Source organism: Vipera berus, assembly GCF_964194415.1.
Source record: "Vipera berus genome assembly, chromosome: 6".
In the NCBI taxonomy this organism is placed as follows: Eukaryota; Metazoa; Chordata; class Lepidosauria; order Squamata; family Viperidae; genus Vipera; species Vipera berus.
The window spans coordinates 22,946,574-23,066,462 of NC_138208.1; the positions used below are offsets into that span (position 1 = coordinate 22,946,574).

At 37.7% G+C, this 119,889-nt stretch overlaps 3 protein-coding genes across 6 annotated transcripts; 1 reads left to right on the forward strand and 2 right to left on the reverse strand.

Moving 5' to 3' along the window:
* Positions 1 to 827: 827 nt before the first annotated feature.
* On the reverse strand, positions 828 to 31,379 carry LOC308670261 (hyaluronidase-1). 3 transcript variants are annotated; one of them, XM_081331668.1, is made up of 4 exons: positions 31,210 to 31,379; positions 8,112 to 9,062; positions 5,908 to 5,997; positions 828 to 1,356 (listed from the first exon to the last, which is right to left on the reverse strand). In XM_081331668.1, the coding sequence occupies exons 2-4, from the start codon at positions 9,030 to 9,032 to the stop codon at positions 1,018 to 1,020; spliced, it is 1,350 nt and encodes a 449-aa protein (XP_081187794.1). In that variant the 5' UTR covers positions 9,033 to 9,062; positions 31,210 to 31,379; the 3' UTR covers positions 828 to 1,017. The 3 variants fall into 3 exon arrangements, with proteins under 3 accessions (XP_081187794.1, XP_081187795.1, XP_081187793.1); XM_081331669.1 differs by having other exon boundaries at positions 8,112 to 9,052; positions 31,208 to 31,345; XM_081331667.1 differs by having other exon boundaries at positions 31,176 to 31,306.
* Positions 31,380 to 51,250: 19,871 nt separating this feature from the next.
* On the forward strand, positions 51,251 to 87,540 carry WASL (WASP like actin nucleation promoting factor). Of its 2 annotated transcripts, XM_081331611.1 has the most exons (11): positions 51,251 to 51,906; positions 66,366 to 66,500; positions 67,064 to 67,150; positions 67,503 to 67,599; positions 71,554 to 71,577; positions 74,240 to 74,408; positions 75,048 to 75,090; positions 75,420 to 75,573; positions 78,908 to 79,431; positions 80,505 to 80,613; positions 84,803 to 87,540. In XM_081331611.1, the coding sequence occupies exons 1-11, from the start codon at positions 51,778 to 51,780 to the stop codon at positions 84,862 to 84,864; spliced, it is 1,533 nt and encodes a 510-aa protein (XP_081187737.1). In that variant the 5' UTR covers positions 51,251 to 51,777; the 3' UTR covers positions 84,865 to 87,540. The 2 variants fall into 2 exon arrangements, with proteins under 2 accessions (XP_081187737.1, XP_081187738.1); XM_081331612.1 differs by lacking the exons at positions 66,366 to 66,500; positions 67,064 to 67,150.
* Positions 87,541 to 98,159: 10,619 nt separating this feature from the next.
* On the reverse strand, positions 98,160 to 108,213 carry LMOD2 (leiomodin 2). Its single transcript, XM_081330530.1, has 3 exons — positions 107,743 to 108,213; positions 101,573 to 103,135; positions 98,160 to 98,986 (listed from the first exon to the last, which is right to left on the reverse strand). The coding sequence occupies exons 1-3, from the start codon at positions 108,013 to 108,015 to the stop codon at positions 98,960 to 98,962; spliced, it is 1,863 nt and encodes a 620-aa protein (XP_081186656.1). The 5' UTR covers positions 108,016 to 108,213; the 3' UTR covers positions 98,160 to 98,959.
* Positions 108,214 to 119,889: the final 11,676 nt, after the last annotated feature.

Below are 119,889 nucleotides of genomic sequence, written 5' to 3' on the forward strand. Positions count from 1 at the left end.
AGGTATAAAAGGTGGAAGACATCTTTCCTGGTTGTTGGCTTAATTCCTCTACCAGCCACAAAAAGGAAGAAGGTCACCCCTCTCTGTTTTGATAAAAATAAAGTTGTAATTCTTTGCTGAAACCTCGGCTCAGGAGTTTCTTTTGGCTCTTTTAAATTCCTGAGTAGCACTGGGACAATTGTGAGGCTAAGCGAAAAAACTTACACTTGCATAACCTTAAAGTACTTATTTCTTTTTTAATCCCTACCCTAATATTTTTTTAAAAAATCACACCTTAGAGGCATTGAAGTTTTAAGAAAAGAAATGGAACCTTATTTTCTGGCATAAGGCAACCATTTTGATTCTCTCCTCCACAACCTCTCATTCTCTTCTTCTCTCAAAAATGGGCTCCATGTTTTTGTCTACCATCTGCCCACTCTGAAGTTGCTAGAAAAGTTGAAATCTGGCTGTTAGTGAATACCCATAACTTCTGATAAGGAATTCCGAATCAATACTGAAGTAGTTTGAAGTACTAAGGATTAACAAAATGATTGCAAGCTTTCAAATTCTTAAGAATCTTTCATCCAGCAGAATACTTTAATATGTAGGGGGGGAAGTGGGGGAGAGGGTAGAAGAAAAAAAATGTGGCTGCAATTGTAACAAGAATGCATTCCTAAATTCAGTTCTGAAGACTCTGAAGAAGTATTAGATGTAAGCAAAGACCATTCCAAGTGGAATGCAGGGGAAAAGGAAGCAAAGGTTTTAATATGGTAGACCCAAGAACTGAAAAACAGTCATGTCCCTCCTTCCTCCCAAAGCACATTACAGTACACAACCACCTGTGTCCTTTATTTCCTTATTTTTTAATTACAGCACCTTATTTTGCTTAGAAATTTAAAAGTTGTACATATTTGTAAGTCTTTAGAAGATCTAATAGAATTGCCCTCAAATCAAAGTTGGATTTTTTTGCCTTGTGATCTGTGTGACATTTTTTTTGTTTGGGAATAAATGAAAGATTCTTCAATGCATTTAATTTCCTTATATTTTCCTTATATCATTTACAGAATCCTCTTCACAATATAGTCCTTTCCAGCCTTGGTAACACTGGCACATAAAGTTCTCTCTTAAGTAAATCAAATTCTCCAACTCCAATTTTCCTTTTACAATCACTTTCTTTTCTGTTGCATTGGCATACACCATGATCCTAAAACTCTCAGGAAACAAGTGTAGAAAGGCATTTGAATCACTATGTTTTCGAACACATCGTCCATTTTTCCTGCAAAGGAAACGGCTGCAAATCTTGGCTGCAGTAGTCACATTAACGATATAACGTCCCAATGGACCATTCATATACTTTTTCACTTTTTGACAGCTATCCTAAAATAAAACAAAGAATAATTGATTTTTGCATTACTGTAGAACATAAAACGTATCTACTCAGAAATTGAACTGAAACTGAAATATTGGGAAATGGCTATGCAAGCAAAGCATTGGAAAACAGAAAGTGGCTATGGCTGGATTCTGGTAGTCCCGGTCAAGATCCACTTCCACCCACCCCATTTTCTCCAATGGAACCAGCTCCTTTCTCCTCTCTCCATTCAAAGTCTGACAAAAAAGAGGCAATCGCAAAGTTTGATGGCTGCTGGGATAGAACTTTACAAGCAGAAATACATATGCAGAAAATGAGTGCCTGTAGTAGAACTGTAAACATTTTGCAGCCTGGGATTTATATTTGTTTCTGTAGCCATTAAACTATAGGAGGCCACTTATAAGGTAATGACTTTAGTAGAATGATAACTGGTTTTGAGCTTCCTGGGGAATCTGGGAGTTTTATGGTAGGATTGAGTATGTTTTGATTTGCATAGGTTTGACAGATTTCAATTAGTTGCCTGATGTTAGCCCTTTTGCTATCAAATTTCAGTGTCTGATCACAGATTACATAATATTGCAGTATGGATGCATGGAACCCATGGATTGCACATTTTTCATCCATATCCATATGTTGCAAAAAGTCTCATAGATGTTAATCTTTCGCTTCTATGCTGTAATTCCTAAATACAGCCACAGAGTAACTATATAGAAGTAGACCTTAACTTATGAACACAAGTGAAATCAGTGTTATGTGATTCACACCCAAATTTATGATTTTTTTGTGCTATGGTTAAGTGAATCAATAATAATAATAATAATAATAATAATAATAATAATAATAATAATAATAATAATAATAATAATAATAATAATAAGTTGGAAGGGATCTTGGAGTCCAACCCCCTGCTAAGGCAGGAAACCCTATACCATTTCAGACAAATGGCTGTCCAGTCTCTTCTTAAAAACTTCCAGTGTTGGAGCATTCACCACCTCTGGAGGCAGGTTGTTCCACTGGTTAATTGTTCTAACTGTCAGGAAGTTTCTCCTTAGTTCTAGGTTGCTTCTCTCCTTGACTAGTTTCCATCCATTGCTTCTTGTCCTGCTTTCAGGTGCTTTGGAGAATAGCTTGGCTCCCTCTTCTTTGTGGCGGCCCCTTAGATATTGGAACACTGCTATCATGTCACCCCTCACACTTCTCTTCGTTAAACTACACATACCCAATTCCAGCAACTGTTCCCTATATGTTTTAGCCTCCAGTCCCCCAATCATCTTTGTTGCTCTTCTCTGTACTCTTTCTAGAGTCTCGACATCTTTTTTACATCGTGGTGACCAAAACTGGATGCAGTATTCCAGGTGTGGCCTTACCAAGGCATTGTAAAGTGGTATTAGTACTTCACGTGATCTTGATTCTATTCCTCTGTTAATGCAGGCTAGCACTGTGTTGGCTTTTTTGGCAGCTGCAGCACACTGCTGGCTCATATTTAAGTGATTGTCCACTAGGACTCCGAGATCCCTCTCACAGTTACTACTATCGAGCAAGGTACCACCTATACTATACCTGTGCATTTGATTTTTCCTGCCTAAATGCAGAACCTTACTTTTTTCACAATTGAATTTCATTTTGTTAGATAGTGCCCAGTGTTCGAGTCTGTCCAGATCCTCCTGTATCTTAAGCCTATCTTCTGGAGTATTGGCTATTCCTGCCAGCTTTGTGTCATCTGCAAATTTGATGAGTTCCCCATCTATCCCCTCATCTGCAGTTGTTCAGTTGGTCACATGGTTGCTAAGCAAATCTGCCTTCCCCCATTGACTCTGCTTCTCAGAAGCCAGGTAGGAAGGTCACAAATTGTGATCACATGACCCAGGGATGCCACAACAATTGTAAATCCATGCCCATTGCCAAGTGCCCAAATTTTGATCACATGATCATTGGTACGCTGCAACAGTCATTAGTCTGAAGATTAGTTCTAAGTCACTTTTTTCAATGCCATTCTAATTTTGAACAGTCACTAAATGAATGACTGTAAGTTGAGAACTACTTTTAGATGTTATTGGAATTCTTAGTAGCAAACCTATTACAACTTCTAGCTTTTCATAGACATGTATGTTTTATATTTGGAGAAATGTACAGGTCAGCTTTGTAGGAGTTATTGCCAAAAGACAGACCTCAATATACATTGTAATAACATTGTAGGTTCTTAGCCATGTGATTAGGTTATAAAAGAAACCTTTACTAAGATGTTGCAGTTTGGAAGATTCCTCTTTGTTATACAGTCATGGCTTCCTTCAACATTGTCCTATTTTTTCCCATTCTCCTCTTTTCCAGTGCCCCTCTACCTATTAACCTGTTAATCTACCTAACTGAAAAAAGGTCAGCCAATTTGTGAGTCTTGGTCATTTTATAAGTGTTTTGAATCTCTGCAAGTCTTAAAGCATCTATTTTGCTTTTACCCTCAATTTTTTTAAAAAAAATAACATAAACTTTAGCCATATACTCACATAAGGCTGTAGGGGACACAAAAGGATCTTACTGGCCATGGGTCAGGATTACCTATTACTGCTTTATGGCTTCAGACTCTTACCTGATTCATACATGCACAGTCATATTATAGTCTTCAGTATTGACATGAATAAGAAAATTAAACATTGACATTTTTAAACATCAGAGAGAACTATTTCATTTCTAATCTCACATTTCTATTCACATGATGCGGTGTAGCTATCAAGAGTTCCATATCCATTTAATTATAACTTTATTTGAAATTAGATTTATTACAATTTTCTTTTATCATTAATACCATTTAAATAGCTTTTGTATCCAGAGAGCTATCTCTACTACTGGGCTAAAGAGTAGAAAGCTACAATCATTCTACAGATGTGTGCAGAAGCACCTTTTCAAATAAATATGTCATCCAATCCACATCCAATCCATTAAATACATACATATATGTTTCACATTTTTAAACCACCCATCTCCCTCAGTGAGGGACTCTGGGTAGTGTACAATAAAATGATTAAATATAAAAACAGCATCTAAAAAAATTAAAAGGAAGCAAGGATGATTAAACCATGTTTAAAAGGGTAAGGGAGAGGTCTCAGGGCGCCAACCTGCACCATGGCTGCATGTTCCTCTGGGCTCTCCCATGAAGTCACAGAGCCATGTTTTAACCCCTTTTTGGATGGCCAGGAGAGGAATGGCCTGCCTCACCTTTGGGGAGAGAATATTCCACAGGGTGGGGGCAATGGCAGTGAGAAGGCTCTCTTCCTAAACCCCACCAGTCATAATTCCTTAACTGACGGGGTCTGCAACATACCTTCCCTGCCTGGCTGGGAGGGACAGGCTGATGCAATGGGACAAAGAGCATTCCATAGGTAGCCTGACCCCATGCCATGGAGGGTTTTGTAGGTCATAACCAGCACCATGAATCAATTATTAATTAAGCACATATTATTAAAAATGCACATAACCTCACACTACAGTTTTACCAATACATGTGCTGGTGTGTGAATGGCCATAGGCAAATTCTCATCACAAAAATAATTGTGCAGGCAATAACTTTGATCTCTTTTCTACTACAGACCATTAGTCATTCACTGCTAATAGCGCTCTTGAATAAATTAAAAATAAATTAAAAGAATGATCTTAAGCACTGTCTCTTTTTTTCTTTCCTTCAAATACTACAGACTGCTCCTATTTATTACTCTTATCTCTGAGAATTTTTTTCTTTTCGGCGGGTGTGTCAGAAACTTGATACTTGTTATCAACTGGTTGATCTGTAGAAATCATCAGGATTTAAGACTGGTGTCATAAGCAACATGTTATCCAGTTGTCCATTCATTACTACCAAGGGGCAGAAAAATAATGTGATTTCTTACAGTAGGTAAGGTACACTTGGGTAGTTTTCACTTTTATTTTTCTGTGCCAGTGAAGACATTAGGGCAATGATGCTACAAATCTCTTCGTTTCTTTAATTGTTTTCTGAATATTATTTTAGTAATTGAGGATAGTTATTGTATTTAATAAAGGGACGTGGTGGCTCAGTGGGTTAGGACGCGGAGCTTGTCGATCAGAAGGTCAGCAGTTTGGCGGGTCGAATCCCGAGTGCTGTGTAACAGAGTGAGCACCTGTTACTCGTCCCAGCTTCTGCCAACCTAGCAGTTCGAAAGCATGTAAAAATGCAAGTAGAAAAATAGGGACCACTATGGTGGGAAGGTAACAGTGTTCCGTGCGTCTTTGTCGTCTAGTCATGCCGGCCTCATAACCACAGAGACATCCTCGGACAAGCGCTGGCTCTTCGGCTTTGAAATGGAGATGAGCACCGGCCCCTAGAGTTGGAAACGACTAGCACACATGTGCGGGGGAACCTTTACCTTTACCTTTTATTGTATTTAATAAGTTTTTACCATGTGATTGGACATGTTTGAAAATCCCCTAGGTAATCCTAATGATATCAATTCCTGGACCACTTATTACAAGCTCTAAATGTTGACATAAAAAGAAGGAAGGATTTTAATAAATATGGCTTATGGGCATTTTGTTCACCCATACTAACTTACAACAGTACTGGCATATTGCATGCTTCCCCAAAAGACAATTCCTGCTGCCCCCATGGCCGCTGATTCACCAACTGTAGTCACCAAGTCTTCCTGAAAAGTAAGGCAATGAATAGGGATATTTTAATAGAGCACCACTCACTGATAATAAACAGTTAAAATATTGGCAGCCATTTTCCCTCCCCCTTATTTTTGGAGGGCTATTTATGAGAAAACAGGTTTAAGCACGTCCTGTTTGGCCCAACACAAAGCAAATTTAGCACCCTGGGAAAGAATACTCTTTCATAGCTCTATCAAATGCCTTGCTGAAAGTCAACGATGCTGAGGCATACTCTCAGTAAAAATTATTGTGATAGTTTCTCAGGTATGAGGCTTTTTCAGATTATTAAGTTAGAGCAGCTTTGCTCCAACTTGGTAACTTTAAGATTTGTGGACTTCAACTCCCAGAATTCCTCAGCCAGAAAGTTGCCAAGTTTTGAGACCCCTGAGTTACAATATGCTAAATATGTGGACTTTATAGTATTGGGGAAATTCCTTTACATTCAAATGCTGTGTTCAGAAAATAGTCTATAATTCTTTGCTGAGAGTGTATGTCCAATAAATCTGATTTCTGAGCTAGTGGGTGCATTAGTAATTTTGAAATGTGATATTGGGACTCTCTTAAAATGATTGCTATGAAGGCTGTTGCTAATAAAATGTTACATGCTAGAAGGAAAGGAAAAGAGAGACCCACCTTTTAAAAATGCCAGTATAGCCTATGCAGGGCTCAAAAACCTTGTTAGATATGCTTGAAGCTGTGTTGCTTAAGTAATCATTCCTTCCCAATATTGTCTTTTAAAGAGCCTTAAAAATAAACTAGATAGGTCAGGGATCTTGGTAAGCACCAAAATTTGTAAGACATATCAAGCACCATGTTGGAGATTCAAGTTATTCCAATATTTTCATTCATGAGTTATAATTTAGATGAGGAATTGTACTTTTTGAATTGCTAAAAATAAAGCAATAAGAAATATAGATGATATATATGAATGACATATATGTTCTGTGTTCAGGAATATTGGATGTAGTCCTTCATTCAAGTTATCTAGCACTGTGAGCCATATTATTTTGCTTCTGTATGTCCACTATGTTGATCATTTCATCTATCCCTGAAACTTCATTCTAGTTTTTGTAATAATCATATAAGCAGGGACAAGGGACAATAGAACCAATATATAATGCTTATGTTTTAATGAAATGGTAAAATTACACTTCCTTCCTTCATATACACATAGACATACTTGTATATCCACAAATGAAAATATCTAGATATCTATATTTATTTTTTTTCCTGCCTGTTGAACTGCAACTGCAGGAGAGGAAATTTGACTAAAAAGTGAGGTTGGGACATTACATTCCTCATTCCTTATCCAGTCTCTGAAATATTCCTAGGAGCAAATCTATAGCTGTAGCGTGTACTTTATAGCAGTCTTCAATTTAGTAAGAAGTTGGATCTAATCAGGTATTTCTTATATGGCAAAGCCAATCATACTGCTGTGGGAAAAGAATGCTGCTGGACAATATGTTATCCCAATTTGAACTACCTACTGTTTTGCCATTGTATTTTACTGTATTTTGTGAAATTTCTATGTGCCAAAATAACTTGATTGTCTTAGAGTATGGAGTATCTTGCCTTGAGAAGCAAGGAGCTTTTGCTGTGTGTCACAGACATAAAATATTTAAGATCAGCCTTGCCATTCAAGCCTATGACAGCACACTGAACTATGAAAATAGGGTTGAACATTATGCATTCTCAGATTTGTATCATACAGTAACATTCCAGTTGTCAACATATATGTATACGCAGCTCAAGGAATATCTGAGGGATGTGGGATTTCACCTGCTGACTATTCCTTTCCCATGGCCATGTGATTGATAATTATGTAAAATAGTCCTATCCTGTTTACTTAGGATCCTTTAACATGAAGGATTATAAACAATTAGGATCCTTGATTACATGAAGAATCTGACATACAGAAAATTGGCCCATGTTGGACTTGTCCTATGTTGGTGTTCAAAATGAGAAAATTAAAGCATGCTAATGAGTATGAACCAGATGGAGTGAGATCCTCTATGAATTCTCTCATGACGTTTTAGAGTTCTAACAAATATGTAATGTAGCTGTCAACAGAGCTTGATTCTGAGATTCATATACTCCAATACCTTACCTGTGTTAAAGGTTCAAACGTATATGCATAGAATGGCCTGGCATATACAAAAACAGGCAAGGCATAATCTTCCCTAGCCATGGAAGCAATGCGCATTGATTCTTTAAGGCGATGGTGCACAAATTTCAAAGCATTCTCACTTGACCTCAATATGATTTCAAGATATACATTAGGAAAAAGGGCAGTACTGTCTCTCCATAGCCAAAGTAGCTGATCATTCCGTGACATTTCAATTTCTGGACATTTGCCTGTGTATTGATCACCTTTTGTCTTATAATCATAATTTTGGCAATCTGGATACAGATAGTAGCCCCAATATCCATCTGGTCGCATTTCTTCAGCTAGTAAAAGTGTATCTCTCATGAAACTCTTCGCAGCTTTTTCATATTGTTTCTTAGCTAGTCTCCTGATTTTATCTTCAGATAACTCTGGGTGCAAATCTTTAGCAAATTGAATAGATCTGTTTCTGTAAACATTTTTACTGCCCCAGTTTCTATCCCACTGGGGTCTCCAGTTTTCCCAGTCAATGACTCCAAGTCCATGAAATGTTTTCAGTGGGATCATATGGTTAATATCCGATTTTGATTTATCGAGATGTTTGGTGAGGCTTTCGTTTTGCGGTATAATCCCATGGAAGAAATGTCCGCGGTCATCAATATGGGGATAGACCCCCAAATGGTTAGGATAAAATATTGTCACAGCAGACCCACTTAAAGAATCATTGGCATTTGTTAAAATGTGAAAAGTCTTGAGATCTAAATCCACCTTATAGCGCAGCCGACATTGGGTAGTAGGTGCATTCCAAAATACAAGGAAAGGCTCGTTAGGATACATTGGAGCTTTGGCCTGCATAACATGAACTCCATTAAATCTCTTCAGAAATATCCAAGCTGCCAGGCATTTGATCCATAGGTGATACATAATATGCAGTTTTTCTGGTACTGTTATTTCCTTGAGGGAAGGAAAGAAGAACAGGAAAAGTACAGTGATGATAAGAAAAGACAGCAATTCATAGTTGCGGTAGATATGGAAGACAGCTATTTTTCATTATTTGTTAAAGGGTAACCAGTGTTTAATTAATCAATTATTTCTGATCATATCTAAAGGGTGTTTAATGTAATATTGATCAAATTAATTAGACATGTGAAATTAATATATTAATTGAAATAAAATAATTGCAATAGAATTTCTATATCAACACAAATCCCCGTGTCTTTAGCTACTAATGTAAGCAGCAAGAAACAAAGTTTTCAGAGAAAAGATGCCAAACAAAACCAGGAAATATAACGTAAAGAAAAAGCAATGGGTTTAAGCTGACTTGAATAAAAAATAGGATTAGGCCTTTATATTGATGGAGGACAATTGATTGTGGTTTTAGTCTCATCTCCCCTCCAACAAAGCTAATGCTTTTTTCCAAGTGGGGGAATAAAAATGGATTAACTTAATTAAAATTATTGAGAAATTGCAACTTTTATGGGATAAATGATTGTTATACCAATGCCAGGCAACATGGTAAGGAAAAAATCGAGACTAGATTAACACAGAACAGGATAAACAATTAGTTAGGAATTGTAACTTATCCCTGCATTATCTTTGCAGAGTCACTTGATAAGGTTAACAAGCAACGATCAATTTAATAAATACATAATTTTTTGATAATTTAATATCAAATTACTTGGCACAACCAAAAGGAATAATGTTAAAGATTTAAAGTATATGCCATTTTTTAAAACTAAAGTTATGAATCCCTCTAATGGTTTGAAAGGGCTTGGGGTACTGATTTGGGCAATGTAATAGTTGAACCAAAATAGCAATCATTATGGAAATCAAGAGGTTTTCCTTCTGGCTTTAACCAAGAGTTACAGTTAAAAATGACAATTAAGATTGATGAATTAGCATAAATCCCACACAATCACTGCAATGTAGCGTGGTCGCACAGAGAGACGGACACTTGAGCTGGGTAGTACTTCTTTATTGGATCGGGAATGAAACTGGGGCAAAGGGGTTACCTGGCGTCTCTTTATACCTGCCCAGGTGAATTGCGACCAATAGATTCAAACCTGGGCTTCCCGCCAGTGCAGGTGGCCAATGGATTTAAACCCAGGCTTCCCGCCAGAGCTGACCATGCCCTGGGGCTGTCAACGACTTGCTCTATTCAGGCTTTCCCGCCAAAAGCGGTTATAGCCTGGAGCTGTCCAGCCCCCTGCTGTGCTGACATTCCATGTATGCTTTAAGAGCATACACTACAATCACTCTTGAAGACGTTGGTGAGCTGTACACGGAAGGGATCAGGTGGTCCTCTTCTGGCACAATATTATAAGAAATGTTATAATTACTGCAAATTATGAGTCATGTATTCTCCAGAGCTAGGGTTGTTGAACCAATTTATACCATCTAATGCCACTTAAAAATAAGGAGCTGATTGTCTATTTACTTCAGGAAGCTAAATTAATTAATACTCAATGTTGAAAACTTAACCATTTATTTGAGGATTTTAAAAAGGTGTTCTCAATTGCTTTATTATAAAAAAAGCACCTTAGAATAACTTAGACAAACTTAGAATAACTGGTCTGCCAGAGGCAAGAATCACATTTTTATCAAGTTTGACAGAATTTATTGTTTTGTTAATGGCAACAGGTGTAACTTTATCAATTCTTCCATTATATGGAATTTATAAGAAAAACTTGTGGATTTTATTGTTATTAATAGGGCCTTTTACTTTTTATTTACTTACTTTATTTACTCATTTTATGTTTTGTGTTTGTCAAAATAACATTTATTTTATTTATTTTAATCCCATTTATATAACATTGTACATTCTGTGTTCTTTTTCTCTTTGTTTAGACCACGGGTATCAAACTCACTGCATCACATGACATGTTGCAACGCATCGCAACTTTTTTCACATTGCCAGAGCTGGGGTGGATGTGGCATCCATATGATGCAACCAGCCTGTGGGCCGGCAGTTTGATACCCCTGGTTTAGACCATTGTTCAATCAACTGTGGGTTCAGTCTAATTTTAGTAAAGAATCTTAGTTAACTATGCCATGTCAGATCTCTCCTCTTCACATCTCTTCTCCAAGAAGCCTATGGGTCTAACCTATTTCTGTTCTGATGCTGCTGATCTGTTATTGCTTCTGATATCACCTGTCTTCCATAGGACACTTCAATTGACTTCTTCCCTGTGCTTACTTTTATGAGAAAAATAGGGCTTTTGTGTAAAAGGGAATACTATTTAATGTGGTTTCATTCTAACTGGAGTAAGGATTTTTATTTAAGTAGACCATACTGAGCATCAGTTTGAGCCAGTCAAATTAAGCCATGTGAAGTTAAGAGCTGGAGATTTACAGACGGCCCTGCTCTAAAGAACATGAGACTAGCTGCTGAGTAGTGGGGAAGGTTACCAATTTCTCATCTGAGTATATAGTATTTCCCAACTTATGTATTTTTCAGATTAGGATATTCTGATCATACAAAGTACTGCAGGATACTGTACACTTTTATCCCTAGCCTATAACTTTTCCCCACTCCATTCAAATTTTTAACAGGGTGTTCTATATTTAATGTATTGAAACACAGATAAACATGAACTTCAGCATCTTATTCTATATGTTAATTAAAATAAATTACTCTAGTGTTATCACTTAAAACATTCCCCCTGAAGTAGATAAGCAACCCAAACTGGTACTCCATTTTACTTACAAAGTTATGCTGAAATATCAGATTAGATTAATTCTGAAATTTATCATTATATGTTACTTATATTCTCATATATAACACTATATACATCACACTGTGAGAAGAAGACACAACTTTCTTAAACACCTCGTATGAAGTCACTTCAGTTTAACCTCAATCTTTAGAGAACTTTGGTGAAACATAGATAGAATCTTGGTGATGAAAACAATAAGGAAAGAACATTGGCACAAAAGGGCATGCAGTATAAGCAACTTAGAAAAATAGCAATACAAGTAGCATACTGCAACCATTTATCTTCTCAGTGCCCTTAATTTAGTCATCTATTTGATGTCCTTTCAGACCCTGACACTCAAGTTTCACATCAGAACATAGCAAGGAGCCAGCATTAATCATGAGATAGGAATGATAGTATTGTCCAGGTTCTTCTTGATTTGTCAGGATTGTTTGATATTTATCATGATGTTCTTCTGAACTGTCTCCAAGGATGTGGGGGGCAGGGACTACAAAGTAGATTCTCCTTTCTTTATGGCCAGTTACAGTTGTTTTGACAATAAGATCCAAGGCCTCATTTGTGGGGTGCTTGCAGCTCAACATTCTCATTCTAATATCTACCTGAGACAACTGGACAAGATCAACCATGAATACAGATGATACTTGACTGTACATATGATTACAGGCTGACCAAAACACACTGCTAATGTCCTAGTGTCTGAAGATGTTGACCCCACTAGATAGCCCAGACCAATAAATTATGCCTCAGCCCCTTTTGCCTAGATAACAGTCCTTGCACGTCTCTTTCAAAGTCATGTTTCTTTCTGCCTTCATGCTACAAGGCTCTGTATAGGGAGAAATGGGTTCAGGCTTAATTCTAGCAAAATTATTGACTGCAGATATTCAGGTAATTCCCAATTCAGCACTCATATACAATCTGGATTTTTTTTCTTACACTCACAGTTCTTGCTCAGGATAGGGGTAGGAAGAACATTGCACAATCCATCTGTTGTACCAGGTGCATTTGCCCCTGGACCAGGAAGCTCTCCAGATAGTCAGTAATGGACCTATAGCAATGGGGCTTCCCTTGAGGCCCACAGAAGCCACAATGCAGTGGTGCAGATGGTAACAGGCATGCCTCAGTATGCCCATGTGCCATTGCTACTATGTGAGCTGCAGTGATGGCCATTTGGCCTCTGGATGCAATTCAAGCTAGTTTTTATCTACTTGGTAGTGTTTTTAGTGGTATAGCATAGGTTACTAAGGACTATCTATTATGATGTTTTCTCATCATAATAGATAGTCCTTCAAGTAATCAAGTATTGGAATCCAGGAAGCAGATCTTCTCAGTTACAGCATTTGCTCTCTAAAACATCAACCGCAGGAGATCCATATGGCTCCCACTGTGATATTATTTAAAAAGTCTCTGAATACCTGGACATTTTCCCAGATATTTCCCATCCTTAGAATACACACACACACACACACACACAGAGAGAGAGAGAGAGAGAGAGAGAGAGAGAGAGAGAGAGAGAGAGAGAGAGAGAGAGAGAGAGAGAGAGAGAGAGAGAGAGAGAGAGAGAGAGAGAGAGAGAGAATAAGGAATACCTAGAAAAATGTAGTTTGGGGTCTGCCTCAAAACAATTTTTGAATATTCCATCTATATCTTTATTTTATCACAGTAGTAGTTCTCAGAAACTTTAAGATATGAGGGCTTCAAACTGCCATTTGCTATTACTTTCATGGGGAATTCTGGAAATTGAAGTCCACATATCTTAAAGTTGCTAAGGTTGAGAAACACTGATCTACATTCAGGACAGACTGCAAAACTAAACCTTCAAATAACATAACTGCAGACTAGTTGCTGTTATGTTAACAATTTTGGCAATGGTAAAATTGAGTACTGTAGAATGGTTGCAGTCATGTGAGAGGAAGGGTTATTGCTTATCACGAGACTAAAAATTCTGTATGGCCCAATCCCTTTACTATTATACAGCAATAATTCATAATGCAAAATCTAGTTATAAATGCACCATTCAAGAGAGACAATTTATAGGTTTAGAACATCTATAAAACATTTTATTTCATTCAGCCTTCCATCCTTCCGAGGTAGGTAAAATGAGGACCCAGATTGTTGGGGGCAATTAAGCTGACTTTGTAATAATGCCGCTTGGGGGGGGTGTGAAAGCCCTAATAAGCAGGCATATACATAGAATGAAGGCTACTGCTAAGTTTGTAAAGCCGCCCTGAGTCTTCGGAGAAGGGCGGGATATAAATGGAATTAAAATAAAATAAAATAAATAATTTTTTTTCAAGCATCACTGGAAAAAATAGAGCTGATCTGTAAATGCACTCTACTCAGAATAAAAGAATAACAGATTTGGAAGGGACCTTGGAGGTCTTCTAGTCCAACCTCCTGCTCATGCAGGAAACCTTCTACCAATGGTTGTCCAATCTCTTCTTAAAAACTTCCAGTGTTGGAACACTCACAACTTCTGGAGGCAAGGCATTCCACTAACCAATTGTTCTGTCAGGAACAATTTCTCCTTAGTTCTAGGTTCAATCTCTCCATTGGTTAGTTTCCATCTGTTGCTTCTTGTTCTGCTTTCAAATGCTTAGGAGAAAAGAAGAATAGAAGAAACTCTCTCTTCTTTGTGACAGCCCTTAGATATTGGAACATTGCTATCATGTCACCCCAATCCTTCTTTTCGTTAAACAAGACATACCCAATTCCTGCAACTGTTCTTCATATGTTTTAGCCTCTAGCACCCTAAACATCTTTGTTGCTTTTCTCTTTCCAGAGTCTCAACATCTTTTTTATATCAAGATGGCCAAAACTGGATGCAATATTCTAAGTGTGGTCTTACCAAGGCATTATAAAGTGATACTAAAACTTCATGTGATCTTGATTCTATCCCTCAGTTAATGCAACCTAGGATTGCTTTACCCAAAGTGTATCCTGTCTACGCTTAGTGGTAGCTAATATTCATATGAACATATGATATTGGGTCCAAGGGACTTTTATAAGAATCCAAAGGCCAGTGCAACAGATGTGATGTAGCATATACAGATGTAGGAATTCAGATGTGATCCACAGAGCATTAGGTGTGTACACTACTTTGAATTGACAAAAATAAAAACTGAAATAAAAATATAAGCAAATAAATATGCAGTACAGGTAATCCTCAACTTACATTCACAATTGTGTCCAAAATTTCTGTGCTAAGTGAAATAGTTGTTAAGTGTATTTTATCTCATTTTACAACCTTTTTTGCCAAAGTTGTTAAGTTAGTTGTTAAATGATTCTGGCTTCCCCATTGACTTGTCAGAAGGTTGCAAAATGTGATCACATGACCCCAGAACACTGCAACTGTCATAAATATGAGTCAGTTGCCAAGTGTTTGAATTTGGACAGGGAAGTCTTCACAAAAACATGTACTTTTTAATGAGTATTTCCCATATATGTTCACTTTGTATGCAGTTTTTGTAGCATGCATGCTTAGAAAAAACATTTTTCTTTCATTATTTCTTTTCTGTGCAAACATTGCCCTAATACACACATTTTATGTATTTTTAATACTCTTGCTGTTCACCTCTAACTTAATTATATAGGAGCTGAATTTCATGACCTATGCATTCTTTCTGGTGTCAAATTTCAGGAACCACTATAAGAGGAATATTCACACAATGGGAATTGGGATGCCTTCCATATAATGATGTTGCTACTGTAGTCAAGCAATCCATGATTTATTGCCTCAGTGGGAATTCTGAAGCATCTTTATTTTATGATTGATCAGCAAGTCAAAAAATAGACTGATCATCTATTCAGTGATGTTCTTCAAAGGACCTTCACCTATTTGTTTAATACATGGTTTTATAACCCGCAGAGGTTCTGTTCAAATTCAATCAAGAAATATGGAACCTTTGAAACTCATCTGTTAAAATCCCAGATTAAGAACGTTTTGAGGTTTTTTTCTAATGTTTTTAACTGATTTTTAAATTTTATGCTAATAATTTGTACAAATATTTGCTAGGCTGACTCATAAAAAGAGACTCAATTTTATTCCCTATATGAGGTGATGAGGAGACATTTCCATTTTCTTTCTTTTTTGTTAAAATGCTCTATCTGTACACAACTCTGCTGGAATTGTTGCACTTATGCTAACTCTTCCACAGCCCTTCTTGGAATGACAGTTCATATGGGTTAGGCACTGATGCACCCAAGTAAAGATTATGCTGTTTAGTGTGAGGTATTTGCTGTTTAGTGTGATGGTGTTCTACTATGTGGTGTTTAGCCTTCTCTCCAGACATAAATTGTAGACATCATTGCTAGTAGAAACCAGTGTAAATAACCATACAGTTGTTAGGTGATAGAATCAGATGACAGGATGCAATACTAAATACTTATTTTTGAACAAGTAATATTGAGCTACATATTCATAATCCTTATATTAGTGTATCAAGACTGTGGTCCAAAACAGGCATACTTGTGCAAAAACTTCCAGGCATGGCAAATTTTAAACATATACTCTTAAGAGCATGAACCAATACCCTGTCTTTTTTATATGTACAGTATATCTTTTGAAGCTAATTTTAAAAAATGTGATACTATTTGAGCTTCAGGTTAAAGTTATGTGAGCAATATAAATATTGCTATTATTGTACATAACAGCTACATTTTTCTTGCTCTTTATTAACTGAAATTTGCCAATCTATTGCACTACTTCAAACCCTATTTGGACCCCTACCAATCGGGTTTCAGGCCCGGGTACTGCACGGAGACGGCATTGGTCGCTCTGGTGAATGATCTCTGGAGGGCTCGGGACAGGGGATATTCCTCTGTCCTAGTCCTATTAGACCTCTCAGCGGCTTTCGATACCATCGACCATGGTATCTTGCTGCGGCGTCTCAGGGGATTGGGAGTGGGAGGCACAGTTCTTCAGTGGTTCTCCTCCTATCTCCTGGGACGCTCGCAGTCGGTGTTGGCAGGGGGGCAGAGATCGGCCCCTAGGTCTCTCGTTTGTGGAGTTCCTCAGGGGTTGGTTCTCTCGCCTCTCCTGTTCAACATCTATATGAAACCGCTGGGTGAGATCATTCGTGGTTTTGGAGTTGGGTATCATCAATATGCCGATGATACCCAACTTTTCTTTTCGACCCCAAACCACCCCAGTGATGCCCTCGCTGTGATGTCCCGTTGCCTGGAGGCGGTTCGGGTCTGGATGGGGAGGAACAGACTTCAACTCAACCCTGACAAGACTGAGTGGCTGTACATTCCGGCATCCCGGGACATTCAAAATGTTCCATCTCTTTCTATGGGGGGTGAGCTCTTACCCCCCGTGGATAGGGCTCGCAACTTGGGAGTCCTCCTAGATTCACGGCTTACCTTGGAAGATCATATAGTGGCCGTGACCAGGGGGGCTTTCACCCAGGTTCGCCTGGTGCGCCAGTTGCTGCCCTATCTGGACCGGGATGCCCTGTGTACGGTCACTCATGCGCTCGTGACCTCTCGCCTTGACTACTGTAATGCTCTCTACATGGGGCTTCCCTTGAAGACCACTCGGAGGCTCCAACTGGTACAGAATGCGGCCGCGAGAGTTGTCTTGGGAGTTTCCCGGTACTCCCATGTTACACCTTTGCTCCGCGAGCTGCATTGGCTGCCAGTTGTCTTCCGGGTGAGGTTCAAGGTCTTGGTCATGATCTTTAAGTCCTTACATGGCATGGGTCCGGGTTACCTCAGGGACCACCTGCTGCCGGCGTCAACTCCCCTCCGCCCTGTGCGCTCCCACAGAGAGGGCCTCCTCAGGGTGCCTCCGGTCAGGGAATGCCGACTGGTGGCCCCCAGGGGGAGGGCCTTCTCTGTGGGCGCTCCGGCATTATGGAACCAACTGCCGGTGGAGCTCCGGATGACATCAGACCTCCGAACCTTCCGTCGCGGCCTGAAGACCCACTTATTTGAATTAGCTGGTCTGGCCTGATGGGGGATTATGGGTTTTTAAATTGTTGTTTCTAGTATTGTATTATTGTTTTTTTTTTAACTGGGCACTGGTTTAATCTCCTTTTAACTTTTGTATCGTTATTTATATATGCCCTGTGAACCGCCCTGAGTCCCTAGGGAGAAGGGCGGTATACAAATCAAATAAAACCTAAACCTAAACCTAATGATTCCATTATAAAGGTAAAGGTTCCCCCACACATGCGTGCTAGTCGTTTCCGACTCTAGGGGCCGGTGCTCATCTCCGTTTCAAAGCCGAAGAGCCAGCGCCTGTCCGAGGACGTCTCCGTGGTCATGTGGCCGGCATGACTAGGCGCACGGAACGCTGTTACCTTCCCACCGGAGTGGTCCCTATTTATCTACTTGCATTTTTATGTGCTTTCGAACTGCTAGGTTGGCAGAAGCTGGGACGAGTAACAGGCGCTCACTCTGTTACGCGGCACTCGGGATTCTACCCACCAAACTGCCGACCTTCTGATCGACAAGCTCAGCGTCCTAACCCACTGAGCCACCGCGTCCCTTTTAATGATTCCATTATATATTATCATTAAATTGGTAAAGAAATTGCCTTGTACTGCTCAGTCAAGATCATATTGTCATGCTTAGTTAAATTTTCAAAGATGACACATCATTTCCCCACTTACATGAGTGACCTAGAAAGAAATAATGCAGAAATATTTTGGCTCCATAGCTTGAGCACAAAAAGAGGGCTTCAGAAATTAATGAGGGGAAGCTTGTGCCCAAGGCTCTAAAATAAGCAAAACTATTTCCAAGAGATTTTCAATTTGTAAAATTGATTTGTAAAACCCAGAAATCAGTATGACCGATCAGATTATTAATCTGTGTATTTTAGCAGTAGAGTGAATGAAGAAGACCTAAGGAATAACTCAATTTGTTATGCCTGGAAACTTATGCCATAGCAATTGTTTTTTTAAGTGCTGAAAGACTTTATTGTATGTATTTTTAATTGGTTTTGCAATATTTAAAATAAGCCTGTAAAACAGGTGCTTTGTTAAGAACATATAAAGAATATTACATTTGTCCATCTAAAGTGGCCAAACACAGGCACTCAGGAAGCATGCAAACTTGGGCAAGAAGTATGTAGTCTAGAAGTGAGTTCTAAGTGGTATTTAAGATGCATTACCTATTATTTGGAAAATTATTAGCCATTGAATAGCATGATCTTCTATTGTCTAAATTAATTTATTCCCCTTTTAAAATCACCTAAATTGGTAGCTATCACATCTAGTGTAAGTCAATTCCACTTTTATGTGTTGTGTATGAATTATGAGGCATTTGATGAGGCATGAATTTCCCTAAATTCTATTTTAATAAATGATCCCAGTTTATTAGAAGAGAAAAAAACTTTCTTCCATTCACATTTCCCAATACACTTATGATGTAAGCTAATTCCTAACAATTTACATGAAACACCCACAGTATTTGCTATTATTGTTGATCCACAAGAATGCCTATGATTTTACCCATTACACCTTCTAGTTTAGATGGTATCCCAACCAAGAGTGCAATAAAAACCGAGCAAGAACATTTGAGTTTCTGGAAAAAGCTGTAGAAATAGGAAAGATAATACATTCTTGTTATAATACAGATAAGTATGTCATATAATTGGAGTGGGCCTCTTCATATTTTCTTTTTTAATTCTCAGTGTACATAATTATGTTCCAGAATGGACCCAAACTCATTGTCTGCAATGGGTCCTTGATATTCAGATCAATACCAACCAGAGGTTTCTATGAGTTTAAGCATTTACCTAGATCCCAACACCAGTAATAGGTTAATATTCCCATAAGTGCCTTAGTCTTACTTTGCATAGTGAGACCCAGACAGGAATAGCATGACAATTGTTTCTATTTGCAAGCCTCAGCAATTTTCAGTTTATAGGGGACAATTGAGAATGCTTTGATTCGATGTTCCCCAAATCTTAGTACTAGCATGGGGATGCAGTGGTGAAGCTTCATGCACAATTGCCATCTTTTAAAAGCCTTATGAGCACATTGTCTGAGAAACAAAGAAACCCTGAACCTCAAAAGAAGCCAATGATGTCAAAGTAGATGCAGATGTAAGCTGTCCCAAATCAGAGAAAATGAAAACACCAGAAGTGTATTTCCAGAAATATTCTTCTAATGAATTTACTAGGTTTTCCTCTTGAGGGTATGAGAAGAGAAATCTGGGTCAATGAGTTCAAATAATTTACAGATTCACAAAACAAAACAAGGGCTTTTGTATAACAATTTAATTTGCTATGACACAACAAATAAAAGATCAATTTTCTGAAGGCAAGATATCTATTAGCAATATACACAGACACACACTAAAGCTCTAAACTAAGAAATTACAAGTATGATTATAAATAATACAACATTTGTATAGATATCATTGAAAGGAATTTTTTAATAATACATACAACATATTATTGACCAAACCAATAAGTCTCTCATCTCAGTCATGTAACAGCTCTGGATTCAAGGGGCTGGAACTGCAGTTGATGATCTTGGGAAAGACATATCTCCTTAACACTGACATTTCTGCCCACTCACTTATTCTTCCAGATTTAATCTGTGTAATGATGAGTGTGTAATGCTATCTAGAAATGATGTTGGGAGAGCCAGAGTGGACAATAAGCATGGTAAAAAATATCTCAATTCACAAAGCAAGGGAGAGTGTGTAAAGCATTTCAGAAAGGACCCTCCTGGTTTTCTGGATAGTAAAAGGAGAGGAAGGGAGATATACTTACTTAGATATACTCAGATATACAGTATATAGTTACACTATTATTGTTTCCAGCTCTTTAATATGAGTTCTAGGTTTTTTCATTGTTTTATATTTGATGTGTTGAAATATTGTCTTCTTTTGAATATTGTTCTTTGACTGAAAATATGTCAAGATGAAATGTAGCTACCAATCATACTTGCATTATAATTGAATGCTGAGTATCCTTCATTTGTAGTGTCATTTCTGGAATTTTCTGAGTTTCTTCTAAGAGTGCATGTTCTTGATTAAGCCTTGTTTCCAACCATAGTAAAATAGTGGAATTCTTTATTGTATTATTATTCTTGAACCGAGTGTGCAAAAATTGTCTATGTGCAATTTGCCAGAACTTCTATTTTCCCCAATACGCTATCCATAAACATATTTCCATGATAAAAATGCTTATGAACTTAATTAATATTATTTATTTTAGGTATACCATACTATACAATCTAAGCTTCTGTAGAATTCACAGAAATATACCAAAACTCTGGATTTTTACTGCCATCTAGAGCTCATCTATATCATTTCTGCCCGTGTATGATAAGCCTATATCAATGTGTCCCCAAAGTGCGTGCAGATTTTTGTTTAAAGAAAATTAGTGTGAAGGTACAAAGTTTCTAGATTGTTTTGTGTAGTGTTTTAGTGATTAAAAAAACTCATAGGCACAAATGTAAAATGCTGTAGCAAAGCTTAGGGTAATGTTGAAATGCTAATAGATGATTGATAGCATTTTATTAATATCCATACTGATAATAGAAAAAGGTGCAAATAGAGGAAAGGAACTAAAAGGTAAAGCAAAGTATAGATTCTTCAGTTTTACAACCAAAAATCATTTTTGAATGAAATAAGTTTGTTTATCTGTTTGGATCTGGAAGAGGAGATCCCTATGAATCTTGTATTTTGTGGACTGTCTCCTGCAAGGATCCCACATTAAGATCTTCTCAGTTTTACCCTTTCTCTGGAATAATATTCTTCTGGATATCAAAGTGACCCAACCCTGTTGGCTTTTGGGAAACTCCACAACAACTGGCTATTTCTGTGGACCTTTGCAAGTTGAGAGAGTCACTTTGGCTTCTCCTGATGTGTGGATGGTCTATGGTTGCTCCCTGGTACATGGAAAGTTATTGATTACTTATGACATTTATTTATATATATTTTCATATATTGTGATGCTTTTGGTTTGATTTTATTGCTGCTTTGGGAGATCTGGCACAATCAGAATCACATAATACAAATCTAGTAAAACAAAAAAAACTATCCAGGAGTGATAGAACACCCAACAGAGCAAAACCAAAACGCATCAAAGAATATGGAAATATTTGTCTTCATATTAATACATAATGACAAAGATACCATTTAAAAGGAAATATCATGACAATCTATGCTTCCACAATCTACTGTCTTCTTTATATGTTGACATACAATTTGTATCATGCATATTGGACGTAATGGGAATGCTGTTCAATTCCATTTGGCATTTTATTAGTTCTTGATTCTTCACAATCTATGTCTACCAGTCAAATTATGTAAGAGCCTGCACGAACGGATGAATCTTTATTGTCAAAGTACAACCATGTATACATTGAGATTGGCTAAGCCTCCCTTCGTGCCCCCCCACCGCAACTCACAGTGACAACAAACCAACCATCTTGTTACAGCATGTGAGCTAATTGCACAACACACTGGCCTCGCAAGTCAATCATACATAAAAATTATAGAATTATTTCCCGTTCAAGAGCCTGACAGCCCATGGATAAAAGCTGTTCTTCAGCCTGTTGGTACGGCTGGCTATACTCCTGTATCTCCTACCCGATGGTAGGAGAGTAAAGAGATACTGACCAGGGTGTGAGTCGTCCCTGAGAATTTTCCTCACTCTTCCAAGGCAGCGAGCCCTGGCAATGTCATCCAGTGGTGTCAGGGGACAGCCCACAATGTCTTGTGCTGTGCTCACCACTCTCTGTAATACTTTCCTATCCACGGCTGTCAGGCCAGCATACCAAACCACAATACAATGTGAGAGGATGCTCTCTATAGTAGACAGGTAAAAGAAGGTCATTAGCCGTTGTTCTACCCTGTTCTTCCACAAGATCCTGAGGAAGTGGAGTCTCTGTTGGGTCTTTCTGGCCACCTGGGTTGTATTAACTTTCCAGGTAAGATCTTCACAGAGGTAGACTCCCAGAAATTTAAAGGAGGAAACTCTCTCCACACAGCCCCCCCCCCAATGTAAAGTGGGGCAGGTTCCTCTCTTTTCCTCCGGAAGTCTAGCACCATCTCTTTTGTCTTGCTGATGTTAAGGTGCAAGTTGTTCTCTGAACACCATATGGATAGTTTTTGTACCTCCGCCCTGTATGCTGTTTCATCTCCACCTGTAATAAGACCCACTATGGTGGTATCATCTGCGAACTTAATTATCACAGTAGGTAGGTCGGATGATACACAATCATATGTGTACAATGAGTAAAGGTAGGGGCTAAGCATGAAGCCCTGTGGCAAGCTGGTACAAAGCTTCAGGGGGATGGATAAAACAGACCCAACCCTCACTGTTTGTAGCCAGTCCCTAAGAAAGTCTTTAATCCAATTGCAGATGGAGGGGGAAAATTCAAGACAGTCAGCTTTTCAATGAGAGTGCTCGGCAAAATGGTGTTGAAAGCCAAGCTGTAATCAATGAAAAGCATCCTGACATAGCTTCCAGGTTTCTCTAGAGGGCTTGCTACAGAGTGTAGAGCAGTAGCTATGGCATCGTCTGTCGACCTGTTCCCCCTGTAGGCAAATTGATGTTTGCCGAAGTCCGGTGGGAGGCATGTCCTAAGATGTTGGAGAACCAGTCTTTTGAAGCATTTCATCACTACAGACATTAATGCAACAGGCCTGTAGTCATTTAGGCACTCAACTGCTGTTTTCTTTGGGAACTGGGACAATGGTAGCTGCTTTCAAGCACGATGGTACACAGGACATTTGCAAGGAGATGTTAAAGATCCTTGTCAGGACACCTGCTACTTGGTCGGCACAGTTTTTAACCACTATCCCCAGCACCCCATCTGGGCCTGCGTCTTTGCTGGGATGCGCTAACTCTAGCTTAATTGTCAACCATACCTGAACCAAAGGTTTGGCATAATGCATAGTGAAACCCATGCACCTCTGTGTCTGAACATTGCTGAGAAGGATCTCACAGAAAGAGAAGTCATGTTTGCTAATAATATAAACAAAAACAGTTTTTAAAAGAGTTTAAAGCATTCAGTTTCCAAGATCCCACCCATTTTATTGGTATTTTGTATGTATTTACCAAAGCCTAGACCAGGGATCAGCAACCTGAAACAGTGAAAGAGCCACTCGGAACCGGTTCCCTCACAAAAGGAAAAACTGGGAGCCACAAAAAATCTGTGCACATGCGCGTACATGCGCGCATGCGCAGAACAGGGTTTGACTGAAGAGTGGAGCCAAGGCGAGATATGCACCTACCCTGCATATTTGAATTGATTGGTTGAACTTTTTTAGTCCCACTTTTTTTCCTTTTTTTGGACTGCACATGTCAGAGGACTGGGAGCCGCAGGAGACAGCTGAAAGCGCCGCATGCGGCTCCGGAGCCGTGGGTTGCAGACCTGTGGCCTAGACCTACAGCAGGTTTAAGATTTGTGGACTTCAACTTTCAGATTTCCCCCAGCCAATAATTCTGGCTTGGGAATTCTGAAAATTGAAGTTCACAGGTCTGAAAGTTGCCAAAGATGGACATCCCTGATCTACAGTATCAGCATTTTTGTACTTTTCTTTCTCAAAGTATGTGAAGGGACATCTTTTACTTTCTCCATCCACCTAAAAAATGTTCCATGCCCTTGATACTAAGCAGGATTGAACTTTACACAAGAGCATGGAATGTCTATAGATATCCTTGATTTTCATGAAAAACCAATATAGAGATTTTCATTGAATGAAATTCCCACTGAGATCTGAACAGCCACCACCCATCACCCTGCTTGTGTTTTAAAGGGACTGGAAGACCAAAGCCTTTGATGGGATGTTTGTAGCTTCCTTTTAACTTAGATTTTGTTTTGTTTCTACCTGATTTGTTATCTTCCCATTTCTATTTTTTGTTGTTTTTTCTTCTTTTTTAATGCCTTGTTTTTCCATCTTTAAATAATTAGCAAATAGCCACTGGGTGTTCATTGACATATAATTTTAATAAATAATAGCAATGCTACAGCTGAATTGCCTAGAACTGAACCTATACTGTAGAGAAATCCCGTTATCTGAAGTTCTTGCATCCGGCTTTTCTTGCACAATTGAAGCTGCCATTACCAAACAATAATAGCAGCAGCAGCGGTGGTAGTAGTAGTAGTAGTAGTAGTAGTAGTAGTAGTAGTAGTAGTAAGAGGAGGAGGAGGAGGAGGAGGAGGAGGAAGGTACTGTTGTATACTTTGATATTTGCTTTTCTCCTCTCCCCCCAAAAATAAATAATTCCTTTTCTCAGTATGGGTGGTGTAGGGAGAATCCTCAACCCTCCCTTTTAATATAAAAAGCCCCCATATTAGCAAAGAAAGCCCCCCCCAACCCTGGAATAGAAAAGGCTTCCCTAAAGTAAAACCACTCAAGCAGATGAATGGATATTTAGTTCCACAAACTGTTCCACTCATAAACAGAATGCCTTATCTACAGCAGGCATGTCAAACTCGTGATGTCACATGAGTGACACATGCACGTATCGGGACTGTTTTGCCATTGCCGGCAATGGGGTGGGCGCAGCTTCCGCATGATGCATCTGGCCCATGGGTCAGGAGTTTGACACCCCTGATCTACAGCCTCCACAGAAGCCTGGAAATGACCAGATTAAAATGAAAAAGAGATAAAAGATACCTAAAATCTATATTCCGCCCCCCCCCAACTCCAAGAATAGGGCACTACCTCTCAGTGACCGTAGAAGTCAGGCAACAACAATTAGAATATTAAAAGGGCACACTTAAGCACAGATTAAAGCACATTTCACAAGGAACCCGGGCATCTAACTTGCAAAGCCCTAGAACCACAGAAAAACACATCCAACAGCCAGACTGTTTTGTCACCTGTCCCAGAACCTATTGCTGAAGTTGCTTCTGACCACCAATAAAAAGAACCTTCTTTTGAAGCGGCTTATTCAGCAACACACTCATTTCTCCCAGCTGGGGACTCAAGCCAATTCTTCCTATAGTGGGCTGGCCCCCACTAATAGCACAGCAAAGACTTTTACTATTCAGATGGGAACCTAAGTGTCAGGTGCTCTAGTGTCAGTGGTAGGATTCAAATATGTGAACAACCAGTTCTCTGTCTTGACGCTGCTTCTGCAAGTCCTTGGAGGCCCAGAATGGATTTCCAGAATTGGTGTCCACATATTTCCAGTGGGCTGTTCTGGGCTTGGGAGGCCTCCCCTGGGCCCCCGAGGCACAGAATGGACTTCTGGAAGTGGTGTCCATGTACTTCCAATGGACCATTCTGGACCTGGGAGGCCTCCCCAGAGCCTGTGAGGCTCAGAACAGACTTCCGGAAGTGGCGTCCACATACTCCCAGTGGTCATTCTGGGCCTTGTGAAAAAGGGCTAGGGTTTCAGCCAGTTCTCCGAAGTCAACAAAAAATTAGCTACTGGTTTTGCTGAACTGGTGTGAACCAGCTGAATCCCACCACTGTCTAGTATATATCCATTTTGAGTCAAAAAGTAAAAGCCATTTGCTTTAATGGTTTATACATGTTTAAGACTGATGCTTTGAGAGCATATTTTGCCCACACAACTTTGAAATGAATTTGAGAGAATGGAAGAACATAAAGATGCTGTTAAAGAACTTCCCATTAATTTCTATGGGACATGCATATAATTTAGCCCATTTATTACATTTTTAAGAATTATCCCTGCTCCTACAAGTGCCTCATGCAATTGGTCCGTGAATATCAAGACAAAGAAAGCTTTTAGAAAACCTTTGAAATCAATGCATGTTATAGCACTTTGAAAACTTAGTTGTTAATGTTTGTTGTGGAATAAGTGTTTAAAAACTGGGAGAAATATCTCCTATTCAAATCACAAAAATGCTACTAAAAGTGATCAGTTTGATACTAGATCTTTTGTTCAAGGCATCATGGTATGTGCTTTAGTCGGCTATTACAATTAAATTATCAGCCACAGCCATTTTTTCATTGTGAAGTCTATGTCTAGTTCTCTGCCACAGCTTTTATGACCCATATTAAGAGATTAATTAAGATACAGATCAATAACAGATGGACTCATAGTACAACTGAAAGTGTGTGACTATGTTCTGTTACAAAACAATGGTTAAAGGGACTTTTAAACTTGAAACTATTTCACTTATCCATTGATCAGTAGTAAGAAGAAATCTAGGCAGAACAATTAAGAAGAGCAACTACGTTTATATGAAATTCTTTTTATATATATAGTAAACAAGTATAATCCTGACTTGATAATGGGATGGGAATTTTCTCTCTCAAATTACATAAAATTTAAAATTAACCAAAGTTGCTCTGTTCCAGTTAGGATGCTCCTTGTTCTCCTTGTTCTTAGGTCTTAAATTATGCATTGGAGATAATCAGCTAGCCAATGGCTAAATGGTGAGATCATAGTATCTTAAATGCCTCTATAGTTTTACAGTTTTTATATTTCATTATAGTCCAGAAGAGGGTGCTGAAAGACTACTACTTTTCCCTTTAATAGTAATTGTGCAAATTTATATTTTTGTCACCTGTGTTCATTTGCACCGTGATATATCCACTTTGCTGATTACAAACATACACACAGGCACACACAAGGGGGGGAGAGATATTCTTATTCTCCTCCTCCTCCTTCTCCTCCTCCTCCTCCTCCTCCTCCTCCTCCACCACCACCACCACCACCAAAATGTTCAGACCAGACAAGACGGTGACTCTGCCAACATATCTGCTAATAAGTCAGGATGAGACATGACATAAATCATTCAATATTTCTTTATTTCCACTCTTCCTTCCTAGCACATGTTCAATCTCCCAAGTCCTGCAATGGATGCAATGAAGTATGTCATAAGTAATTACATATTATTAAAACAGCATTTGCTACTAAGGGAGCAGTCTTCTCCTAACTCCAATTTAAGAAGTACATTTTTGAAAAAACAAGAACTATCTGTTAATTTATTTCAATTTTCTATCACTGCAAATGGAAAATTAACATCCTAAAAAATAAGTCTGCATCTATTGCTCAGTTACTAGGATGTTAGATTATAACTGTTTATAAACTGGAGGGACTGGATATTTCAACATTCCCAAATTATCCTATTCCTGACATCCTGTTTGTCTTTTTATATTATAAATCCATGTTCTGAATTTTTTTAGCAAGCTTTTAGCAAAGCAAACTCTGAAAAAGAAAAGGGAATAATGTTTTGCTTGCTTGTTTGTTTCAAAAGCCCTCACTTGGAGTAATAAACAATAGGAAAGTTTAACAAAAGGTTCTTTAACAAGAAAAGCCAATCTAGACCATCAAATAGTGAAGTGCTATTTCATTCTTTCAACAGAAATTCATAAATTAATATCTATGTACACATAAATCTAGCAAAAAGAGAAATGGGATTTAATTCAGCCTTCTAAAATATAGACTTTTTTAAAAAAAAAGATCACATCTTTTTATATGAAGAAAGCTTTCAGCCACAAAACTATTTCTATTCAATTCTTTTAGATTTAGATTTCTTGATTTTAGAACTTTTATTTTGATTTATTTAGATCAAAATGTAAACACTGACATGTTCTTCCTGTTTTATCATAAATATTACAGTATAAGAATTATATCCTTTGTGAAGTTCACTGTGCTCTATAGGTACCCAAGTACCTATACCAAGTAAAGTTTTACCAAGGAAATGACATCCCAAATTCCATTCAGTTGTGACATTTTTTCCTGTATGTGTGAGTTATGAAAAGCATGCAAATTGTAGTATCAAAAATCTTATATTTAAGAGGAAAAAATAAGTATGTTCAAATTTTTACTCATGGTTCCAAGCCAAAAATTGTAAAATAAGATTTTATTTTGCATGGTCGGTCAAAAAAAAACAACAACACACCCTAGCTGTAAAGGCCTTGTTTAAACTTGCTATTTAAGATCAGATCTGGGCTGGTGATAACTGTGAGCAGGACATTGTTTGCCTTGTGAAATGTGTAAGCACTAATTTACAACATGTTTTAAAGTTAGTTTATTTTCCATAATGGTTTTTGGTCTGGCATTCAGATGAGCATCATATGTTCTCATGTACAAACAAGATGTAACTGTTTAAATAGTTTTCTCTTTGTACTTAGGACAGAAGCTATGCTGAATGAAGCTTGCTGTCGGCTGTTATATTATTATGATTCATTTTAAGCTATCATTGCAGGTACAATTATATTTTCTAGAGCAGACAGAAATGTTTTCCTTTCCACAAAGACTGGAATGCTACTTGGTAAGATTCCTGTTAGATTCTATTGACTCTTTAATTATATAAATATTAAAGTATCAACAGCATGATCTGTATTTCTGACAATCAGAGGAACTCAAGTGGGTAAATAAAAATGAGGAATGATCCATGAATTGAAAATAGAATGGAAAACATTGGAATTGCTATCTCTTTTCAATTAGTGTGAAATAATTGAATATAAGTAATTAATGAATGTTGCAGACCCAGTTGGATATAGGGTCAAGGCATCCAGTTAAGAAACTGGGAGACCAGGAGTTCTGGTTCTTCCTTAGGCATGAAGCCAGCTGAAGGACCTCAAACCAGTCTATCTCTGCTAACCCTGGGAAAAAGAAAGCAATGGCAAATAACTTCTAAAATCATGCCAAGAAAATTGCAGGGACATGTTCAGGCAGTTGCAAGAAGTGAACACCAACTTGAAAAAAAATCAGTTTACACTCAATGCACATGTACAGCTCCTATTGTTACTGCATAGAAACAAATGCAGTTGTTTTTGGTCAATATCAAATGCTCCCACATTTGAAACAGGCCCCAATAGAGTGAACATTATTACACAGTAATAATCAATAAAAAATTCAGAATCCAAGCACACTCCATTTTTTTAAAAAAAAATCCTGTCTTATTATTTTTATAAATAACTGCAGGAAAAAAACATACCTAATACTTTTTCTTCCTCCTATTTTCCCTACAACAACTCTGTGAAATGAGTTGGGCTGAGAGAGAGTGACTGGCCCAAAGTCACCCAGATAGTTTTGGCCTCCCAATTTCTAACTTGGTACTTTAATCACTAAACTACAAGAAACATTTTTCAATTTGTGTACAAGGGTATTGCAAATGAACCTTTTATATCTTTCTTGAGTGATAATGTTCAAAATAGAAGGAATACAGCAGACATGAGAACAGCGACACTGAAACATCATAGGCTGACAGACAGACAGACAGAAACTTAATTTTGGCCATTTACCAATAAAAATAAACTTTGTAGGGATTAGAGGTTGATTTGAAGCTTCACTTGATACACAGACTTCAATTTAAATCAGTCCCATGCATACCCCTATATAGTAGTTCATTTTCGTTTTATCACTGCATCACCCAGTCAAATCTATCCTGCCTTATCTTGGAAGTTTTTAAAGTTTATATATAGATTATACAAACTTCTAATTTTAAAATCATTTCAAAGTAATGCAACATACGCTCAAAATACAAATGCCAAGTGCTTGGTGAAATGTATTCCTCTTGAGGTAATAAAGAAAAAGAGTATAATAGAATGCATTAAGACTCACCACAGTATAATAAAAATTGAAAAACACAAAATATACCAATAAATAGTGATGTAATATATATTTTACTGTATTGTTGTAGAAGTAAAACCCATTTATATCCATTTGTTACTGTCTCTGGAGACTTATGTGGGATGATAATAGTTTATTGTTCTTCAAACAGACTTTCAGAGAAGCCAAATTTCCAAAATATTTACATATTTTTCCAACAAATTACTGTATTTTAAATTGAGAAAGTAGCACCATTTAATGGATGAAGACAATAAAAGGAGCACCTCTATTTTTGAAAGATGTTATACACACTACATTTCTTTGCTCATTAATGTACTTCAAGATTTTTGTCTGTTATGAAAATTAGGAAAAGTATAATGTTCTTCCTGATGTTTAAATAAATATAATAATATTTTAGAAAATATAAGAGCCCAATCCTATTTCAGCTTAAATCTTATGTACTTCTTAAGGACTTAATCCCTTGCTACTGTATCACAAGTCCACCATGACTCTCTATGTACATCAGTGATAGGCATTCCATAAACCATTGATCTTCGACTCCCAGATTGCACTGTCAAGATGGCCACGTTTTCAAGTCATATTTTTGAGTCTATTTGGGGAAAGTTTATGGAGTTAGACTAGCCTGTCTCAAAGAGGATTCCCCATTTTTTGTAGTTTCAAAATAATTGAGAAGTGCATAACTTAGCACAGGGCCAATGAGTTTAAATATATTTAATTGTATACTACAGTTGGTCAAGGCAAGGCAGGCATCTAAAGAGTTCTTTATTTCTCTTAAACAATGTTCCAGCCAACAGCCCTCCAACTACTGGTAAGTTTCCACCCTCACGCTACCCTGAAGGCAGATACCCTCAGTCCCCAAAACAACAGCCCCTACAGTACCAAGAAAGCCCCCAGAGTAGGAGTACGCTCACACGGGCAAGTTCCAGGGTTCCAAGTCCAATCTACCAGGCAGGGTCCAGGCACAAGACAAAGGCAGTCGAAACAGGTCCCAGAAAAGAAGCCGTTCCAAAGCCTCAGTGAAGCAAAGACCAAGCGTAGACCGCCAGAGAAGAATGAGGTCCAAAACAAAATGAGGAGAGCGACCTTCCAAATGAGGCAAGACAAACAGCAACAGCCATGAGTAACATCCAGGGGAGTATAAGCCAAAGCAAATAATTGTTCCTGGCAAAGACTGACTCCCCATGGCTTTTCCTTAAGTTACTTCCCTCCAGGTGTTTCTTGTGAGGAGGGATGGGGCAATCTCAGTGGTGGGATTCAGCTGGTTCGCACCAGTTTGGCAGAACCAGTAGCTACTTTTTTGTTGTCCAGGCCCAGAATGGACTTCCAGAAGTGGTATCCACACAGAGAACCGGTTGTTCACATATTTGAATCCCACCACTGGGCGACTTCCTCCCGAGTAACCTTGCAAACTTTCTCTGGGCTTGCCTACACTCCACTCTCCTTGCCCTTGGATCAAGTGGGGGAGGTAGCAGTTCCTTGCCAGAGGAGATTGGCTGCCTATCCGCACCACTGCTGGTCAGTAGCCAATCCTCCCCCATGTCTGTGCAGGCAGGCAGCTCTCCATCTGGTTGACTACCTCCCCCAATGCCTGAGGGGCCCAGGACAGCTTTCTCCTCAGCCCCTGGTGTGCCTTCCCTGTCAGACGGTCCCAGCTCCAACTCTTCCTCCTCCTCCTTCAAACCAACCTCTGAGGGGGCCATGACAACAGTCTACCTCCAACCTTTAATAAATGCACTTTTGATTTTACTATAAATATATTAATCTTAAATGTATTAATATTAACTACATTCATTAACTTGCAAAATGAAAAATGATTCAGGGCCGTACATAGTTGCTTTGCAGAGAATACATAGAATGACATCCTAACCGTGTTCAGTATAATAATGGTACAATCCATTGATTGGAAAGTCAACCCTAATCTGATAGTAGCACTATACCCAATGCTTTTTATTTTTTGTATCAAGTTGTGATATGTCCTTATTGTACTATAAACAGAGTTGAGAATTTATCTATAAATATTCATATTTGGTTTTGTATATCCTCTTACATTTGATAAAATTTTCTTGAATCTGCTTTAAAGATTGAATCCACATGTTAGAAACATAACCCATATTCAACATAATGCATTATTTCTGAACAATCCTATAGGTAACAAATGAAGAATTTCTGACAAGTATTTCTGGGCTGTTGAATACATAATAGTGTTTCTTATAACAGAGCAAGACTTTACTCTTCATGTATATTGTAATTCTGCAAGAAAAACGCAAGAAATATTTTATGTATGTACAGTATATATGCATTTATGTATGTATTATAAATTTATAGGCTACCCATCTTACCTCAAGGTAACTCTTTTATTGGGTACAGAAATGAACATGTTTAAAATTTCTCCAATAATCATACCTTTTCAGCCTTTCTGAAACCAACATAAAAATAAGTAAATAAGCAAACACACCATATAAGCAAATGTGATTAACTTACATAATTTGTGCAATTGTTCAAATCCCCTGGCCCAGAATTTAATGAGGTGAATAATGAGGGCCAGGGCACACATTCTTGTTGATTCATTTTCAATTTTTTCCATAAAGTTCTGGAAATGTTCACTGCCTGAAATCCAGGACTGCAAGCATCACTCAATGGATGCTTGTTCTAAATCCCTCCTTCCTACCAGAGAACATGGATGAATATAAATAGAACATAGAATTGCAGACCCTGATAAAATAGAGGCCCAAATTACAGGAGTTCTGAATTTATGCTAGGCCATACCATTTATCTTCAGAAGCGGCTGGATCTGCCTGACTTTTGAATAGTTGGAAAGGTCAGAGATAGGGCTGGTTAATATTTTGATGGGTTTTCTTCAGAGAATATAAGTGCTTTATCCAATATCAGGTAAAATTCTAAAAGTAACTTTTTACAACTATACTCATGACATAACACTTCTTTGTTCTCTCAAATGTAGCATTGTAGTACTGTTTCCATTACCTAATTGATTCACCCTAACTACCTCATTCAACACATGATTTGCTGTTACATCAAATAAAAATATGCTGGTGCAACCAGTTCCTAATGTTACTATATCTGGTATTTGTATACTTTAATTTACTTATATAGAGGAATTGCAGCCCCATTCTCTTTAGGTTAACTTTGGCTGCTTCCAGGATCATAATATACAATCTTTGCTTCGATGAAATTGTGTACCAATCTCTGGTTTAAAGGAACTCTTGGGGGAAAATTGTGAGAGCCATGGAAAGATAAGAGAGCAATCACTATGAATCCTCAAATCTGCTGCATTTTACTAAAGACATAAATTCTATAGATATTTAAGGTTAATTGCTGCGATATTGGAACCCTCTAAAACAGGGATGTCAAACTGCTGTCCCACGGGCCAGATGTGTCACGAGGAAACCGGACCCACCCTGTTGCCAGAAATGGGGGAAAAGTTCTGATACGTCATGCGACATCACATGACATCACGAGTTTGACATATCTGATCTAAAACATCACAATTACATTCTTCTATCACGTAGTAAAGAATACATGTTTTAAAGTATAATGATTTTCTACTGATTGCTATTTTTACTCCATAGAACCAGAATAACAATGTAGGTATCTCCTTGATGTCACCAGGTATCAAGTTGACTTGATTTTACATTTTTCCACTCACTATACTACTACTTTTCTTGTTTTCTTCTCTCTCTCTCTCTCTCCCTCCCTCCCTCCCTCCCTCCCTCCCTCCCTCTATTTTTGCAGCCCTGAATTAACTCAGGTAGCAAAGCAAATACTGTAGCTAAGAATTGTACACATTTTGGGATCAAGTTCCAGTTTGATGCTTTAATCCATGCTTATTTATACTTTTCCCCCTAATCCAAACTTGCAAGCAGGTAAACAATTTCCAATGCCAAAGAACAGTCAAACCAGAAGATTATTGCTGAAGCACTTTGGCTCAGCCACAAATAGGAAGCACAAGGAAACTCCACAAAACTTTCTCGTTTCTTGCCTGAACTTGCCCTGAAAAAAAGAAAAGAAAAAGAATTAGTATCATGTAAAGCTTCTATTTTAGTTAAAAATGGAGGGCTGGGAATTGTAGTTGGCAACTAATTAAGATTAGAACTCTTCCCATTGTGAACAAAAAATAGTATTAACAAGTTATTATTTATTTCCCTTTTTCCTGAGTGGTAGATGGAAAATCAGATCATGTAAGTTAATGAACAATGATATTAATATTTTTTTTCCTTTATTGGAAGAATGGTGGTGGTAGAATCTTCACTGACATGCTTGTTCTGGGTATTCTGAAAAGCTGAAGGTAGAAATCTAAACCTGAATTTTCAGAAATGGCTATATTAACTTATTTGATCAGAGAAAAGAATGTCTATGGATACCCTGAAAACCTTGAGTTTTTGCATGAGATTAGGAAAAGTACATTTATGACTTATTTATATGTTTTTATGATTAGAAAAAATGAATATTAGAAAAAGATGAGCTTTTCTTGTAATTGTAGACTAAGAGTTACTTGTATTTCCTACAAAGGCAATCAGAAGCTTCTGTTTCTTTTTATCCTTGTCCCCCTTTCTCTCTATTTCTTTGTTTTCTTTTTCTATGTTAGTTTTTTATGTTTTTAAATATACACCTAAAGTATCCACCTGCCATGTTTTCTCCTCCTGTGGATGCCACTGCTCTTTAGTTCCACTGGAGGAGAAATTGCTCTCAAATCTTTACACAACATTGGCAGGAGTTTTGTCAAATGCAGCTTCCACAATCTTGAAGTTCAAATTGCATGTTACATTATAGGTAGTCCTCAACTTACGACCACAATTGAGCCCAACATTTATGTTGCTAAGCAAGACAGTTAAGTAAATTTTGATCCATTTTAGAGCCTTTCTTACCACAGTTGTTAAGTGAATCACTGCAGTTATTAACTTACTAATATGGTTGTTAAGTGAATCTGGCTTCTCCATTGATTTTGTCAGAAAGTTGCAAAAGGTGAACACTGCAACCATCATAAATATCAGTATTTTGATCACATGACCATGAGAATACTGCCACAGTGTGAAAAACGGTCATAAGTCACTTTTTCCAGTGCTGCAGTAACTTCGAATGGTCACCAAACAAACTGTTGTAAGTCGAGGACTACCTGTAATGATGTAATGGATAGGCACATTGCTGGTTTTCAAAAATTATGAACTGAGGTGCACAAGAGAAAATGTATGTCCTCCTTAATTTAATGGCTTCCACAAGAGGGAGAAATGTTAAAATAGAATAATCAGTGATCACGACAGTATAATCAAATACCTACCTCTATGAATTTACAGTAGATAAACTGTATTTCCCAGAAAGTAAGACCTACCCTGAAAATAAGCCCTAGCTTGAATTTGGGGGTGGGTCTAATATAAGCCCTATCCCAAAAATAAGCCCCACTGGGGCAAGGGCACACACCTAAAAATCAAGCTAGGGCTGAGGAGGAGGTGTGGAGCTGCCGCACGTACCCTGCACCCACTTACCTGGCAGCAAGGCCTCTCCTTGTTGGCCCACTTCTTCTGTGGTGAACCCTAGGCCTGCATTTTGCAGTCACAGGCCTTTCCAGGAGGCCATTGCAGCCAAGAACTGAGCTATGGATTGAATCCATAGCTCAGTTCTTCAAGGCCTCTGCAGCTGAGAATCGAGCTATGGATTCAATCCATAGCTCGATTTTTGGCTGCACTGGCTTTCCGGAAAGGTCTTTGACTGCAAAATGCAGGCCAGAGCTCCATCCTCAGCTGCAGAATGAAGCTGCTCCTTCGGCTGCAGAAATGGGTGGCTAAGCAGGGCTGTCAGTGCCGGAGGTGAGTGGAAAAGACACACACAGAGACCTGGTGCCTCTTTTGGAGGCAAAATAAATAAATGAATATGACCAGGTCTTATTTTCTGGGAAACACAGTAGAAATGGGGTAGGATTTGAATATTGTACTGTTATGACTGCTGACTTTCCTATTATGAACCCACCTCCCATTGACTTTGAACCCACCACCCATAGATGCTACTGCCTTTGTCAGTTGTGATATTGACAAAAATTCCCCACACCCTGAAGATATAGTATTTTTTCTAATGTTAATTGACATACAGAAAAAGGTGTGGTAACTGGAGGACAGGACTTCAGCTAACATTCCCTACAGGGATAATCACTTCCTCTAAGATTAATATTTAATTACATTTTTAATTCACAGGATGTTTATTTATTATACCTATGTCCTGTACTTCCTTCTAATGATCAAGACAATATTCACATGCAAAAATTTATTCAGCTTCTGTAGTTGAAGGTGGATTGAAACTGAGTTAGTTAGTTATTAAATTGATATGGTCCCATCTCTCTCTCAAATTACTCAGTAATTACTCAGTAGGTCCTGAGGTGTTTTGTTTTTTTTTCTATTCTGATCCTTCAAGATTCGCCTCCATTATTTCAAGATTGCAGAACCTTCCCTACGAACTGACTGAATTTTATGACTATGGTATTCAATAAACATCTTTCAGTTTGTCTTACCATAGTCAAAGTCATTTATCAGGCTAAATGTCTGTTTTTTTCTTCTATATTTCTATTTATTATGTTTCCAACTTCCAAGTCCCTAGTTTCCCATCTATTGTGGTGCTATAGAAGCTGATCCTTTTTGTTCTTCAGCCTTCCAGCCTTCAATAGAGTGCTCTTTTGTACTGGTAACTATTGAAATCTATTATTAAAATATTTGACGATTAATTTCTGCTGGATCCTGATATCGATGTACAAAAGATGAAAGAAAATCTTAGACAATATACTAAATGAAAAGAATTCAAATCAAGGAAGCAAAAGATATAGACAGAACATTCTGCATAATTTCTTTTTTAAAAAACAGCTTTATTAAGTTAAAATAATAAAATACAAAATAACAGAAAAGGAAAAATTAGGGGGCACAATGATCAAAAAGAAAAAAAGTGTAGAAGTTACAAGAAAAAAATATGATAAAGGATTTTCAAACTTTCTTCTATACAGATACAAATATATAATAAAATAACCTCTTACTTCAAGTTCAAAAAAACACAAAAGCATTATATAAAAAGTACCGGTATATAAACTAAGTATATGTGTATATAGTATGGTTTAGGTGTGTGTCATATATGTGTTCCACTTTGAGAGCAGGCAACTAAATTTCATTTGTGATGTGTTCCGTTGTGCCCACAGTAAAAAAATGACAATAAAGGTTATCTTATCTAATCAATATATAATAAAATAGCCTCTTACTCTAAATTTATACTTAAACATGAAAATATAATGCATGCATAGCTAACAATAAAATAAATATAGGTAATATTTCTGTAATCATAACAGATCTAAGCATCAAATTTTAAAATCAAAATTTCATTTTTATCTTTCTCAAGCAAGATGTCAAAAGTGTTTTCCAAACAGAATCAAAGTTAGACAAGCCTTTATCTTTCATCAAAGCAGTCAGTTTTGCCATCTCTGCCAATTCCATTGATTTCACAATCTATTCTCCTGTTTGGGGAATTTGTGTATCTTTCCACTTCTGTGCATAAAAAAGTCTTGCTGCCGTTGTCACATATAGAAACAAAGTCCCATGTTTTCTTTCACTCTGCTTATTCATTATATTTGAGAGTAAAACTTCTGGTTTCATTTGTATATCCATTTTTAATATCTTCTGAATCTAACAACAAATCTGGTCCCAATAATTCTTGGCATTCTTATATGTCCACTAAAGATAGTAAAAATTGATTGATTACTTTTCCAACACTTATTTGATATTTCCTTATATTTTATTCCCTCATATATTTTCCCATTGATTAAGCACAATATTTTATTCAATTTTTTGTCCATTTAATCATATAATCTTTAATACATTCATCATCCTGATTCATTTTAATAACATTTTAGGTATCTGGCAATAGGATGTTCATCATTAGTATACAGATCCCTTTCAAAGTCTGTTTTTTCATCTACAAAAATAAATTCTTTTTATCCAATTTAAATCACTTGAAAATTTCTTATGGGACATTTCTCTTATAGAATAAGCAGCAATAATTTATGCTCTTGGTTGACTAGTATCAAAGGAATAGAAGGAAGTGTTCTACAGAAGGCTAGATAATATGCACTTTTTATATATCATTCTCCAGTCTTTTTTCAAACTGGTCTGTCCCTTAAGTGGAAACAAGAAGCACCATGTTAAAACATTCCATATATCTGGACTGATGGAGATGAAAATACACAAAATTCACATTAGCTGACCTTTGTAATAACCATGCAGGCAAGCATGTTATAGAGGAACAATTCATGCATTCACACAGATGAAATTATATATGCAGCAGTATTCCATACATCATATTGTGTTGAAATAACATTACACAGGGCACTCGACTGTGTTGTACCCATGCGACCTCTGACTCGGCGCAGATCCCGCTGGGCTCCATGGTTCTCTGTGGAGCTCCGGGAGATGAAGCGTCGGAGACGAGGTCTAGAGAGCGGTTGGAGATCCAGCCGATCCGAATCCGACCGATTGCAGTTAAGAACCTTTATAAGGTCTTATCTTGCGGCGATAAGGACGGCGAAGTCTAACTACTTTGCCGCCCTTGTCGCGTCCACAGATAATCGCCCGGCCGCCCTGTTTAGGGTGACTCGCTCCCTCCTTAACCAGGAGGTGAGGGAGGATCCCTTGCAGGGACGAGCCGAGGAGTTCAGTCATCATCTGACGGACAAAATCGCTCGGATCCGGACCGGCTTGGACTCTGACTGGGCAGAGTCTGATGTGGAGGAATCAGGCGGTCTTGAGCATGTTATCTGGACTGAGTTCGACCCTGTTTCCCCTGATGATATGGACAGGATCATGGGGAGACTGAGCTCCACCACCTGTTTGTTGGATCCGTGCCCCTCCTGGCTAGCTTATGCGGCTCGGGAGGGAACACGAGGCTGGTTCCATGCAGTAATAACTGCTTCTTTGAAGGAGGGTGTCTTCCCTGCCGCCTTGAAGGAGGCGGTGGTGAGACCCCTCCTCAAGAAGCCTGCTTTGGACCCGGCTGTTTTAAACAACTATCGTCCAGTCTCCAACCTTCGCTTTCTGGCGAAGGTTGTTGAGAGTGTGGTGGCGCATCAGCTCCCTCTGTTCCTGGAGGAAACTGATTATCTGGACCCGTACCAATCGGGCTTCAGGCCCGGACACAGCACGGAGACGGCATTGGTCGCGCTGGTGAATGATCTCTGGAGGGCTAGGGACAGGGGTTGCTCCTCTGTCCTGGTCCTATTAGATCTCTCAGCGGCTTTCGATACTATCGACCATGGTATCCTGCTGCGGCATCTCAGGGGGTTGGGAGTGGGAGGCACCGTTCCACGGTGGTTCTCCTCCTACCTCCAGGGCCGCTCGCAGTCGGTGTTGACAGGAGGGCAGAGATCCGCCCCGAGGTCTCTCATTTGTGGAGTCCCTCAGGGGTCGGTTCTCTCGCCTCTCCTGTTCAACATCTATATGAAGCCGCTGGGCGAGATCATTCGTGGTTTTGGGGTGGGGTATCACCAGTACGCTGATGATACCCAACTTTTTCTTTCCACCCCGAACCAACCCAGTGATGCCCTCTCCGTAATGTCCCGGTGCCTGGAGGCGGTTCAGGTCTGGATGGGGAGAAACAGGCTTCGTCTCAATCCCGCCAAGACTGAGTGGCTGTGCATATCGGCGTCTCGGGTTAACCAAGTTATTCCACCTCTAACGATGGGGGGTGAGGTGTTACCCCCCGTTGATAGGGCTCGCAACTTGGGCGTCCTCCTGGATTCACGGCTCAATTTTGAAGATCACATAGGAGCCGTGACCAGGGGGGCTTTTGCACAGGTTCGCCTGGTGCGCCAGTTGCGTCCCTATCTGGACCAAGACGCCCTACGCACAGTCACTCATGCGCTTGTGACCTCCCGTTTGGACTACTGTAATGCTCTCTACATGGGGCTGCCCTTGAAGACCACTCGGAGGCTTCAACTGGTGCAGAATGCGGCCGCGCGAGTTGTAATGGGGGTTTCCCGATACTCCCATGTAACACCTCTACTCCGCGAGCTGCATTGGCTTCCGGTTGCCCTCTGGGTGAAATTCAAGGTGCTGGTTATTACCTATAAAGCCCTACATGGCCTGGGTCCGGGTTATTTGAGGGAACACCTGCTGCCGGCATCAAACGCCCTTCGCCCAGTGCGCTCCCACAGGGAGGGTCTGCTCAGGGTTCCGCCGGTGAGAGATTGCCGGCGGGTGATACCCAGGGATAGGGCCTTCTCAGTGGGAGCGCCTGCCCTCTGGAACCAGCTGCCGGTGGAGCTGAGGACTGCTCCCGACCTCCGATCATTCCGCCGGGGCCTGAAGACCTGGCTCTTTGAGCTCTCGGGCCCAGGCTGAGGAGAAAATCTTAATTGGGGTTTTTAGTGTACAGGGTGAATTTAATACTTTTTAACTGGTTTTAACTTTTATATGTTTTGATTTTTAATTCCCTGTAAACCGCCCTGAGTCCTCAGGGAAAGGGCGGTATACAAATGCAACTAAATAAATAAATAAACTGGCTCTGTCATTAATCAGATTGAAGACACCACTCAAGACAGCATATCTGATACGTCAAGCAAGAGCAGAAATTACTTGTTACATTGCTTTAGTTTTAGTCTTGGGGACAGGAAGTTGTGGAATATTCTCTCTCATGTATCAAAGTTAATTTCGCTATCTTTAGTTATTAAGCATAGTGATGCTTTGTGAGGATGTATTTGCTGTTCCATCTCAGCAGCCAAGTTTTCTACTGGCTCTTGTGGATGTGACCTCCCTAGTGAATCTAATCAATGATCCATCTCTAACCTTAGATGTCTCCAGATGTGACTATCAATGAAACTTCTGACAGATGACTCCCACACATCTGTAGGGAGCCCAGTGTCTCCAAAATATGGCTCACAAAAGGAGGAGGTCGTTAGTATGTGGATACTTCTTAACACTACACAAACACTCAAAAGTGGGGGAAAAATACATTTTTATCCAGTTTTTTTTACTTTATCCAATATGATTAAGAAGGCTTAAACTGAGTAACAAAGATCTTTATTGAAGTGATAAAGTGTCACTTATAGTGGGAATATAGTTTTCTTTCCAAGTATTAGCCCAACTCTTGGTTTTCTTGGGATTCCTTCTGTAAGATGAAGGCCTACTGTTTTATTATTTTATCTACCACAAAAATCCCAGAAAGAAAACCCAGTCTCATGACATGCCACTTAAACACAGCCCAAACATCACATTGCAAAATTAAGGCAGGCCTCATGTTACAATGACCTCACATTTCATTAAAGTAACAACACTGTCATGGAGTGACTAAAATACATTAACTGTCAAAACAGAACACCTAAACAATATAATCAAGCAAAGTAAATTATCAACCAATCTGTAAGTTGCAAAGGGAGGGCTTTTGGTTTGTACATGTGTACATGCTCACTCCTTCACTTTCTAGGGTTAGTACAGCCAGAAGACAGTCAGATGACATTTCCAATTTGATCAACTTCCTTTGGATTTTCTCTGTCCCTTTTTATCTCAACTGTAAACTCATTCCAAATCAGTGAAACACTTGGATTACCTTCAAACAGTTGAATATGACTATTAAAAATAAAGGAAATTGTAGACTATTAGAAATATACCATATGAAATCAAGAGCATATTTATGGTAGAATGCAAACCTATTCTTTAAAGTTTTGCGCTACAGGAAGTGGGTTCACCTAGAAGTAATGTGAACCCAGCTCTGCTTTGATCTCCGATGCATGAGTCAGTTGCTAGTTCTATTAGGTAAAAGGGCAATGGTTAAATGAATCTGAAGTACAATTGGTTCTCAGGATATTTTTATTTCTGAAAAAAAGTGTTTTTTTTTATTTCCATTTTTCCTTTCCCTTATCTGCACATCGTAGTTGTTCTTTCTCACATAAACATATTCACAAAAAGCATGCCCTATCCCCCATTCTAGCCCAAAAGAAGAAAAAGAAGGAAACAGTTAAAGGAGCAGTTAAAGAGACTGGGAAGAGAAAAGAAAATGGGCAAACTAGTTGAAAAATAAACATATGTCTGATATAAATGGAATCAGAAAGCAAGTATTTTTTAATCTACTGTTTGTTTTACTTAGAGAATTTGTAAGATTGCCTCATTCACAACTTGAGGAATTGACAGTGAGAGCCAGTTTGATCTAGTGGTTAAGACAATAGGCCAGCAAGTGGGAGTCCATGAATTCAAGTCTCATCTTATGCATGAAAGCCAGCTGAGTGACTTTGGACCAGACATGTTCTCTCTGCACAACTTGCTTCACAAAATTGTTGTTTTGGGGAAAACAGCAGGAAGAAGGTGTGTTTCACTGCCTTGAGTTATTTGTAAAAATAATAGAGATGGGATACAAATAAATAAATGTGTAACTCTTGGCTACTTACATTAATTAAATAAAAACTATTTTGTTCAGAAAATTCTACTTAGAGTGAATTGGACACCCCAAGTAATGTACAGTAGTTGAAAGAATGGACAACAGATTTTCTCTGTTGGAGATGCAAAAACATTGAAAGGTCATTGATATATGATGTGGTCATATGAACTTTTAATGTACATAAGTTGATTTATGAAGAAATCCCTCAGTGTTAAAGATGCTAATGTGATGTTGAATTTGTGTCTACCAAACTTCTGTCATCTGATTATCTAGGAAGAATTTTGGTTGTCCCAGGCATGGGGTGGCACAAACAATTATACTGGCAAATTGGAAAAGTAAAATTGTTGAGACATTAAGGATTGGTTTCTGTAAATCTATAACTTATCCACTCAAAAAAGGCAATATTTTCTTCTCATGAAAAATGCATCAATATCTACTTCTTTGATACAGATTTTATGATATTTTACATTAATACAATAGTATCATTAGATTTTTTTTCCTTTTTATTTGATCGCAATATAATATTAGAGTCATACCTTGGTACTCATCTGCTTTGAAACTCATCAAATTTGGTACTCAAATTTGGCATTTTGACAAGAAAATTTTGTCCCGGTATTTGTCATTTGTTTAGTACTCGATGTGCAAACTAGAACTTGTAAGTTGTCGGTTGCCTTGTGACGTGCTACACTTTCCAGCCAAAACAAAGAGTCACGCATTAGTCATGTGGTAGCTGTTGCCATGTGCACATTCTTTTGTGGTCTTATCTTAGTTTCTATGGTCATTTTGTGTATTTTTGTGCTTCTTTCCTTTTTTTTTATTGAAAAGTTTTAAAATACATTTTATCTTTAACAATCCCCCCCTCCCCCTCCCCTACCTATCCATCCCTACCCCTCCCCCCCTTCTTTGCTTGTGCTTCTTTCCTGATCAGTACAGGTAAAGTTTTTATTTTATATAATCTAAGTATTTATTATTTTTAGGTTTATTTCTCATTGTAAAGTAATTATATACAACCCTATCTTTACACATTGCTTTAAAATTTTGCATTGTCTTTGGTTTGGGAATGCATTAAATTTATTTACATTATTTCTTATGGGAAAAATGTGTTTGGTACTCATTGTTTTTGGTATTTGTCAAGCCTTTCAGAATCAATTAACAACATGTACTGAGGTACCAATATATATGTAGGGTTTTTTATAAATCCATAGCTATCTATCAGCCTAACTTTTATGTTAAATCTTTAGTCTTAACCCTAATCCTTTAGTACTGTAAATTGTTAAAATTGATTAAGGTTTTTAAGGGGCTGGCTAGATAGTGCAGTGTTTTGTTTTCTGTTATTATTCTGTATTGTGGTGCTGTATTTATTGTTTGGATTTTTCTACAAATAAAGAATAAAGTTTGGAGAAAAAAGTGACAAATATAACAAATAATTATAAGCACATACCTGAGACTGTAACAAAGACTCACTTTAACAGCTTACCAGGGTCATGTAACATCTTGGTACAATGTGCAGAAGGTCCTCACAGCTCTATTAATTTTGTGCTTTTACTTATTCAATAACTAGTGGATAGCTATGTCTATAGCAGTAGGGATATTATATACATACTATAGCATCTATGGGTATGTTGATAGAAGTAGTTACTACTCCTGCTTATATTTTTATCTTTTGAATCTTTTGTTGCAGGAATTGAGATTAATTTGCTAGGATACAACCCAGAAGCATCAGAAAACTCAAATTAGTTAAAGCTCTTCCATAACAAAATTAGTCTACTACACACTGTTTAGCAGACCTAAATAGTAATCATCACTAATGCTAATGGGGACAGAGGCCCAATTGTAAAATACAACCTCAGCCTATTGATAACATTATCCTTTTAGCTTACTTGAATCCAGATACGCTACATTCTTCCGTGAAGTATTATTTTTTAAAGAACAAATTAAATTTCTAGAGCAGCTTAAGAGGCTAAAAAACAAAGAAATTCCTAATAATCACAATATCTCCTTCAATAAATTACGTTGTGTGCATCAGCTGGATGTGAATCACCCACATAAGTGATTATATGTCTTCAATGTGTCATCTTCTACCAAGTGTTTACAATAACAGAAGTGGCAAGTTACTAAAACCAATAAAAGGAAACCATAAAACTTCATTTAAAATGGCTTGGCTCCTGGCCAATATTCTTGAAGACATTTTCTAATTAATATGTTTCAGTTTGCATGCAATTTAGGGCTATTTAATTCCACACAGAATGACTCCTATGACTGTAAAACACACAAAAACTCGGTTACCCTAATTTCTTGGACTGTAGCTTGCAATATGCAGTAATAACATATAATGCTGTCTTGATTTTCTAGAATAATCTTCTTTAACATCCACTTCCTTTGGAAGCCAGCATATGGTTTGACAGTTTTCCTAGAACTATCTGAAAAGGTCTCTTAGTACAGTGTCTACTGGGACTACTGCTGGATCCATCTGGTTTAGTTGCTCATTGTGCTAGTTTTTGTACAGAAAAGAGAACTTTGCTCTGAAATGCTGTAAATGCTCTGGTTTTATAAACAGATCCATGATAAGCCATCTCATGCATCCTCATCACCAGCAACTATTAGGGTAACCATTCAAATGATTATTGGAACCTTGCATTTAGCAATACAAGGACACCGTGGCAATGGGTTGTTATGGAATTAGCTCTATATATTTCAAGCAAAACTTTCAACATTTTAAAAAAGCAACTCCTGTATAACAATTCTACTGGATATATGGGCTTAAATAAGCTAAGGAAACAAATGTCTCTATAGTACTATGTAAGGTACCTAAAGGGACGCGGTGGCTCAGTGGGTTAGGACGCTGAGCTTGTCGATCAGAAGGTCGGCAGTTTGGCAGGTCGAATCCCGAGTGCCGCGTAACAGAGTGAGCGCCTGTTACTCGTCCCAGCTTCTGCCCACCTAGCAGTTCGAAAGCACGTAAAAATGCAAGTAGAAAAATAGGGACCACTATGGTGGGAAGGTAACAGCGTTCCGTGCGCCTTTGGCGTCTAGTCATGCCGGCCACATGACCACGGAGACGTCCTCGGACAAACGCTGGCTCTTCGGCTATGAAACGGAGATGAGCACCGGCCCCTAGAGTCGGAAACGACTAGCACGCATGTGCGGGGGAACCTTTACCTTTACCTTTAAGGTACCTAAAGTAGCTAAGGCTGTAGAATACAGGTAGTCATCCTTACAACCACAGTTGGGAACATAATTTATGATGTAAGCCATTGCAGACTTAAGTCAACTCAGGGACAATTTTATAACAGTTTTTAGGGCAGTCATTAAGGGAATCATATGGTTGTTAAGCAGATCAGGCTTCCCCAATGGATGCTTTTGCCAGAAATTGGCAAAAAAGGTCACACATTACAATAACTTGACTGGAGGATGCCACAACTGTCATAAATATGAGTTCATTGCCATGTGCCTGAATTGAGATCATGTGACCATACAGATAGTGTGATTGTCATAAGCATAAGTATGGGTTCTAAGTTAGATTTTTCTATGCCATTGTAACTTAGAACTATTGTTAAATGAACAGTTATAAATCAAGAACTACCTGTGGGTATCAAATACCACTATTGCTTTTTCTCTTAATTCAGGCCATTAAACACCTACTGAAGCATACAGAACCATGTGCTTGGAGAAGCCAGATTTGGAAACCTGCCCTTGTATTTCAGTGTTAGGTTTCAGCCATGGACATTTTAATCTCCTATTTTGCTGCAGCTCTGTGATTAATTGATACCTGAAAATTACCAATGTCTAACACCTGCTTATTTGAGGTCCATATAAAATAAACAATTCACTTCAAGGTGAATTGACAAGGGTGCGTGCATGCGGTACAAATGTCTAACATACATCAGCTTACCATACCTGGGAACAGGATCAGCTTTTTTGCAGGAAAGAAGGAAGGAAGGAAGAGAATAGAAAGCTAAGGAAAGAGGTTAAAATCCAAAACATGTTGCAAGTATCAGTGGATTTGTCAATCATTAGTCTCAGACCATTTAACAAAAAAAGTGCAGCTTACTCGTCCCAGCTTCTGCCAACCTAGCAGTTCAAAAGCACATAAAAAATGCAAGTAGAAAAATAGGGACCACTACGGTGGGAAGGTAACAGCGTTCCGTGCGCCTTTGGCGTCTAGTCATTCTGGCCACATTTTTTTTATTTTTTTTTATTTTAATCCCATTTATATCCCGCCCTTCTCCGAAGACTCAGGGCGGCTTACAATTTAAGCACAAACCAATGTGCTTAGCACATGACCACGGAGAAGTCCTCAGACAAACACTGGCTCTTCGGCTTTGAAACAGAGATGAGCACCGGCCCCTAGAGTTGAAAATGACTAGCATGCATGTGCGGGGGAACCTTTACCTTTATCTTTATGGTTTCAGAACAATTTTATTGGCCTCTTGATCATTTGTACTTTTTTAAATGAAAATATTTGTAATCCTTTTTTTTCATTTTTTCAACAAAAAGGGTTAGGGAAAGGATGATTTCCTTTTTTGAAGTTTCACATCTGTAATTAAAATTAATGGACTATTTCATTTGTTGGCAAGATATTACAGGATGTTTGTATATCAAAAGATATTTCAGAACGGACTAATTTTAATCCTCTCATGCGTTCTACCTAGTAAAGTTCAGAACAGATGTTTTCTGTAATTTGTATACATTCACTCCACAATTCAGAGCATCTGCCTGTACAGTAGTATCCTGTATTTCCTGACTGTATTTCCTTTGCACTCTCTTCTATCAAAGTATTTCAGACCTGTCTCCCATTTTTCAACAAAATGCAAATATGTTGGTTACAGGATATTTACCTGGTATATTAGAATAATTTAAAATGTTTTTGAAAAATATTTTAGAATGAAATCATAAAAATCATAAAAAAATATTGAGTATCTACATTTGTGTTACAGATAATCCTTGCTTAGTGACTTTTACAATGGGCCCTCCTCCCAAAGCTACTTGTTTCAGCCTTCCAACAGCCAGACATGCACAACAGTCACATGATCATGTTTTGGCTGCTTGGCAAGAGGGTCACATATTTAGCTGTTTGCAGTGTCCACTCTCATGTGATGATGATTTTTGGTGGGTTTTACCAGTTTCTGGCATTTATTTCCAGCATCTGGCAAAAAACGTTCATTGAAGAAAATGGGTTCGCTTAGCAACTGTGATGTTTACTTAACAACTGCTGCAACAAGAGTCATCAAATCAGTCATATGGTGACCTGCTTAGCAACTGCCAGAACATACAACTGTAATTCCAGGCTCAATTACAGCTGTAATCAAGGACTACCTGTATTCTGAATATAATTACCTGAGTAATTAAAGCATACTGCAGTGTTAAATTCATCCTTTTTTCCTCATTTTTTTGTTTTGTTGGTAAAAATTCTTGATAGATCTCCACTTTTAGTAGGCCTGAGCCCATTGAATTAGTTTTTCAATATCAGGTCTTAGAGTATAGAAATATAATAAAGAAATGCACCCAAACATACTGTGCCTTTCCTTTAATTTTATCAAGGAAGAAATTAGCTGGAATCCAATGTTGCACTGAGCCATAATGCTTCAAACAAACCAGAGTAATCAGATTTTAATGTGCTTAGTAGTGTCTTATGTGAACCAAAGCATTTTGGTGTAAATAGAGCATTATACAAAGCTTTCCAAGCTGGGTTGCACAGAATCCAAGGGTCCCATGAGAGTTTACTGGGGTTCCATGAGAAAGTTCACTCCAATGCATTTCCATCACTAGAAATTTGCCTGTTGATAGGTTCTAGGATGTGTGTGAACATAGCATGGGACCCTGTTAAACAGTGTTGTGAATCACATGTGAACTCGGCCACTGTTTCTATAAAGATCAATATGATAGTGAATAGTCTTAAATAAGCAAATGTAGCTTAGAACACTCTGGATGTGTAGGATACAAGGTACACTTTCCAACAGGATTTAATTTTCTCCCTTTGGAAATGAACTATTGAACAAGCTATCATTATTAGATTGTTTAGATTGTTTTTGACATTTTTATCCACCTATAAAGTCCTTCCCAAAGACCTGAGATAGGCAGATGTTCTTGTTTGATAGAATTAAAAGTATTATCACAGGATGCAAGTATCTAGTAAGGCTGCTTACATTGACATGATTTTGTCAATGCCAATGGGGTTCAAGTGATGCTCCAGGTATATTGGGATTGCACACATGGCACTTATTACTATTGGTGCTATCTTTGTTTTCTTTCATCACAGTTGTTTTATTTTTATGTGCAGGTCTTTGTATTTTGTGATTTTCTCCAATTCTCTATTCTGCTGTCACCAGATACTGCCACATTCATTATGCTTTTTTTTGGTCTTTATATCAACAATTGTTAAGTTTGGGGAGTTATGTAGCAGGTGGTTGTCTGTATATATTTAGCTTCTTCATTTTCTATTACTTTGTCTATTTTGAACTAGACAAAGTAGTATTTTTTTGATGGAAAACGGCATTTTTTGCAAATGTTTCAACACACCATTGTTACTTCATCATGCTGTTGTTTGTAGTCTGTGCGATCTTGCAGTAGCTAACTGGGTGATTCAGTTTCTTTTTTGCAAGGTGGCATTTGCTGTCTATTTCTGTCTTCTCAATTTTTATGTATTTGTTCTCAAGATTTGGTCTTGAATTAGTCTTAATTAATCTTGAATTAATTTTTGCAGTCAGAATTAGTCCTTCTGTCTCTTTCTTCATCTTTCCTCTTCTTAGCCGTTATCAGGTCTTCTTATCTGCTTTGCTGCTTTTATACTGGCCATATATTTATCCTTGCTATGTCTACTTATTTTTCATTTGGTCTTTCTTGTAGGCCAGTTTAGTCTCCTCAGTACTCAGTAACACAAGTCAGGTTAAGTCCAAATCAGATACATATCAACCTTTATTAAATTATCACAACTTTTACATGAAGATATGTGAAATCTTTTTTCAGATCACCCCTCATATATAATTCAACAGGTTTTTTAGTGTGATTAATTATATCAAGGACATGCACTATAACTAAATGGTTCCATGTGTGCCATGGCAAATGTTATAAAAGTTTATAAACTGCAATAGACTGCATTTTGTCTTTTTTTTAAAAAAGTACAGATGTATCATAAAACATATATTAGTTTTTGTGATGCATAAAAAATTGACTTTGTATGGATTTGTTCCTTGAATCTCTCTCTCTGTATCATGAGATACAGTAGTCTGTGCATAGTAACAGTTTTTATTAGTTATAGAATTTTGAAGATTGTAATCATCATCCTGTAATAATCCTGACCATTTTATGAGCAATGCAAAATATTAGATCTGATTAGTTTTTATCATGTGAGTACTACTAATTCAACATGGTTGAAGTTTGAGATTGTACTACCAGTTTCCTTGCAAAAATGAGTATCTTCAAATATTGTTTATTTTTTAATGCAGAACAGGCCACATCTGTGATTTATATGATTAAAACCAGGGGTCTTCAAACTCAGCCCTTTTATGACTCATGGACTTCAACTCCCAGAATTCCTCAGCCAGGGTGCCTGACTGAGGAATTCTGGGGCTTGAAGTCCATGAGTCATAAATGAGCAGTGTTTGAAGACCAGATTAAAACCTTTACTACAGATGCAAGCAATGCTCACAAGTACATGAAGATGCATCCAGATAAAAATTCAGGAATTCCATAAAGCCAAGGATGAGACTTACAACAAAACAATTATCTCAGTTCAGTTAAAATATGAAAATTATAAGTTCCGTCGTTCGTTTCGAACTTTAGAACCTCAACATCACGTTTCTCGGTCTTGGCAATTCAAACATGTGTAGACTTCTATTCCCAGAATTCCCCAACCAGCATGCTGGGACTTGAAGTCCACACACCTTCCATTTGTCAAGGTTGAGAAATGCTGCTCTATCTGGAAACACGCGATCCGAGTTCCCACATTTTTAAGGTATTTTAATCTCGTTTAACCATGATTTAGGACAGGGGTCTTCAAACTTGGCCCTTTTATGACTTGTGGACTTCAACTCCCAGAATTCCTCAGCCAGCTTTGCTGGCTGAGGAATTCTGGGAATTGAAGTCCACAAGTCATAAAAGGGCCAAGTTTGAAGACCCCTGATTTAGGACCTTAACCCTTGAACTAGACGTTGCCAAGCATCGAAGCGAGCAAAACCCAACATCCATTATCGAAGGCTCCACATAGTGTACGCAAGCACTTTTGTAGAAATTAAAGGAAAAGTCGTATTTATAACAGCAACGCTTAGGCACAATGACGTCTACAGGGTTGTCGGAGCCTTTAAACCAGGGGCAGGCAGGTGACAAGAGCGCACACCCCGGCTTCGCGCCACCAGCCCCGACGTTCTGTGTGGTAGAATTGCAGAAATCGCGGGGCGCGTCCCCTCTTGCAAGCCCGCGGCATCTCCACTGGCTTCCTCCGCCTTCCGCCACCGCCAATATCCAGACTTCCTGGATGACAAGGCCGGGGAAGCAGCCTGGCCTGGCTCGCCCGGTATTTAACGGGGGAGGCCACGGAAAGCACGACTCCTGCGCTCGCCACTGGGACTTGCGCTGAAGCTCAGCCGCGGGCCGCCCCGCCAACGCTCTCCGGACCGGCGGAGAAGAGAGTCCAAGCAGGGGGGCGCCGGGCCGAGAAGCGGCGACGCGGGCCAGGCAGCCTGGGGCGTCTCGACCCCGCGTCCTCCCCTATCCCTCCGCGGCGTTTGGTCTCGCCCGCGCCTCCGCTCCCTGCCATGTTGGATTGCACGGCCGGCGCCGGGGAGAAGTTGGAAGTTTAGTGCCTGTCGGGAGAGCGGCGGAAGGCGCGCAGAGGGCAAGGAGCGGGACTTTCCGGCCGCTCCGCCCGCTCGCAGAGCCCCTCAGGAGTTGGTCCTCGGTCCGCCGCGGCGCCCCCTCAGGTCGCCGACCCGATGTTGCTGCAATAGCGCGGGGAGACAGGCTGCTGGCCGCCACCCTCCAGGGGACGCGGGGCCTGACCCCCAGACGAGCCAGAGCCAGCTGCGAAGCCGCCGGCGGAGGGGTTGGCAGTCCCGGCCGGGCGCCGGTGGCGGCCGCCATGAACAACAACCAGCAGCAGCAGCAGCAGCAGCCTCCGCCACCGCGGAGGGTCTCCAACGTGGGCTCCATGCTGCTCACCCCTCAGGAGAACGAGAGCCTCTTCGGCTTCCTCGGCAAGAAATGCGTGGTAAGTGGCGGACGGGAAGGAGGCTTCGCCCTGCTGGCTGGGCCTGACTGCCTGGGGGGGGGAGGCCCGGCCAATCCTGTGGGGGCGCCTGGGGGAGGGTTTGCCTACGCGCGTCCCGGGCGGCCAGTTGCATTGACCTCTCAGGAAGGGGGTTGGGGGCAGAAGGGGGTGACTTCCATCTGCCGGAGGAGAAGCGGGCTGCTCCAAGCGGGAGGCGTGATGATGCAAGAAGACTGCCAGTTTTTCCGCCGTCCCCCCCCCCCCAGTTTTTTTTTAATTTCCTTTCCGTTGCTTCGAATTTGGAGAGACCAGAAGGTCTCCGGCTAGGGCCGTTCCCACGGAACAGCTGCTTGCATCCTTTTTCCCCTTTAATCCTCCTCGCAGCTCTGTCTTGTTGGGGCGGGGGTGGAAAATCAACCCTTAACGGCTTTGGCTAAATTTATACTGAAAAGGGACAAGTGAGGGGGGGGGGGCTGCGCGAGCAAAAGATGCACGCCTTTGCTCTCCAAGGGGAAGACTTCAGCGGTCTTTCTTTGAGCTCGTGAGAGTGGGATAAATTACTGGGTACATGTGAAGGCTGATGAATCCAAGCAACAGGAAGAGAGGTAGAGCCTGTTGACTAAGACTCGGCCCATTGGACCCGCTGCGGCTTTGCTAGAAGAAAGAAACCTGGCTAGGGAGATTTTCAAACAAATCTTTCACCCTTGTGGCTTGTTTCAGGCAGATGCTTCTTAGCTTTGCTGGGGAGCTCTTCAGTTATTGCTATGTTAAGAGATTATTTTCCCGTCCGCTTCCTTTTTCCAACAGGTATTATTCTTTCAGAGTATGCCGGAAGTGCTCTGTGGTTTTCAATAAGTGTGTGTCAGCAATGGAGGTGTTGCAATTTTTTGTGTGGAAAAGTTCAGCTAGTCATAGAAAGCTGGAATAAATTTATACCTGAATAGTTTCTGAACTTTCAGGAAATGAACTCTGAAATGAAAATAGTGCTCTGAATTCTGTTCCCATTTGAGCAATAGATTTGCAAGAGCATATACAAAATTCCCCTGAAAATATATTTTAGTGGGGGGGGGGGAAAACAATTCTGATAATCCCTGAAATGTTGACAGTTCTTATATAGCTATTAGGAGACTTTATGCTGCTATGTCTTGGCTTAGCAAGTTTTTGTATAAAATCTGTATAATGGTATTTTATATTGAAATAGCCTGCATTTAAATTTGGCCTTTTCTTATTTCTGAGCTGACAGACATTTAAATTACTAAATAAATAATCCGTATTCCAGATGGATTGGCAGTCAAACTTTTCCTATTCTGAATCATTTTAAAAAAATACAATCATGAATAAAGCACCTTGGACATGTTTTGTTTCCTTTAAGGGTTTTTGTTTATTGGCAGAAATTGGTTTTACTAAAGTTTTTTCCCCATTATAACAGAAAGGGCAAACTTATTATCAAGTAGTTGATTACAGATTTGCAAATGCCTTGCCCACTGTAAGATCAACAAAGATTATAATAGTATAGTGGTCTGGATGGAAAATCCAGGTTTTTTGTTTCTGATAGATTAGATGGGTAAAGAAGATTCACAGATCATAATCTGTCATTCAGTCACAGGTCATAATCTGTAATTCACATTTCATTAAGGCCAAATTTGCACTCTAGATATATTATGTCTTTTTCTGCCATTAATGGGAATTTGCAGAGATAAAAATAGTTTCTGAAAACTGTCTAATGAACATGAGCTATTTTTTTTTCTGGGAATGCTGATTTACAGGTGGGGAGAGTAAACATGTTGATTATCATACTAATTTTATTTTAAATACTGTAGGCCAAGTGGCTAAATGTTAACATTGTACTATAATATTACTCGTCACTTTTTTCAGAGGGGAGAAAAATTAGCACTAAAAATGCCTTTGCCAAAATTTAATACACTTCACAGATTTTTAAAATCTCTTTTAGAATGTTACATTCTCCCCTCTTTAGTGTGGAGCTGTTCCTAAGTGGAAAAGTTCACAGGTTTTGCCCTCAGGCAGTACTAGTGTTACTTCCAACAAAGTCCAAGTTTGCTGAAAAGACCTCCTTTATGTGGAGAGCCATTCCTAGCCATTTCTATTATTGAGCTGCGTAGATTTTCACTAATTTAGTGCAAGTTGAATTCCTATGAAAACAAGAAAATGACCCATCTATAAGTGTGTGCGTTATTTAAAGAACAAACATGCTTTTATCTACAGAATTGTGTTATATGCAAATGTAATCAATAAAATAATACATAAAATTGGAAAAAATTTGTGGTCAGTGGTAGAGAATTTAAAGAAAAGCAATTTGGGTGCAGTAATATACTACAGTGTGGGAAATAAAATAGTATTAATAAAATTAGAAGATATATTCTAGACTTGGAGAAAATATTTCATATTTTACGTGATGACACTTAAAATATTTGAAAATACATTGCACATTGGATTATATGATTAATTTCTTCCTCATATACAAAAATTGCTGAAAACCTCGTTAAAACTGTTTTAAAATAATTGTATATTTTAGTGTAAAACTTACACTTATTAAAAACAAACTATCCATGGGTTAGTTGCTTAATGATTAATTAATACAATTATATCTGTGTATACATTCTTTGGTAGCATTTCTATCACTGATATATTAAGAGTATTTGACAGTACACTGACAGTTTACAGAGTTATAAAACCATAAATAGAAACATGCACACATTTTCTACCTTTACTAAAACTCTGTGTGCCTTAATGTTACCTTCTAGTTAGACAATAAAAGCTGTGTGAAACAGTTTTGACTTCAGAGTTCTCAGGAAATTTATCAGGGAGGACACCATTCAGATTTCAGGAAGCAGATTGTTTTATTGCAAAGGACATAGAGCAGCAGCATATTCTTGTTCTCCTGTTCTGATCTCATTTAGAAGTAGTACTGTTTAACCACCCCTTTCTGGATAGACCTACTGGACAACATGATTCTACCTGGAATAGATGGTCTTTCAGATATGTGTGTGTATGTACTGTATATTAGTGTTTTTGTGTTATGCTATTTTCTAGCTGCAAGTGTCAGCATAAAATAACCAATCACTTTCACTTCTGGAATTGTAACTGCTAGACCGAGAATTATAATGCAAGTGAAAATCAATGTATTATAGGGGATATGAACTATAACTGATAGATAATACCTTCAGCATGCAAAAGGGTTAGGTTCAGTTCTCTGGCATCAGTTTAAAAGAATACATGATGGAAAAGACTTTACTTCAAGAATCTGAAGAATCACTATTCAAGTGTAGGCAATTTTGGACAAATAGTCTGGCCTTTTCTAAATCAACAATACTCTTTAGACTTCTTGAATTATAACAAATTCTGTATGGATAAAGTAAAGGCATTTAGCATCTTATTCAATAATAGCAGATCCCTTATTGAGCTCAATACAAGTAATCCTCATTTAATGACTACTTGCTTAGCAAATATTCAAACTTGCAACAGTGCTGAACCAGTGGTAATTATGACCAATCCTTGAGATTTCGGCCATTGTAGTGTGCTCCACAGTCACATAACTGCTATGCATGTGCTTGGCAACCAGTCATGTCTAATATTGGTTGTTTTTAATCATAGTCCACTATACATTCCTAGTTTATTTAGCATATGATTTATATTCCTTATATATGCCTAATATGAATTCATGGGACGGGCAGCATTATGTTTTGTATTGTTGCCTTGGAATTTTATACATTTTCCAAATACTTAAGTCCATGGCTGCTCTTTTTGTTGTGTTCTCTATCACCCTTATCTCACTATGCAATGTAATTGTCAAATAGTTCAAATTCAGTGAAGGAACATTGCCTAGATATGGTAATAGGATAATAATTGGATTATTGGAATGCGCTCTACACAAAACTACCCTTGAAGAGTATTCAGAAGTTAAAATTGGTACAGAATGCACTGGCAAGGAAAATACTGGAGGCCTCTTGCATGGTCCCTATAACATCACTGTTATACAAGCTTTATTAGTTGCTGGTTTGCTTCTGGGACCAGTTCAGTGTATTGGTTATCACTTTTAAAACTCTTCATGGCATGAGATTAGGTTATCTGAAGAACCATCTCACTTCTGCAGGTGATTGATGAAGTAAGAAACAAAAGCCCACCCCTGTACCGTCCATGCTCTTGTGCTCTTTTATGTCATTGTTAATTTTAGTGCTTTTATATATTTTTTGCCACTCTAAACTGTCCAGAGTTTGACTAGTAAAACAGGCAGCATATAAAATAAATAAATAAATGTAGTATTAAGATAGTGACTTAAATGCACAGATAATAAAAGGTATTTAATAAATATTCAGCCACAATGATATTTTTGCATGTTTTGCTCCATTTTTATCAGCCTTGCATTCAAACATATTGGATGTAGATAGAAACAAGGCTGGGATTGATAATCTAGCAATATTTGCAATAATACTTGTCTAACAAGAAAAGGCAAGGCAGTTTCTTTTTGAGAGCATTGTCTAAGTGCTCCACTAGCCATTTAACCATAACAATTGACCTACAATAATATGTTATACTCCCATTATCAATAAAATTGTTTGAGGTTTCTATAGAACATTTGCATTTTGTTCTTAATGCTTGGGCTTTTATATAAATAGAAACATTTTTTTATATTTCATGTATGTTTCCCCAGAGCACTTTTGTTTTTAAAAAATGAATATGTAGTCCATGTGACCTTAATGTTTTAAAGACTGTTCTGTTTCCTTTTTAATCTTTTACATGCTTGTGTTACTTATTAATTAAGGGTTTGCAGCTTCTGTACATTTTTTTAAAGAGTAATTTACTGTGTGGGATTTCTCTGATTATCAGAGTAGCTGCTATTTGCTGCCTCTTTTCTCTTCCATGGTGAATATTGAAAAAATTGCCAGGTTCAAACTACATAGAACTTTTTTTTTCATTTTCAAAAAGAATATTATAAAGACATTTATCACCTCTCTGTTACTAATTGTATAGAGTTAGACCAGAGACTGAGATCACCTGAAATCTGGAGAAACATTTACACTGATTTTTATGATACAAAAGGGAAGATTATGGGAATGATTTTTGGAACACTGAAATATACCACCTCTCCTTGGAACCTAGTCTATCACTGATAATGTTACCTAGTTTGGGTAATGAAACATCTGCAAGAAAACAAGCAAGCTCAGAGAGCGCCAACCTTGAGCTACAAATGTTCTCCTTTGTTTAACTGGCAGCATCCAAACCAAAGAAAATATAAGTAACCTCACCTGCAAAAAACCATGTTTGCTTTGACATTATTTTCTTTTTCGTGAGGGTTTATTTCCTCTTAATTAAAGTTAAGCATGGGAAAGAGCAGATGCTATATTATTCTGATCATCACCAAGTAGGTTCTGAACATAGGTTTGTATCAGTGCATAGTCATATCCACTTTTAATTTTGTGCTATTGTTGCTCCAGGCTTTCTTTCATCAATTTAATTCCTCACTATCTCAGTAAACCAAGGAGTTGCCTGAGATTGGTAACCTGTATGAAGCCTTGTTTTATTTTCTTTGTTTCTGTTGTTTCTTTATCCAACACTACACTAAACCTCCAGAATCGCTTTTTAAAAGTCACTGAACAAGTGAAACTAGTAAAGGAGTTTCCTTGTTTTCTGTCACCCTAATTTATACTGAATTTCATTTGCTACTTTATTTCCCATTTTGTTTAATCATTTCAGAGTTCTTTGATTAATAAAGGGTAACTATTTTAGCCTGTCTTGTTAAGATAAACCCCAATTTCTTTCACCTCTAATAAATTTACTATTGTAAAAAAGTGGTTACTGTCCAGTTTATGAAATTTTATTCCAAAATTAGGCATCAAAGATTAGTATTAGTGGTTTTATAAACAGAGTCAGAAAAAAAAATTCGATCAATTGTGTCTATAAATTAGTTGAGATAACAAGAAAGATATGTTTGTATTGTGATATGATTAATACATGAAATACAAAACTGAAATAGTTTTCCTTGCCCCCGATTTTGGATTTTGTGAAATTTGTGCGCACATATTCCTTTTCACAGAGACTGCTATATTTGTCTTTATGTAGAACAGACATGTCAAACTTGCGACGTCACGTGATGTCGCGCAATGTATCCGGACAGTTTTACCATTGCCGGCAATGGGGTGGGTGCGGCTTCTGGATGACACCCCTGGGCCGGTAGTTTGACACCCCTGATGTAGAAAGTTATACTTAGTTAAGTCTCGACGCTGATCTCAGAAAGCTGAGAAATGTCAGATCTGGTTAATACTTAGGTGGGAAACCATTTGGAAGTACTACAGTTGTAGGCTAGATTGTGAATCACAAACAAAGCAATAGAATAAGGCATTGGCAAATCTATTATTGTCAAGAAACTATTAAGTCACCACAAATCAAGCTCAACCAAAGTGAGGCTTTAATTTTTTTTAGAACTCTACTTGAGTAACATCCAGGAGTACTTCCAAATATGTTGAATCACGAGTTGCAGAAATCTTAGTTTGTGAGAGCGTTGGTCATAGTATTGGAATTGATTCCTCGCCTGCCTTGAGGATACCATGCTGCAAAGTTCTGATAATAAGTAAGGGGTTGCTTCTTCCCTCACAAGGCATCTGTAGAGTTTAGAAAAAAAGCTACATTTCAACAAATGCACACGAACACAGATATCTTCCTTTAGTGACCACATTTGGGACTGGCAACTCAGTTGTTAAGTGAAATAGTCGCTAAGTGAAACCATGATTGTGCTTATGATCTTCAGCTTTGCTTTACAGGTTTGTGAAGGTCAAAAATATGAGGCTGTGTGCATGTATTTAAAAATGGTTTTAGTGTATGACTTCTTATTTCCAATATGCCGACGCATAACTACTAGATTTTTGAAAAAAAACATGAATGTAATTTGAGCAAGTCCTTTTTCTCCAGGAAATATTCTTAATCCAGCTTTTCACTCCACACTTTTAGCCAAATTGTCTTGAAATTATTTCCTGCATTACAGTTCTAAAGTCAAAAAAGGCATCACTGTGTAGACTGCAATACTAAAATAGTATTTGACCTCTGTGGTTAAGACTGAAAGTTTGAAACATCCTGCAATAGTGTGGCTTTGAGTGAAATACCACAAATGAGCTTCCCTTTTTCTGGCCAGTAGTTTATATTGAAAGTGCATGATTTTGTCACTTCAAATATTAAAGGAAGAGATTTTCTTTGTGGGAAATAAATGATCTACTAGAAAATATCTTCAAAAGGAAACATTGTGTAACATGCAAGAATAGTTTAATTTTGATAACCTCTGTGATAACTTCAGCACAAGAGATGCAGGAATTTAAATTAGAAAATTTACTAATTCTGTTGTGGGCACCAAGATTATTATTTGCACACTTCAGATTTTTAAAATGGAAAATGTTATAGCTTGCTTTTTATGGATAAAAGATGGACCAGTCAACTTTTTCATTGTAGGATGTCTCCACTCATTTAGTTTTATAGCATATAAAATCTGCCAGTTGATCAAAATATCAAAATAAGACTGGTTACATCATATTTTATGTACTCTAGTCCTGCTAAATTAATGTTCCATTGTAGCTTGAAAGGCTGGTTTTATTTCTGTTGACTATCAAGCTTTGTTTTAAATATTTATATCCTGCCTTACCTTTATGTGGTTATATAACATTATAAAAAAACAACAACCCACCACCAGAAATCTAAACAAAAATACTAGTTTTCACAGCAGCTTTTTTTAAAGGATTCTGCCAGGGAATTATATCAATTGTCTATTAATATTTTTAATGATTTTGTTGATATAAGTGTCATGCTATAGTTCAGTGAATAGCTGTTGGTGATCCAAAGCCAAATGAAGATCATGTACAAAACAATTCTATTACAAATTTTGAACAGTGTTTTTAAAAAAGTCAAACAGGATTTGGTTTAAAATATTATGAATTAATTTCTTGCTATGTATTGTCTAATTTTAACAGGCAATAGGTTTTTATCTGTGTCCCTAGCCAAAGGTAGTGCTAGGTGTTTACATTAATCCATTAATGTACAAAATGGACTGTATTCTGTCATTTCTATTTCTTTCTCTCCTCTGAATTGCCCAACTTGGATAAAGTGCATAAAATAATTGGTACACTAATAAGATGATATCCACCGTATGCAGATAACTTTTGGATCAATCAGTACTTACTAGTTACAATTTTGTTTTTTATAAAGTTTTATTAATTTTTTTAACAATTCAATAGTAATCATTCAACAAAAATGTGTTGTCTGAGTATTCACTAAGGTAAAGGTTCCCCCGCACGTGTGTGCTAGTCGTTTCCGACTCTAGCGGCCGGTGCTCATCTCCGTTTCAAAGCCGAAGAGCCAGCGCTTGTCCAAGGACGTCTCCGTGGTCATGTGGCCGGCATGACTAGACGCCAAAGGCGCACGGAACGCTGTTACCTTCCCACCGTAGTGTCCCTATTTTTCTACTTGCATTTTTACGTGCTTTCAAACTGCTAGGTTGGCAGAAGCTGGGATGAGTAACAGGCGCTCACTCTGCTACGCGGCACTTGGGATTCGACCCGCCAAACTGCCGACCATCTGATCGACAAGTTCAGCGTCCTAACCCACTGAGCCAGCGCGTCCCTTAGGAGTATTCACTAATACAAATTAAATTCCTAATCCCTAAATCACTGGTAAAATAGGTCCCAAGTGTGAAAATATTCTGGGGTTATTGGAGGCAAAACTCCAGTATTTTTTTTATTATTTCTTCTTCTGGTTCTTCGTTCTTCCAATATTGTGCAAATATAATTCTTGCTGCTTTTATCCCATGTAGGATAAAATATGTACTTTGCTTATCAAGTTTTTCTGGCATTATACCTAGTAAAAAAAAATCAGGTTTATAGTCTATATGTTTCTCTAACATTTTTTCTAACCAAGTGTGGATTATTGTCCAATATCTCCTTGCTTTAACACATGACCACCACATATGATAAGTACCTGGTTTGTGTTTCCATTTCCAACATTTCCCTGACATATTTTTAAACATTTTTGCTAATCTTGTTAGTGGCAAGTGCCATCTATAGAACATTTTATATAAGTTTTCTTTATATGAAGCTGACATTGTCTATTTATAGTTTCTTTCCCACAACTTTGCCACTTCTCTAAGTCTATATTATATCCAAAATTCTTTGCCCATACTATCATTGTCTCTTTTACTTGTTCATTTTCCATTTTGAGATTTAATAAGAAATTGTACATTTTTAATTAACTTTTCATCGGAAGTTAGTAATGTGTGATCAAACATAGTCTGCTCTTTATAAAATCCATACTGTTTAATATCGTTGTCATATCTGACTTGCATTTGTAAATGTGACCACCATGTTAAATCGATGCCCTGATTTTCCATCTCTTGCCTGGATTTTAAATTACCTTCAGAGTTTAGAATATCTTTGTATGTCCATATTTTATTGAGACTGACTAGATTTTGATGTACAAATGCTTTCGTTGTTGAAAGCCATCCTAGAATGCTACAATTATTTGCATTTTCAAAAACGTTTTGCTTTGCCCTTTTAATTTGCTGTGCCAATTTTTCTGATTCTATTAAATTTAATTTATGTTTTATTATTTCCATTTGTCTTTTCAATATTTTCTTTTGTGGGTTTATTTGTAGTTCAAGTTCTAATTTTTTAAATTCTTCTCTTAACAATTGACATTGTTGTCTCTTTTCTTTATTTTTTTTCGCCATGTATGTTATCGGTACACCTCAAAAATATGCTTTGGCTGTATCCCATAAATTTTGTAATGTATCTTCTTTTTATTTTCTTTGAAGAAAAATTCCATTTCTTTTGTTGCTAATTTTATAAATTCTTTCTCTTTTAATATAGATTGATTCAAAGTCCATCTTAATTTTTCTGCATTCCTTTCCACTCCATTTTTAAAGGATTACGGTCTGCCCAAGTGCCTAATTCTATTTCAATTTCCTGCATACTGTATTAACCCTTAATTCAGGCATCATCCAAATCATATCGATTCTAGACCAAGATTTATGACTATTATAATAAAATGTATATTGTGATTTTCCTGGGTTCGTTTCTCTCCAAATATCTTGTATACCAATTTCCTCTATCATGTTAAAAAAAGTCTTAGGTAATCTTTTTCTTCCTTGTTTCCCTGATTTACTGCTTTTATAATCTAATGTCCCATTTACTATTGCATTGAAATCCCCAATTAAGCATATATTTTGATATTCCATTTCTACTGTTTTTCTGTGAAGGTTTTGATAAAATTCTTCTTGTTTGTTATTTGGTATATTGCTATCAAAAGTATCTGTTTTTGATTTAAAAATATTTCTACCATTAGTATTCTTCTTCATCTGCATAAAACATTTTGGAATCTATTGTCTCTTTAACATATATAACTACTACTCTTTTTTGTTGTTGTTGATCTGATGCATAATACAGTAAAGTTTCCCAAGTTTTGGATTTCCCAAAAATTTATGGTTTCTTTTGTGTGTGTCTCTTGCAAACAAATTATACCAATGTTTAATTTCTGTAGTTGTTTGAAAATTCTTTTTCTTTTTGATGGGGAATTCAGTCCATTTATATTCACTGAAAAATATTCCATTTTCCTTCTCCATTTTGATTTACTTATATTTAGGTCTTGTTGATCTCGTAATCCTCTGCTCTCTTACTGTTCCCTCATTTTCTTGATTCATCTTCTCTTTTTCTTCTTCCACTTGTGTAATTGTTTCCTCTATTGCAGTGGTGGTGAACCTATAGCACGCGTGCCAGAGGCGGCACTCAGAGCCCTCTCTGTTGGCACATGGCCCACTGCCATCAGCAGTAGGTCCATCAGGCTGCCACCGCCACTCAGAGCAGGAGCCCCATCCAGCACAAAGGAGGCGAAGCGGCCGACTAGCAAGCTCGAGTAGAGGTGGTAGACCAGAGGTCACCAACCATTGTCAATTGGTGGACTGGAAGAAAAGGGAGGGACTGCAAATGGGGCGCAGCTAGTGCCTGCGTGATACTAACTAGCCCTGCCCTGTTCTTACGTGGTGCAGCGCCTTGTATCTGCACTCCGTGGTGTGGCAGCCATTTTTCCACCTTGCAGCACGTTGGCCCATTTTTGCACCCCTGTTTTTTGCGGGCCAAAGTGGCACTCAGAGACGCTTCCCTGCCCTCCCCCCCAAGGGCACCACAGTGCTGATGCAGCCCTGGCACTTTGCGATAAATAAGTGGGTTTGGGGTTGGGGTTTTGGCACTCGGTCTCTAAAAGGTTCGCCATCACTGCTCTATTGTTTGTTCTGTCTGTTTCTGGCTTTTTCCATCCTCTTGTTGATATTGTGTTCTTTCTCCTAGAAATGCTCTATATCTTTCATCAAAATTCTCTGCCTTCAACACTGAATCCAATCGATATCTTGTATTATTTCAATTGATTAGAATCCCTTCTGGCATTACCCATCTAAAATTTACTCCTTTTGCAATCAGCTTTGTAGTCAAGAAATGATATTGTCTTCAAATATCCCTTATTCTCCTGGGAATCTGTTTCAGCACTAATATTTCTTTATCTTTATATTGTAATGGGTCATCTCTGACTCTTCTTAATATCTCACCCTTGTTTTCTTCATAAATCTTACATGGACTTCTCTGCGCAGTTTGTGTTTCCTCATGTAACTTGAATTCATTCTAAATATTTCATCAACTTCTTGCTGCATCTCCAATCTTTCAATTTTTAGGGTTTCTGCTAATAGATTAATAATCAGTTCTGCTATATCTTCCTCTTTATCTTCGGGTACATTCTGAAATCTCAAATGGTGTACAGCTTTCTCCATTTCCAAGGCAGCGACCGCTCCTTCTAAGTTTTGATTTGCTTGTTCTAATCCACAGGTCTGCAACCTGCGGCTCCCAGTCCTCTGCTATGTGTGGTCCAAAAAAAAAAAGTGGGACTAAAAAAGTTCAACCTATCATTTCAAATATGCAGGGTAGGTGCATATCTCGCCTTGGCTCCACTCTTCAGTCAAACCCTGTTCTGCGCATACACACATGTATGCGCATGCGCACACATTTTTTCTGGCTCCCAGTTTTTCCTTTTGTGAGGGAACCGGTTCCGAGTGGCTCTTTCACTGTTTCAGGTTACTGACCCCTGTTCTAATCTTTCATTCTCTGTCATTAGTGCTTTTTGTTTCTTGGTGATTCTTCTGCATCATTTCTTGCATTAGTTGTAAAGTTGTGTGCATCTCTTTTTGGAGATTGATTGCCTTCTCTCATTGTAACATTGCTTCAGTAGATCCCTGACTTGCGGGACTAGATGTTCCAGAATAGGGTGCAGAAGCAGGTTTTTTTTTGTAATTTTAGTGAAGTTTGGTGCACTCATTGTTCAATCAGGCAAATTTTGTAAATCCACAGGGAGAAGAGAAAAAAGAAAAAGAAACAAGCCAACTTATTTAGGCTATAATCCAACTTTAGGGGAAAAAATCCCACTACTTTAGGCTACAATCCAACTTTAAAAAGAGCCAAATGTTTTAGGCTATAATCCAAATTTACAAAGGAGCCAAATGCTTTAGGCTGTAATCCAGGTTTAAAAAGGAGCCAGCTGCTTTAGGCTATAATCCAAGTTTAAAAAGAGCCAACTGCTTTAGGGTGTAATCCACCATTAAAAAAAACCAACCGCATAAGTCTAATCCAGATAATTCTGTCAGTTCAAAGATATTTTAAAAACCCAAACCTCTGTTTCTAAGTCGTTTCTATAATAATTATGTCTAGAGTTAAAAGATGTAGTTTTTAAAAAAAATCTTTGTTTTTTGTTTTGTAGAATCACAGAATGTTCTTTGTTTAGCACAGGTGTTGTTTCAAGGTCATCACTCTTCTGATTCTTTCTGTATTACTGTAGTATCTTTCTTCACCACTAGATGTCCTCATTAATTGCAATGTGTCTATCCAGTAATAAAACTTTTATTTAAAATGCTCTTTCACAACAAAGTAAAAAAATCTTCCCAAATCAAAAAAGTTAGCCAAAAAAATTAACATTTTTTTTCAGTCAGTCTCAAATCTTTTCTGCATATTTTTTATATTCAAGGTGCTAGTAATGGTGTTCAAAGCCCTCCATGGCATGGGGCCGGAGTACCTCAGGGAACATCTGCTGCCGGCATCAAGCTCCCTGCGCCCTGTGCGTTCCCACAGAGAGGGCCTCCTCAGGGTGCCACCGGTCAGAGAATGCCGACTGGTGGCCCCCAGGGGGAGATCCTTCTCTGTGGGCGCCCCGGAGCTATGGAACCAGTTACCGGTTGAGCTCCGGACGGCGCCCGATCTGCGCTCCTTTCGCCGCGATCTGAAAACATACTTGTTCGAGCAAGCCGGCCTGGCCTGAGGGGGGATTGGTGGGGTTTTTATCATTTTTATTGGGGTTTTTACTATGTATCAATTGTATTTTAATCGGGCATGCATTTAATTATCTTTTAGTTTTTGTAAATTTCTGTGTTTTATTCTTGCCCTGTACACCGCCCTGAGTCCTCCGGGAGAAGGGCGGTATAGAAATATTAATAAATTAAAATTAAATTAAAATTATATTTTGTTCCCCCATTTCAGCTTTCTCGCCGCTTTTAACTCTTTTCTTCCCAAGTCTTCCTGGGGTTTTTACTTTTAAAAATTATACAATTCAGGGATTTATATTTTAAAGGTCCATAGGAAAGAGAAATAAAGAACAATCTAACCCAGATCTCACACATTGTAGTCAGCTGTTTGGCGGCACTGCCGCAGCTCTTTACTTCTTCCCCAGCTGTCTATGGCTTGGGCTGTATATATATTTGCTGGCAGCCTTTCTCCCGCCTGTTTAAAGAGTTTCCTTGGTCCGTTTGGGCCAACCACCGTTGGTTCCGAACTCCCAAGGTTTCCGTTCCTCCTTGTTGCCTTGTTGCCTCTTGGGTCTCCAGACAAAGCGAAATTGGACTAGGAAAATAGAGCTCCCAATTTCTTTCATCCGTGTCACCATGACACCCAGGGTGAACACTAGTTATAATTTTGATAGATAAAGTTGGGAGGTGTTTATGTATCTTCATGTTAATGTTTTTCAAATACATTATTTGTATTTGAGGTTGACTCAGCCTTCCATCCTTCCGAGGTAGGTAAAATGAGGACCCAGATTGTTGGGGGCAATTAAGCTGACTTTGTAATAATGCTGCTGGGGTGTGTGTGAAAGCCCTAATAAGCAGGCATATACATAGAATGAAGGCTACTGCTAAGCTTGTAAGCCGCCCTGAGTCTTCGGAGAAGGGCGGGATATAAATGGAATTAAAATTAAAAAATAAATAAATAAATTATATTACTATTTTGAGTCCTGTGGCATTTTGTAGTACTTTCAAAGAAATTGCACCGTTATCTGCCTGAAAATACTATTTTCATCAGATGAATTCTGCAAGATTTTGTTTGTGACTAATGGAAAGTTGATACCTAAATTTTAACTAAAATTTTTTTGAAAATTTGTTTTAGACAATGTGTTCTGTGGTCGTTCAGATATATGCAGCAGAACGCAATGCTATGTGGTCAAAGAAATGCTGTGGTGTAGCTTGCCTTGTAAAAGACAATCCACAAAGGTCCTATTTTATCAGAATATACGATATCAAGGTAAAAACTTCCTTTGCCATATTTAGTTTATATTTCTATTGTTTATATCTTATGAAAATGTTGAGTTGTAGGCAGTTGCATATAATTACAAATTGTTTAAATATTAATAGCTAAAGCAATATGGATAAAGAGAACTATGCATAAAGCAAGCACTTTGTTTTTCATATTCTATTCTGTTGCAGATATTTTCTTGCTGAAAGTACAAACAGCTTAGTTTTTTGCATTTAGAACTTCAGGAAAAAAAATCTGGCCTGTTTGCAATGGTACATGTCCTATTTTTGAATTTTGTCCATATTTGTTTTAATAGTCTCTGAGACACTAGAAATTTACATGAGAATTGTAGCAGATTTTCAGATTTATAGTACAAAAGTACAGGTTACCAAGAACGTAAGCTAATTTTTACGTCTTAAGAATAGAATTTTAATCTGAAACAAAGTCATCAAAAACAATATAAAAACTTATAATGTACAAAGGGGAGATATAAATCCACACATATTTGCTTATAATAATTTATTGTCTCAACCTTCTTCCCTTCTCCTTCTGCCCCCTTATCACTCTTGCAGGATGGAAAACAATTGTGGGAACAAGAATTATATAATAACTTTGTATATAATAGTCCTAGAGCATATTTTCATACCTTTGCTGGAGACGTAAGTATTTTCAGGAGTTAATTTGGAAAAATTATTACTTTATGTTAAATCTAATCTGTTAAAGTAACCTATGAAATATTAAGTAGTTTTACTTGATGTCTATATTTCTATTGATTATTTTCAAACTTTGTAATGTTCAAATAAAACTGGTTTTTACTTGAAAATGTAATTTATGCTTAATGTTATTTTTAGTTAGCTTATAACAGAAAGCTATAAGAGTAAAAGTATGGGAACAAAACCTGAAGCCTACGTACTTTTTTCAGTGGGTTTTTTTTTGTTCATATAGTTGCTGAATTAAGTGTACATCTTTATTCCCTATATTAGGTTGATCACGAACATTATTGTTTTTCAGACATGTCAGGTGGGTCTTAATTTTGCTAATGAAGAAGAAGCTAAAAAATTCCAAAAGACAATAACAGACCTACTTGGACGACGGCAGAGAAAATCTGGTACTTATATAGTTTTTTGAGTGTTTGTTTATCTTGTGTGTAGTTCTAGCTTATAATAGTAAACCTTTGGCCTGTGGTCATGCCCAATTAATTTGTGCCCTCCCTACTTTGCTTTATAACAGTTCGGCTTGAACAAGTTTTCAATTAATGGAGTCTGTCCAATACAGGTAATCCCTGAGTTATGACAGTTCACTTAGTGACCATTCAAAGTTACGTGATAACCCCCCCCAAGTATTTATGACACAATCCTGAAACTATGAATGTTGCAGCACCACAGCAGCCATTCACCCTTATGAACGACCACAGAGGCAGTGAAACATTCATCCTGCCTATTCCCCCCCACCGCTCTCCACAATTGCTTCTCCCCTCCCATCCTGCTACACTAGGTCACTTATCTTGCGAAGATCTGTTTCCTCTCTGCCATGGTTTCTTTGACGATTTCGCTTCCAACATCTGATTGGCTTGCAAACGTTTTTTGCGTGCCGAGAGTGAACTATTCTGGGCACCATGATCTTGCAGGACTTCAGGCCATGAGATCACGCCACTCAGAAGCTTCCAGTCTCCAGACAAAATGTTTGCAAGCCAATGGGACACTTTGAGACAGCGTGATTTCGCTGCCTCAAAACACCTTGTCGGCTTGCAATCATTTTGTGTGCAGACTGGAAATTTCTGGACACTGTGATGTCGTGCCCGGAAGTCCAAGATCATGGCACCCAGAACATTTCCCTCTCGGCATACGAAAAGCATTTGCATGCCAATTGGATGCTGGAAGCAAAAGAAACCACGGCAGAGAGGAGACAGATCTTCTCAAGGTAAATAACCCGGTGCAGCAGGATGGTGATGGGGAAGCAATTGCATGAGGTATCTCAATGGGTTGTGAGAGTCCTTGGGTGGTCTTAAGCAGGTGGCCTGTTCAATCACTAGGCCACCCATGCCCTTCTCCACCCTAAGATACCAATTATACTTAATGACCTGGGCATTTGATTAGCAAATGCATGGGAGAAAGTAGAGTTTTCATGTTCATTTTACGTGATTCATTCCAATGAATCTTCGGGTTACCAATGTAATTGGCAGGTTCCATTACATTTGTAACTTGAGGACTACCTGTACTAATGCAGCATTGGATAAAGTTGGTTGGACCAGTGCTGATACTTCCTAAGCCACCCCTATTCCCCCTGTGCTAAAATTAGGCTTGGGGGGAAAAACTTGTCATAAAATATTTTTGTTTTGTTTTTTGAAATAACATTGCCTGAAAGCTGTTCCGTGTATTAATAAGCAAGTAATTACTTTTCACAATTCAAATTAAAAAAGAGAACATATGTGAATATGTGCACAATGGATCATTCTACACAGTACATGATAGTTTTAGAACAATTTAGTACCAACTAGCTTTAGCGGCTATGTAGTGTATTATGGAATTAATTCATTAAATATTATCATTCCTTCCTAGAAGAGTTAAATAATAATAAAAGCTAACTGAAATTTAGCAAAATTGGTCCAATGAGAATTAACGGGGGTACCAGAAAACCAAGTAGGATAAACCCAAGATATATAAAGAAGAAATGTTTAAAAGAAATAAATAAGTTGGATTTGTCTTGCCTTGGCTTTAGCACAAGACTCAACATGCTCAGAAGCAACAATATATATGGCATGTTAGTTGAAACAAACATGAAAAAATAGGCTGGGAAAAGAAATCATCTGGAGGAGCATTTTTGTTAGGAAGTAAGAATATCCTAACATTTTTCTCTCTGGTCAGGTGCTTTATGCTTTACTTAAAGCTTACTAAATATATAGTATTTTAGTGCCACAAATACATGCTTAATTTTATAGACTCATGCATAAAAAGGTACACACACACAAACTATGTATAAGCAAACCTGGATATGTTAATTCTTCATGAATTTTTAGTTTACATTGATCTTTTTCTGCATCATAACGTACTTAGCTGGAGCTTGAAATTACCTAGCTTCCTAGATACATTTACCTAATTCTTAATGTTCAGCTACTGTACATTATGAATTAAGTATCATTTCCATCAAAATGCTGCATGCCACCTGACCCATGCCGATCCTTTTGTGCACCCTTCCCCAATCATTGCTGCCCACCTGCATACCTTCCTCGATCAATGCAGCATCTCTCGTGTACGCTCATGTATCTTTCCCAAACCACATGGAAGCTCTTGCATCCCAGACATTCCCTTTCCAACCCATACCCCAAGTGCCCCCTTGCTCGCTCCGCCACCTGGCAGCACGAGGAAGAAAGAAAGATAAACTGCTTTCTGATGCTCCTGTTGGCTTCCCACAAAGAAACTCAGTGAGGAAGCTGGAAGAAAGTCAGAAGTCACTCCTGCTCCCTCTGCTTTTTCCCCCCTCATTCCTTTTGTCTGTTTAGTTAAGGGTAGTGATGACCTACTGGGCAGAGATTACATAGTATTCATATTTGCATATGTAAATATATATACCAGCAGCTATATAATGTATAGGAAATTCTTTAATCTCTCATTCTCTTAAGAAACTATGTGAATTGTATTAGTACTCAGGTAAATGTTTTTGCGTGTTTTCCATACAATATAGAATTTAGAATTTGTTTTAAAAATTAACATAAGATAAAATTTATTGGAAACAATTGAAATCTATTCCAGCAAAGATATTTTTGGAGTTCTTAGTCATGCTTTTCTTTTTTCTTCTTTTTTTCTTTTTCCTTTCCTTTTCTTTTTTCTTTTTAATGGGCAGAAGTTGCTTAGCCACTAGATGGACTCTTAAGTCTATATTACACTACTGGATATCGTTCTGATTACAAAAAGTTTTCCATGAGTCTTCTAGCATCAATGTTTTAATATGAATTTCTGCATGAAGTAACGGATTGAACTCTGTACTCTAACTGACCTTTCCCAACACTATAATTCCCACAATATAGATTTACTGACAGATAAATATTTTAGAATGAAAAATGATATAATAAGGGACAGAGCGTCCTGTTTTTGTTCTCTTATTATATCAAGATGTATTTTTCTTTCTTTCTACTTTTACAAATGAGATAAAGCATGTCAGAGTTACTTCAAAATATAGCTGGGAGATAACTTGCTTTGTTTCACTGGGGGGGGGAACTAAATTACTGCACATTTATTTATTTATTTATTTATTTATTAAAAAAAGGTTTAAATGCATTTTACTGAGGATGAGTTGCCTTTCAGTGAAATAGAAAAAGAGTTTAAAATCCATCTTAAATTTTATTTTGTTCAAATTAAGAACTCGGATGTAGTAGTTTAAAAATAGTGCATTGTTGTGGTCCTTTTGGATATAATTTGCATAAGTGATGGAGGAGTTAGTGCATATCTTTTTTAGAATATATTTGAAATTTTTGAAATTTTAGATAAAATACTTGCACACTTATTCTTAAATACTGTATGTAACTTCTGTAGGTCTAACATTTTAATTGTTAAAAATCTTACTGCACAATATAACACATTGCTTCTCTTTAATATGGTAGAATGTATGATATGTACAAATTTGTGAACTATAAATCTAAAAATTCATATATATTTTAAATGAGGTAATTATAGGAATGTTACACTTTCGATTACTGTTTTCATTTACTTGTCTAGAATTGCATACATTCAGTTGTATTGTTTTTGTAGGATAGAAACAATGGATCAGCAACCTGTCCAGAATTACTACAAATGCTGAGATAATTTTTTTTAAAAAAATTGCCACTTCTTGACATCAAGTTGTCTGTTTCTCTCACTTTTTTTTACTGTCATTTACACTGGAAAACTGACTTTTAAGCTAGTTAATAGTGGTCCTGTAGAGTGATTATCTAGAGGATCTGGAATCATTTACAGGCCATTAGAGATTACTTAAAAACTTTACTAAAATGGATGAAATATTTATTAATTTTTTTCTTAACTTCATGCATGAATGGAATGATACTCTTGTGTGTTTTACCCCCTAACAGAGAAAAGGAGAGATCTACCAAATGGTAAGGTTTTTATTAATAACTATAACATGATCATCATTGTTACATTACTGCCATCTTTAATGTGCATTTCTGAGAATGATTAGAATGCCCATATTTTCAGTTGGTAATATGAATGCAACAGTGAAAAGTCACAAATTACGATGATTTTATTTTTATTTTTACAATATAAAACATGTATACTACTTGTATGGGAACATTCTAAGTCATCTTTAACCTGTGTTAAACATATTAACAATAGATTGTTATAATTCAAAATTCACTGAGAAATTTCAGTTGCCAAGTAGGAAAAAAAATAAAATATCTGGTTTTGTTTGGTAAGAATAAATTGCATTCTACGTTTACATCTTTTGATGAGATTAAGTAATATAGCATAGTAACAATTGTAGGAGAGAAGATTCTTTGTTTTCCAAAAACACTACAGTGTAGCATTTCTATACATAATACTTTATGCAATAATATCTAGCTCAGGTGTAGGATGAGGGTGAAGGTTCATTGTCCAAGCTTGTGGAAGAAGCACACGCTTTCCCCAACAATGGCAGAGGATCTATTCCACTCTTTGAGGATTTGCAAGCTGCTGTTGCCACATAAATAGGTCTTTAATACATGGTCCTTTATGCACAGTCTTTTAATGCTCAGTTGAAAGAAGTCTCAAGGTCTATAAAGTAGCATAAAACCTTTGCTTTTTTCCAAAAGTTCTGGCACTAATTGGGATGAGGTGCTGTTTCAGTGTGATTGTTCCTCTTCTAGTTGCAACTGAGCTCTTGGCGAACCTCCAAGCTCCAGACAAGATTCCTACCAGTATATGCTGCAGGACTCCTACCAGCATATGTGGCTCACCATAGCTTGTGGTCCTGGCAATTGAATGAAATAGCTTGTAATAGCTGCCAATCTCCAGATGTTGCCCACGCTTCCCTATATGTGCTTGCTTTCACCTTTCCTGTTATACACACCCCTCTTCCCACTTTCTCTTAGCATTTGCTTTTCTAAGCTCAAAAGACTGAATGGGGTAAGGCTGCCTCGAGGTCAGCATGACTTTGAAAATGCCAGTTTTGATCAATTAGCCAGGAAGCTTGAACACTGGCTTTGGATGCCTGTGAGTACAGTTCTGAGGGGATTTTATTTATTTTATTAATCAAATTTATATAGCATGAATACTTGAAGGAAGGGTGGGGGGAGGGAGATTGTCTGCATGACTGCAGCCTACTTTTGAAAAGAGCAGATAGCAACCCTAATTTCACTCCCTCACAGTAGAACTAAATTGGTATTGAATGCATTGCAGATAGTCCTTGTCTTACCACAGTCTGTTTAACAACTTTAAAAAAATATATTTTTAATTTATTCGTTTCAAATTTATAAACAACTCAAGTGGCAAACACCTAATCCTCCTTCCATATGCTATTTTCTCAACAACAACCCTATGAAGTGAGTTGGGCTGAGAAAGGGTGACTGGCTCAGGTTCTTGCCCAGTTGGCTTTCATAGCTAAGGCAGAACTAGAATTCATGGTCTCCTTGTTTCTAGTCTGGTGCTTTGTGACTTATGACCTGTCTCAAACTTACAACTATCACACCATCTCTGTGGTCATGTGATTGCAATTCAGGCATTTGGCAACTGGCTCGCATTTACAATGATTGTAGCATTTTACAGTCACAGGATCACAATTTGTGACCTTCCCAGCTAGATTCCAACAAGCAAATGAAATGGGGAAGCAGGATTAATTCACTTAGGAATTGCAGTGATTCACTGCATTAAAATTGGATCCTTGTTTTGATGACTCACTTAACAACCATATCGCTTGGCAACCAAAATGTCAGGCCCAATTTGGTTGTAAGTCAAGAATTACCTGTAACCTATAAATTCTTCAGCTTTGTGCTTCCAATGCTGTTGGTAACAACAACAAAAAATACTGTGTATGAAGCATTTATTGGAGTGAAAATGGGGATTTAACAGAATCAGTTTTTATATTCTGGAGTTGTATCATCCATTTTTATTTTTAATGTATGTGATGGATTGGAATCTGATTTATTGTATAAAAGACTACCCCTTTTGAAGAGCAGCTGGGGAATACCCAGGATCTCCGAAACATGATAATTTATGTTTTGGGAAAACTTGAAGATGGAGAAGATATCAACCCAGTGGATATTTGTAACTGCTGTATTGTCAAGTTGTTCAAAGGATGAACTCAGAGACCTCTTTGATCTTCACTAACTTTTGCTAATGGGAAAGTGCTTATGTTGTGATGGCAGAGGTTTCTGTGTTGGATACCAACGTAGCAGTGTTAGAAGGGGAAATTCCTTATATTTCTGGTATGGACAGCAAGATTCTAATTAGAGTGGATAGTTTGCTTCTTAACAAACTAAAGCTTTCTTTATGTAGTAGGTTATTAATGGATATATTGCAAGTAAACTGCTTAGTGTTCTTTCCTAGTAATACATGGATGCAAGTCAAATAAATAGAGTGTCTAATTTTTGGGTGAAACTGTATAGGATTGCACTCTAAAATAAGTCAGCTATTGTGTGTATTCAAAATCTTTTTATAATGTCTGCATTTTAATCAAACACTCATAAGATTCTTACATTTTTCTCCACTTAAGAAGGATAGTGATATCTACTGCTGGAGCAATTACTAGGTGATCAAACATACAGTCTAGTTGTATTCTTACAGGTCCAAGTCTGCCAATGGCAACTGTTGACATCAAAAATCCAGAAATCACTACTAATAGATTTTATGGTTCACAAGTCAACAATATCTCCTATACCAAAGAGAAGAAAAAAGGAAAAGCAAAAAAGAAAAAATTGACAAAGGCAGATATTGGAACTCCAAGCAACTTCCAGTAAGAATGCCTGTTTAATTTGTTAACATTTTAATTTTACAAAAGAAAAAAAAAGCTCCATAGATGTGTTTCTGTGCATCTCAGTACAAAAATCAGTCATAATCCTACCTGCACAGCAAGAGTTCTTTGTATTAAGTGTCCTATAATAATTACCCTTCAATGCTCCATTTAAAAATCAGAGCCTTGATGGCTTATGTAGTTAAATGAAAAAGTGTTAGTATAAGAAAACACAATATTGAATCTATAGAAAGAGGATTAAAGAAGGATGGTGAACTCTAATAGAACACAAAACCAGTATAATATTAAATTATCTTTCTTTGAAAGCTATTCTATGTATGTATGGTACTTCCCTTTCTTCAGTTGAGAGTCTCAGCATTTGCTAATTTTAGGTGGGATGAATATCTAGATGATAGTATCTGATAAATTTATGGTTTGATTACTCTTGTCACAGAAAATTCTAAGCCATTTTGGAATCTGTAGAAAATTAATAAGTATAGAATCCATTTCATTATTATTTTAACATTTTCTATTGTTTTCTCAGATCAGTGAAATAATTGTAACAACTCTTTATCTGCTTGCCAGTCTTAACCTCATGTATCTAAAGTTTTTTTTTCTTTTTCCTTGTTTCTTTCTTATCAGACACATTGGCCATGTTGGCTGGGACCCAAACACAGGTTTTGATGTAAGTAAGCATGGTGAAGATTTACGTTAATCTTTTAACATATAAAACTTAATTTCTCTGACTACTGATTCATTAGAAGGACATCCTGTTGTTCTAGAACAAAAATAGAAAAGTAGTTCAACTGTGGTCCATGTATTTGGGTTGCAGTCTTCAACAATTTAACCCAATTTATTTCTTTTCCAATTTAAAAAAACCAGAAATTCACGTGTCAGAGATTTTAGCATTGTTCACTTTAGTAGAATTCAGTAATTCAGACATTTTTATACAAATTATGTCACATTTAGTCACATGAATGGATTTGCAATTATCTCTGATAAAATTTCCTCTAGGTTAACAATTTGGATCCAGAATTGAAAAACCTATTTGATATGTGTGGAATTTCAGAGGCTCAGCTGAAAGACAAAGAAACTTCCAAGGCTATATATGATTTTATTGAAAAAACAGGAGGAGTAGAAGCAATTAAAAATGAATTGCGTAGACAAGGTGAGCCGTCTTATATTCATGCAAACTATTGATTATGCTTTTTAATCTCTAAAGAATATTTAGAATATTTAAATAGGGTAATTTAAAAAGTGGTGTATAGATTTAAAAATCTATTTGCAATTTGTTAAAATACAGTTATAGTACTAAGTCATACTTGCAAATATATCACATTATACTACAGAGGATATTTTCTATTATTTGAGCCACAAACTGTAGCCTATGACATATTTCTACAATTCATTTCAACAAACATTTTGATATTTCCCCAGTGGAACAACAGAGCCAAAAATAAGAATTCAAATTTTAAAATATACCAAGTAATGTAAAAACTTCTATATATCTTCATTGAATTATCACCATCACCATCATCATCAAATGTCTCTAATGGTGGAATATAATTTTATTGGAGGACAACAAATATTTATAATATAGTACTTTGTATGAGCATTGAATACATGAATACTTTTATCATGCTAGAGTGAGGGTTGTGCAGTGTATTATCAGTCTCATTTGGTTGAATATAGAATATGAGGGAATGTGGTAGCCTTCAGAGAAAGTAAATATATGCTACATTTATAATCTAGGCCCACCACGCTGCAGTGGTATGTATGAATTCTAGTCTTTTTAATTTTCATATACCTTTTTACTTAATAGGAAGACAATCCCCCCAATGATTAACTATTAATTAATAGAGTATACATGTGTTAGAGAGAGAGAATTGCCATATGTTTTCTGAGAAGTATAGAATACCCTGTCAAAATAGGTGGTGGCTGCATTCATTACTGTTATAAAGGGTGAATGTCTTTGAAGATTAACTAGATGGAAGGGAAGATTGCCAGTTACCTTTCCCCTTTTTTCATGTCAGTGCAGTCTCTCTTATCCCATAGCCACATTAGTTGCTATTTTTCACATTTTGGATGGAAGGAAAGAAGAAAAGCTAGTTTGTATATGACCTTTTGTATTCCTGTGTGAAAGAGAATGATTGATCCACTTGGAATCCAGTTTGTTTTATAAGTGGAATACCTTTTTCAGGGACAATTGGCTTGGATTAATTGACTTGGTTTAGGGTCCCTCCCTAGTTCCCCCCCCCCAGTTTTGCCTTTTTTAAAAGTGTAGGTTTTGATAACACATTTGTCATACACACACACACACACACACACGTATGTTTATATGTATGTATTTAGAAAATCAATAAAGCTACTGAACTCCGGTATACAAAAGAGCCTTTTAATCACTGAGCTTTTGTCAACCTCCTGTTGACATCATCAGAGTAAGGGCTAAAGGTGGGAAGAACCTACATATATACCTGTGTGACATTTTAACTGTCAGGTCATAGAACGTTTAATTGGCCTGCCCGCCCCCCTGTTCTCCCACATTCAGCCGCACTAGTTCCGGCTCAGCCATACAAGCTGGCTTCTGTTTAGATCTTGACATCTTCCCTCCCCCCAGCTGCTTGGCGCGTCGATCTTGTTGCACGTGGCCGCTCAGTGTTGTTGCTGGACCATCACTCATGCCGTCTCGTTCGATTGTGGCATTGGTCTGCCACTTAGGCACATCAGCTGTCAATGTCCTCATAGAACGTGCAATCGGCCTGCCTGCCCCCCTCCCGCATTCGGCTGCACCAACTCAGGCTCTGCCGTATAAGCTGGCCCTTGTTGTGATCTTGATACTCTCTCCTTCACCAGTTGTCGTTTGCGTTTGTGCTGTTGCGCGCGGTCATTCAGCGCTGTGGATGGATCATTGCTCTTGCCATTGCTCTTGTACACACACACACACACACACATATATATACATACATATATACATGTACATACACATACACACATACATATGTGTGTGTGTGTTAAGTATTTGTCAAGTCTTTTGAATACCTTGCTTGTTAAATCTTCTTTCCTGTTTCAGCCTAGCCCAAGGCTATCCGCAGGCTATAGTCACAACTTACGACAGTTCATTATTTGTGTAAATTATTCAAATTGCTAATAAAGAATTTGGGAGGCTTATATGGCCATTTCGAACTTATTTTGTTCTCATCTGTCAGTCATACCCTTTATCTGAGATTCGAACCTGGGCCAATTATATATTAGGCAGTTGTTTTAACCCCTAGGCAATATATATATTGTCGGTGGCAGGAAAGCTCCATGATATTTTCAGATGTAATTGGCAATTCCCATTTGGAAAGGTGGGGAAGCATGGTACACAATCTTTTATCTGGATTCATAAGGTTGCCTCCTGTCCATTCTTCTTTCAGAGTTGTCTTCCTTTTGGGTAAACATGGTATTAGCATTTAAGTTTCAGCTATGATTTGTATACATAACTATGCTTTATTGGCACACACTAATTAATCTAAGGATACTAACTGACTTATCTCAATATTTCTCCAAGTCAATATTTGCAGACTACATGTAAGACTTGTATAATAAGAAATTATCACTGCTTGAATGCTTGTATCTTGAGATCTTGATTAAACTATCTTGTGTAACTGATTTTTCTTATTCTAATAGCAAGCCCCTCTACTTACTTACGACAATCAATACTAGTCGTAGCTGAATGAAATGCATTTACCAATATGGCTTTGTGACCAAACTGTTCAGTATGTGCTGTGGACCCGCTAGTGGTGGGGATTGTGCATAGAACATTGGGTGTCAAATATGTGCAAATTTTCTTAGATTTTTCATTATCTGACTCTCCTGAAATGATACGTACCAAAGAAAATGATAATGAAGCTTCCCATTATGTCTTGCATCTTGACTATGCACTTTGTTGCTTTAACCACTTGGGAGTTTTCTGCACATCTTACCCAAATTGATCTATATCCCTTTAGCTTCCAAGTTATGGTAATTTACTAGATCTATCTTTGAGCTATAGTGGAACATAATTCTAGTGCTTCAGTTGACCATTGACAGATGGAGATTGACAGATATGTATTTTGCCTTTTGTTTTAAATTTTAATATGTTTTACATTTTTTCAGAATAACATGGATACTGGTAATACTAGATAGTATTTTTTCTAAACAAATAAGCCAACATCTCCATAGATAAAAACATTGGTAGCAGAATGTAACATTTGAATATATTTATTAGATATTAAAATAAAAGTTCATATTATAATTGGGAGAAATAGTAGTATCATCTGCTCTTTTTAACTGATTCCAACAATAAGTGTGAGTGGCAGAAAGTTAAACACAATTTAAAAGAATCTTCAGGGAGTATGTGAAGTATGGATGAATGCCTTTTAAGATAATTGGTATTTTGAATAGCATCGGTCTTGGCTTCAGAGAGCTATCTCATAGTGAATAAATACTTTTCTGTGTCTTTGGATTGTTTTTGGTTTCAGCTCCACCACCACCTCCACCATCTAGAGGTGGTCCTCCTCCTCCTCCTCCTCCACCACCACCACCACATAGCTCAGGCCCACCTCCTCCTCCTGCTAGGGGAAGAGGAGCCCCTCCCCCACCACCTTCAAGAGCTCCAGTAGCAGCACCCCCTCCCCCACCTCCTTCTAGACCTGGTACTACAGTGCCACCACCTCCACCAAATAGGATATATCCTCCTCCTCCACCAGTTCATACTTCTGCCCCCCCTGCCCCCCCTCCTCCCCCTCCTCCACCATCAGGTGGTTCTTCTGGACCTCCACCACCACCACCTCCCCCTCCCCCTCCTGGTCCTCCTCCTCCACCTGGTCTTTCATTAGAGGTTGACCATCAGTTTCCAGCTCCTTCAGCAAATAAATCAGCTCTTTTAGATCAAATAAAAGAAGGTGCCCAATTAAAAAAAGTAGAACAAAACAGTCGTCCAGTCTCCTGTACCGGAAGAGATGCACTACTTGATCAAATACGACAAGGTATACAGCTGAAGTCGGTGAGTATCATTCTTTCTGACTTCAAATTTCTAGATTATTTTTAAAGCCATTTTCCTCTATAGGTAGCCCTCGACTTACAGTAGCAATTGGGACTGGAATTTCCATCACTAAACGATGTGGTTGCAAAGCACAACTGCATCACTTAGCATCGGCAATCCTGTGGTCCTGTCTGCTGTCACTAACCAACAGTTGTTAGGCAAAACAACTTCCTGCAGGCTTCCCACAAGAAGTGGGGAAGTCAGCAGGAAGTTGCAAGTCCTAGGCTGACAGACAGGTAAATGGCTGTTGCTGTGTGTGTGTGTGTGTGTGTGTGTGTGAGAGAGAGAGAGAGAGAGAGGAGGGGGGAAATGTGGCTCAGGGAAGCTGCAAGCAGATGCAAGGGGTTTACAAGTTTTTGAAATGTGCTTATTGGTTGTTATTTCCAAATTATTAGACAAGAATCAAATGCCTCTAAATTAAACTAATAGTGAAAGAAAATGGTAAGATATTTCAGGGAAGATTTCCACAAAGAGAACAAAATCATCTTATATACTATACCTTCTGCAAATATATTTGAATAATAACTAAATGAATTTACCAAAGAAATAGAGTTGTCCTTTCTGTGCTCCAGATGAACCAGGAAACAAGGCAATTTAGTTCTTAAGTTTTGATGTTCATCTTTGCCTGTTCAGCTGATCTTTTCTCTAGTTGTTCTTAATTTTTTTGAAGATTCATTTTGGAGCTTTTTTCATGGTTGCTTATTTTTAATTTTTGCTTTATGTACAAAAATCTGCACTCCCAAATATCAAAAACTATTATCTTGGAACTCTAAAATATAGTTGATTTTAAATATCTAAAGCTTTTGTCAGCGTGTAATATTTTACCACCTGTCCCACTTTAGGCATAAAATCTCTGTCTCTCTCTGTCTCTGTCTCTCTCTGTTCCCCCCCACCTCTCTCCCTCTCTTTCACCCTCTTAAGTTGTAGATAAAAATAATAAAGGAAGGATATATATAAAAAATTAGGCTTCAGAAAAATATGAAATGTTTATAAGTGCTGTTGCATTCATTCTTATATATTTAATATTGCCCAAGGTATCTGATGGCCAAGAGACTGTACCAGCTACATCTGCACCTACGTCAGGTATTGTGGGTGCACTAATGGAAGTTATGCAGAAAAGGAGCAAAGCCATTCATTCTTCAGGTAGGTCAGGAAATCAACATCTCTAACCCTAACCATCAAGTAGGAAAAAACTTTTTATCATTTATCTTTGCAGTACTATTAGATGCTCAGCATCTTCAGAGGCAATTTCTAATTGTTTAATTCCCTTTGGAAAGTTTCATGAAAGGGGTAACCTTTTAGCTTTGGTCATTAAAATCCACGTAGCTGAATGTTTATAAAGAGATGGTTATTTCTTTTGTTGTTAGTTACGAAGTCGTGTCCAACCCATTGTGACCCCATGGACAACGTTCCTCCAGGCCTTCCTGTCCTCTACTATCTTCTGGAGTCCATTTAGGCTCACGCCTACTGCTTCAGTGACTCCATCCAGCCACCTCATTCTCTGTCGTCCCCTTCTTCTCTTGCCCTCAATCTTTCCCAGCATTAGGTTCTTCTCCAGTGTGTACTTCCTTCTCATTAGGTGGCGAAAGTATTTGAGTTTCAACTTCAGGATCTGGCCTTCTAAAGAGCAGTCAGGGTTGATCTCCTCTAGGACTGACCGGTTTGATCGCCTTGCAGTCCAAGGGACTCGCAGGAGTCTTCTCCAGCACCATAGTTCAAAGGGCTCTGTTCTTTGGCGATCAGCCTTTCTTATGCTCCAACTTTCACAGCCATACATTTCAACTGGGAAGACCATAGCCTTCACTATACGCACTTTTGGCAGAGTGATGTCTAGATTTGCCATGGCTTTCCTCCCCAGGAGAAAGCGTCTTTTAATTTCTTGGCTGCAGTCCCAGTCTGCGGTGATCTTGGAGCCCAGGAAAATAAAATGTCACTACCTCCATTTCTTCCCCATCTATTTGCCAGGAATTGAGAGGGCCAGATGCCATGATCTTGGTTCCCTTAATGTTTAGTTTCAACCCAACTTTTTCACTCTCCTTCACTCGTAACAAGAGGCTCTTTAGTTCCTCTTCACTTTCTGCCATTAGAGTGGTATCTGCATACCTTAGGTTGTTGATATTTCTCCCGGCAATTTTAATTCCAACTTTTGATTCATCTAGCCCTGCCTTTCTCATGATGTGCTCTGCATATAACTTAAACAGACAGGGTGACAGTATACAGCCTTGCTGGACTCCTTTCCCAATTTTGAACCAATCAGTGGTTCCTTGTCCAGTTCTCACTGTTGCTTTTTGACCTGCGTATAGGTTTCTCAAGAGACAAATAAGATGGTCTGGTACTCCCATCTCTTTAAGAACTTGCCACAGTTTGTTGTGATTTACACAATCAAATGCTTTAGCATAGTCAATGAAACAGAAATAGATGTTTTTCTGGAACTCCCTAGCTTTCTCCATGATCCAGCGTATGTTGGCAATGTGATCTCTAGTTCCTCTGCCTCTTCAAAATCCTGCCTGTACTTCTGGTAGTTCTCGATCCACATACTGCTGGAGTCTAGCTTGTAGGATTTTAAGCATATTTACTATCATGTGAAATGAGTGCAATGGTGTAATAGTTTAAACATTCTTTGGTACTGCCTTTCTTTGGAATTGGAATGTAAACTGATCTTTTCCAATCCTGTGGCCACTGTTGAGTTTTCCAAATTTGCTGGCAAATTGAGTGTAGCACCTTTACTGCATCGTCTTTTAAGATTTTGAATAGCTCAGCTGGAATACTGTTGCCTCCACTAGCTTTGTTGTTGCTCAGCTTTTCTAAGGCCCATTTCACTTCACATTCTAGGATGTCTGGCTCGAGGTCAGTGACCACCTCATCATGGTTATCAGGGACGTTAAGCTCATTCTTGTATAGTTCTTCTGTGTAATTTGCCACCTCTTCTTAATCTCTTCTGCCTCTGTTAGGTCCCTGCCATTTTGGTCCTTTATCATGCCCATTTTTGCATGAAACGTTCCCTTCATCTCTCCAATTTTCTTGAAGAGATCTCTGGTCCTCCCTATTCTGTTGTTTCCTTCTATTTCTTTGTACTGTTCATTTAAGAAGGCATTCTTATCTCTTCTAGCTATTCTCTGGAAATCTGCATTCAATTGGGCGTATCTTTCTTTTTCTCCCTTGCCTTCGCTTCCCTCCTTTCCTCAGCTATTTGCAAAGCTTCCTCAGACAGCCATTTTGCTTTCTTGCATTGCTTTTTCTTTGGGTTAGTTTTGGTTGCTACTTTTTCTACAATGTTGCGAACCTCCGTCCATAGTTCTTCAGGCACTCTGTCTATCAGATCTAATTCCTTAAATCTATTTGTCACCTCTACTGTATATTTGTCAGGGATATGATTTAGTTCATACCTGAGTGGCCTAGTGCTTTTCCCTACTTTCTTCAGTTTAAGCCTAAATTTTGCAACGAGAAGCTCATGGTCTGAGTCACAGTCAGCTCCTGGTCTTGTTTTTACTGACTGTATAGAGCTTCTCCATCTTTGGCTGCAGAGCACATAGTCAATTTGATTTCTGTGTTGACCGTCTGGTTATGTCCATATGTAGAGCTGTCTATTGGGTTGTTGGAAAAGAGTGTTTGCTATGACCATCGTATTCTCTTGATAAAATTCTATCAGCTTGTGCCCTGCTTCATTTTGTACTCCAAGGCCAAACCTGCCTGTTATTCCGGTTATCTTTTGGCTTCCTACTTTAGCATTCCAATCCCCCATGATGATAAGGACATCATTTTTTGGTGTTAGTGCTATAAGGTGCTATAGGGCTTCATAGAACCGGTCAACTTCATCCTCTTCAGCACCGCTGGTTGGGGCATGTAATATTGAATGGTTTGCCTTAGATTCGAACTGAGATCATTCTGCCATTTTGGGCATTGTATCCCAGTATTGCTTTTCCTACTCTTTTATTGACTATGAAGGCTACTCCATTTCTTCTGAGGGATTCTTGCCCTCAGTAGTATACCTGATGGCCATCTGAATTAAATTCACCCGTTCCTATCTATTTTAGTTAGCTGATACCTAAGATGTCGATGTTCAGTCTTGTCATCTCTTGTTTGACCACGTCCAGCTTTCCTTGATTCATGGATCTTACATTCCAGGTTCCTATGGAGAAAAAATCTTTACAGCGTTGGACTTTCCTTTCACCACCAGATACATCCACAACTGAGCGTCCTTTCAGTTTTGGCCCAGTCGCTTCATTCTTTCTGGCGCCACTAGTACTAGCCATCTGCTCTTCCCCAGTAGAATATTAGACACCTTCCAACCTGAGGGGCTCATCTTCCAGTGTCATATCTTTTTTCCTTTTGGTACTGTCCATGGGGTTTTCGTGGCAAAGATACTGGAGTGGGTTGCCATTTCCTCCTCCAGTGGATCACGTTTTGTCAGAACTCTGTGCTCTGACCTGTCCTTGGGTGGCCCTGCACGGCATAGCTCATAGCTTCATTGAATTACATAAGACTCTTCGCCACGACAAGGCAGTAATCCTTGAAGGGGGGTTATTTCTTTAGTGCATGACAAAGTTCTGGCTTTTGAAGATAGCAGCAATAATATGTCTCCAAGCTAAACAGTCAAACAAAGGCTTAACCATTTTGATTAGTTTTGTTCTGTCACAAGGAAGGAAGGAAGGAAGAAGAAAGAATCAAGGACTCTGTTTTTGAAATGAGAATGAAACATTGCATAAGAGGAAATGAAAAGAGAAATGATGACTCAGGAAATAGGTTTCCTTTTTTTGAGTAACCTGTTGGCTGGAAATCATTGATTGGATTGACAAATGATTAAAAAATACTCATAAATCTAGCGAGTTCAGTCTCCGGCTTTGGATATGTTTTTCAATGCATTAGTACTTAACCAAACATTAAAATTTAATTAAGATTATATCCTTTTTGCATAATGAATAATTTATCACTTTAGCAGTGACCCTTTTTAAACAACAAATGTAAACTCTCTTTCACAATCAAACTGAGAAAACGCTTCTGAAACTGGAATCTCATACTTTGATAAATTGAACTTAAATTCAATTGTTAGCTTTTCTTCCTCCAACAAGTTGATGGGAGTGTCACTGAAGGAGCAGAGCAATCCTGAACCCAAAACAACTTGTTCATTAAGGCCTTCATTTACAAATTAGAAGTCAGATTTGTACTTTTAGTGTGTGATTGTTTCATGTAACGCTTAGATCCTAATTTGCATAGAAGTTTACATTTTATGGTACAAATGCTGGTTAATTGATAACCCCCATAATTTTACCAATATTTGTCTTTACTAAGACATTTAAGTTTTCTTTCCAAATAACTATTTTTCTATCAACAGATGAAGATGAGGATGAAGATGATGAAGAAGACTTTGAAGATGATGATGAGTGGGATGACTGATCAATATATTATATCGTATATATATATTTTTACGGTGAAATACTAAACTACTTTCTGTCTATGGATTCTGTAAAATTATCATGTAAATGTTTTACCAATTTACTGTATATTTTTGTTGCCTTTTGCTTTTTTATTAATCTGTGCAATACCTCATTTAATCTGTAAAGGTTTGTCATCCTATACAAGGTTACTCCCTTCTAATTATGTAAAAGTTTACATCAGATGCCTAGTGTACATGTGAATACTTTCCATTCCATCAATAAGGGAGTTTTAATGTAATCTGTGAGATTGACAAACACACCTTAAATGTATTTAGTTATAATTGCAAGAAGGAAAACACTATTTTCATACCCTACTTTTTCTGTATCTAGATTTTCTTATTAAAGCCTAATATAGCACTACATACTTTAAGCAATGCAGCTCCTACTTTTAGCCTCTTCATCTGGGAAACTATGCTTCATGGATGAGGCTGATAAAACGATGAGCATTTCAATTCTTAACACTACCATTCAGATTTAGTCTTCAAGCTGTAAAGCAATCACTAGAAAAATTAAGTGATCATGAAAATTTTCCCTGATCTGGAGCATTGTTGCCTATACCTGAATATTGAATTTAAGAATAGTCTGTTTGGTCAATAAATCTGATAGAAACCACCTTTGTGACTTTTCCCAACTGTCATTCATGACAAAGAGGAGTCTACATTTTTGGCAACTGCTGCAGTCATTATTTATTTTTATATAAGGTTTTTTACTGAAGGGCTGTAGTTGATGTTTGCTTTGAATAATAATGGTTGTAAATTAATTTTTTTAAAATGTTGGGCATTGGTATGCTAATAAATGAACTTAAGTAGTGTAACTCTGCAGTTTTCATAGATTGCGGGACATGTCAACACAGTTAGACACTGGATCCTATAACTAAAATAAATAGAGATGGAGCCTTAAACCCATACCTTATTGATTGTGACAAGACTAGATGACAAACTGTTGCTAAAAGGCCAATGAATATCTTGGTGATGTTTCCATTTTTCTGAACTTGGTCTCTGTTTGTGTTATCCAGATCAGTGCGTGGGCACTCTTCCATCAAATACAGTATTTCTCACAGGCTCCTGTGGTTATTCAAGCATGTGGGTCAGTGTTGCCTTGTTTCCTTTTGACTCTAAATTGCTAGACTTCAAAGCAAGAGTAAATGGAGCTAATTGAACACACTTATCTTTTGCTTTGAGGGGGAGAGGTTCACTACTACAAGGTTTATAAGCCACTGTTTTTTATATATACCAAATTTGCACATTGCAGTATTTCACTAGAAATAAGGGATGTGGTCTTAAAAGTTGGGTGGTCCTGCACTTGGAATTGCATTCCAATATATGATGGGAAAATTTGAGTTTTCATTTTAATTTTTCATCTTTATTAGGAGACTTAATATTTGGACTATTGCTTATTTTTCATGCAGTATTGCATTTAAGATAAGCTTTATTAATACTGATACTCTACTAGCAGTAAGGATACACTTAATAAATGCAGAAGGTTTCAAGTGAGACATACTTGGAGTACAATAAATCCCTGCTTGCTTCCTTCTTCATTTTCCTTCTATTCATGACATATTGGATAGAATTATCTTTATTGAAATCCAGTGTTGGCCTGATCTTGGCAGGCTGGACCTGCATGATTTGGCCTGGAAGTTTAATGCAATTGTAATGTATGTCTAGTATTTGGGTTTTTACTTCTGTAAGAAGGATGGGATTTAAAGAGTATGTTGATGAAAGAAGATGTGCTAAGCAGAAGTTAAACTATTCCAAAGGGAACAACTTTAATTTGATGCAAACAACTTGGAAAGGAACATTTTCAAAGTATCTTCATTTCAGTTGTATCTCTGGCACTGCTTTGTGCTAGAAAAACTTTTCAGTTAGCATTGCTGCTAGTTGGCTTGAGGATTATGAGTATATAATGATGCTATGGAGGTGAGTTAAAAGTTATGCACATGAGAGAAAATATTAGTGGCCTGCAGTACAGCCGGTAGGCTTTCCTCTCTAGTTTCATAGAGGACATTTAAAGAGTTGATATTGCTCAATTGGTCTCCAGCAATATTACTTATAAATTAAGCACATGTTTCTAAAGTTAGAGTTTGAAAAGAGATACTATTTTGAGGATACTTGTGTAATCCATTAATCACTTACCCAATACTTTTCCCCCCTATAGAAAGTATATCTACGTTATTGCACAAACATTCAACTGTTTTGCTTTCAATAGCATATTGTATGGTTTTAATTTAAAGCATGAATGCAATTAGATTTAAGGTCACAGCTGCATGTTTCTACTTTTCTGCTCTTGATGTGGGCAGGAGGCAATGTTTCTTGTCATTGAATCACTACTGCTAACTCTAGCAACCAGGGCAGCCTTTTGCATCAGTTAAATTGACCGTCCGCGTAGCCTTGCCAAGTAGCGAATGAGCCTGAGGACTGTCTCTGAACATTGCGCTTAGACAATAGCATCTAGTGACTTGTACTCTGAAAACATCTCAATCATTCAGTTTTCCATTTCATCAGATTGAACTTCTTGGTATGTGAATTTCCTTTTGGGCTCTTCTTTTTCCTCTTCTTTGGAAATGTACAGTGAATAGGATGTTGCACTGGTGGCAAATCATCATAAAGCATAATAAAATTAATTTGTCTCAGTATAATAGTATGGTGTGACTTTTATGACTTCACTTAAGGTTGATTTGAAATCTGTTGTGTTGCTCAAAAATTGTTCCAGATATTTCTTTAAATTGGCTTCAACAAATAACTTACATATGTCTATAGCATTATAATGGGCTAATTAAGATGACTGAAAATATATAAATGTTCCGACACTTCTTCCTAATGTTTCCCAAGGGAAAACAAGTAAACACTTTTTCAGTAGGACACTTCTGCTCCCCATTCTCACCCTAGGACCATTGCCATTGGATGCCCGATAAGAGGACCTTTATTGTCATTTTTTTCTGTGAACATACTGGCACTCTTTAAAAAAAATGAAATTCTGTAGAAAGGATCTTAATTACTTTGTTTCATAGTAAATAAATAACCAGCAAATATTTTAAGACAATTGTTCATTTTGCTTATAGCATGCCAGGGGAATAATTATAATACTAATCAATGAATAATGGTAATGACAATAGAAATGCCAGATTATTGGACTAGAATTCTGACTGAAGGGGTTTTAGCTTTTAATATTGTTTTAATTGTTGGGCTTATGTAATTTAATCTATTTTAATTTATACTATTTTTATATCATATTTTATGTTGCCCTGTAAACCACCCTGAGTCCTTCGGGAATAGGGCGGTATAAAAATTTAAATAAATAAATAAATAAATAAATAAATAAATAAATAAATAAATAAATTCTCAGAATCTTAAATTAGTCATACTGATTTAGAATTCTGGAGGCTGAAAGCCAATGCATACAAAGTGCTATCAGTTGAAGACTGTGAGCCTGAAACCAGTGATTCTTAAATGGAGGGGGGGATAATTAGAGTGAGATACAGGGGTCCCACTCTCCCTTCACCACTTTTCTGAACAACAGCAGAACAGAGGCCATCAAGATATTTGGAGGGGGGGGGCTTCATTCCAAACAGTAAAGTTTGGAATCTAACTGAATATTTCTTCCAAATATGCCACTGCAATCTGCAATTACTATAATTAATAGGCAGTTTTTTTCAAGAGTAGAATGATCAGCTGAAATAGGATTAAAAAGAATTACATGCTGCAGAGCTCCGCTAAGACTGATTAAATTCAAATCCTAAGAAATAGAAATATTTAAAGAGTTTCAAAATCTGTTATCCTTAATATAGTTCAGTATACAGTATTGAAATTATTTGCTTGTAATGACTTGTGTGCCAGTTGTGCCCGTTTTTGGATCAGCGGGTCCTGCCTACAGTCACTCATATCCTAATACCTTTAGATTTGGACTGCTGCAATATATTCTACATGGGGTAGTCCGGGCAGTTATGTGTGCTCCCAGAACAGCCCTTGTTACACTTCTGCTCCATGAGCTGCACTGGTTGCCAGTTTGCTTCTGGGTCCAATTCATGGTGCTGGTTTTAACCTTTAAAGCTTTTTATGGGATGCGGCTAGGGTACTAAGGAACCATCTCTCCCGATTTACCTCAACCTGCCCAATTAGAAAAGGCATGCTGCAAGTACCATCAGCTAATAATCTACATTTGGTGAGTCGCAGTGCCTTTTCTGCTTTAGCCCCACCTTATAGAACATCCTTCCCCTCACAATTACATCGGTCCCATCCCTTTTGATATTCAGAAAAGCCATGAAGACCTGGATATATGACTAAGCCTGGCGCTCCAGGAACTGGAAACTTGTCTAGTTTGCTTCGTTGTTAAGGGACCGTTTTATTCTCCCTTCACCTGTGGTTTGTATTTTTGGTTTTTATATTATTATGGTTTTTATATTTGTATTTGTTGTTTATATTTTCTATTTATTATACACCACCCAAAGTCATCTTTGGTGAGATAGGCAGCCATAGAAATTTAATAAACTTTGAGTGGAAAAAATATTTTTTCCCCTTGGCCCTCTTCACTGTGATCTACAAACAGCACATACTGCAGAAGTTTTGAGTCAAACCAGCATTGACTCCATGAAGAATACATGGGCATGTATGCAGATAGTCCTTATTTTGGATCACAATTTGGACAAGAATTTCTGTTGTAAACCAAGGTAATTATTGAGTTGCACCTGATTTTTTAATCTTTTATGTCATGGTTTTTAAGCAAATCATATGGTCATTAAATGAATCCAGCTTCCTCCATTGACTTTGCTGGAAGCTAGCTGGGAAAGTTGCAAATGATGATCACATGACCTTGGGACGCTGCATCCTTCATAAACATAGTTGCCAAGTGTCCAAATTTTGATGAGAGGACTGATTATAAGTCCCTTTTTTCAATAACTATTGTAACTTCAAATGGTTGTTAAATGAATGGTTGTAAGTCAGTAACTACCTGTATATCTCGTATTTTTCATGCCACAGCAAACAACTTGGGGAATGATTTGACAACACATTATCTTGCTTAATATCAACTTTTAGAAGTACAGTATTTATTTCAAAAGAACATTGGAATGGTAAATAGAAGGAAATGTAGGAAAAATAATAAAAAGTTCCTTATGGTGTCCTTCATTTTAAACTTGAGGAACTGCAAGAATTCTGCAGTGTTCCTTTTATTTCTGTAAATGAAAGTAGTAATTGTGTCTGTTTCTTCACTGCAGGTAACATGAACAACTTACAGAATGCTGCGTAGAGTTGCTTATTTTCTATTCCTTTTTCTTTAGAATGGACTTCTGGGGACTACCTTAACTTTGTATTGATTAATGGACTACTTTGGGAGTCATTCCAGTTGGAAAAGTACAGAAAAAAGCTGTAAAGCTAATGTATTAGAAGTCAAAATGAATTGATGTCCTGGCCTGCCTGTTGATGTTTTCTGTAAAATGAATACAATAATTATTTGGAATGTAAAAAATGCTGATCTGCAAGTTACTGATAGTTTGCAAGATTTGGTTATAGTTTATTTTCTAGTGTTATTGCCATATACTGTGAAATCCACGTAGGCATCAAGAAGTGCATCTGGCCAGTAAACTCTCAGTTCTATCCATTAATTAAACTTTTATCCATCAAATTCAGTGACTACAGGGTCATATAAAGAAAAACCTCTAGAGTAAAGTAAACGTAGTGTAATTATTTTAAGTATCATCATCTAATTTTAATTTATTGAATTAAATCTAGCCATTGTCTATACACTGCAGGATGTTTCCAACTATATAGTTCTGAGCTTTTTTTTTTTTTTACCAATTTGGCCTGCAATACTTGCTGATATTGTCAATCCATCTTGTTTTAGGTGTCTTTGGTGGACGCTTTTTATCCAGTTGGATCCATTCTATGACTGCCTTGGTCCACCTGCTACCAGTTCTTCCTATGTGACCAACCCATTTCCATTTCAATTCTTTTACTCTCTTGATAATATTATATACTTTCTTTTTTTTTCTCTAATTCATGTGCAGGTCTTTCTATCTTGTCTTGTAATGCCGAGCATGTATCTTTCTGTGGTTCTGTGTGCCACTCATAACTTTTGTATTGATTGTGAGGTTAGTGTCCATGTTTCACCAGTATGTGTTAGAGCAGGTAGCACACACTGATAGAAAACGTCTTAGGCATAGGGGGAGGTTTTTTAAATTTACGTTTAGCTTGCAGAATGCCTGACAACCCCATTTAATATTCAATTTCCTTTATTGTATCATTTTCCATTGGGATCCATTGAATTTATTAAACATAACCTGGCTTTTTTTCAGGTTTATTTTTAAGCCAAATGGTTCTGCTTTGTGCAGCTCTTACATGTGTCTTTGTAGCTCTTCTGGCTCTTGTGAGAAGAGCTACGTCTGCAAATTTTAAGTGATTTAAATAGGAGCCATTGATTTTTATTCCATCTTTTGCCCAGTCTAGTTTGCAAAATACTTCTTCAAGGCAGGCTGAGAAAAGGGTAGGTGATAGTGTATCGCTTTGCATACCCCTCTTTCTATGTTGATTTTCACTTTTAAGATCATTAAGGCAAATTGTCGCCTTTGTTTTTCATATATTGATCGTAGCAAGTTTAGGTAAACAGTGTCTATGCCTTGGCTGAGCAATGCATTAATTATTGCTTGCTGGAATGCTGAGTCAAATGCCTTTTCGTAGTCAATGGAAGCCATGCACAGAGGCATGGTGTACTCGTGCCTTTCAATGACTTGCTGAACAACCTGGATGTGATCCATTGTACTATAGCCACTTCTGAGCCCTGCTTGCTCCTTTGGTTGTGCATCATTTAATGTTCTCAATATTCTTTTTGCTGCTATTTGGTGAAAACCTTGTAGATGACTGAAAGAAGGCTTATTGGATGATAATTCTTTAAAACATTTTGGGTCCGTTTCTTGTGAATAAGAATCACTTTAGCATTTTTCCATGCATTTTTCTTCTCTGAGGCATCTTGAGTATAGTTTTGCCAGTATCTTGTGCAAACTGATCACCAGCTTTCAGCATTTCAACTGTAACAGTCATTTCCTGAAGCTTTGCCATTTTTCATTGATTTTATGGCACTTGATGCTTCCTCCACTAGGTTATCTGGCAGTTCCTTTTTTTAGTGTTACTTTTGAATGATCTTGATCTTTGTATAGGTCTGGAATAGAATTTCCCAATTTCCTGTCTTGTTCTATGCACAGAGCCATCTTCACATTTTAATGCAAAAACCTTTCTTGTATTTGTAAACTTGCATTTTGCTCTGTTAATCCCTTTGTTTTCTTCAATTGCCTTTTCACAAGCTTCATGTTAAACTGACATTTCTTCTTGGATACATTTTCTTATGGTCTTGCAAAGTTCAACATACTCCAGTTTATTAGTGAAGCTTCCAGTATTCTTCATTGTTCATCATTTTTTCATTAAATCAATAGTTTCATCAGAGTTTTTAAAAATATTTTAACCAAAGCTTTTCTGTTATAAATTCTGGGGCTATGACAACATGCTGTTCCTCATCTTGCCAGGTTTCTGCTGTAACCCAAGTCTGCTATTCTCACTCCCTGTGGCAACAGATTAGGCAGGAAAGCCAGGGTGATAATGCCAGCTACCAGCAAGAGACTAGCTCAGATGTGGAGGATTCAATGACACTAATTTACTAGAGGGATTGATGTGACCATCATTTAATATTCCCTGCAGACTTCTCCAAAAAGAGGTACCAAATTTTAATCCAGGGCAGCTGGTGACAACCTAACCTTATTGGTTGTCTGGTAGTCCCTATTTTTCTACTTGCATTTTTACGTGCTTTCGAACTGCTAGGTTGGCAGAAGCTGGGACGAGTAACAGGCGCTCACTGTTATGCGACACTCGGGATTCGACCCGCCAAACTGCCGACCTTCTGATCGACAAGCTCAGCGTCCTAACCCACCGCGTCCCTCTAACCCTTACATACTTAGCAATAAAAATGGAGTATTACAGCACAAAGTAATGCTTATTCTGAAGTCAGTCCCACACTGAGGGTTAATCTCCTTCTCTGGTGTGTCTAAACTGCCCCCCCCCCCAAATCCTACCCAGGATTATGTTGTAGTGCTGTGGATATGAGATTTTATCCAATGGGGTGAGCAAAAAGAACATAAGATCCCCATTATAACCCTTATTACGTTGTCGAATCAATTTTAATCTCTGCCAGGGTGTGCTTGAACTGTAGCCAGGTTGTCACAGCAGCTGTTATTTGATCATTGCTACAAGTATGACAACTAGCAGCACTGCATAGTCCAAGAACTAGATACAGAATTTAGTAATCTTTGTGCACAATTTTCTATGAACAGCTGTGCTGTCATTTTAGAGGCTAGGAGTTCTTCCAAGAAACACAAGGACAACTCTTCAGATACTACCTTTCGTTTTCATTCTACTCTTGCTAAGGTTCTAATTTTGTGCTATCTATTTTACATCATTGAAAAGAAGAGGAAAAAAGAATACTTCATTGCAGTCCTAATGATATAATGCCTTTATCAATCTGGAAACTTTCCCTGTGTTTGAGTTAAAAAGTGGCCAGGAGGATGAACAACAAAGGGACTTGAACTGTCAAATACTTCTGATCTTAGGAGGGTCCCAAGCTCTGAGTGCAAATGAAACTGGAACAGCAGCTGAGAGTTCTTCACTGTGCATCATATCTCACGTTCTCATACCACACAGTATTAGCAACCAAAATAAATATGAAGTAATATTTATTCAATATATATAGCTACCCATCTCACATTCATGACTCAAAACTAATAGTCTATCTAGTTAACAAAGAATATGTTGAACCAATTGGGAGGTAGATTACCAGGTTAGAGGTAGTCCTCAACTTAGGATCAAAATTAGGATCAGAATTTCCATTGCTAAGCAATGAGGTCACTGAGTTGTATCCAAATTTTATGACCTTTTTCCCCATAGTTATTAAGCAAATCACCATGTTCCTAATTGAATCACATAGCTGGTAAGTGAATTTGGCTTCCCCCACTGACTTTGCTTGTTGGAAGTCCTCTGGGAAGGTTGCAAATGGTGATCCCATGACTGGAGGACATTGCAGCTGAATTACTGGAATTTTGTGAATCACGTGACCACAGGGATGCTGCAAAAATTAAGTGTGAGGATTTGTCCTTAATCACTTTTTCCAGTGCTGCTGTAACTTTGAATTGTCATTAAACAAATGGTTATAGTTCAAGTATTCTGAATATTACTACATAAATTACTTTTATGTAGTAGATTTCAAGCATAGAAGGACTTGCAGATCAATAAAACAAAGGTAGCAAATGGCAGCTAACCTTGGTGGAACTTGCAAAAAGTTAAGCAGGATTGGATCTCATCAGCATTTGGATTAGACACCATCCGAGAGGGCTTACCCTTAAAAAAATACTTCTGAAGAAGACAATGGCAAACTCCTTCCATATGGCTGCCAAAAAAATCTGCATGAACATGTTAAATTCAACTTAAGGAAAACTTACTTTTGCTAAAGGAAGACTGACTAAGCTTCATTGCCCTGATAGTCAAAATCATTAGCTTGACAAATCACATTAGAAATTTTATTAAAGCATTTAAAAATAGACTTTATGTTAGAACAGTACGACTTTTAATCTGTGACTCTACAAGTATAGTCCTTAACAATTTTATTAAAATTTAGTATCTAAAGTACAATACTTTGCATAAGGATGGTTAGTAAGATATTTCATGCACATCATATTAATTAAAATTAGATTATGACTTTGTGTGGTGAAAAACGCTCATCTTTTCAGGCTGTCTTTTCAGGCTGATGTATCTTCTCAGCTGGGACTGTATTTTCTATATAAAATGGGAATTATGACTTATCCAAAGCAACCTGCTGTGTCATGTGGCACAAGAATATTTTTTCTAAGATAATTACAAATAGTCCTCACTTACAGACCACAATAGGAACTAGTAATTCCATCACTAAGCAGTGCAGTTATTAAGCATGATATCATATGACAGAGTTTTGCAACTTCCTGCTGGCTTAGTCATTGACTTTGCTAGGTGGAAGCTGCTTTGAAGGTTGTGAATGGTAAACGTGATGATAGGACACTGAGTCAGTTGACAAGAACGTGACTGTGGGGACGCTGTGACAGTTACAACTTCAAGAGCCATAAATAAATCCCTATTTTCATTGCTAAGTACAAACAATCACTGAACAAGTATTGCATTGATCCACTATGGTAAGCAGTAAATTCCTCTGAATACACTTGGACTTAAATGTATAAATAATGTAGGATCAAGCTGATGCTACTATTTTTTTTTTTTTTGCTTAATCCTGTATCGATAATGCAATCTAGATAACTATCTGCACTGGATTGATAGAAGAATGAAAGAAAACATAAAAGTGTATTGTAACACGGTATTCTTTAGAAGTTCATATCTTTAAAAACAGAAATGTTTTCAATGTGCTAAATCTTCTAATTGTATGGTACCAACATGCATTTTGTGATTTTTTTCTACAAATCATACTGAATTTTCTGTGTGTTTGAGGGTAGAGGCAGGAAATTTTTTGCTGTAGCTTTATAGGTCACAAATATGGAAAGAAAAAAAGAGATTTAGGGGCTTTTGTTGAATTTACAAACACCCTTTTTAGCTTCCTATAATTTTCTCCTGCTCATAGGAATGACTCAAAGAATAATAAGAGGCAGCAGGAGCACCTCTGAAATGTTTCCTCCAACCTCATTTGTTTCCAAACTATTGATCACAGAAAAAGTACAGTGAAAGCACATACTTTTGCAGCCTCTATGCATTTTCCAAATTAGTTTTTCTATAATTGCCTGTTACGTGCTTAGTTACATACTTGTTTCCACCTCTCCTGAAGATAAAAAACGAAAGAATTCAATCTAAATAGTTCTCCTGTTATGACAGCAATTGGTACTGCAGTTTCTGTCATTAAGCAATGCAGTCTTAAAGCATAATGGCATATGACTGCCTTGCTTCACAATGGCAATCCCAATATTTATTTTTATTTATTTTATTTATTTATTTATTTATTTATTTTTATTACATTTATATCCCGCCCTTCTCCGAAGACTCAGGGCGGCTTACAAGCTTAGCAGTAGCCTTCATTCTATGTATATGCCTGCTTGTTAGGGCTTTCACACCCCCCCAAGCGGCATTATTACAAAGTCAGCTTAATTGCCCCCAACAATCTGGGTCCTCATTTTACCTACCTCGGAAGGATGGAAGGCTGAGTCAACCTTGAGCCTGGTGGGATGCGAACCTGCACTAATTGCAGGCAGCTGGTGTTACTTAAGGAGGCATTAGCCCACTGCTCCACCAAGGCTCTTGTGAATAATCCTGGTTGCCATCGTAACTCAAAGATTGTGCTGGTCCTTAAGAGAGAATCTCCTGTGACTGGAGTCAAGCAGCCTGTGGGAAGAGTTTTGAAGAGTTGTGGGAGTGCTGCAGGCTGGTGATTCTGTCTGCAAGTGAACAGAGAGGTTGTATGGAATGTCAGATGCCTGTGTTCTTGTACTTCATAGTGAAGCTCGGGTGGGTGGGGGGGGGGAAAGCAGTGGGAACAACTTAGTGAAGCAACTTGCAACCTTTCCCTCTGCTTTCCTCATTGACTTTGCTTGTGGGAAGCCAGCAGGGAAAATCACAAATGACTTGCTGAAATGTCATAATCACAAGCCAGGCACCAGAGCACCCAGATCATGATCAAATGACCACAGCTACATTGGGATGACTGGTAGTCTGAGACCTGGTTGTTAGTGCCCCTCGTTCAGCTGCATTGTAACTTTGAATGGCTGCTGAATGAATGGTTGTAACCCAAGGACCTGTAGTCTTGAAAAATTGAAATTAAGGAAAGTTTTACTAAGTGTTCAAGGATGGAATCATTTGCTAGCTTTTGCAATCTGCACATGTAGCTTCGGCATTAAACAGCAATGTTTTTAATAGCAAGCATGCTTTGAATGGCAACATTGGTTTTTTTTTACATTTTTAGTGATGCCTCCTTAACTATGGTCTTCCACCATATATGTATTATTTTATGGATAGCAAATTCACCTTAAATATCTATTTCTCCATCTGCATTGCATGGATTACAATAATTGAGAGTTGGGCAACATAAAAATTTAATATCATCATCAATTATCATCATCATTTCTGGCAGCCTTCCAGAGTAGCATTCAATAAACATGGTATATTTGTTGGGTATAATGTTATTTCTTCTTCAAGGTCTTAATAATGCAGTACTGTATAGTCATAGTTATATTGGTTTGATTGTTTATTTACTTATATTCTTGGTTTCTCCCCAAGGCCTCTCCAACCAAAAATGACTGAGCAGATCAAACTCCTCATTATAATATTGCTTAAAATACAATATGAGGCTGACCTTATCTCCAGCAGTATACCACCCCAGAGAAGGGACATCACAGAAAAGAGTTATCCTTGAGATTTATGATGGCAACTTTTCTATAAGGATTGAGATCTACAGCAAGCTAGCCTATTGGCTCTCTGGATGGATAAATTCCACTTGGAGAAGGCATTCCTGTGGATGCTTAGGTCCTTGAATCTTGCCAGCATCTTGAACTGCACCCAGAAACCAACTATCTGAAAATGCAGTTCCCAAAGTAATGGCAATAGCTGGGAAAAACATAGCACACCTGTTGCTAATCAAGCCACTGCATTCCAAACCAGTTTTCTCTTTCAAACAGAATTTAAGTACAATGACAGGTAAAGTGAATTTCAATAGTTCAGGTGTGAGAGGACAAAGGCAATCATGGGTAATCATCAGCAAAGCATGCTGTCCCAAGAAAGGCAACAGGTGAAGCACAATATGAGATTTTCAAAGGACTTTCTGGCCATGGCTCCACTTGATCTTCCAAGCTGTGAGTCCAAGGTAACCTGCCCTGCATAGGAGCCCATCCATCAAAGATGGGATTCTATTGTGATCCAATGACTTCTATAATCAAGATCTTGCTAGAATTGAGTATAAGCCTCACCCATCAAGGTTGGTTCTCACAATCTCCTGTTCATGTCTCCTGGAGTGGACATGCATAGTATAACCTGATATTATTGGCATATATCCTGTGAGTATACTGGATACTCATCTCATCTTAATGGATGTTCTTTGTCAGTGGCCTCATATAAATATTAACCTGGAGAGGGGAAACTGCCAAGCGCTGTCCAACACGTCATAATGGATAGGCGAAGGAGAACCATTGCAAGCATTATGTCTCATAAGCAATCCTCCTAGGCAGCCCAGAAGAGACAATGATTTGAAAGGCCACTAAAATCTCATAATTTTCTCTAGGTCAAAGAGAAATAGAAAAATGGTAATATTAGCTTGCTAGTGCAATTTTATCTAGCACAGTCTACAAAAAAAATCACTGGAATGTTTCATCTATGTGTCATCAGTTACTAGATATCCACGATATTCAATCATTGATCTTGTTAATACCTCTTGTGAAATGAAATTATTCTTCTTATGCTTGTGAAACCTGTGCTAATATGATACACTATAATAAGGCTCCACCTGATTGGGGAAATCAGCTGCTACCATGCACACAGAGCATGGCACCAAGCATTTCTAGCCTTTTTCATGTAATGATCATACCACCACAGAAATCCTCACCAAATCTTCAGCATAGAAAGATTCTTCTCAGACCATCACTTAGTACTCCTTAGCCCATAATACTTTTCACAACAATCCAGGACTAAAATGGGTTTTTTCCACTTGGAAACTCAAAACACATTTATTGCAAATGTATGATTCAGGCAAAGAAACACAGGGAACTGAACAGGTTTTTTTATAGAAAGGATATGTTCCATGAAGTGCTACTTGATATCAACATAAATAACTATTTCTTCTGAGAAATCTTATTAAATTAAAAAAGTACTCTCCATATTTACAAAACCACTGTTGAATTCTTTGACGTATTGCTTGAAGTTTCATAGGCTTTTTTATTTATATCTTAGATCTAAGAATGCACTTTTGAAGCCATTTACATCAGTCCATTTTTATCACTGTAGAATGATTGTGTACCTCTCTTTGAGAATTTGTACAAATCTTCATTTCATTGTGCTGGCTGACTTTTACCGCAGAGCTTCTGGAATTTCCACCTAAAAAGAAGGGTGTTTTACTTAAATTAGCAATACGAACTGAAATTAAAAGAATAAAGCATTTAAGTAGAGAAAAACCCACAGGTTTCAATGTTCTATTGTACTGTGTATTGTAATAGTGAAGACTAGAATACATATTGGGCTTGATGGCAAGAATATAAAGCAGTGTGATCTCAGAGGATATGTGATCAAAAATTAGATTCCCTATTGAGAGATAAAGAGAAGAAGCAAAATGTGTGTCTTAAGTTACATAGATTCACTCCTTAAACCTCATCAAGTCCTTTCTTAAATTGAGGGTTTTTCCATCCATTATTGCAGGGGTCTCCAAACTTGGCATCTTTAAAACTTGTGGACTTCAACTCTCACAATTTATCAGCTAGCAGGGTTGGCTGAGGAATTCTGGGACTTGAACTCCACAAGACTTAAAGTTGCCAAGTTTGGAGCCTCCTGCACTATTGGAACCGAATGGCCTTTCTGATCTGCAAAAATCACAGTAGCTATGTCATTCTGAATAACAGAATTCTGTTTCTCTTTATTCTTTCCAAAAGTAGGTCGCAAATTATGGGCCATAGGTACACATTGTTGCTTATCTTGTATGAGTACAAACAACAAAGCATTGTTGTTTACTTTGTTAGACAATTGGCAGAATATTATCTATTCTAGATCAACCAATGCTACAATAGACCTGACTTCTGAGCTGATTCTTTTAATGATTATATTTCCCTTAAAAGGGTAAGCAGACACATCATAAAAATCAGATCTTAATTTTGTATTACCTTTCTGGATATCTATCAATTACTTTAGCACATTAAACAAGAATACCTATACTTGTAGAACTCTCATGGTCGTATAAGTGTCCTCTTGATAGAATTGATCACACATAAGAAGATGATATTTGGCTTTCATATCCTGCTGCTTTAACATTACCTTTCCAATTAGAGAAGCTGGCATACATGATGTGTGAGGCAGTTTCCCAAATCCATTGTGGGAGTGCTCTTACAACTGCCAAATTCTATCATCCCTAATGTGGGATGAACTGCTAATATAAGAGAACTATGGCTGAACAAACATGATTTTCCACTGTACAATTTCAAAAATGGAAATAGCTTTTGAACCATAATAAAGATTACAGATTACTAATTATATTAGAAATTCAGGTCCTTCAGTAAAGATTGTTTGATTGGTTATACACCATGAAGTCATTCTGAAGCTCAACTATCACATATTAGATTTGTTCTTGTTACTGTACAAGATGAATGCCATTAGAACTCTGTGAAATAGGTGGAATGATCAACTCCATAGCAGTTTAAAACACCAAAATACAGACTTTAGGTTGTGAAATTCCTCCCTTTGTATGATTCAGGGGAAAAAAAGACTGCATTTCCTTTCCACTGAACAGTTATCAGAAAAATCACTTGACCTCAGTGGTGGGATTCAAATATGTGAACAATCAGTTCTCTGCGTGGATGCCGCTTCTGGAAGTTCATTCTGGGTCTGGGCAACAAAAAATTAGCTACCGGTTCTGCTGAACTGGTGTGAACTGGCTGGATCCCACCACTGCTTAACCTTCACCACTGCGGGAGGAGAAATGGTTTGCCTCCAATTCATTTTGAACACAGAGGTTCCCTCCTATCTTTAAATCAAATGAGGGTGCCTCCCACTTGATATGACACAAGATTAAATAAGCCTTGAATATCTGGCTGTAATTATGATTTCTCTTTTGTGAACCAAATTATTTATCCTGTCTTTAAATGCTAGTTTATTTTAAGACACAAAATTGGATCAAATAATAAAGTAGGATGGAAATGGGAATCGGGAATGAATCTAAAAATGAGCATACCTCTTATTTTGCAGAAAAGTTATTTTTTAGCGCAAAGGAGAAATGTGAAAGAACAGCAATGAGAAATCATTGATTTGTAGGAGCAGTGTACTTTTGTTTCATACCCAAAAATGCCAGTTGAGGCAGCTTGAGGTTTGAGAGGCTGTTTAGTGAGGAGCTTTTTCCATGAAGTTCCATCTTGAGGGCTGTAATCTGTCAAGGTGACCTCACTATCAGCGCTCAATTCCTACCAGTTCTCAGAGGCAAGTTAAGGAAGTACTTTCTCTTTTTCAACAAAGTGATAAAAAAATTTATCACCCTATAGATCAGACATGTCAAACACAAGGCCCGGGGACCAGATCCGGCCCGTGAAGTGGTTTCATGCGGCCCGTGAAGCCATCCTAGAAACAGTGAGGTAACGGCCCCCACTGCCTTGGCCCTGGCCCAGAGACCCTCCTTCTGCCAGAGATCTGTCCCACTCCTGCCCAGGCCCCCATAGGCACCCTTGATGCGAACAATGTAGAGCTGGCCATGCCCACCCAGTAGACCATACACACTTTAGCCACGCCCACCCAGTAGGCCACACCCACCCAGGCCACACCCACCCAGCCCCCTGAGGGCAACCGCAATGCTGATGCGGCCCTCAATGAAATTGAGTTTGACACCCCTGCTATAGATTATCCTTTGGGGGGGAAGTGTGATTATCTTGTCATGCCCAACTCACCTAAATCAACTCTAAATCAACTCCTGAAATTACAATTACTTACCCGCCTTAGCTGCTTTATGCTACTTCCACGAATTGCCTCCATAAGATCAGTGTGGAGTGATCTTACTGGGGTAGAAGGTCGGCTTGAAGGACGTGACCCTTCTTCTGATACATTGTCTGGGATGGATTTTAATGAATTTTTAATTTCTTTGAATATTGCATTCTCATATTGTTTATTTTTCTTGCTTTTTTTCTTCTTCTGGTTATTTTGTAGACCCCTTTTAGCACTTTCCTGCTGTTTTATAACCTCAGCAATATTCCTGGTGGGTGCTTTTTTTTCTACAACTATTTGAGGAGGAGGAGGAGGAGGTGGTGGTGGTGGTAGCAGAAGAAGAGGAGGAGGAGGTGGTGGTGGTGGAGGAGGAGGAGGTGGTGCAGTTGGTGATGGGGGTGGTGTTTGTGGTGGGGGGGAGGGAGATTGGTTTTTAATAGCAGTGGCTTTCTTTAAAAACTTTGGAGAAGGCATAGGTGAACTTTTGGGAGGTGAAAGTTGGTTTTGAGGAGGTGAAATTTTCTTAGAAATCTTTGGAGAAGACCAAGGTGAACCTCTAGGAGATGAATAAGGTGAAGAACCAGGAGTTCCCTTCTGCAATGATTTGGTCTTTGGACTCAGTGCTCCATCCCAACTGGACTGTTGCTGTTTCTGTTCTTGCATCCGTTTCTGCCTTTGTTTATCCATGTTTCTTGTCAGAATGCTTGTCATACTCATTCTTGGTCCAGCAAGCTCAAAGTGATAGCCTAGTTTCACAATAGTAGTATTGTCCCTTAGAAGTTTAACCATGTCCATTTCAGCCTGACTGCCCATTATGTGCCTTTGGTTATGGAATCGTAATTCTGTTAAAACTTTATTGTTCTGTAAAGCCCTCATGACAGCAAGAATTCCTTTACCTGTGATAAAATTAGAATCTAGATTCAGACTCACAATATGTTCATTGACCTTTAGCATACCTGCAATAGCCATTGCAACATTGTCGTCAGCATGAGTGTTAGCCAGATTAAAAGTCTTCACTGAAGTGTTATTCCGCAGGGCCTGAGCAAAATGTGTTAGCATCTGTGGTGTGATATTTTCAATATTGTTTAAATTGACTTCAGTAGTTTCGGCATCATCACTCCTAACTTTTTCTAATGCATCTTCAATCACTGTTGGATTTCCACATGGATGCATGGCTCCCATTCTGTAGTTCAAATATTCCGCTTCCTTTTCACTTTGACCATTGGTAACAATTTCATTTTCATTGTGGTTTTTAAGTTTAATGTTGAGTGAAGTTTGCTTCCTAGTATTTGGAAGTTTTTCACACTCTTCAACAGATTCCTCTTCCTCATCTGTACTACTTGCTTCTTCTTCTCCGTCATCTTCTTCATCCTCTTCCTCTTCCTCATATTCCTCATTGTTCTTTTCATCCTCTTTATTCTCATCGTCTCTGTCCTCTTCGTCATCTTCATTGGGAGCCTCTTCAGAAAGTTCGCTGTTACTTCCTGTAAAATATTCTTCTTTAATTTCGTATGACCCATCACCATCGTCATCATCATCATCACCACCACCTTCTTCTTCTTGCTTATAATCCTACAAGGGAATTATGATCAAAAGGAAATGATAAAAATGCATTTTATCAGTAAAGGTCCTCAAATTTTATTCAGTGAGCTTTCCTGATGATCTTTTCCAGATAATTATTATAGAAAGATTATGCACCATGATTTTGCATTTGATTTTTGAGAAGCAGTACTCTCAAATTCAGTTTTGCATAAAAATACCCCATTTATTTAAGCATCTGATCAAAATTTATTGAAGATGTTTGAATTTAAGAATGTTGTGATTGTGTGTCATAACATCTATTAGAAAGTGTTCACAATATTACTGAGGGTTAACAGCATGAGTGCTACTCTAACCTTATTTGTCTTCAATTGAATATTGAATATTTTCAGAGAATGGCACCCTGGGAAGTGGCAGCTGCAGGTTGCAATTTTAAAAACCCCCAAAGAGAGGAAGTTATCTTCTACCAGGTCCACCTGTTTCTGATCTTGAGTGAGGAAAACAAGAAATGATTGGTAACTGAGTAATTTCTAAAATGTTTTACTTAGCATAATGTGTAATTCATTTATTCTTCTAATCCAAAAGGGGATAGCCCAAAATTTCATCCTGCAGAAGATCCCTGTAAGCACTGCAGAAAATCCCCAGAGAGCTAGCTCAGTGTTTATTTAATTTGGCCCTTTCAAATCAGTCTTGATAGCTGATGACTACATGGAGAAGCCTTTGTGGTTTTCTTGGCAACTTTTGCAGAAATGGTTTGCCATTCCTTCCTTACTAGGACTAAGAAAGAGTGACTGGCCCAGGATCACGGAGTCCCATTTTCTAGTCTAGACCTTTAAGCCATTATGTTGGCTCTGGCTGGTTTTGTTGCCAGACTGTAATTTTTAACAAGAGTGAATTTATAGAAGGCAATTAATTGTAAATAAATATGAATGTAAATACATTTTCTTTTATTTGTGTATATGCCCTATTTCTGGATTTTTAGCATGCCACTCAAAGTCCAAGTCAGATATTGGGACCAGAAAAAGTTGCTCATCCTATTCTAATCTGTCTAGCTGTATTCTACACTACTAGAACAGGACAAAATCAGTACGCACAATTTCAGTGTTGACATCTCACATAGAGATATGTCAATGTAGAAAAAAAACAGTTGATGCTGTCAGTTTTGTTTCTTCAGTGAGTGCTTCCTAATTATGTTATTTGGATCCCTTCTTCTCTAAACTTGTATTAACCACAATATACACTTATGTAACCTTTTTTTTTTTGCTTGAATGTCACTGAAATGCTCATCATTACCTCCCTCGCCCTCAAAAAACTGTTAGGATTCTTATCCAGCCCTCTTAATTGTATAAGCAGTTTTATGCATTTTCTGTCCCAACTACTAGCCATAGCCTCACTTTATCAGTTCTAGAACTGAAATGAGTAGAAAATCTTGGAAGAATACAAATATTGTAACTATTTCAATAAGCAAGGTCATGAAAAAACCCTGCTATTCAAATTCTGTATCCATCAATTAAGCATGGACAATTTAGATCTCCCATTATTGCATATTCCTGTTTCAAGCTGCTACAATGGTTTCCTTTCAACCATGCAAAGTTCCCAGATGAAAAATGGAATATCAACAATATACCCAAGACCATTAATTAATAACAATTAACCTGTTATTGTTTTCCTTTTACTGTTACACAGACAGACACCCACAGAGTTGTGTGTGTGTGTGCGTGCCATGAGCGTGTGTATGTGTGTGTGTGTGTATGTGTTTGTGTGTGTTGAGATCGGGAGCTAGAACACCATTGAACTGTAGAGGAATATTATCCATGCAGACTCCATGCCTGCAGTGTAAGTGCTTTGTCTTTAAAAAAGTTTGAAGCTTGAATTACAACCATTGGGCTTGAAACACAGAACAATTCCAGAGGAGTGCCAAGCAGTGTCAAGTGTAGGTTGAAATTAAGTCTAGAATTAACTGTGCTTGTACATTCCCAGTTCCAGACATAATGACTGTTGTTGCTATTTGGGTATACCGTTGAATTACATAACTCTAAATCCTGCTCTTTTCATCATTACTTTTTTCTGATTTGGATTATAACTGTTTGTTATTGCTTGTTACTATTATTTCGTTCTGCCCTTGAAAAGTCAGGATGACCAGTAGCTATTAGTACTTGGACTGCATACCAACACCCTGGCTTCAAGCACCAGGATAAATTCCTTCAGACTGGTTCTGATAAGAATGAAACATGACTCTATCTGTTCAGAGTTAAATAAAACCCTGTAAACTGGATGCTGCTAGGAGTGCTATTCTCTCGTTACTAGTTGTTATGCTTTATTCCAATTTTCTGCTCTAGAAAAACAATGTTATGTTATAAAAGAAACATAAATACATGTGGGAAAAATCAGTACTATTTGACTAGCTAGAGAGACCACCTCACTTGTAGTTATTTAGAAATCTTTTTCTTCTAGTTTAATATTAAACTCATTATTGTTCAAACAAGTATTTCTAATTTTCCTTAAATTTTGCCTCATCCCAATCTTTTGAAAGATATAGGTCACTTTCTCTTTTTTTATTATGGCTGTTATGGTCAGCATAGTGCTGTTATAATGATATTACTGATAGAGACTGGGCTGAAATTTGAAATGTATGGCCTTTGTTTAGGAGATTAAAATAGGAAGGGGTGACTTTATGTTTGTATTTCTTCCTAAAACCACAGTTTAAAAAGTCCACTGAAAGGTAGATTTTCTAATTAATTAAGATCTCTAGATAGATAGATAGATAGATAGATAGATAGATAGATAGATAGATAGATAGATAGATAGATAGATAGATAGATAGATGATAGATGATAGATAGATAGATATAGATATTGCTTGCTCATTATCCACTATCTGTAGTCCTCACTTTATGACTGGTGACTTAGTGACAGTTCAAAATTGCAACATTCTCTGCAGTTCCCAAATTCTAGTGGCTGTACACACACACTGTGATCACATTTTGGGCAGTTGGCAACTGGCTTGCATTTATTTATTTATGGCTATTTGCAGTGATCTGCAGTCATGTGACCATGATTTTTGCTGGTTTCCAGTATTTACCTCAGGTTTCTGGCAAAAAAAATAGCATTAGATAAAATGAATTTGTTTAACAACTGTGACATTTGCTTAACAAGTTTGCTTAACGACCACTGCAGAAAAGGTTGTAAAATTGAGCATAGAGACATAGTGACCCACTTAACAATTTACAGCACTGATTCTGGGCTCAGTTATGGTCATAAGTTGAAGATTACCTCTAAGTATCTCTTTATCATTCTCTCTATCTTTTATTTACTCTATCTATCTATCTATCTATCTATCTATCTATCTATCTATCTATCTATCTATCTATCTATCTATCTATTTATCTATCTCATCTATCATCAATATGAAATAGTCATTTGGATGATTTTTATTTATTATTTATTTGATTGCTATAGTTGCCCATCTCAACAACATGTTTTGATTACAATACTTTTTAGCATGTTAGAAGCTTCAGTGCTCCTTCTCACCTCATTTTAACAAATTGCTCTGAACCTTTTTCTGACTTTATAAAGCTTATATTATAGAGTTTCTTTAAGAACTTTGGAATTGGGGAGTTGGAGACAGAATGGGAAGAATAAGAGAAGGGGAAGAAGAAGGAAAAGAGATGGACAGAAAGTTGATAGAGACTTGTTGATACAACAAAAAACAATTTTCAACAGATTAGTAAAGAGTTCAATTACCACGATTTGTAATACCAGTGATAAGATTTATGCCTGGCCTTATTCAGAAAATAAATTTATTCTGATGATAAAAGAAGAAGGAAGTATACTTGCATTGTCCTCACTTTGCTATACATTCAATATGCCAGAAGCAAATATTTGAAGTGCAAACTTATGCATGCCAGTTTCTTAACTTCTACCACTTTTCTATAATTTGAAATCCTGGAAAATATGATATACAAAATAATAGAAAGAAGTAGATTGAAGTTAGCGTGCATATCGCCACAGGCCCTCATCACATGACTTATTTTAAAATCTGAATAAGACTCTTAAATATTCAGGTCCTCTCTGTGTATATAATAACACATGAAAGGCAGCCAATAATTAGCATCTTCCCTTGTGTCATCATTTTATACTAGCTTTTGTTGCTGGAATTCAGGGTTTTCCCTAAAGCAGATTAAATGCTACGAGTCTGAAATGTGGTAGGCCACATCTGTTGTAACACAATGTTAAACAGAATTTGATATTAGATGTGTAACTGAAGCTGAGATATGAGTGATACATTTAGCAAAAATACATAATCAATCCAACTGTGGCCATGTCAGTTCTTCTCAGCTTGTGCTTTGATGATTTTTTGGATGTTCCTTCATGTAAAAAGAATATTTGTATATAAAAAAGATCTTCATAGTGTAAACTAACATCCTGGGAAGCAGGGTTCTGAAGCAATGAACTCACTGGGATGATAATTTAATAACACAGAGGAAGAAAATGTATATTACTCTACAGCGTCTACTCGTTAATAAAGTTTCTACTCATGATCAATTGACTTTTTAGTTTGATGGAAAATACAGAGCAGGAAAACCATTCTACTGACTAAGAGTTATTTCTGGGGCCAAATTAATGCAATTATTCTCCTACCTGTTCACATGCCCCGATCCTCTCTTTTTCCAGAAGTTTCCTGGTCTCCCTTTCCCAGTAGGCCATCAGTGCTTCCCGGCTAAAAGTTCCTGTAGGAGTTTTTTCCGTTAGACTCTTTTGCCTATGCCCCACAGGAAGGCTCCGGTCAGGCTCAATATCCTCCAACTCCTTCTCCAGCTCCTTCAGCTCCTCATCAGTAAGAGAAGCAAGGAGTTCATCTTCATCCAGGTCTTCATATTTACTAAGCTCTCTCCTGTAGCCAAAGTTAGACATGGTCCCTTCTGTTATCAGGCTGATGTAAAGTTGAAACTACAATGCAGCTTCACAGAGACTGAAACCAAGGCGTCTTCATCTGCTTTGGTTGGCAAATGTTTCCCCCCTCAGTAACTGCAGCACCTTTTAAAAATATTCCTAGGGGGTTGCAACAATGCACAGAAGGATGAAAGCATGCTCTGTTTTAAGTATCAGACGTCAGCAAGAGTTGAGCGGTAAAGAATGTCCCAATGCACCAGTGTCTTATGTCTCTGAAACACAGAGATTATTGACACACTGACAAGAACCATATTTAGAGTGGCTTAATAAAAGGAAAATGAATACTCATCTGTAGATTCAGAAGCCCAGGAAGATAGTTGTTCATAAAGCAACAAGTACACTTACTTTGACACACAAGACTGTGTCTATCCAAGCAACAAAGATCAGGTAACGAAAGGGGTGCTTTGTTCAGCATGATAGGGTCATTCCAAAGTGGGACAACTCGTATATGAAAGGATATGATATGCATTTTCCTGCATTAATCTGAACATTAAAAATAAGGGGGTGGAGGTGGAAATGCTTGCATTTCTGTGAATATTTTGTTGTTCTTAGAATGTAAGCATTATCAGTAGAATAATCGAATACAAGTTTTGAGAAAAATACGTATGGTTTAATTATTTCAATTGGTTTCATTCATGCTTGATTTTCAAGTGGGCTGTGTTCTAAGTCTGTCTGTCTTTTTCATACAAATATATGTATGAATAATTGCAGATTCTCTAAATAACACAGAGGGGTTGCATACATTTAATTAGATTAAGCAAATATCTGCAGCAGCAGTATTAAATGGTAGTTGAGTATACTTGATTTATTAATAAAGAGTTTCATCTTTCCTCTTTAAAACATACGACAATCTAGATTATCTTTACAGATGAGGTAACCCCAGGGGTCACATACATTACTGAGTCATTTTTCTGACAGCTGACTATCACAATCCTTTATTTGTATTACTTCCATCATTTTCTGTGAAGTTTGATTAAAGCCTCATTTTGCTCTGGGCATATTGCTTTGGTCACAGACAAGCTTAATTTTTAATCTGTTATTTTGTGTAGGTATCTGGATGCCTACAATTGCAGAGTAAAATTCTAGAGAAACAAGATATTAGCAGTGTATAAAAGAAAAGGCAATGAGATGTAATAAAATCATGATTGAAGCAATGCAATGACTTTTAAATGACAATAAATATATTAATGTGCTTCAGGTAGAAGAATGCTAATAATAGTAAAGTTCCTCTGTTTATGGATAAGTTCTTTGAAATGTACAGGCTTGTTGGCATCATTCAAACTGAAGTTGTTTGGCATAACAGTTACCTAAGGTGGTGATGTCTTAAAGTACTAAACATAGGTAAAGGTAAAGGTTCCCCCGCACATGCGTGCTAGTCGTTTCCAACTCTAGGGGCCAGTGCTCATCTCCGTTTCAAAGCCGAAGAGCCAGCGCTTGTACGAGGACTTCTCCGTGGTCATGTGGCCAGCATGGCTAGATGCCAAAGGCACACGGAACGCTGTTACCTTCCCACCGTAGTGGTCCCTATTTTTATACTTGCATTTTTATGTGCTTTCGAACTGCTAGGTTGGCAGAAGCTGGGACGAGTAACAGGCACTCACTCTGTTACACGGCACTTGGGATTTGACCCGCCAAACTGCCGACCCTCTGATCGACAAGCTCAGCGTCCTAACCCACTGATCCACCGCGTCCCTTATACTAAACATAAGCCTAGTCCAAAATTGTAAAAAAAAAAAAAGAAGAAGAAGAAGAAGAAGAAGAAGCTATTTCTATGTTGACAGATGGTGTTCTGGAGAAAGCTATTTTTGTGTTGGAACAATGAGTGTGGCTCCTTTGTGCCTTCCTGGTACAGACTTCCCTTAAGTTGGCAGAGTGATCTGGCTTCAAAAGATGAATGCAATTTTAAGATACATTCAAAGTTCCATCCCAAAAACATCAAAGGAAGCAATTATCACATAACATTCATTGCTTTCCTCTGCTTCACATAGACCCCATTTGGAGTTTTAAGCACAATTTTCTGCATCATAACTTTCATAAAGCTAAACACAAAAAGGCATATATTTGGAGAAAGGGTGACAGAGAACAGGTCATATGGGGTAAAATTGGGGGAAGAGGTTATGTTTAACATGTAGAAGAAAAAGCTGAAAAAGCTTCGATAAACTGTCCAACATTGATTTTGCTTGGTGCTGGCAATGAGTGAAAAGTAGATCTAATAGACATATATTTTCTGAGGGTAATTTTCATTTAAAATGTTAGAAGAAAAAAGGCTAATGGCTGACTCAATAATTTCAAAAAAGGGTGGGCTCATTCTTTAAATTAAAAATCTTAATTTTAAAATTAAAATGAGCAACCAGGCAAAAATGAGCAACCTGCCTCACACTCAACCTAGAATTTGGTTAGGTCATTGAAAATCAGCTGTTATGGTGAAGAAATATGGTGCTTGGTGTTAGAAGAAAACTTCACAGTAACAGGTTTTACAGAGATCTAGTGGAATGGAATATGGTTATCTCTTAATGTAAGATCTACAGAGAAGATAGGGCAGGATGCATTAATGATAGTTACTGGAATCCCACAAAGGAGAATCCAAAACTGGAGCAAATTCTCACCTGGTCATTGTGGTCAGATCAGTTCCCCAAATCAAGTAGGAACATGCCCTCTTGATTTAGAAGTTAAAGTTGACCTTCAGATGAAAAACAAAATTAGACAGGCTTCTGAAAAAGAAATAATAATAGCAATGAATGCCTTCAATTATCTTCACATAGATTAAGAAAATGCAGGTCCTTGACTTGATATAGAAACCTAATTTATAGACATCCTTAATGATTATGCTCTGAAATATCTAGCCTGGATCCAACACCAGACGGATCATAAATAGTGCCCTGTAAGGACTCCTCTGGATGCTTCCCCAGATACGTCTCCAGATGTCAGTTCAGAGGAGGATGAACCAGTCCTGGGCACATCAGGAGGGGAATTGATCAGTGGCTCCAAGCAGCCATCTGAGAGGGATTTGACTGAAGCACAGCTGCAGCAGGACAGCCCTGAGGCTTCAGATGGGGAAAACATTTTGCTGCAGCCGATCAGCAATGAGGAAGAGGAACTGCCTTCTGCACCTGATCCTAGAACATGTAGGGCTGAGAAAAGGCAGGAGCAGCAAAGGTTAGCCTAATTGCTTATGAGGAGGCAGCCATGCCCCTCTTGATGCACCGGAAGCTGAGTATTTAGCACATCAGACAGATGGAGATGATGCTGAGAATAACATGTTCATTTCCTAGCTGTGTGTTTTCTGTTCATGTGATTCCTGTCTCGCTTTGGATTGACACCGTCCCTTGACTTGGATCGTGCCTTGTAAACTCTGGACTTTTTTTGCCTCATGAACCCTCTTATTTTGTGGATTTTGCCTGGTAGGTTTATCTTGTTTGGGAAACTTTCAAGTGCCTTGTGGACTCATTGCCCATTACTCTGTGGACTAGCATTGGTCTGCTTTTGGCTGAACTTAATTGGAACAGTTCTGGGATTTTAGTGAAGGGAATTGCTAGGGAATATTAATAAACCCACTAAACCACCATTACATTGTGAGTGAGTGGGACAGCACATGCCCAGAATCATTTTAGGACTTGAAAAACTGTGCAGATAAATGCAGTGGTAGGATTCAAATATGTGAACAACTGGTTCTCTGTGTGGATGCCGCTTCTGGAAGTCCATTTTGGGCCTAGGCAACAAAAAATTAGCTAACGGTTCTGCCAAAGTGGTGTGAACAGGCTGAATCCCACCACTGGATAAATGGGAACATTAATCACCATGCTATGATCCACATGTATATAAATGGGTGCTTCAAAGAAAGTTCAAACCAATCAAGTTTTACATAAAATCCTGAAACTTTCAAAAAATGAGGGGACTGATAAAAAAAAGTTGAAAGAGAGAGTTAAGAAGTAAATTCTGTAGGCAATTCATGGAGATTATTTGAGCTGCTATATTAGACTCACAGCTAGAATGTAGGACTGAAATCAGAAAAAGTGTTCATGAAATCCAAAATAACATCCCAATGGTTAATAAGCAGTTGAGGAATGCTATTAAAGACAAGAAGTCCTGCTGAAAGAACAGAAAATAAAATTAGTTCTGACAAAAAAAATGCATCAGTTGATCAAAAATACAAAAGGGAAAAAAAGATTAACACATGACAAACAAAACAATATTCAAATGTATCCAGAATAGAAAATCAACTGCACCACCCACAAAAGGGCCACTAGAGTCCAGATTCATCTATCTCCTTTCTACAGGTATCCAGGTTCTTCTCTGCTACACAGTCACTCACCAGGTGTCTCAATGTCCATCATTCAGGACGTCAGTCTGCTCTGATCCCTCACCCAGTCACCTCCACTCGCCTAGCTCGGGGTCACCCCTCTGGTCACTCGCCCACTTGTCTGGGTCAGTTTGCCTCTGCTATCTCCTCTCTTTTTTCCAGATTCCAGCCAGTTGGTTGACCAATGAAGGACCCGTTTGTTGAGGGTACCAAATTTTCAAAGTAGTAAAATCAAAAAGGTATTGTGAAAAACTCCAAAATACATCTCCAAACTGGTAAACTCAACTTCATGATGGCAAATCTAGTTTAGTGTGAACCAGTATAGTTGCCTAGTGGTGAAGATGCTCACCTTCCATTCAGAAGGTTGAGATTTCGATCCTAGATAGCAGCAAATGTTTCTCTCCTAGGGCGCAAAGAAAAATATATCTGTTGCGAACTCTGCATGGGATCAAGAAGTGTATCCTGCCATTAAAATTTCATACAGTTGCCATGATTACCCTGAATTAAGGTATTACAAAGCCATAAAAAGGGAGTTTAGTATACTGTATGTATGTATGTGTCCACTGTATGTATGTATAAATAAATGAAATCCATCAAACCAGAATGCTAATCTGGGAGTCATCGTCAGCACTTCCATAAAAATGTTAAGAGAGTATACAGTTACTGTTAACCAGCAATTTCTATGCTTGCAACTCTTTAGGAAGGGAATTGAAAACAGCTATTGGTGCAATAATGCAACAATCCTCTTTAGAACAACCCTTATATAAGGCATGATGCAACTACACTTGGAGGGCTAAGTTCAGTTCTGGGCATGACAATTTTAAAAAGATATTATTATAATGGGAGATTTGGGATCGGAACATACCTCTCATAAAGAAAGATAACAGCAGTTAGGGCACTCTAGCCCAAAGTAGGAGATTAACAAGAAATATACAGTAATTAAGGAAAATAAAATAATTTATAGCATAAGTAAGATAGTTTCTCTATATCTCAATACTTTTTCACACATAGTTAAACTGAGGAATTTGCTGCCAGCAGTTGTAACTGATCTTAAAAGGGGACTAGAGAGGTTTATGGGAGGGTCACACTTCCATGGCTACTAATATTGATAGCTGTTTACTGCCTCTTAAGCATGCTCAGTATGCCTTAAATGCTGTTTGGTGGGATCCAACAGTGAAAAAAAACTATTAAGTGAGACAGCTGTTAAGTGGTTAAGGGTTTTGCCCCATTTTACAACCTTTCTTGCCACAGTTGTTAAGCAAATCTCTGCACTTGTTAAGTTTCAGTTGTAAAGTGAATCTGGCTTTTCCATTGACTTTGCTTGTCAGAAGTTTGCAAAAGGTGATCACATCACTCCAGGACCCTGCAACAGTCATAAATATGAGTCAGTTGCCAAGCATCCAAATTTTAGTTACTGATTGTAGGGATGCTACAACAGCTTTAAGTATAAAAAATGGCCATAGGTCACTTTTTTCAGGGCCATTGTAACTTTCAAGAGTCACTAAATGAAAGGACTACTTGTACCAGATTGAACCAGATGGGTCCACGGTCCAATCCAGGAGAGCTTTTCTTATGTTCATTTGTTCTTAATCTCAAGAGCAGGTTAGTGTTTTGTTGATTACTGACCTACATATGACATGGTTTTTACATGTATTTTTTCAGTCCACAGAAGTCTCAAGATCCAGAGATCTGGAAGTTGAAGTTCACAAGTCTTAAAGTTACCAAGGTCAGATACCTAGATTTAGAATAATGTAGTCATTATATTTCTCCACTTCATGGACTAACACATGCAGTCTTTGTTTCAGAGCACTTTGACAACTCTCAAGAGTTACACATATCTTTCTAGAATCATGGATAAAATGCTTGAATGGGACTGGGAGACTCATATTCAGATCCCCTCTCTTGTTTAGTAAATCATTGGGTTATTTTTGGCTTGTCATGCTCTCTCATAATCTACAAAGTAGTGTTACAAGAATAAAAATGAAGAGAAATCCCATATAATCTGTCTTGAGTTCCTAGAGACAATCATTTTCTGACATATAAGTATGGTCACCATATTTAGGCAGATGGAACAAATTATACAGAATTTTGGTTTTAGTCAACATGAACTCCAAACATTATGCATACTGGATTGTCTTTGAAACCAGTGTGTCACTACCTACATTTAACACTCACATCAGTAAACCAAATTGGATAAAAAAGCACAATGAAAGTATGTTGTGGAATAACTTTTCAGTCAGGATACTTTGTCAAGTGATTCCATTCTTTGGGTCATCTACAGCAGTGACTTTGTAAACTCAAAGTCCGGTAAGAATACTGGCCTTTTCTCTTCTGCAATAAAAACAAATGGAAATTAGCCAGTAATTCTATACTTGCTTACTTTGGAGAAAAGCGCATTGAATTCAGTTGGTTCCCTTATGAATAGACAAAAGCAGCTGTTAGGTACAAAGTACTCCTTGTGTAATGCCTAGTTTTCCCCCCAGAAATTCTAGAATTTTAGATGCAAAATTAAGAGCATGGCCAAATGAACTCTAAGTAGGACAACTGGGCTCAATTCACACAGCAGATTCTGGTATATCATGAAAGAAGAGCAAAGTCTTAATCACTGTATTCACTGTTAGATCCATAAAAATATAGCTTATGCTTCTGGAAGTTCATAAAGCCATTATGTAAATGATCAGCAATAACTTTACAGTGAGATTATTTCATTGTGTTTGATTAAGCATAAAGAAGATAAAAAATACCAAATACACTCAAATTTCATGTTAAAACCAGGGCTTTTTTTGTCATAGAATGCTCAGAACGGAGTTCTGGCACCTTTTTTGGATGGAAACTTGTAGGGTAGGGCAAGGCAAGTTGTATGACATGTGTGAGTTCCGGCACCTTTTTCTTTTACAAAAAAAGCACTGGTTAAAATCCACCCACATAGCCATATTTTGGTGTAAATCCAATTTTGTGGAATATGGAAATAAGGGTATTGTGATAAACTGCATATTTTGTCATCCTAGAATGGTTAAATGAGCTCTTTCTCTTGCCTATAGGACCCCAGGTCTGTATAGAGAGGCTGATACTTGTCAGGAATCCTGACTTTGCAATGTTATGTTGGGGACGAAGGTTTCAATAGCAACCTGGCCGATGCTTCACTACAAAGTGTCTTTGGCAGGAAATATAAACAAACAGCCCTTTCTGTATGTCAGCCAAAACTCAGAAATATCATATCAGAAATCATGTTACCATCCTTTGTCTCTCTCCAGGGCAGAGAATCAAGTGCCAATTTCAACTAGTTTTAGGTTTATCCCTCGTCCTATTGAATAATGTTATGTTTGCCCCAAACAACCTTGGAGCTGGGTACTTTGGCCTTCTCCACCAGCCAAATTCACTCCAAAACAGGCAACAAGTCAACAAGAGATTATATCCACATGCTTCCTCTGTGGATCATCCAGCTAGATTGCTTCTGTGGCTGTCAGTAAGGATAATTTAAGCACATGCCAACGAGAAAGGGCCAACATAAAACCTACAATATATACTGGGTATTTCAATTTTTTTACTTAGGATGCCCCAGAAATACCTTACTGAGAAGCATATAATATAAACTGCTTTCCTTAGTTTCCAGGCACATTTATATAACAGCAGTGTTATTATGGTTAGTTGAACATCTAATTCCTTTTAGTGTACAATTTACAATCAGCATGAGTTCTTTTTTCTTTTGAAATGTGTTTCAATAATTTGTGTTTCTTTCACTGAGCTAGAATGTTTGCAGGCTCTGGTAAAAAAAGTCAAGATGCTGCTGCAACCATGTAATCAAAACTCTGACATAACAAATAAGAGTTTTGATTGCACTGATTTTTGGGGCCACACATGCTTCCGTGTGTGCGCACACACACAAACAGCAAACATTTTGCAGTCAGGAAACAACAAATTGGAAAAGTAGTCACTTGAAGCCTCAATATATTTTGTCAGGTTAAATACTTTACATGGTATTTTCTGATATCAGCATGGCAAATTCAACAATATGTTAGTACCCAAGTTGTAGTCTTTAATTCTATATAGGTTCCCTTCAATTGGAATACTAAGGATTGCAAATACCATGAAAAGACAGAAGAACTAAACATGTCTTCAGTAAAATTCTTAAACGTATCTATGAAATATTGCATGGACAATCCAATTATTGGACCAGTTTTACATTGTCCCATTTCATGTGAATGAATCCAAAGCTGGTTCTGCAGGATCTTGTCTACACAATAATCATAAGCAATTAGATCTGCCCCTTATATAGGGGAGGGCAGCCAGTGACAATTTAACCAACCAGAAACTGCATTTATTTTTCTAGACCATTATTAACCTTTGAATGGTAGAAATACACCCCCAAATTAAGAAAAAACTAAAGTTAAGTTCATTTATATTCAATAAGAATTCAGTATACTATACAGTATACAGAAAGAGCGGTGACTACCCAGGGGCATTTTAAACGTTGAAAAACTAACTGAATCCCAAATGGAACTTTATTTCTCAAAGCATGTGGATTGAAAGATTTTTTATTTTTATTTTATTTTATTTCATTATCTACTTCTGTTGGAAATCTGGATTCTTTCTTATGAAAAAAAGAAAGAAAAACTGAAAAGATTAAGACAACTTTGGGACTCAAAGGGAAACTTTAAAAGGGGCCTGGCTGACTGCCCATACATAACCTTGAGAACTTTGAAACAACAGCTGTGAAATGCTTTGTGTTGCCTATCTAGAAAAAACAATTCTTTTGTTTGGATTTTCTAAGTGTAAAGCCTTTAGTTTAAAATACCAATGTGGAAGAAGACCAGGAACAAAATTTACTTATAGATGAAGATCAACAAACTCTTGCTATGTTAAAAACACTAATCCAAATTCTTACCACAACCAATGAAATACTAAGAGGCTATGTGAAGGAACAAGAAGACAGCCCAGATATGAAAGCCCAAACTTTGACCACAATTTAAGAAGCATCTATACAAAATACAATAGAAAAAATGAAGCATTCAAGTACTATGACAGAAGAATCTACTATTAAACAAATATTGATATTTGAAAATCCAGAAAATACATTGACAACCTGAAAAAAGGAAAAGGTTTCTTATACAACTCAGAAGGAACTAGAGGATCTAGAAAAAGAACAGTTGGATGGGAAGACAAACAATTCAGAACAACTACGCCGATATGGAAGAATAAAGAGACGACCCACTAGACCTACAAGTGCTCTCAAAAAAATGGTGATTGGATGGTTTTGTCAATATCAATTAATATACATGATATTACAAGGAGATTGGTTCGATGACCCAAAAACAAGGACATGGAAGATGATTTGGCAAAGGAAAAAAGCTAGAATAAGACTCAAGAAGAATGGAGTTTCGACCATCTTACTGAAATGTGAAACAGAATGTACTTAAATAGATAAGATGTGTATGTTGAACACAAGACATTATGTACTGAGATAAAGAAAATTTTTGGTCATTAAAATTTAGCAGTATAAATACTAATAGCTAATTTGAATATTGACTTGTGCATAAAGGTCATGTAAAGGTGAATAATGTAGATAAGCTAAAAACTTATTGTTGAAAGTAATAAATAGGTCTATATGGAATGTTAAAAATGAAAATTATCAGTTTAAGCAAGAGATAGCAGATATAAAGAGGAAGAGAGGAAGCATTAAATATTGAAATAAAAAGAAATTTTGATTACTACTTAAAAAACAACTGAAAATTAGCAAAAAGGAAGGATATCATATTGTATCCTTAACTTGTTGACATAGAGGGTGAGAAGTTAAGTAAATGGGATGTGTATTTTGAATATTAGATTTTGTGAGGAATGGTGATAGATGAATTGGGAGTATACTGAAAATCTTGGGAATGATAAATATCAAACGTTAAATCTAAATGTTAGTGGAAATTAAAATTGAAAAATCTATTAGGTCATTGATTGTCTAAAAGATTGTGTGTTAAAAAAATTAGAATATGCATAAACTAAAAACTATGGATATATGTAAGAAAGTTATTTTCTATGTGATGGATAGGATAAAACTTGTCTTTTAATTTACAAATAGACAGTATATATGAAGGGAAGAAGAGAGGAAATATTTATGGTAGCAATTTGAAATCTGTACTAATGATATCTGTATGTAATTGAATTACTACTACCCAGCAACCACGTTGCTTTTCAAATATGTGAATGTAATATCAGAAAGTCAATAAAATTTGTATATATAAAAAAAGAATTCAGTATAGTTATTATGTAATGAATATTACAACTCTCTTGTCACTGAATTTTTTTTGTCTCATTAAATATAACTGTTTGATAATTTTAGGAAATTGTTCAGGGTGTGCCTGAAGCTTTTATACGGATGAAAATCCAGCAGGTGTCCATGCCAGAATTTCAAAAAGTTCAGAATGCATGTTGAAATTAGCATTGTCTGTTTAGAACAAACATTTTGTATGTTCAGTGATAATCTACATGTGAACAAACAGGCTTTGTATAAGAACAGTTTGTACATATGTATGTTTGTGTGCATCTTCACATATTTATGTTGTTGTTGTTAGTTGCGAAGTTGTATCCGACCCATCGCAACCCCATGGACAACATTCCTCCAGGCCTTCCTGTCCTCTACAATCTTCTGGAGTCCGTTTAAGCTCACGCCTACTGCTTCAGTGACTCCATCCAGCCACCTCATTTTCTGTCATCCCCTTCTTCTCTTGCCCTCAACCTTTCCCAGCATTAGGCTCTTGTCCTTCCTTCACATTAGGTGGCCAAAGTATCTGAGTTTCAACTTCAGGATCTGGCTGTTCTGTTCCAATACGACCGGCCCTGTTTGTGTGTCAGGGACAACCCCTTTTTCCTTTTTACAGTCAATAGGCTGGAAAAACCCAACCCAAATTTATTTACAGTTCAAACAAAAAAGCAACAGAATACTTCCTTCAATAAATGAATCAAAATATCAAACAAGAGTCAACAAACAAGAGTTAAACATAAGTAGCAAGAACAGACCAGGATTCTCTTAGAATGTCTCCAAACGGTTGCCTTCAGCAACCAGCCCCGCCCACACCTTCCCCTTTTATTATCAGTCCCAAGGCGTGGCTTCTCACTGTCTTCTCCTCCTCTCACTGAGTTGCCTCATTGATTTCCTCTGCTCTGCTCTGCTGGATTGCCTTCTGCTTCTAGCATCTCTGAACAGATTAAGCTGTGACTCTTCTGAGTCTGACACCTCGTACTCACACAGCTGAGCCTCATGAGGAACATGACTGGAGGGGCCAGGCTGAGAGTCCTGCAGTGCATCAGAGCCTCTGACACCAAAGGCTCTCCAAACCCCTCCTCCTCCTCAGATTCATCGAACTCAGCTGCTGGGAGCACAGGCTGACACTGAATCACAGCACTGGCCTTCTAAAGAGCAGTCAGGGTTGATCTCCTCTAGGACTGACCGGTTTGAACGCCTTGCAGTCCAAGGGACTCGCAGGAGTCTTCTCCAGCACCATAGTTCAAAGGCCTCAATTCTTTGGCGCTCAGCCTTTCTTATG

Coding starts and splice junctions, on each gene's coding strand:
- LOC308670261 (XM_081331668.1), bottom strand. CDS start 9,032: ATGTATCACCTATGGATCAAATGCCTGGCAGCTTGGATATTTCTGAAG. Junction 5,998..8,111: donor CGTTTGAACCTTTAACACAG/GTAAGGTATTGG, acceptor CTTACTTTTCAG/GAAGACTTGGTGACTACAGT. Junction 1,357..5,907: donor TGCAATATGCCAGTACTGTT/GTAAGTTAGTAT, acceptor GTTTTATTTTAG/GATAGCTGTCAAAAAGTGAA.
- WASL (XM_081331611.1), top strand. CDS start 51,778: ATGAACAACAACCAGCAGCAGCAGCAGCAGCAGCCTCCGCCACCGCGG. Junction 71,578..74,239: donor AAGGAGAGATCTACCAAATG/GTAAGGTTTTTA, acceptor GTATTCTTACAG/GTCCAAGTCTGCCAATGGCA. Junction 75,574..78,907: donor AAATGAATTGCGTAGACAAG/GTGAGCCGTCTT, acceptor TTTTGGTTTCAG/CTCCACCACCACCTCCACCA.
- LMOD2 (XM_081330530.1), bottom strand. CDS start 108,015: ATGTCTAACTTTGGCTACAGGAGAGAGCTTAGTAAATATGAAGACCTG. Junction 103,136..107,742: donor GGATCGGGGCATGTGAACAG/GTAGGAGAATAA, acceptor ATTCCCTTGTAG/GATTATAAGCAAGAAGAAGA. Junction 98,987..101,572: donor GCATAAAGCAGCTAAGGCGG/GTAAGTAATTGT, acceptor CCTTCTTTTTAG/GTGGAAATTCCAGAAGCTCT.